The sequence below is a fragment of the Lampris incognitus genome, chromosome 20, assembly GCF_029633865.1.
Source record: "Lampris incognitus isolate fLamInc1 chromosome 20, fLamInc1.hap2, whole genome shotgun sequence".
Lineage (NCBI taxonomy): Eukaryota > Metazoa > Chordata > Actinopteri > Lampriformes > Lampridae > Lampris > Lampris incognitus.
Genome location: NC_079230.1, coordinates 15,050,796 through 15,160,224, shown reverse-complemented (window position 1 = coordinate 15,160,224; position 109,429 = coordinate 15,050,796). Strand labels below are relative to the sequence as shown.

Here is a 109,429-nt window from a genome sequence, read left to right as displayed (position 1 = left end):
CCCAGAGGTGGCAGCTGCCACCCTGTAGATCCGCCCCTGCCTATTGTTGAAGCGGATAATTATAGCTAGCGTTGCCCTTTTGTTTTTGCTGGGTAGAGTGTGACAAAGCCTTGATGCCCCTGCTGTTGACAGAAAAGCCCTTGCTATCCAGCAAACCAACAAGGATGTTCAAAGCGACTCCCTAGGCCTGGGAGACATCGGCCCCGCACCGGGCGGCGTCGCCCTCAGAGGCCGCCGCTGCGTAGGTCCGATTTAGGGTGGTGATCATCGGAACATTTATCCGGGAGTATTGTTCGAGGTCTCCAGAGATGTGATCTTTCTATCTTTTTGGTTCGTGGGTGACTGGACTCCGTTTATCAGCTCCAAGATAATATTGTAGCGAATTCAGGGGACAACGCAACCACAGGAACTGCCGCGGCCGGGAAGCGAACCCGTATCGCCCGCACCGCAGGAGACATCGCTGCCCGCTCGACTCAAGGGTCAGACCCGCCAGCCAGCGGCAAACGTGTCTACTTATCCATGCACGTTACACTTCTACTTATCCATGCACGTTACAATATTTTGTTGCGCGGCGACTGTTGCCATCTCGGTCGACAAGAAGTCGAGAGATTTCTTACTTTCCATTCGTTTGGGAAATTTACTCAGAAATAAACTCTTTTAAAGATTAATTTATCAGTGTCGCCGGAGCACACATTTTTGGGCAACCATATTGGCTTCGATTCCGGCTTGGAAAAAAATGTAAGGATCTGCTGCTGACGTGTTGGTGCCAGATACCGGAGGACACGTTCAGAGGTCTTGCGGAGCCCACGTTTCGAAGAGTTAGAGCTGTTTTGGTGGCACGAATGGGACCTACACAATATTAAGCTGTTTCTAATATTTTGGTTGACCCCCCCCCGTGACCTTCATGAACACGCTGATTGGCTGAACCAGAACGACCGTGCTGTCAATCATCAGTTGACTTTGGCGCGGAGAACCCGCCGGAACTAGTTTTCTCATTTGCTGCTTGACGTTTGACAAAGAGATGTTACAGCAGACTGAGGACAAATTCCGTAAGGTTTTTTTTGTGTGATACAAGAGTTAACGTTAACTTTTTAGCAATATAAGGATAGAGTTTAAGAATCGAGTTGTGTTGACTTCGAAGCAATAACCTTTAGTCAAATGACGGTCTCGCTGGAATGTTAGCTAATAATGTAGCACGAATTTGTGCAAAATCTCCGCCTACATTTTGCAAATTTCTCCAAGTGTATACTGTTGCTTACAAGGGCTCCTTTTTTGTTAATGTTTGAGTTCACGGTTAACGCTAAAAGCTGTCTTGCTTAATAACATGTTTCTACAGCCGGCGATGGGGAGCTAGGCGTTAGCCCGTTGACGTGTGACATCAGCAGGTATGAATCCGCGTGCCCTCGTGAGGCAGCGCTGCTCGCGCTGATGGAGAGGACGGGTTACAGCATGATCCAAGAGAACGGACAGAGGAAGTACGGTGGACCACCGCCAGGTGTGTGTGTGTGTGTGTGTGTGTGTGTGTGTGTGTGTGTGTGTGTTGTCCACCATGTTGGCAAAATCCTTGGCCTCTTAAGATCAATACACTCCAGCTGAAGCAGCTCCGTCTGGAGACCTCTGTCCCCAGATAACTCTGTGCTCAGACAAGCCAGTGATGTGCCGAGAACTCGTTATTTAACACAATAAACACATGCTTTTCATAACATCACACCAACATGGCGCACAGCCAAAGCGATGATCATATTCTTTGACACCACCACCAACATTCAAACTATGAAACCATGGCACAAAAAAAAAAAGAAATTGTGAGTAATGCTGTTAATAGGGCATACTATTTTGCTTGTGAATATTTATGATCTATTGGCATGCTGGTTAACGTTAGCTGTCATGCATTTTCAATAAGCTTGGCTAGCAACTAGCTATGCTAGTTAGCTAGCTATCGACGATAGCTAGAAAGTGTTGCTATGAGCGTTCTTCACCGATCTACCAGTCAACTCCCCCTCTTGAGGTAAGGTGTACACTATAAAAAGGAGTGTGATGCTTACATCCTCTGAGGGGTTATTAGATTGCTTGGATTGAGGTAGGTGATGTTAAACGTATTTTATATAAGGGTGTGTATTTTCTATAAAATGTAGATACTGAAGCGTTTGATTATTATAGCAAGTGTATTTTCTATAAAATGTAGATACTGAAGCTTTTGATTATTATAGCAATGTTATTAACTAGTAATATCAATGGATCATTAAGGAAATGATAGCTATTATACCCAAGTGTCTGGGGGGGCACTTTAAGTAACGTTATGGCAGCTGTCATAACTAACGTTGGTCATGACGTTATTGATAAGTTATCTGACTTATGAAAACTTCGTTTTGTGATCTTTTACAGATATATTAATCTATACATTTGATCTCAAATAGTGATGACAAATGTTCCACTATTAGCTAGGATAGTTTAAACTTCGATATGTATTGACAGTCAGACCTTAACATTACCTTATGACCTGCTGAATTTACCTCAGATCTACTACTAACGTTAACCGTTAGTGCTAGCTAGCGCTGCGATATTTTATTGCCTCTCGGGATGACTCGGTGTATGATGACCTGTTGCTAATCAGTTCAGTCTTAAATAACTAGAAATAGAAGAACTGAATAAAACACCTTACATGTATTTATTAAGTAATTAATACGTTTTCATAATAGAAGTCAAGTAACGGTATCAATAATGTTATGACGGCTAACTATGGCAGCTGTGATAAGGTGTTCCCAGACGAAGAGACGTGATACGTAGTTATTGCCATTGGGCTATATTTATAAAGTTATATCTATAATCAATGTGGTAAATATGTCCCCGAAGGCACTACAGATTACATATTGTAACTCCCGTTTTATTGCTCCAACGTTGACGCTATACATTAAATTCACGATATAAAAGTCCAGTATTCACTTGTGTGTGACAGTTTGCGATTGTAACCTCAGTTTCTGAGGTACTTCGTGACCTTGACAGGTGCTTATAGATTATCACTGTGGCAGGCTGTCGTGTCGTGACATGACGTCAACGCGAAGGACACCATCATATGCCAAGAGATCGTATATATTCACAAGCAAAATAGTATGCCCTATTAACAGCATTACTCACAATTTCGTTTTTTTGCCATGGTTTCATAGTTGAATTTGAATGTTGGTGGTGGTGTCAAAGAATATGATCATTGCTTCGGCTGTGCGCCATGTTTGTGTGATGTTTTGAAGCAGATGTTTATTGTGTTACATAGCAACGAGTTCTTGGCACATTATTGGCTTGTCTGAGTGCAGCACTGTCTGGGGACGGAGGTCTCTAGACGGAGCTGCTGCAACTGGAGGATTCTCTGTAAGATGGGCAGTATAAGCAGATTGGCCTCAGTTATGGGGAATAACACATTGAACTGTTAAGAATCTTGTCAAAAATGGTGGCCAGTATTATTGTCTTGTATCTTTGCACTTTGAAGGTTGAGGCAAATTTGTAATTTGTGATATTGGGCTATACAAATAAAATTAAAGTGACTTGACTTGACTGGATGCTGCCTGTTACAAACAGCCTAATTCTGTTCTGTTGAATTTGGCAGCTCTATCAGTTAATTTAGTGCACCTTGGCAATACATTATTTAGGGATATAATATAATCATTGATTTACTTGCTCGTATCTTTACAGCTGCTTCAGGACTTGGACTGAATATCCTCAAGCCATTTCCGTTAAACTCAAAATAACCACCACTCCCTATTTCTGGTATAATTGCCAGTTTATATTATTTTTTATTCTGACAGTTTATCAAGTCAAAGTCAATTTTATTTGTATTGCCCACTATTACAAATTTGCCTTAGTGGGCTTTACAGCAACACAGCATCCTCCCCTTAGACCCATGCATCGGATAAGGAACAACTCCCTTTAAAAAAAAAAAACCTTTAACAGGGAGAAAAAAATAGGAAGAAACCTTAGGGAGAGCAATAGAGAAGAGAGCTCTCTCCCAAAACGGACAACGTGCAATGGATATTGTGTTTACACAATTTACAGGATACATCATTGAAGTAGGATAACAGAATTATAATGGAATTATAAAGTATATGAAGAATATCATGAGGAGGATGCCAAGCAGTGTCCAGATGCCACCAGAACAGCCAAGGACCCAAGCCACGTGACCAGCATCACCATGTTAAAAAAAAGAATTAGTCGTACATCTTGGTGAGAGGATATAACCTTAAAACAGGATAACAAAGTATATGGATTTGTAAGATTTATAAAAAGTAAATGTGATGGGGGTGGGGGAGGTGGCACGGTGGCGCAGTGGTTAGCGCGATCGCCTCACAGCAAGAGGGTCCTGGGTTCGAGCCCTGGGGTAGTCCAACCTTGGGGGTTGTCCCAGGTCGTTCTGTGTGGAGTTTGCATGTTTTCCCTGTGTCTGTGTGGGTTTCCTCCGAGTGCTCCGGTTTCCTCCCACAGTCCAAAGACATGTAGGTCAGGTGAATCCACAGGTCTCCTCCTATACATGTGGAGTCACTAGCTGCTTCTTTTCACCTGACAATGAGGAGTTTCGCCAGAGGGATGTGGCGTGTGGGAGGATCACGCTATTCCCCCCAGTTCCCCCTCCGCCCTGAACAGGTGCCCCGACTGACCAGAGGAGGTGCCAGTGTAACCAGCTGCACTGGTTTTATTGGAGGAAAAATAAAGATCCTGGACTTTCAAATCGGTATTTGAGTAATTGAATTTTTAAAAATTTTTTTTATTGCTGATCATTGAACGTGTTGTGGGTTAGTCATTGATTTTGATCCTTTTTTATGTGTGTTTTATGCCTCGAAAGGTTATGTAAAAGGAAAACTTGCCCGAAAACGTTTTGGTGGTGTAATACATGTACTCATAATTGCATTTTCAGCCAAGCTGAATGGTATGAAGTCACAGTGGGGTCAAGTCACATTTGAGGAAATATTGATTGAAATGACAAATTTCCTATTTCCATGAGATTCCAGCAATGACTTCACTCAGCGAAAAGATAGCCCCCTATACTAAATTCAGCTCTTTCACAAAAATCTGTCATAACAGTTGGCAGAAAATCTTTGTCACTGACATTTGCACTGTGTGATTGATCATTCGTACAAAGAAACTGTTTGACAAGCACAACTTTTATACAGTCCTACGTGTGAAGATTCATACTAGCCTAAAGGCCAATTTTCAAAACAATACAGAAGTTTTTCCACCTTTTATCAATTCGATAATGCTTAATACAGAACGCATTCATAAAAAAAATGATTGTCTCAGGTGTACAGTGTAGATAGAGTAGTGAAGTGTCTTGTCCCTGACTGGTCACTTTTAGTTTTATTCTTGATGACCACAGCACAAATGTATAGCCGTACAGTAAGTATAGATTCAAAAATCTGATCCAAAAGACACAAATTAAGGAAAAAAATTGGACTATAATAGACAGAAAAACTTTCAGGAGCTACAGTATTAGCCTTGAATGAGATGGGGCAGAAGGTTGGTTTAGTGCGGGGTGGGCAATCTTATCCAGAAAGGGCCAGTGTGGGTGAAGGTTTTTGTTCCAACCAAGCAATTACACACCTGATCCTAATAATCAACCAGTAGAGTCTTTGCTGAGGAACTTGATTAGGAGACACAAGGGTGTAATTGCTTGGTTGGGGAAAAAAAAAACCTTCACCCACACTGGCCATTTCTGGATAAGATTGCCCACCCCTGGTTCAATGGTTATCAAAACTGTCTGGCCGGCCTGGGTTTAATCCACAGACCACAGGAGCAACACCGCATCGGCCTCATAGCATCCCTGCCAGGGGCAGTCCCAATGAAGAACTCTGTCCAAGGGTACAATGGCCATAACCAGAATTAGCCAGCCAGTCCTGAGATCTGAACTGGTGACCCTCCAGTTACCAGCTCATCTGTCTTGGTGCAGGGGCACTGGCTGCCAACCATTTTACAGCTTAGGCCCTCAGGTAACTACAAGTGATTGATTTTAACTTCTACTGACTGAGCTGTCTTTGTCCAGGCTGGGTGGGAAAGCCTCCTCCAAAGGGATGTGAAGTGTTTGTGGGTAAGATTCCCAGAGACATGTATGAAGATGCACTGGTGCCCCTGTTTGAAAGGGCCGGCACAATCTACGAGTTCAGACTGATGATGGAATTCAGTGGAGAGAACAGAGGCTATGCTTTCGTCATGTACACCACCAGGTTAGAGACTGTGGATATGTGTTGTGTTTGAATGGATGGTGTGTGTGTGTGTGTGTGTGTGTGTGTGTGTGTGTGTGTGTGTGTGTGTGTGTGTGTGTGTGTGTGTGTGTGTGTGTGTGTGTGTGTGTGTGTGTGTGTGTGTGTGTGTGTGTGTGTGTGTGTGTGTGTGTGTGTGTGTGTGTGTGTGAGCATTCTCAGATTCCAGAGAGTGTCTGTCACTGGCTGTTCTTTTTTCTGTCTGTTTTTGGGAGAGAGGATCATGTGAGTGTTTAAGACCTCACCCACACATGGCATTAACATGTGATCTTTATCTAGATGTCTTATTGGAAACATGCATAAGGTATAAATGCAATCATTGTAAAATGAATATGATCTGGCTTGCCAGGTCACCCCTAGAGGTAACCTGGATATCATTTTGATCGAATCTCTCCCAGAATCAGCTAGTTTTAAATGCAGTTACACAGTTTGCTGGTAAAAGTGAGAATTTACTGCCCAGGGAGTAATAAACATCATCACATCACCACAACCAATAGTCAGGCATATTGTGGCTTGTTCCAATGTTATCTACTCAGACTCACCAAGTTTGCCAAAAAACCACCCACCGATCACTACTCCTCTCCCTCATCCACAATCATTGACTTACTGTAAAATGTGCTACAACTACAAGCATGACTGCAAAACAACTTAGACACATTGCAGCGAAGAATGAATGTAAATATCAGGTGTAGATGCTAAGTACAGGAATTGGTAGAGACCTCTCAATACGATATATCTATTAAGTTGCAGATAGGATATATATTGTGATTCTTAAATATTTACAATTCTGTAATATTGCGATTTGATATTACAATTTTTTTGTGCTTTCTGGTTAATTTTTTAATCTACTACTACATTAACATATTAACAAAGCCTGAGGAAACAGATCATGCACTCTTCAGCTTTGAGAATCCACAGCTGTCAGCTCCTCGTCCCCTTTTCTACCCAATTACATTAATAATGGGGGATTCTATAATTAGGAACATCCATTTCTCTAACGCAGCTACACACTGTTTCCCTGGAACCACGGTCCCTGTCATCCTGGCTAAGCTCCCGGGTCTGCTTAGCTCGCTACCATTCTCTACCAACCGAGTCATGGTGCATGTGGGGATAGACGATGCAGTTTGTCAGCAGTCTGAACTAACTAAAAAGGATTTTAACAATCTTTTTAACTTCTTCTGGAAAATCTGTTTTTATTTCTGGTGCTATTCCCACGGCGGCCCATGGAGTAGCGCGCTTGAGCGGAATCCTCAGTCTCTACACTTGGCTCCAGTCCGCCTGCAGAGCTCATAATTTGGGCTTTATTGACAATTTTGATTTGTTTTGGGAACACTTGCTTTTTTAAAAGACAGTATCTACTGAGGGTGGTGGGGGGGGAATCGATTTTTAGATGCATCGAGATGCAGAAAACTAAATCAAATTTAAAGCTCAATTCTTGACTGGGCTATACATTCTTTACGGCTACCACTGAACCAACTGGATGGTGAAACGTAACAGACGTAAAACATTTGCGCCGTGTTTACATTCTAAGCTAGGCTACTTCTTCAGTTTCAGTGAGGCTGGGTAGATTGCTGTTCTTGATTGCCAGTCTAACACCATGCTAATGTTGTCTGCCAGGGGGATAGTCTGTCTCTCCAGAAAAAGGTGTACCCTCCTCATTCCTCTTTCAGGGAGCCTTCACCCAGGAGCCTGGTTTCACTGCGAGCAGCGATGTCCAACATTGTAGCATCATAGTTCCTCAGCAATCAGCGCGGTCTGTTATCATCATGATCAAGGAGAATACTAACATTCCATGTTGCCTATTAGAATGGGATCATTTGTTTTTACTGCAGGATGGAATTCCTGGTAGGTGTGGTAACCTACCCAGAAAGTTGGTTGAGTGGACAGTTTTTAGGCCACCTTTTCTAGGACCCTCCCCAATTGGGGTGAGCAGTGTGGTCCCTAAATGGGGCTGCTCAGTCACATGGGGGTCGGCCGAAAGCATCTGCCACTCAATCCCAGCTGCTAGCGACCATATACCCCATGCCGCTGATGTGCAGGAATCTGACTAGCAGCTCCCAGGCCATTTTACCCTACTCCTGTCACCAGACACCCCAGCACCACCAGACTTCAACCGGATATAAGGCCAGATATTGTACACCATGGTCAGAGGTGGACACCTATGCAAGGAGGCTTTTGGAGTGCCACAGGAGGTGCACAGTCCTCAGTAGCACTGTCTTTGCCGTGACAGATTGGTCCTGGTGGCAAGGGCTTATACCCAGGACGACCAGTCACCCATCATGACTGCAGGAGGCTGCCGGAAACTCCAGACTATCAAAGAACCGCCTGATGTGCGCTGCCAAACACGTTTGCTTTTCTCTCAGGGTGTGCTCCCTTAGCTTTTGTCTCAGTAGACTTCACAAGGCAGCGGAGCAGTGGTTAGCCTCTTGGGACCACTGCAGTGCCAAGATCCCCTGCCAAGTTAGCCTGAGGCCGCGAGGTGCCCAGTTACCGTGTGTGGCCACGAGGAGGCCTTGGTGAAGGAGAGGCTATGTACTGGTTGGGAAGGCTTACGCACTGGGCTGCTTCCTTGTTCATCACAAGGGCTAGGCAGCAAGCTGTAAGCAAGAGGTTAGAAAAGCAGACAGGAAGCAAGCATGCACTTTCCCTATTGCACTGTAGGCATCACATCACCCTGTGCAAAATGCACACACACCTTTTACATACACATACATGCACACACTCACACAAATAAACACATGTTGCCTGCAAAACTTCATCTTCTGACAGCAAGAACCATCAGGTTGTTGAATGACAGTCTCTTTCTGTATCTCTGTCTTTCTCTGGCACACCTCTTTGCGGACTCCTCTCCAGAGAAGCAGCCCAAAGAGCTATCCAGCTGTTTGATAATCATGAAGTCCGCCCGGGTAAGGTAATTGGAGTATGTGTGAGTTTGGACAACTGTCGCCTCTTCATTGGCTCCATTCCAAAGGACAAGTCGAAAGAGGAGATAATGGAAGAAATGAGCATGGTATTTTCCACTGACACACACACACACTCATGCATATGACACATAAAACACAAATAAGATGTGTACTGTGAAGAAGGTACACACATACACAGAGGAATCAGACACCTGTCGGGATGGTAAACTTGGACAGATATACACACTCAAACATGCACACATGCTAACAAACGGCACACACACGTACTCAAGAACAAGAAGGATATCATAGAGGAGATAAAGAAGTAACACAGACACACATAAATAGAGTGTGTGTGTGTGCGCGCACGTGTCTTTGGGAGGGTGTTTGGTCTCTTTGTGAGCATTTCTCTCTGTGTGTGTGTACGTGTACATACCAGGTGACGGATGGAGTTGTTGATGTGATCTTCTACTCCAGTGCCACAGACAAGAGTCGCAATAGAGGCTTTGCCTTTGTAGAGTACGAATCTCACAAAGCTGCAGCCATGGCCCGCAGGAAACTCATCCCTGGTAGGCCCATTTTCGGTCTAGCTGTATCTGTCTGTTTGTCGGTCTCATTTTCAATTCAGTCTTGCTGTTGGTCTCTTTGTCTTTTGAGTCTTTTCCTTTGCTTTCATATTGTTTCATTCTGCACTTTCTTCAGTCTTTCCAATTGTCTTTGATTTTCTGTTCGAATTTATTTTTTACAAGTATCTCCCCGTTTGTCTGGTCTGAGTGTTTTCCGTCTTTCCTTTCTCTCCGACTCTCAATAGCGTTTTCTGTCTCGACTATCCCATCTGTTTTCTCATCTGATGGTTGTCTCATGTTTTTTGTCCTCGTCTCCATTTCTCTCTCAGCCTCTTTATCATTTGATTGTTATTATCCCACTTCATTCCCTCACTCATAAACTCAGGTGCTAGTGTGAAGAGTGTAAATACACTACAGTATATGAACCACAGAATGGGTTGGTTCATTTGGGCTGCGTAGTAGATCCAGGCAGTTCTCATTGCTGTCCAGTAGAGGGAGATGTAACATAACGTATGAATTTGGGAACATGCCAAATTAAGGAAATCCAATCCATGCCTTTTAACTAAAGTTATCAAAACATGACACTGAAAGTGAGATAGGAAACTTACTTTAATTCTTTTTCCTAACAAATCTGACATTTAAAACCGAGTAGGATCCTCCTGATGACCTGCTGTCAAAGTAGATGGACCTACCAGCTACAGATAATTTAGCAGGTTTTGCCAGGTTGGTAGTTGTAATCTCCCACCATTACTCTCTTGACTAGTTCATGTCTTGTCTGTGTCTGTCTACTAGGAACTTTTCAGTTGTGGGGGCAGACCATCCAGGTAGATTGGGCAGAGCCTGAGAGAGATGTGGATGACGATACAATGCAACATGTCAGCGTTGTCTATGTGAGTTTTTTTGTTCATTTGTGTCAATAAGTTAACAATGGTCTGTGTCATGTGTTTATGCATTTCTGTGAAGTTTTACATGTATAAATTCACATTATCTTGTTGCTTTTGCATATGTGTAAAAGTATATATTTTGTCAGAAAGAAACAAATGGGACATAAAATTACCTCTTGCATACACAACTGAAAACTGCTCGCATATTACATCGAGAATAGGAACTCTCACAGTCCTGTAATACTCACATATACTCTTGGAATTTTTTTCACATATATAACACCTGTCACATACACTACTGAAATACTCTCACATATACTGCTCAAAATAAAACCTGTCACATACACCTCTGAAATCCCCTCACATACTCAACTTAAAAATCTCTCACAATTACCACTGAAAATCTACCACTCACACACTCCTGAAATGTTTATTATTTGGATTTTTTTCCCCCTTTTTTTCTGGTCAATTGCCCCACTCTTCCGAGCCGTGCCGGTTGCTGCTCCACTCCCTCTGCCAATCTGGGGGAGGGTTGCAGACTACCGCATGCCTCCTCCGATGCATGTGGCCAGACGCTTCTTTTCTACTGTTACCCTGAAGGGGTTTACTTGGTCTGCAACAATATTTAGGTAGGTGGTCGTGTCAAAGTATCATCCACATGAATGCCAGGACCCAAGGTTTCCCAGCAGAACATTGCCCAGAGCATCACACTGCCTGCGCCAGCTTGCCTTCTCCCCATATTGCATCCTGGTGCCATCTCTTCCCCAGGCAAACAATGCACACACACCCCGGCGTCCACATGATGTAAAAGAAAACGTGATTCATCACACCAGGCCACCTTTCTCCATTGCTCCATGGTCCAGTTTTGATTCAAACGTGCCCATTGTAGGTGTTTTCGGCAGTGGACAGGGGTCATCATAGGCACTCTGACCGGTCTACGGCTACGCAGCCCCATACACAGCAAGCTGCGATGCATTGTGTGTTCTAACACCTGGCTATCATAGCCAGTATTAACTTTTTCAGCAATTTGAGCTACAGTAGTTCTTCTGTGGGATCGGACCAGACAGGCTAGCCTTCACTCCCCATAGGTGTCAGTGAGCCTTGGACAACCATGACCCTGTTGTCGGTTCACCATTTGTTCTTTCTTGGACCACTTTTGGTAGGTACTGACCACTGCGTACCTGGAACACCCCACAAGACCTGCTGTTTTGGAGATGCTCTGACCCAGTTGTCTAGCCATCACAATTTGGCCTTTGTCAAAGTCACTCAGATCCTTATGCTTGCCCATTTTTCCTGCTTCGAACACACCAGCTTCAAGAACTGACTGTTCACTTGCTGGCTAATATAACACGTCTCTTGACAGGTGCCATTGTAATGAGATAATGTTATTCACTTCCCTGTCAGTGGTTTTAAGGTTTTGGCTGATTGGTGTATGTAAGCTATTTACGAAAGAGCAGCACTATTATGGACATAGGGTCACCCATAATAAACCTTATTCTATAAGAGAGCATATGTCGATTTTTAATGTATTAGATATTTATTATTAGCGATCTACTATATGCCTATATCATTGCTGTCTTTGAAATAAACAGCAGAAAGAGCTAGTTGCTATGTATTCCCTGAAATATAACCTTTAATTTATGGGAATAACCTGAATCAACCTGAGAGGTTTTCAGGAGTGTGTGTGTGAGGTTTTGATTTTCAGTAGTATTTGTGAGAGGTAAGTTTGATTTATGTCCCATACAGCTGCTCATTAACTGTAGAGTGGATATAAAAAGTCTACAAACCCCTGTTAAAATGGCAGGTTATTTTGATGAAGAAAAAAAAATACACACACACACATATGCTCCTGATGATTGCTTATGGCATGAAACAGGCTTGTACTGTCTCATAAGGAATTTACTTGACTCGTTGGATTATGTTGCACACTTTCCCTACCATTGAGTGTTTCGACAGCTGATGATTGCTTATAGATGGATAGACTATTTTATTAGCAACACGCCCAAGGCCGGTGGAATTTGTTTTTGGTACACTTTATACTCTGCAGCACAATAAATATATGGACAACAACAGACACTCCACATGTTATCACGAACAATACAGTTGCACAATAACAGAAATAAACATATCAGGCATAACAGGTGAATGGTGGTATTTATGCCAATGGTGTGAGGAGGGGACTATAGGGAGGAATTCAGAGTCCTTCTAGCTAGGGGAAAAAAATTTGGCGAAGCGTTTAGTCTTAGTTGACAGTGACCTGTAGCGCCTCCCTGAGGGAAGGAGCTGGAGGAAGTGATGAGCAGGATGTGAGGGGTCGGAGATCTTTGCTCGCTTTACAGTCCGGTTAGTATGTAGATATTCAACTGAGGGGAGTGGCTTGCCTATGATTTTGGATGCCTTGTTGACAATCCGCTGCAGTTTTTCTTCCGTGTTTGACGGTCTGTGCCGCTGTACCATACTGTAATAGAAGATGTTATGATGGACTCGATAATGGCTGAGTAAAACAGAACGAGCAGTTGTTTGATCTTGTATTTTTTAAGCTGCCTAAGAAAGTAAAGTCGTTGTTGAGCTATTGCAATGATGTGTTCAGTATTAATTTTCCATTTCAGGTTATTGCTGATGTATGTTCCAAGGAATTTAAAAGAGTCGGTGGTGGCGATGGGGTCTCCATTAATTTGTATGGGTGTTTTAGGATTCGGCTTGCGTCAGTAATGAGTTTTGGGGTTTTGGCTGTATTAAGCAGAAGATTGTTGTTTGTGCGCCAAATGACAGCTTGGTCTACTTCAGTGCGGTACTGGGTTTCATCATTGTTGGAGATGAAGCCTACAATGGTTGTGTCGTCTGCATATTTGATTATTTTCACAGAGCTATCCATGGATGTGACGTGGGTGGTGTAAAGTGAGAAGAGCCAGGGGGAGAGAACACAGCCCTGAGGAGCAGCTGTACTGAGGTTAAGAGGGTGTGAGGTTAGGTTATTAACCTTCACCTTCTATGGCCTGTTCCACAGGAAGCTCCAAATTCAGTGACATATGGCTGGGTCAATGTTCATATCCAAGAGTATGGTAAAGAGTTTGAGTGGGTTGAAGGCGGAACTAAAGTCTGTGAACAGGATGCATGCGTAGGTGTTTGGTGATTCCAGGTGTTGCAGGGCGTGGTGCAGGACTATGCTAACTGCATCCTCAATAGACCGGTTGGCTTGATAGGCAAATTGATATGGGTCCATCATTGGGGAGATGCAAGATTTCAAGTGTGACAAAATGATGTGCTCAAATGCTTTCATGGCCACAGATGTTAGGGGAACTGGTCTGAAGTCATTGAGGCAGGTGATCTTTGAGGTCTTTGGCACAGGAATGATGGTAGAGAGTTTGAAGCACTGTGGGGACTGTGCATTGACTTAGCGAGGTGTTAAATATGGTGGAAAATATTGAGGCCAATTGTGCTGCACAGTGGCTCAACAAAGCAGGACTGATGCTGTCTGGCCGTGCTGCTTTCCTAATGTTGCTCTCACCTCATTCTCCTGGATGCAGAAGGATAGCATTGGAGTAGGAGTAGGAGGGGATGGCTGGTGGAATAGGTTTTTCAAACCTTGCATAAAACTTATTTAATTTATCTGGGAGGTTATGGTCATTATCTAGAGGGGAGCTGGGGCGTTTTTTTTGTAATCTGTCATTTCCTTTAGTTTTTTCCATATTGTTCTGTAGTTATTGGAAGAAAATTGTTGTTCAAGTTTTGTTGCATAGCTGGACTTTGCTTTTCTTATGGCAGCATGCAACTTATACTTGGCTGCGCTGTACTGATCCCTGTTTCCGTTTTTGTATGCCCAGTTCTTTTCTTTATGTAGGAGATGTAATTCTCTGGAGAACCAGGGTTTTTTATTGCCGTAAAATGTCACGGTTTTGGTAGGGATGCACATTTCCTTGCAGAACTTGATATTTGAGGTCACTGTGTCAGTGAGTCACAAACTGCACTAAATATATTCCAATTAGTGCATTCAAAACACCCTCGAAGCATTTCAATGGCATCCAGTGACCAGGACCTGACAGATTTGGATGTTTTCTTGATGGATTTAAGCTTTTGTTTGTATTTTGGGATGAGGAGTAACACAGTGTGGTCCGACTTCCCCAGTGGAGCCCTCGGGAATGTACGGTAAGCATTTGAAATTGAGACGTAGCAGTGATCCAATGTTTTGTTTTCTCTGCTATGGCAAGTGACTTGTTGCTCATAGTTGGGTAGTTCGAGGGAAAGATTCGTATGGTTGAAATCACCTAACACGATGACAGACGTGTCAGGGTTGGCGTTTTCAACATGGGAAATGTGTTGCGAGAGTTCGCTAATGGCTGTGTTAGCATTAGCTTGTGGTGGAATGTAAATACCAGCTAATGCAATTGAAGCGAATTCTCTGGGAAGATATGGTCTGCATTTCAAACTGATGAATTTAATATAAGAGCAGTAGCAACGAAGGATTGTTGTGTTGTTACACCAGCGCTGATTGACCATGAGACAAATGCTTCCGCCTTTTGACTTGTGAGATAGTTTGACTGACCTGTCGGTTCTGAAGATAGTGAAGCCAGGGGGGATCACCGATTGATCGAGCCATGTCTCTGTCAAGCAGAAGGCTGAGCAGTCTGTCGGTTTGTGTTAATGAAAGTTCATCCATTTTATTTTTGAGGGATCGCACGTTGGATAGGATCAGTGTCGGTAGTGGGGGCCATCTCCTGAACCTGGAGAGCACCCCTGTTCTCTGTCTTCCTGCACTAGGTGTATTTCCCGAGGGTGGTGATCCAGTGTTGTTTACAACCAGTATGTCCTCTGGAATGTTGGCAGATAGTCCCAAATTGCCAAATGTAGTCCTCCTGATGTACAGGAGGACTACAGTTGTATTTCCATAGACATGATGCTTTTCTGACATAAAACAGACAAAAGTCAAGACACAGCAGCAGAGCAGGAACCGGGGCAAGCCTCGCGGCGGCATGTACTGTCGCAAAGAATTTACTTGACTCACTGGATTATACACACACATGCGTATAAATAAAACCCTGTATTATTTTGCTCCTTATTTGTTGAGCACTTTCCCTACCTCGGAGTGTTTCTTTTAACAAAGCTATATATATATATGTGTGTGTGTCTCCACAGGATGTTGGAATGAAACCTTCGATGTAGAAAAAAGCTCAACAATTCAGGAGCGAAGATATATTTTTTATAGCGTCCTTATTTATATAAATAAGGACACTTACTGTAACCATATAGGCAGCTGATGAGTACATTGAGCACGAAACAAGCCTGTTCTGCCATTTAACAACTTTGAGCTATTAAAAAATGTATATCTATCTATATATACACACACACGCCTACAGGAGCTTTTATGACATCCCATTCTAAATCCATAGGCAGCTATAACAGCTTCCACTCTTCTGGTAAGGCTTTTTGCAAGATTTTGGAGTGTGTCTGTGGGAAATGTTTGCCCATTGATCCAGAAGAGCATTTGTGAGATAAGGCACTGATGTTGGATAAAAAGACCTGGCTCGCGATCTCCGTTCTAGTTCATCCCAAAGGTGTTTGATGGGGTTGAGGTCAAGGCTCTGTGCAGGCCAGTCAAGTTCTTCCACACCAAACTCACCCAACCATGTCTTAATGGACCTTGCTTTGTGCACTGGGGCAGTTATGCTGGAACAGAAAAGGGCCCTCCCCAAACTGTTCCCACAAAGTTGGAAGCATAGAATTGTCCAAAATGTCTTGGTCTGCTGAAGCATTAAGGTTTCCCTTCATTGGAACTAAGGGGCCCAACCCCTGAAAAACAACCCCATACCATTATGCCTCTGCCACCAAACTTAACAGTTGGCACAATTCAGTCAGGCAGGTAACGTTCTCCTGCCATCTGCCAAACCCAGACTCGTCCATCAGACTGACAGACAGAGAAGTGCGATTCATCGCTCCACAGAACACGTTTCCACTGCTCTAGAGTCCAGTGGCAGCGTGCTTTACACCACTCCATCCGACGCTTGGTGATCTAAGGCTTGCATGTAGCTGCTCGGCCATGGAAACTCATTCCATGAAGCTCCTGGCGCACAGTTTTTGTGCTGATGTTAATGCCAGAGGAAGTTGGGAACTCTGCTGTTATTGAGTCAACAGAGCATTGGCGACTTTTACGCACTATGTGCCTCAGCACTCGTTGACCCTGCTGTGTGACTTTACGTGGCCTGCCACTTCGTGGCTGAGTTGCTGTTGTTCCTACAGTTGATCGTGGAATATCTAGCAGGGAAGAAATTTCACGAACTGACTTATTGCAAAGGTGGCATCCTACGACAGTGCCATGCTTGAATTCACTGAGCTCCTCAGAACGACCCATTCTTTCACAAATGTTTGTAAATGCAGACTGCATGATTTTATACACCTGGGTAATGGGTCAGAATGAAACGCTTGAATTCAATGATTAAGAGGAGTGTCCCAATATCTTTGTACAAAAAAAAAAATATATTCCGCTCATTTGTTGAGCACTTTTATCTACACCATTGATGATTTCCGGGAAAAAACGCTAGCTATATAGTGTGTATATATATACACACACACCAAGGGCGGCACGGTGGTGCAGTGGTAAGCGCAGTTGCCACACAGCAAGAAGATCCTGGGTTCGAGCCCTGGGGTAGTCCAACCTTGGGGGTCGTTTTCTGTGTGGAGTTTGCATGTTGTCTGCGTGGGTTTTCTCCGGGGGCTCCGGTTTCCTCCCACAGTCCAAAGACATGTAGGTCAGGTGAATCAGCCATTCTAAATTGTCTCTAGGTATGAATGTGTGTGTGGGCCCTGTGATGGCCTGGCGGCCTGGCATGGGTGTCTACCCGCCTACTGCCCAATGACTGCTGGAATAGGCTGCAGCATCCCCACGACCCTGAGAGCAGGATAAGCGGATGGATATACCAAGATCAATCATGTCAGAACAAATTCCATTTTTTTTTAAATTGCAACCTAAGAATAAAGCAAAACACAATCAGAAACAATTTAGACTTCAATATTAGTTTGACACATCTGTGTCAAACTAATATTTATGTTTTGTATTTAAATGGATATGAGGAAGCTCACAGCATACTAAAAATTCTTCACAACCCAAACTGTCCAAATCTCTACAAAAGAACCTTTAGACATCAACATGACTGCTCTGATCTTCTAGTCTTTGTTATATATTATAACCAAAGGTCGGATTGGTTGATATTTCAAAAGGCTATTCCTTTCAGAGGAACCAGCTAAAACATTAAAAAGGGTTGTAGAAATCAAAGGCAGAGAGCGATATAATTAGCAGGTAGGACAAATAAAGCGGCACGTATTACACAAGGGGACGAGTGAAGGTCAAGGCTTCTGCTCTGAAAGACTTGGATGCGTCCATATTTAATCTGTGTGTGTGCGCGAATGAGAGATATTTGCTCATATTTGAGGGTGTGTCGAGTAGGGTTGGGCATCGAGAACTGGTTCCAAAACTCCGATTCCAAAGGAATCGTTATGAAATTCACATTTTGATTCTGCCTATCGGTTCCTAAATACATTTCTCACGCTAAAGTTAGTTTCAGTTTCCGTGGTGGCATGCAGCTTCTGTAGTTTCCGCCTCCGCAAGTCAAATGTGCGCAATGATGGACTTTAAAGCAAGTGACGGTCGAAAGTATGGCTTAATTTTGCCTTGAAAAAGAACGGTTGGCACAGTGCAACGCCTGTGGCAAAATTATTTCGTGCAAGGGAGGATGCACAACAAATGTGGCCAAACACCCTCGCCTACACGGTATACAAATTAACCAGTGTACCATGTTTGACACGTTGCTCCATCTCCTGAGTCGGTCGGTCTCTTCAGCCAACCCTGAGCAAACGGCAAGCAGCGCCTCGTCGCAACTGGGTACGTGAAAATTAATAACGTTTGTCTTATTCACAACAGCGAGACAGCAAACAACTTATACATGAGTGAATTGCTATAAACTGTATGCAAATACTGAAATGTTTTTTTTCGTTGGTGAACGCTCGCGTATACAGCCTGAGAAGACAGGTATGCTCATTTTTCTAAACGAGCTGTTTCTAATTTAAGGAGTTTAATAACTGGTAGTCCGGACTAGGTTGTGACAGTGTCTTTATTTCTTCATCTTCATGTATGAAGACAGTTGTTGTGAATCAGACATTCACATGAATTATCTGGTCTTAAAACAGAATGGCTTGTATGAAGTTTTTTTTTTAAAATAAAATGTTCTTCTGTGAAATAAGCATGTGACCTGTTTTGATCCCGCCTCTCAAAGAACCGGAATTGAAAAGCAGAATCGGAATTGTTAAAATTGAAACGATGCCCAACCCTAGTGTAAAGTGTGTATCTACGTTTGTGTCTGTGTACAGAGGAGCCTCTTTGCCTGCAGTATTCCAAAATTCACTAGATAATTGTTTTCTCATTCAGTGTTTTTTTTTTTACTAGAGCAGAACCTCCAAAATGTTGTGTGTCCCCTGCCAAAGTAATTTGTTGATTAGCAGATGTAAGCTGTCATAGCCAACATTTTGCAAGCACAAGCCAAATTTTCAGCATTTGGCAAATTTCCACCTCATTCACAAGTGTCACAAAACTTGTGTTTGTGTGTGATCAAGAGTGGGGATCACGTGGCGTGACCATGTTCCTCATGCTGAGAGTCTTGCCTGGACAAACTGCAACGGCATAGAAGCCACGGTCACTGAACACCAACTGTGCTGGCTTGAGCATGTCATCAGAATGCCTGCCACGTCAAGTACTGTATGGACAGCTTCATCTGGGCGGCCGGTCCGCAGGCGGTCAGAAGAAGCGACACAAAAACCAGCTAAAAACATCGCTGAAGAAGTGTTGTATTGACTCTGAGACTGGAGCAAGCTGCCATCAAGGGTTCCAACTGGCGGGAGAGCTGCCACAGAGGTATAGAACAGCTGGAAATGGAGAGGAATGTGAAAAAAACAACAGAAAAGACTATGGAGACATACAACCATGCCTGCCCCCACTAACTATGACTTCATATGCCCAACATGCAATAAAACTTGTGGATCCAGAATTGGACTCTACAGTCATCAAAGAACACACCGTTAATGAGGAGGGATGTCATCATCAGACTCAATGGACTACCAGTAAGCAAGCAACCAAGATCAAGAGTAACACTAGTATCGCTCCTAAACATTTGTTTACTCCCTCTCTCTTTCTTCCTCCCTTTTTCTGTCTTTCCAGGTACGTAACCTGATGCTGGACACCAGTGAGGAGACCCTTTATCGGGAGTTCTCCCACTTCAAGCCAGGTGCAGTGGAGCGTTTGAAGAAGCTGACTGACTACGCCTTCGTCCATTATCGCTGCCGCGAGGATGCCCTCACAGCCCTGAGCCTCATGAATGGCGCCCTGATCGACGGGGTCCCTGTGGAGGTCATGTTGGCCAAGCCAGTGGGTAGCAAAGAACGAGGTGCTCAAGGGAGGAGCTATAGGAACAGGGCATACAAAGGGAACAATGTAGGAGGATGCGTACGGACAGAGGGCAGGGGAGCAGGAATGAAGGGGGGCACACCGCCACGGCCCTTTTCTCTGCCACTGCTCCAAGGGAACCCCTTCGACCCTAGAGCAAGAGGAGGTGAGGAAGAGATGCATTTGTTCCTGTGTGTAGAAGTGTGTATTTCAATTTTTTATTTTGCACATTTGTGAGGCATTTAGACTCCAAGGTGGCCTCATGGTTGGAGAGACCCCCCCTTAAAATGAATGGTCACAAGTTTAATACTTACAACAGGCAAGTGTTGACACAAGTTTGCCTATTGTAAACTGTTCCACTAGAACGACCAAGACGGTCATTATGACCGTTTTGGATTTTCAACGTTTAATAACCTTGTGGGGGAAAAAAAAACAGACCTGCTGCTCTCTGAATTCTCCTAAAATGGCATATATATGCATTAAAATGAGTTTTAGATCATTTGCACAAAAAAAAGTTACGATAAGATCTATCTAAAACGACCACTCGTAATGTGCACGTCATGTCTCTATGACTTGTTTTGGTCACATCATTTCCTTTGTGAAGTTCATTGCTCTGTCTTAGAGAAAAAAATAGCATTCTCCAGTGCAGAGAAATAGTCTAAACTTGATTTTGATTATTGCCAACATGTCTGGTTACAGATGCACCATGACTACCACTGAGGCGTTGGACAGTGGCCATTTAAAATAGTATTAAAAATTGTTAAAATGTTAATTTTGGTGTCAGTTTGTCAACAGACATACTAACATATGTAATGCATGAATATATTCATATCTCAAATTGGGTATTTATCTTGACAGACTATAGAGTTTAAAAACCGTGGTGGTCAAAATGACCACCCAGTCATTCAAGTAATTTTTAAGTTCAAGTTTTATAGGCCTTGCTGGTCCAATGTCCAGAAATAATTTATTTTATCGGACACATTCAGAAACAGTTTGTTACAAATGCAAATATAACTGCCTACACTTAGTTTGAAGAAATAATGACAAAAACCTCAAATCGGTTTATCTATTTAATGAACAATACATATTAAACAAACTAGCAAAACACTCAGCCCAGGCTATGTATGATACGGTTAGCAGACTTTTTTATTATGGCAAACTCCTCTGCTGCCCACTTAAAATCAAAGGTGTCTAGAGTGTCTTTGCAGCTTGCAGTGTGTATAAGCTGCGTCACTCTCTCCTGGTCCAGCCGATTCCGTTGTCGAAATCAGGAGCCCTTACTGCTTTCAGTAAATCATTAATTCCTCTGAAATGGTGACCTGGAATGTCATTTTTGGCCATGTGAAACACAACTTTTAATTGTGAATGCAGCTTCTTTCTGGTCTGTTCATGGGCGCCGTCGATATGACTTTTTATAGCCGTCTGTTGTTGTGTTGCGTTGACTGTGAATATATGATCTTGGCACTGGCTGTGCTCGGTGAGGGCTGATGCCCTCATGTTGGTTGACCCTTTCGTAAATCAATTTCTCCTCCCTGAGCTAACACAAAGGCACCAAAACAGTTTGTCTACCCCATCCAGTTTCACATTTCTGCCACTTGGGTCTGAAGTGGGTTCTTGCCTTCTTTGGTGCTGGACCCTCGGTTTCTGAGATTTCTGGTATGTCCTCATCAGGCACAGACAGAGGGGTATCAGTAGACTTAGTGCAACCACTGGACTTGCTTCTGTCTTTGAGGAAAAATTGGCTTATGTTCGATTGTTTTGCCATAGCTAACTGCTTGCTAATTCTACTGTAAGTCAGTGATATTCCCGTGATTCATCAGGAAGCAAATGGTTCACAGTCTTGGACTTGAAGTGGTTATTATCAGAGTCCGATGAGTGAGGCTGATAAGGAGAAAACTCCATTCATTTGTCCTTTAGGCTTTTACCAATTTGAACGGATGCCTCAGGGTATTTGTGGTGCACCCAACACGTTTCAGAGATATGAACTTCCTGGAAGTACTAGTGTACTTGGACGACGTGATTTGTTTTTGGAAGGGCTCTAGAAGAACATGAGGAGCACCTTTTGAAGGTCTCAAAAATATCTTTAGATAAGAGGGACAACCTGACAAATAGCTCGCACCACAGGGGCTGGAATTTCTTGCCACTCATCATCCGAGAAACGACTGGCATGAGGGTGTCTACACAATGCAAACTGAAGTTGTAGGTGGACAATGCTGAGCCAACGGTGACCAATGGTATGCAGTTTTGCTGACTTGTTAGAGGTTAGAGGATTATTGTCAGTTCTAACCTCCAAAGTGACTCCATAATAGTCGATCGACAGTCACGCTTATGAGCTGGATCATTTCTCTCTGAAGGAGAAAGACTGCGACTGAAAAAAACAACAGAACACCACCTAAACCATCCGGCAACTCAGGAAAGGGAAGCAGGACTTAACTCAGGCTGTGTTCAGCCGGGGAGCGGGCTGTTGACCCAGATAGGATGTTGTCGAGCAGTGGAAAGACACTTTGAGGAGCTGCTGAACCTGGCTAACACACCCTCAGTGGAGGCGATAGAGTCTAGAGATCTCTGAGGTAGTTGGCAAGGTTCCGGGTGTGGATGAGATTCGCCCTGAGATGCTAAAGGCTGTGGACATTGTTGGGCTGTCACCCCTCTTCAGTGCTGCATGGAGGTCAGGGACAGTACCTGTGGCATGGCGGTTCCCATATTTAAAAAAGGGGACCGAAGGGTGTGCTCCAATTATCGGCGCATCACATTGCTCAGCCTCCCCTGGGAAAGTCTACTCTAGAGTACTGGAAAGGAGGCTCTGACCGATTGTCGAATCTCGGATCCAGGAGGAACAATCTGGATTCCGTCCTGGCCTTGGAACAACGGACCAACTCTTTACCCTTGCGGAAGTGCTGAGTGGGGCATGGGAGTTTGACCAGCCAGTCTACATGTGTTTTGTGGACTTGGAGGAGGCTTGCAACCATGTACCCCGGGGCACTCTGTGGGGGGTTCTGCGGGAGTATGGGGTACCGGGGCAGTTGCTACAAGCCATCCGGTCCTTACATAACCAAAGTGAGAGCTGTGTCCGAAATCTCGGCACAAAGTCAAACATTTTTGGTGGGTGTCGCACTCTGCCAAGGTTGTCCCTTGTCTCCAATTCTGTTTGTGATATTCATGGACAGGATCTCAAGGCGCAGCCAAAGTGAGGAGTGTGTCCATTTTGGGAACCTCAAAATTGAATCTCTGCTCTTTGCAGATGATGTTGTTCTGTTGGCTTCATCAGAACGCGACCTCCAGTGCACATTGGGGCGGTTTGCAGCTGAGTGTGAAATGGCCAGGATGAGAGTCAGCACCTCCAAGTCTGAGACCATGGTTCTCAACCGGAAAATGGTGGCTTGCTCCTTCTGGGTTGGGGATGAGTTGTTGCCTCAAGTGAAGGAGTTTAAGTATCTTGGGGTCTTGTTCATGAGTGAGGGTTGGATGGAGCGGGAGATTGACATGCAGATTGGTGCAGAATCAGTAGTAATGCGGACGTTGCATTGGACCATTGTGATGAAGAGAGAGCTGAGCCAGAGGGCAAAGCTCTCAATTTATCAGTCAATCTTTGTTCCAACCGTCATCTATGGTCATGAGCTTTGGTTAGTGACCGAAACGGTAAGATCGCAGATACAAGCGGCTGAAATGATTTTCCTCCGTCGGGTGTCTGGGCTCAGCCTCCTCGGCTGATAAGGTGAGGAGCTTGGCGTAGACCCACTGCTCCTTCGCATCGAAAGAAGCCAGTTGAGGTGGTTCGGGCATCTGATTAGGATGCCTCCTGGGCGCCTTCCTTTGAAGGTTTACCAGGCATGGCAAACTGGGGGGAGACCCAAAACTCATTTGAGGTACTATATGTCCAAGCTGGCCTGGGAACACCTTGGGATCCCCCAGGAGGAGCTGGAGGGCGTTGCTGGGGAGAGGGACGTCTGGAGTGCCCTACTTGGCTTGCTGCCACCGTGACCCGACCTGGGAGAATGAATGAATGAAACATATAAATCCTCTTGATTCCCCCTTTAAAGACTTAATAGTCTCAATACAAATAGCTATAGCACTTAATAGGGTATCAAAATATATAAAATGTATAAAATTATGTTGTCAAGTAATGTAGCTTTAACCTTACTTGCATGCATACACCAACATTCTTCAAACATAAATAAACCTATAATATAAATAAAGTAGTTTTTCTCTCTACTCCTCCCCCCTTTTGTCAACCCTGTGAAAACTAAAAATTCTGAGGAACATTAGGTAGGAGATAAAAAAATAACAATGCATCAGTGCCACATGCATAAATGTAATAAACATTGGTTAAGATGATAAAAGATAAACACGATCAGAGATAGGGGCAAAAACCTAGATTTTAACATTACAGTTTTGTAGTTTTCCCAGACTAGGAAAGAATTCCCTTATGGCCCTCTTCCATACCAACCATTCCATTTAGAGCGACCGCTTTACAAGCCTGTGACCGGGCACGCGTTAATTTGATACCAGTCTGTTTCATCAAGTCAATACAAATCATAAAATGAGGTATAATAAGATTGATGTATAAACAATCACAGTAGCGTAACATGCTTAAATATAAAGTCCCTTCAGTCAATGACAAGAGAACAGCCGGAACCCCAAAGCACCACAACCCCAGCAGAACACCAAGCCCATTGGGGGGAGCCACTAGCCCACAGAGCAACAGCTCTGTTAGCCCCTAAGAAGCGCAAACGAGGCCCACACCCCACCGCCAACCCCCAGGCGCAGGCACAAGGCACACCCTCATGTGTGGAACCCAAGTTGCAGATGGCAAGCACAGACCACTGGTCTGGAGCTGTGACCACCCACTCAGTGGACAGGCAGTGGGGGGCCCTCATGTCCATCTATGCCCGATGTAGGGATGAGGCCTACATCTCAATCTTGTGTCTCATCCCCTGCTCCCGGGGGTATGGACAGGGCCCCGCCAGTGCCCACGGACAGCCAGACATGCGGTTCCCTTACTGGCACCCATCACAGAAAATCCACTCAGCAGGAGCAAGTCTGACAGTCTCTCCCCTGCTCCGTGGCCCACACTGACTATGTCCAGCCACTGCCGAGGGGCCCAAAAAATCATCTGGCAGCACTCACAGCAGCGCTGTCAGTACGCAGTAGGCAGGACACCACCCAGCATTGAGGACAGAGCAATCCACCTGGCTACGGGGCCGTCCCACCCATCTCGGTAGTCCTAGTGCTCGTGTCTTCTATGGACTTAAAATGGCAGGGTGTCGAATATGAGTCATCCAGGCTCATCAGACCCAGTTATTGAGTGGATTGATGGGTAAAAATGGGCTATTCTATCCATCGAAAATAAATCCATAAAAATGTGCAAAAAGTGAAGGTCTGAATACACTTGTATGTAGTGTCAATGAAGCACCAACATTTCTGTCGGCGTGTTGTACAAGCAGATAGATATATCAGGTGTATCAACCCTAACATACATGTCTTTGATACTCATTTGTGCCTCAGTTTTTGTATGGACTGGTTACTTTCTCGAGGCATTGCAATGTGTATTCCTTTGTGTGTGTGTGTGTTTACCTGTCTAGTTAATGTACCCTTTGTAACTGTGTTACTATCTAATCAGCTCTGAGAAATTAACAAGACACTCAAGTTTGTTCTTTAGCTCAGGCTTTCATTCAGTTACTTGCAGTCATCTAGAACTGATCCTGTGTCTCATTCAAGCAGACACAGAACAGGACACATGGCTGTTGGTGAACAAGCTGGCCAACACAGCAAAGGATCGTACATGAGGTCTTTTGGTCACATTCTGGTCTCTCTAAACATGACTTCATCTTGTAGCCCCTTAAAATCACAAGACCCTGGCATCAGCCATTACTGCCAAGGAATCCCAGAGCAATTCACTCAATCCCCCATTACTGTGGCAGATTTGCTTAATGGACGGAAGTACACCGTAGATATGTTCTGGACAGCTCCCAGTGGGCAACAGTGTTATTTTGTGAACCTCTCCCTCCCCAAGGCCCTTATTGTGGAAAATGAGTATATGTTCTAAAACTATCTGGATTAGCTGTTCAGGCCAGTGGAGACCTGGATCTGGCAATGTGTGGTTTTTATCTCCGTTTCATAAGTAAGCTGCCAAAGAACAGAAGCATTTGAAAATGTCCAACATGTATCAAATCCCTCAACCTCCCTTACATTATAGTTTCAGCAAGAAGATGGCTAAACAAACAAATAATGCTTCTAAGCTGTCTCTTTAGTCAGAAATCTCTCCCAACTGCTTGTTGAAATTTTATCAAAAAAAGGATTTTGTATGTTTGTGTCTCTGTGTGTGTGTTTGGACCGGCATACCCTCCAGGAGCCACAGACCCAGGGAGATGTGCAGTTCCCTTAAACTCTGGTACTCCCCTCACTCCAACCAGCCTCCGCGCCGTGAAGCCTGGCCAGCTCTCCACTGCCGTCAGCTTGCTGGAGTCATACTGTGACCGATGCACCTGGTCACCGCCTGAGTACTACCTCTTCTCCACTCTCGGTCAAGACGGCAAACTGCTGCTCATATACAAGGTTCATAAACGTCTTTATACATGCTTAATAATCCAGGTAAGAAAATCAAAGAGAGTTGAATCGGTTCATCTGGATACGTTTATTGACAGGTAGTTTCATCACTCATCTAAGTGACCTCGTCAGTCTAAACTGACAGCGGGTATCCCCACCCTTATAAACAATACATGACCAAAGCCAATGATCAGTTTAATATGCAAATATAGGCGTGACCATTAACTAGAGTTTCAATGGCCATGTGTACTAGTCACAGGATTTTGGAATGTTTGCATTCACAGCATTGTAAGATGGTGAGAGATGTACCCCCCCCGGTTCAGGGATGGTTGTTCCCTCTTCACATAGATGGCCTCTTTAACTCCTTATCAAGGATGCACACATCCTCATCCTTGAAAGAGTGGCCACTGGCCTGTAGGTGGGTGTAGACTGCTGAATCCTGGCCTGACGCATTGGCTCTCCTGTGTTGTGCCATTCTCTCAGCGTCTGTTTAGTTTCCCCGATGTACAAGTCACGGCAATCATGCTGGCACTTCAGAGCATACACGATATTGCTCCGTTTGTGCTGGGGGACGTGATCCCTGGGGTTTGAAAGCAACTGAGACAGTGTTTGGAAAATACACGTCTCAACTTTTCTGACAATCCTGCCACATCCGGAATCACCACTGGCTTACGCTTGGGCAGCTGTTGTCCTTCAATTGGCTGGTGCACTGTTTGGGCGTCCTCCTGGCTTTGATAAACACCCAGTTAGGGTAACCACACTTAACCAGGGCATGTTTAATATGGGATTTCGCCACCCCTCCCCGGCCGCTGTCAGTTGGGATATTGTCAGCTCGATGGTACAACGTCCTGATGACTCCTAGTTTGTGCTTCAGTGGATGATGAGAGTCAAACTTTAAGTACTGACCAGTATGTCTTCGTTTACTGTAAACATCAACAATCAAATGGCCATTTCACCATCTAAGAAGGCTAACGTCTTTTTTTACATTCTTTCTGGTGAACTTGATGAGGCTGTCCACAGAGTTCATGTGGTCGGTGAAATGTGGTACACCCTGAGATTTAATTTTAACTCAGGTGTCATCCACAAATCTGAACCAATGGCTAGGTGATGTCCCTGGATAGCACATCGGAGCCCTCTTTTCCATTTCCTCCATATACAAGTTGGCCACTACTGTATGTGAAGTACGTGGACTAAAGACAGTTTCAGGAGCAGACACACTTGGTCAGTGTTAAGGGTGGGGTCATTTTGTAATTTAATACAGACTACTTCCACTGCTTCATCAACAGGAACGCATGTGAAGCTAGACTTAACATCACAAGAGACCAATGTTTAATCCTTCTCCATAATGATGTCTCACCTTATCCACAAAATCCATAGTGTTCTGAATGTGATGTTCATTACTGCCTACCAATGGGTTAAGAATAGATGCAAGAAAATTAGGGATGTTATAGGTCACTGAGTTAATCATACAAACAATAGGCTATAGGGGCACATCCTTGTTTATGCATCTTAGGTAAACCATACAGACTAGGTATAGCTTCCCCTGGGTATTAACTGGTACAAAATTCTGTCAATAGTATTGTCCTAACAGCTTCAGACAATACATCACCTTTTTCTTGTAACACTGCCTGGATCTTGTTTCAGGGGCTCATAAGTATTTATGTCGCTAAGTTACGTCATAACTTTCTCATGATAGTCTGTCTGGCCTAATACAACAGTGCACCTGTCTTTTTTCTGCTGGAAGTACTCAGAGTCGTGAGAGCATTCCTCTCATCTCTACTTAATGTTGGACGGCAAATATGAATTTGCAGTTCTTGTCATCCATGTTCCTAAGCCATTCTAATACTTGGTCTGTGTTTTCCCATTGGTTTACGGGGACTTTATTCAAGATTTGATCATGTTTTTGATAATTTTTTTACTTAACTTTCCGGTTTGGTGGGGTTGATCAGTCTACATGTTGGCTTGTTTAACAAGTTCGGTTTGTGGTCCTTCAGGGAGAGGAAGGCTTGGTTCCGGGCAGTGACATCAATGCAGTTGTCTAATTTTAGGTCTGAGGCAAGTTTTTTGTCTTTCGTCAGTACCTCTCTTTCAGCGATCTCTGCGGCCCTCTTGTATCATTTTCTAGGGGGTTGCTGTATTGCTCGGGTTTTAATTTAGAAAAGTTAGTGGTTTTGTCGGCTGCAATGAGGAGCATATCATCTTCTTTTATCTTTTTTTAATCATTGTGCAATTTCTTCCTCATTGCAGCAGACAAAACCACTAACTAATATAAATTAAAACCCGAGCAATACCCCATTGGACAACGTGCATGACAAAGCAGTAGATGGTATGTCCTTCCTCGAGTGGTTTTATTTAAAGCTGATGATTGCTTATGACATGAAACAGGCTTGTACTGTCTCAGAGAATTTACTTAACTGGATTATTTTGCTCCTTATTTGTTGAGCGCTATCCCTACTGTTGAGTGTTTCTTTTAACAAAGTTATGTGTGTGTGCGCGCGCTTGTTTTTATGTCTGTTTCTAGGTTGTGATCCCAGCTATTCATAGCAGCTACATGCCAAACAGCCTGTGTACTCTTCTGGAAGATGCAAAAGAACTAGCTGCACAGTACACACTCTGGAGCCTGGGTACTGTCCAACTCACATGACACACATACACAGATGTAGTATCACATTCACACAATTGTACAGGCCCATCTACTAGAGCTAAATAGATATATAAAGAGACAGATACAGTCACACAAAATGTCTGTGGCAAGAGTAAAGTAGCAGTTTGTATTTCGGATAGATGAAACATCCTACCCTAGGTTCAGACTCATACACATACATACAGGGCAGCAAACATTTGAGCGGCACATACTCTATTGATCCACACTGCTTTGAGATATAGTATGAGCCATCTACATACATGGTAAACTGCTTAGCTTTTGGGCAAAATGGAAAGTAATCCATTGGTGTAAGCATCATATCGGGAAAAGTCATTGAAAAGGATGTTGGATTACCACCAGCCGAGCTGTTTTGTCTGCTTTAGATGCTTTAGCAGGTAACCAACTGTGTACTTTTCTAAACTCAAAAGCAATGAGGAAGATGGTGCTTACATTCTTATCTGCCAGCAGCGATTTATATTTATCTTCTTGTGCAAAGTCGCAAGCTTTTTTTAAACTGAACAGTATGAATCCGAATCAGTAAACACCAGAGGAATAAACTGGCTTAAAGTGTACTAAATTAAATTTATAATCTCTTTCACCTAATTTTCGTTGCTGTTACTATGGTAAAAAAAACAAAAACGATAATTCAGCTCACAATTCATGAGCCATTTTTCTGAAACGGTTTGCGTTATAAAAAAATGGTATTTGTCTTGTGAAAAAATCTCAAGCTTTGAATTGGAACGGACATTTGATGTCAGCAATTCCACATATGTGAATCTCACCAAGCGGTGCGTTTAAAGTGGCAGTCTTGAAGAGTTACACCTAAATGACTGTCTGTTGAGATTCCATCTTTCACTGAAGGAGTAAATCAAATGATGATTCACCTTATCGGCCAATAATGATAGCCTTGGTGTTTGCAGCCCACCAAAAATACAAAGTGAGCTGTCTTTGACAACATTCACAGAAAATAATACCAAACTGCACAAAGGTAGCAGTGTACTTTATCTGTCAGCAGTGATTTGTTCACCAGAGAGGATAGATGGGAATTTCTCCCTCATGGACCAACCAGAGAAGAGCTCTGCTTGGTCCAACAAAAATAGTTTATTAACATGAGATAGAAATTAGCATTTAATGCATTTCCTGGAAGTCGTATGGGAGTATAAGCCGCACTCACAAAAACAAAAGATGACCCTAAATGGACTAGATCTGTATGGAACGGCCTCAGACAGATCACCAACTACAAACTGAAAGCCCCCCATTCCACAAATGACTTGCATCTAGCCAACGATCTGAATGAGTTTTATTGCTGATTTGAAAGACAATGGGACAGTCCTAACACTATCCCCCAGCTCCTCCTACCCTGCCTCAGCAGGGGGCCGGGCCACTCCACAACTGCCCACCTTAGAGACCCATTCCTCCCCTACCACTAGGATGACAGTCTCTCCATCCTGGAGAGGGACGTTAGCAGGCTCGTCTAACCCTTTCCCCACCTAGCTAATAAGCTTCGAAGATAATACAAAATATTATCCTTGTTGTGTCAGTACCATGCTCTACCATTTGAGCTTCAGAGGATCACAAGCCAAAGATTACACTGGACAACAAAGTTTTGGGTGTATTTTATTTATTTTGGGCTGCTGATCATGAAGATCACCTTAAAATGTTTCTATCACATACCGTTTTGTATATTTTAAGTCTACTAGTATGTTGCCCACAAAGCAAGCTGTTTTGGTCAGTCTAAGCATGCCTGGGCATGCACTCAGTGTAGGTGCTATGCAAATGTTGTCTTAGCCAGGTTAGATGCTGGCAGACAGGCTATAAAAGCTGCTCACATTTACAGATGCTGTTTGGATGGATGTTGATGCACATGTTCTTCAGGCAATAGCATAGTGAGTATACTTAACAATAGGATTTATTGTCTTCAGGAAGATTTAATACAGCAGAAATGTCTCATCAATGTTGTTACATCTGTGGTGAGTATACGCTTAAGGCTCAAAGACACACCATGACTGCACTTATTAAGATAGCCTATGAGCTCTACTTCAAATGTAAAATTGGTGCCCAAGAGAAACCCTGGGCTCTTCACATTTGTTGTGCGACATGTACAGTCAACCTGAGAGCTTGGCTCAGAGGTACTCAGAAGTCAATGCCATTTGCAGTCCCAATGATATGGCAAGAACAGAAAGACAATGTGACGAACTGTTACTTCTGTCTGACCAGCTTCTCTACTAAAAATAAATCTATTGAATACCCCAATCTGCCTTCAGCCATGAGACCAGCACCACATGATGACAGTTTGCCAGTACCAAAGCCACCAGACATGGAGCCTAGATGAGGATGCCACAACGCATGAACCAGATGTGGAACCCTTTATGCCCGATTATCCTCATAACAGCCAGAATTAAATGACCTGTTCAGAGATGTAGATTTGTCAACAGCTAAAGCAGAACTACTTGGTTCAAGATTGCACGGATGGTACAAAAATATCCATCTTTCAGAACTGTCAAGAACATTTGACAAACTTCTTTATAGAGGTTGACAACCTCTGTTTCTACACTGATATTGATGGCTTTGGGTTGTCTGCATGACCCACAACAATGGCGTCTTTTTATAGATTTGTTAAAGTTAAGCCTGAAAGCTGTCCTGTTACACAATGGCAGTATCCACCCTTCAGTACACATGAAAGAAACCTACAATGACATGGAACATCTGTGGTGATCTAAAAGTATTGGCACTGCTACTAGGAATGCAGCTCAGATATACAAAGTACTGTTATTTCCTTTGTGAATGGGATAGCTGTGCTAAAGAGTCACATTACATTAAAAAGAACTGGCTGCTCCGTAAGCATTTTGTTCTAGGGCAGAAAAGTGTGGCGCATAAACCCAACAAAGATATGTCTGCCTCCTCTTCATATAAAACTCGGATTGATGAAAAGTTTTGTGAAAGCAGTGAACAAAGAAGGTGATGGATTTCGTTATTTGAGACAGATGTTTCCAAGATTAAGGAGGCATTTTTGTTGATCCACATATCAAACAGGTCATCAATGACGGAGTAAGAAGATCTGCTTTGGGCCACAGAAAATAGCAAGGAAGGCATTTAAGGATGTTGAGAATTTTCTTGGCAACTACAGCGCACCAAACTACATTGAGCTGCTTGAGAACATGCTGAAAGCATGCAAAACCGTGAAGTGCAACATTCATTCATCATCAGCTGCTTCTATGGGGTTGGGGTCATGGTGGCAGCAAGCTAAGTAGGGCACTCCAGACATTCCTCCTGGGGGATCCCAAGGCTAGATTGGACATGGTCCCTCCAGCGAGTTCTGGGTCTACCCCGGGGTCTCCTCCCAGTTGGCTGTGCCTGTTAAACCTCCAAAAGAAGGTGCCCAGGGGGCATCCTAATCAGCTGTAAACAACCCCAGTGCATGCTGGAGGTTGCGTTCTGATGAAGCCAACAAAACCACATCTGCGAAGAGCCGAGGTGCAATTTTGAGGTTCCCAAAACAGACACACTGCTCACCTTGGCTGCGCCTTGAGATCCTGTCCATGAATATCACAAACTGAATCGGAGATGAGGGACAACCTTGGCGGAGTATGAGACCCACCGAAAACGTGTTTGACTTTGTGCCGAGAATGTGAACACAGCTATCACTTTGGTTATACAAGGACCGGATGGCTTGTAGCAACTGCCCGGTACCCCATACTCCCGCAGTACCTCCCATAGAGTGTCCCGGGGTACACGGTCGTAAGCCTTCTCCAAGTCCACAAAACACATGTAGACTGGTTGGTCAAATGCCCATCCCCCCCTCCGCGCTTCCGCAAGGGTAAAGAGTTGGTCCATTGTTCCACGGCCAGGACAGAATCCGCATTGTTCCTCCTGGATCCGAGGTTCAACAATTGGTTGGAGCCTCCTTTCCAGCACCCTAGAGTAGACTTTACCAGGAGGCTGAGCAATGTGATCCCCTGATAATTGGAGCACACCCTTCGGTCTGCCACTCCTGATACTGTCCCCGACCTCCACGTGACACTGAAGAGGCGTGTCAGCCAAGACAGGCCGACAATGTCCAGAGCCTTCAGCATCTCAGGGTGAATCTCATCCACACCTGGCCCCTTGCCACTGAGGAGCTTTTTAATTACCTCCGAGACCTCTGCCAGGGATATGGATTGGGCATCACCTGAGTCTTCAGACTCTCCCAACTCCACTGAGGACATGTTAGCCGGGTTCAGGAGCTCCAAGTGTTCTTTCTACCACTCAACAACATCTCCAGTCTGGGTCAACAGTTTCCCTCCCTAGTTGAACACAGCCGGAAAGCCCTGCTTCCCCTTCCTGAGTCGCCAAATGGTTTGCCAGAACTTCCTTGAGGCCAACCCAAAGTCGTTCTCCATAGCCTCACCGAACTCCTCCCACATCCGAGCTTTTGCTTCCCCAACCGCCAAAGCGGCAGCCCTTCTGCCTCAGGAGACCCCTGGGCCAACCAAGTCCAAAAGGCCTCCTTCTTCAGCCTGACGGCTTCCCTCACCACCGGTGTCCACTAGGGCTAGGAATCGAAACTCAGTTCCAAATTAGAACTGAATAAAAACACCGGGTACCAGGTACCCATTTAAAAAAAGTTGAATTTTGTTTCTGCTTATTGGTTCCTAAAAGAGATAAATCTTTATTATTGCAAACAACGGCTACATATGTCTGCAAGGACCTGGCGGCTTTTTTTTATACATCTGCCAGGACCTGTCTACCTTACGCATCAACGCAAACCACACCTGTCTATCCGTGTCCATTTGTTTTTATATAAGCTAGCGGTTAGCATGTTTGACTATCATCACAGCAGCAGTTTGAAAGATGGACCATGGTGAACAGTCCAAAGTGTGGCTGTACTTTGCCAAAGAAAGCGACAAGGCTAAGTGCAGTAAATGTATGAAGTTTATTAGCTGCAAGCCAGGTTGCACCTCAAATCTGACCACACTTAAGGCAGCACGGCATCGATTTGAAAGAATGTACAGTGTTTGACGCCCTGCAGTCTCCAACTGTGAATGTGTCAGACTTGGACAGCGCCAGCACCTCCAGTAGAGCCAGGGAAGACAGCAGGCCACAAGACACCGTTCTCTTTGGCAATAAAAGGAAGTATGACAAAAGAGAAAACTGAGGAGTGCCACCGAGTGGTGACAGCTTTTGTGATGAAAGGGCTACACCTGTTCTCAGTTGTTGAATCCCCTCCATTTAGTTCGGAAAGGTTTAAAAAAAATTCTGGTAGGTTACTTGTGCAGTAACAATTACTGACATGTTGAATTTTTATTTGCAGGGAGATGACCAGGGCCCTAAATTCAAAATACACTCCTCCCTCCAGATATAGTTTGAGCAATCAACTGATTCCTGCATGGTACAATGTGGAAAAGCGTAACATTTTAAATATCTGAGCTTAGTGATGTTAGCAAATTTGCCTTAACCAGCGACAGCTGGACAAGCATTTCCCAAGATAATTATCTTAGTGACAACACACTATTTCACTGAGGGAAAGATGAGACAAAAAGTACTCAAAACAAAGGCAGTCTATACATCACAAACCGGACCAGTGGTGGCTGAAGAAATTAGTGACATCTTGCAAGAATTTGGCATATTGGCTGTCACTGTTGTGGCAATAAAAAGGCTACAATTCATAAAACTAGGCTGTTTTGCCCACACACTAAATCCATCCATCCAGCCATTATCCAAACCGCTTATCCTGCTCTCAGGTTCGCGGGAATATACTGGAGCCTATCCCAGCAGTCATTGGGCGGCAGCTGGGGAGACACCCTGGACAGGCCACCAGGTGTCCACTCTCTCACGTCAGTGGCAAAATTGACTGCCAAGATCAGGGATAGTGTCATCTGGATGACGCGGATATCCATGGCAAAGCCTGTGCTCCTGGAGAAGCAACAAGTCCTAAGTAAGCATCCCTCAGTTCACTTCATTTGACTTTTTTACAGGACAGTTCATTTAAACTGAGCTATTATGTACATTTTACAGGAAAAAATACAGTTAACATAATATGCATCTCATGTCTTACATAACTACATCAAATAAAAACTGGATCTCATATTACTTACCTTTGTCTGTCACAAAGCACCAACATTTAAATACACAGACACAGAGTAGGACAATAACTGTTAAAAAATGTAATCTAATTTCCTATGCCTCATCAATTTCAAGTCCATGTGTGATTTCTTTGTTTCATAGATCTGCCTCAACACTCCATATTCCTGGATGTTCAAACTCATTGGAATTCCCTCTACATGATGCTGGAATGATTCCTTGAGCAGTATCCTGCAATCCAAGCAGCCAGCTTAGACCAGCGTCTGAGAAAGCCCATGGAGAGGAACCGACTTGCTTAACTCACGAATGAAGATTTCCGAAAGGTAGAGGAGTTCTTCCAGCTGATGAGTCTTATTCACATCCACACTCTGTTTCCTCTGAAAAGAGCCCCCACATGCAGCCAGGTCCTTCCAATTCTTCAGAAGCTGGAGAAGCACTTCACTGTGGAAGAGAAAGACACAGTGTTTGTGTCCAGCTTGAAGCAGGCCGTCTGGCAAAACCTCTCCAAACGGTACCAGGGTGATGACATCAGACACTTCCTTGAAGAGGCCACTGCACTAGACCCACGTTTCAAGCAAAAAGTGGAGGACAGCACTGTCTGGGACCGGGTCAAGGAAAAGTTGAGGACAGGAAAGCTGACTGAGTCCGAGCAGCCAACAGAGCATGCCCATGGAGAAGACAACAAAGAGAAATTGAAGCGAGTGAGGAAGAGGAGGAGCAGCCACCTCCCTGCAAGCGGGCTATAATGTCTCCACTGGAGGAGCTTTTTGCTGCTGAAGACGACCGGAAGAGGAAAATATCAAACAGCACCACGTCCATCCAGCACCAGACTGACCGAGAGCTGCAGATTTACCAAGAGATGCCACCAACAGTGACATCTGATCACCCTGCTGCCTGGTGGTGGAACAACAGAACCACATACCCTTTGCTATCAGAAGTGGCATTTGTGCATGCAGGCCTCCTCAACCCCAAGTGAGGGTTTTCTCCACTGCTGGAGACACTATTTGTCCAGAAAGATCCCGCATACTACCTGAAAAGACTGATATGCTGATCTTTCTGAAGAAAAACTTCAGTTATTTGTTGCATAGTCATACATGCATACAAGCAACAAGAAGCTCAAAGCGTTATTATCCACAAATGGTTCAACAATTACTGCTTTCCACTGTGTTGTCAGGTGGAATATATGAGCGATTAGAGCATTTTCCACTACTAATTATCTACAAATTTGACTGTTGTTTGGACACCAGTATTTTCCTTGGATGAGGTGTTTATATGTATTTACATGGTTAAATGTTCAGCTAATGCTTAAAAAAATAAAGATATTTTTGTTATCTAAACATTTGACCTCTTTTTTGTTTTTACCATATTGAAAGCGAAACGAGAAATCAATAAAATTCAAACGATACCCAACCCTAGTGTCCACCAGCAGGTTGTCACCTCGACAGGCACCGATGACCACAGCTCCTGCCCGCCGCATCTGCAATAGAGGCTTTGGACATGGCCCACTCAGACTCCATGTCCCCAGCCTTCCTCGGAATACATGGGAACTTCATCCGGAGGTGGGAGTTGAAGACCTCATGGACAGGGGTCTCCGCCAGACTTTCCCGCAACATGTCATTGAAAATTCATTTTCTGCATTCACACTTGGACTTCTTTCCTGCTGATCTTGGTGCAGTCCGTGGCGAATATGATGAAAGGTTTCACCAGGACATTGTGACCATGGAAAAGAGGTATCGGGGCAACTGGAATCCATCAATGCTGGCCGCTGACACGAGAGGCAAAAGATTTTAAGCTCAGTTGAACTAACACAATATATCAGTATCATTATGTGATTAAACAAGTTAAATTCAATGTTTTTCCAAATTCCTACATGATACAGCAAATCTGAAATTATTTTTGTGTTCAGCTTGACGTCTATTTTTTGTTATCAGGAAGCAAAATGTTTAAACGAAATTGTTGTCCAGAGAAACAATTATTTCTCTGATTGTCTTCCCCTATCCCACTCTGTCCTCCTATCTCTCTCTCCCTCAAACCTCTTTGTTCTCTGTCATCCTCTGTTCTGTCCTCCAGATGCTACTCTCCTCAGTAGAGGTATCGGTGGCTCTTCCAGTTGCCTGGCTGCTGCTGGCCCTGGTCCGACCTACACCAGTAGAAAGCTTCCTCCCTACCCCCTCCCCACCTACATTCCCCCCAATCAACTTTTTGCTGATGGTAAGACACATGCATCACACACTGTAGCCCCCAAGGGACCCAAGAAAAAGCTGTTTCTCACACCCACAGGAAACCATTCTGCACCTTATCAACTTTAACTCTAAAATAATAAACTGACTAGGGCCTCACAATTAATTGCCAAACAATGAGTCACAATATTGCCTTAAGCCATTTTTTACAACTGAGGAAACAATGTGAAAGAGAGGAAAGTTGTTTCAAGGTAATGTGCAGAGTCCATGGCCAGCAAATGAAGCTGCAGTTTAAAGAATATTATATTGAAACTGGGCAAAGCCAACTTATCTAATTTTTCAGTGTTGGGGGGAAAAAAAGAACACCTCAAAAGGCTGTTAAGGATCTACAGTTGATGTATGTGAAATAACCTGGCACAAGTTTAAGTTAGCATGTGCAGGTAAATCAGTCAGGCAAAGGCTCACATAGATGCTGTTAAATGACCACCAGACAAGTGCCATCTACTCTACAAGCCACTCATCATTTGGAGGTCTTAACACTGTGGGAAAACATTGCTAACAAAATAGTAAAAATGGCTTGTACATTCTAGGATGTTCCAGCCAATCTAGGAAGAGTAAAGTGAGACCCATTATTTTACACTTTGTATGATTTAAGTATTAGCTAAATATCGCTTAAATTGAAACAATTAAAAAATGTTATTGGGAAAACATACACGCATTCAAAAGAAGTTTCAAAACGTTTGATACCAGCTGACTCCAAAATGCTATTCTCAGTAGTGCCACTAATTACGAAACAAACGTCTTATGATATCCCTTGTTACTTTGAGTGTCATGGTTTTTCACATGTAAGGATATGATATTTTGTTATAGGGAGTCCTATCTGATTTGAGAGGAAGGAGTGGGAGCTACAGGTACAGCTGAAAAGATGTGGAAAGAGGAGGGGGGCAAGATGACTGGCTATTTTGATCGGCGAACTTTTTTCATCAGTGCATTTTGAGAATTGATACGATAGACTTGAGTTTCTTTCAAAACACCATTGTGCTCTTCAAGGTGGTCCAGAGCATGCGAGGAGAGCTAGACAGATCTCATAGTTTAATTCTGCCCCTAGTCCTCCAATTCTCAAATACCAGCTTTATCTCAGAGAAAACAGGGAATGTTGGGAAAAATGGAGAGAGAAAAAAAAATGAGAATATTTTATTTGTGATCAGTGCCCGGCCTTCTTTCTCTAGCCTCGATAACAAAGAACACTTTCATCTCCAACAAGAAAATGGCAGGGTGAGCGAGGCCATGGAAATTTAATATTGTTTAGATTCTCTTACGAGAGATGCTTTATATCTCAGGGCGAATCTAGCAGATAGAGAAAGAGGGGGTGGGAGTCATTACTCTTTTTTTTTTTCCTCCCAAATGTTGAACGTCAACATAGTTAACTGGTACTTCTCTTCCGTCTTTGAGGTTTTGTGCCGTTCTCGAGCTGGGTGGGGAATTACTGCCCGTTGCCAAGATATAGCAGCACATACAAATATAAAGGGCCACATATTACCTGAAAATTTACCTGAGGCCACCAGCATATTTCAGCGTAGTATTTCTGACCCACTGGCCTCTGACATGTAGGCCTTTCATACAGCTATAATTCAGATGTGCTGAAGTTGCAAATTTGGCGTCTCCTATCCTGCTAGTTGGTTACCTAAATGTATTTGATGCTGGCCACTTGTAGATGTTAGGTTTAACTCCAGCTCCATTATAGAATAGATTTTTTTATTTCGTAAAGCAACGCGTTTACTGGTTCATTTTATTTGTGTTCAGTTTAAAAACTTTAATCATTTGCCTAGTTTTTAATGATAACTGTTAGTGTTCCACTAGCTTAGTCATTTAGGGATGGAAAAAAATATGGTTAAATATTTCCAGTTCTTTGTTCTGAATTGGCCTTTGTTTTCCCGTTTGTGTTAATCAAATAAAGCTCTATAGATACTGGAAGCAGAGAAAGTTTGACAACTGTGGAGTCAGTACCGAGGAACAGAGCGAGCTTATGGATTGCAATTTTTCCCCTCCCTTCAGTTGTGTTGTTTAATTGGATGGCACTGTTACCGTCTGTTTGGAAGACACGTTAGAAAAAAAAAAAGGCAAGTGCAAAGGCTGGACTCAGCTAATTTTACAAGTCATTTAATGTTTGTATGGTAGCTTTACTTACTCCAGCCTTTATTTTTATGTTACCAAAAACTTTAAAGTTCTTGCGAGTGGTGTAATTCATCATCTACAAGCCAAAATGAAGATGCACACAACGGTTTTGCCTGTTTCTAATTCACAGAAAATCCTACTATTGCTATCCACCACTGAGAATGTATTCCATCTCTTCAGTACAATCCAATCTGATTCTTCTGAGGCAATTTGAAAACAAAATGAATTATTTTCTGTCATATAATTGAAATTGGACTTTTAAGCAGCATAGAAAATTAGAAACTGTTGGAAAAAATTACATGTTAATCAAAGAAACTGACACTTAGGGAAACTGTTTAATTTGAATACTAGATAGAAATACATAGCCAAAATGATCCATGTAATTACAGTTTGTTTCCTTCGCTACATAATGACCACCTTGAAGCGCAGAGTGGATTAAAACTAAAAGTATTAATTGTACTGTATTAAGAAACATCTATTGAAAAACAGAAAATAACTACCAACCATTTGTAATGAATCGGGTCATATTTTTAAACTGACTGTAAGGGGATGTTAATGGTTAGAAAAGGAATTCCCTTCTAAATTTACCGAGAAAAAAAGTAATTGTAAACTGAACAAAGAAATGGAGAATTATGTACTGTGGTCCATGATTCAAATTAAGATAAAAAAAATTCAATCCATTTGAGGCTTCCAATAGCTTTTTTTTTTTTACGGGTCTCAAGTTACAGTATCATTTTTTTGAAAATGTAGGAAATGCCACTTAATATTGGGCTGTGTTTTGTTGGTGACCACAGTTAAAAATGCCATTTATAGTTTTTTTGTTTCCATTTTGAATGTATTCATTGCCGGTGTTGGTGGTATAACCGTTTCTGTGATAAACCTCACAGAATTGCCTTGTTCACTTGTAACACTTTAGATTTATTCTCTAATAAATTTACGTTCAACAAAATGTATTTTTCTGTGTGTTTACAAGAGTTTGTGTGCGCAGCACAGCCACACGTGGCTTGACGAACTAATGTGGCAGTGAGCGTTTTGTCTTGAAATAGCATCACAGTTGGGGTATTAGAAAAGCTAGTTAGCAGTCTTACTGAAAGCATTTGTGTATAATACATGCATGTGGGCTCCCGTATTTGACAACACTAATCTCCCCTCCCTCAGAGAGCACAAGTTCCTGAATCCATGTGAGCAAAGGAATATGATGCACACACAGAGTTGAGGGTACTTTTGAAATCACTCTCAAAACCCACAACATTGAATTATAAGAAGCCATCCACATGCTGTCATCGCATACATCAGCTCAATCTATAGTTGCATTTTCTAATCTTTAAACAGGCTTCAGTATAATCCAACATCTGATCTAGTATTTGTTTAAAAAAAATATGGAAGGATTACGTTAGTGATCACTTCTCTCTCCTCCTTTGTCCTCTTCCCTGTACACCATCCCTCCTCTATTGCTTTCTCCTCACAATTGCTGTATGCATACACTAAACCTCTGGCAGGCGCAGACTCAAGTATATGCCACTATTCCAGTTATCCCTCCTCTCTCCCGTCTGGTTCAAGTATCCACAGCAAGTCTGTGAATGTTCTCATTCATCCAGGTCATGGTTATCCAAAGGAGTTGAATCAAGTGCAACTGGACTTGGTATATATCCGTGAAGACGTTTCGCCTCTCATCCAAGAGACTTACTCAGTTCGTGCCTTTCTGACTAGACCAAGCTAGTCCGACTGGCTGGTGATGAGACTCAGCATTTATCCTCTAGGAGTCGTTGTCAGAGCTATAGATGTCCATGGCTCTTTGTGTTCCGATGTTTACCAACGCCCGTCGCTAACAGAGCCATAGATATGAGTGGCTCTTTTGTGTACCGATGTTTGGCCGCACCCGTCGTTATCGGAGCTATTGATTTGCAGCGACGGTCGTTCGGGGGTGTTAGTTTCGACTTCATTATTCAATGGTCATGAGAGTTGTTGGAGCCGTTAGTGACCGACTGTTGTTCTTGGAGGCTAGGCTTCTTAAGTCTCCTGGGTAGAGATGAAAGGACGGCATTGTAAGTGGGAGATAGGTGGTGTCGCAGACCTCCTCCTCCTCTGTTGAGGGATGGTTTTTCCAGTTTCGCATAGATGGCTTCCTTCACCCCTCTATCTTCTCTGTCCAAAATGTGTACGTTGCTGTCCTCGAAGGAGTGTGTCTTCTCGTTTAGGTGTAGATGTCCTGAGGAGTTGGGCCATCGTTTGTGTAGTGGTTGTTTGGTTTCTCCCATGTATAGGTCAGTGCAATCCTCATTGCATAGTACAGCATACACCCGATTGCTTTTCCGGGGTGTGTGGTACACGGTCTTTGGGATGAACCAGTCTTTGTCGGAGTGTGTTGCTGGGTTTGAAGTATACCGGGATGCGGTGTTTGTTGAAAATTCTCCCGAGTTTCTTGGAGACCCCAGAAACATACGGGATGACTGTGCTGTTCCTTTTCTCCTCGTCGCTCACCTGGTTGGTCTTTTTGGAACGTGTTGCACTTTTCACAAAGGTCCAACTGGGGTAGCCGCAGGTTTTTAAAGCTCCCCTCAGGGGTTTGTGTTCTTCCCGTTGGGCACATTGTCAGCTCTGTGTTGCAAAGTTCTGATGACACCCAGTTTGTGTTCCAGCGGGTGGTGTGAGTCGAAAAGTAGATATTGGTCTGTGTGTGTAAGTTTCTTGTAAACCCCAATGTGGACGTCACAGTCCAAGGAGGGCAAACTGTACATGACGAACAAGGTGATGGATGCTATGATATACAAACCTGGCACGAAATACTAGGTCACTGTAACTATGAGGATGTGTCAAAGTTGGAAAATGTAGTAAGTCTAAACTAAACTGAAGTGTGCACACAAGGGAAATTTGCTCAGTAGAAACAGAGAACCAAAAGCCAGGGCAAAAGCAGCACTTGATTTAGTTCACTCTGACTTTAGCCACCCCATAGAGCAAGAGGCAAAAGATGGGTTCAGATATACTCAGGAGTAGTCTGTGTATTTCCTGAAAACAAAGTTATATTGCCAAAGCTACTGAAAAGGTCAGATAATGGCACAGGGTTCACAGGGCTTTGTCTTTACTTAGTAAGAATGCCATAAGACATGAGACTTAAGCACCTTACTCACCCCATCAAAATGGGACTGCTGAGAGGAATTGGAGAACACTGTTTGAAATGGCAAGGTGCATGTTAATCGAGAGCAACTTACCTAAGAAGTTGTGCAATAGGTGTGTGAAACAGACTCCATACTACATGCTGACAGGGAAAAAGCCTGATGTGTCAAAGATGAGAGTATTTGGATCAGTGTGCCATGCATACAAGACAAGAAAAAGTTAGATTCACGGTGTGAAAAGGGGATTTTTGTAGGATATAAGAGTAGCCCATCAGACACTGGGAAGGTCCTAAAACACAGGCACATCCAGAAATGATTGATGATGATTTTCATGGGAAGGAATATGTATCCCCCATGCCAGAGGCCAAGATGGCTGACCAGGGTCCATAAGAGAGCCAGGAGCCTAAAATTGAAAATCTAGAGAGTAATGAGGCACATTACCCCAAAAGAGACAGGAAAACTCCTTAGTACTTGGAAGACTATGAATGTGAAGTTGAGTGTAACGACCAGTTATTAACCAATACTGACTACTGCTACAAAGAAGCCATGAGCTCAACAAAGTCAGAAATGGGGGCTAGTGCTATAAAGGAGGAAATGGATTCTCCTACAGAAAATGATACTACCACACTGCCAGAAGGTAAAAAAGCAGTGGGGGGGGGGGCGTTGGGTTTATGCAATCAAAGACAATGCAGACAGCTCTGAAACCTACAAGGCCAAAAAAGTGTAAAGTAACCCACTGTCTGTAGCTCCCAGACATAGTGTTGTGACTGATAATACAGAAATTACGATGCCTGTGAAGCACTTCATATCCCTATTGTGATCTGTACATTGCTGGTGTATATCATAGTTTCGGCCTAATTATTACTAAATTAATTTGATGCAAATTATTCCAATAATAAAATGAGTGACTGGTGTTTAAAACCTAAAAGAATCTTTATAGGACTATATAGTATCAAGAATCTCACCATTTCCTGCTTTTTACCCAATTGTTACAATATATGCAAATAAGGAAAGGTGGCATGATTGCATTATGGTAAAAGGTGGATTTTAGGACCTCACAAACGTGGATTTAAAGTCTTACATCACCTTTATAAGTTAACTAGAAGCTTAAGTATAGCCATTTCCAGTTTTGGAGATTAATATGCGCATATGCTAAACAGTAACTTTTACAGCGGGGTAACCGGCAGAAATGGATTCAGCACTAAAAAATCATATAGAAACAACACAAAGTGCCTACCATGTTGTTTTCTAAGGGGCTTTTTCAATTTTGGGTCCTAAGTAGTACAATATAGAGCAAGTGGTACAATGTTGGCTAAACCAAGGTTATGTGTCTGTGCGCTTATGCTGATGTCACAACTAGAAGGCGCTGTTGTGTTGACCTGTGGTCTATAAAACAGCATGCGCAAAATAAACCATCGCGGTTAGCGAATTTACGAATCCTACTATGGCCGAGTTCTGAAGTGTCCAGTTGAGTTGCATGCAACCCAGCCAATCACAGACAGAGTAGGGCGGGTCTTGGCGTGGCCATAGAAGGATTCGCCCCCCCCGGGCAGTGCAGAAACATTCACAGACACGTTGTCGGCCAGTCAGCAGGGTAGTATTGGTCGCTGGGGATCGTCGTCGCCAATTCGTGGCATTGTAGAAGATTTCAATAGCGACGGCAGGTAATGTTAAGAAAAGGTTTACTGAGATCGATAAGCATTCAACATCACACGCGTATTGCGCACATTCTCTTCTCACTGCGTTAACGTAGAACACACGTTCATTATCCAGCAGTGCCCCCTAGCGGCGTTATAAAATAAACCATTACAGGACACAACACCACAACAAAGTGGAATGGAAATAAAAAGTGCAGTTGTGGGATGTTATTTTATTTCTTTAAGAGCACTTCAAATTTTGCATGACAATGTAATTTGGTAGAATAATGGAAAATAACGACACAGATGTGAAATACGTCATAATAATTGACGGCTCAGTAAAATGAGGCCGAGTGAGCAAGGATGTCTTTTTTTTTTTATGCCTGTTGCTTCGATCCCCGCCCCCCCCCTCGTGTTTCGGTACGGGTTTATGTAATTTGTCGAATAAAAACAAAAATTGTATTATCGCTTTACTCAAAAAACTTATTCCAAATTGACAATATTTAACACAAATAACAGACCTAAATATATGCCATACAACATGTACAAATATGCTTCCCCCAATTGTACCGAGCCAACTACTCCACTCTTCCGACCTGCTCCACCCCCTCTGCCGATCCGGGGAGGGCTGCGGACTACCACGTCTCCTCAGATACATGTGGAGTCGCCAGTCGCTTCTTTTCACCTGACAGGAAGGAGTTTTGCCACGGGGACATAGCGCGTGGGAGGATCACGCTATTCCCCCTGAACAGGTGCCCCGACCGACCACAGGAGGCGCTAATGCAGCGACCAGGACACATCCGGCTTCCCACCCGCAGATACGATCAATTGCGTCTGTAGGGACACGTGACCAAGCCGGAGGTAATACGGATGCTTGCTTTTTTTTGTTTTTACATTGCTTGAATGGACCTTAGCTGTTAAATAAAAAAAAAAACATCTCTTAGATGCCAACATTTCCTCTGTGAAACAGTGTGTCGTGAGTATTATGCAACAGCGCCCTCCTCAGGTGAGTGTTCTGTTTCACTAACCCAATGTAAGTGAACTTGACATAGTACGTTACACGTTGTTGATTGGACAGTTATGGTTTATGACGCGTTTTAATGGCCAGCCTGCTTCACCTAGTCTTTCCTCGACCTGAAAATGATTGACACCCGTCTAACCAATCAGAGAACACCAGTTCAGCCATTCTACAGTCTTCATCATAGCTTTTGGTATTGAAGCGTGATGAAAGATTAGTAATCACTTATTTATCTTAGGTTAAAGTAGTTTTTGGTGGTTCTTGTAACTAGCTAAGCTAGTCAGAACAACTAACGTTAGCCTACAGTACAGGGCTTCTACATGACGTCAAGGTCAAAAATGCAAATATAAAGATCTGAACAGATTATTATATTACTATATAGCTCCTGTCCCATCTTACACAATTTTTGCAAAGAAGAATTGTAATGGGTGCAAACATCGTGGACCGGATCCTGCGGGAATCTTTTCACGCTTTCTCCTATGAGGAAAAACTAGGAGACATATGGGAGACCAAAGCCTCCCATCAAGCTGGTGCAAAGTGGGCTTGATAAGTCGGAGTGGCTAACGAGGAGTGTGCCAACAAACCGCTTGTATTGCTGGCCTTGGGTGATGTTTAAGTGTGCTGCTGCAAGAGATGGGTGTCCTTCAAAGTCTGCAAGAGATGGATTTGAGGATCTACGAAATTTTGACAGATCTGTTAAGCTTCATGAAAAATCAAAGGAGCACGTCAGTGAAGCCGTGCAATCAAGTCTGATACTCTGATTGATGAAGGCAAGCGTCTCCAGTTGGCAAAGCATAAGGACACGGTCCGGAAAACCCATGACATTCTGAAAAGGTTGATCGATTCTGTGTCATTACAGAGTCGCCAGGAGCAGGCATTTAGGGGGCATGATGAGAGTGGAAAATCCGATAATAAAGGAAACTACAGAGATGGCAGAAGTGTTTTCCCGTTATGATGATGTGCTGGCTGCTCATTTGAAATCAGTGACAGATGTTTAAAAAATATGATGGGGGGAGAGGGGGGTTGAATGGGTGGTTGCTTCACCAAAAACTTTGGTCAGCAGCTGCCACTGACATACTCTCACTCTCTCTCTACAGCAACAAGGCGAATATCGGCCAATACCGATGTACAGCCGATAAATCGGTGCATCCCTAAGAAATGTTTCAGCTTCTTTCACTGACAAGTGCTGAACAGTGTACGGATGTGTGTGCGTGCGTCGATCTTTGTGCATACATGTCTCTTCGTGTCTGTATGCGCATTAAAGGCATGACTTTTTTCCTATATTATCAGCTCAATTGGCCTACCCATGGAGAGCAGTGTTTGTGTCGTCTGTGTGCGTCTGTCTTTCCTGAATTACATAGCTTCCGCGTCATCAAAATCCTTCGGATAATGTCTAAAAGGAGTTGGGTTTAATTTCTCCATGTCCCCTAAGAAATGGAGGCGTTTTTAGAGGTGTAATGCAAGAACCAAATGGAATATGTGGCGCTTTTTTTTGCGCCGTTTTCTGCACTTGGTTGATTACAATCTGTGAAATGAACCTTTTCACTCAGATATACAACAGCCATTTAGTCTTATATATTTTATAATGGCCTCATAATGTGTAAAACCAGATATTACTTCAGTATTTGTGAAAATTGAGCGCGACAGCACAATAGTCCTGAAGTTTACATCATTTCTCTTATCAAACTCCAAGTGAAATTGAAATGTGCCTATGGCAATTATTCTGTCTGTATCTTTGGGATGATGGCTCTGTTACCGCTTGATGGTGTGGAGGGCTTGACTAATCCTCCATGCCTTGCCACTTAATCCAGAAGCCTTGTTTCGCATCTGATTTCAATTATGTGGCAAAGTATAAATGGTGGCTTTTTGCCAAAAACATAGTAAGCGGGTTCAGTATCATCCCTAATGTCATCAAGTATAGCAAAAATTCTTTGATTTGGCAACCTCTACCTGCAAATGAGTTCAGTCTCAGTTAAATCAAAATATTCTCTGTGAAATACCTGCTCACAAGCACGCCTGGCAGAACGATGCCTTCGTCTGACTACAATCACTGCAAAGTCTGGGCGTCAGTTGCCACCAACTCTCTGAAGACACATAATTTTCACTCTAAATGCATGTGGCTATTAGCGCTGGTGTGTGTGAATTTGACTTTTATTGCAGTGAGGCTCATTTGCATAGAAAGGGGTCAATTTTGTGCCAGATTTATATGTTACCTAATGTAAATACTTGCAAATAGCACCGGAGCGCAGAGATGCAATTTAGTTGGCAGCGCAGTTAGGAGTCCATTTCATCCTTTGTGGGTGCTTTGAGAATTATACGGTTTCTTTTTGTCTTATTTGTGCAGGTTTGCAATCCTTTTGTGAATCAGCCAGCAAGTGTTTTGTCAGAGTGGTTATTTGGGGTGCTTTAACTGTGCGCGCTCCCTCATGCCTCTCAGCGCTCAGCCAACCAATTGTGTAACTTCAGTAATGTTGTCGGGTCGGGGCCCAATCATGCCAAACATGATCACTAAGTCAGTCAGTCACGTTCACATTTGTAGGACTGGCCCACCGGCCGGTCCAGCCAAAAACTGAAGTGAACACACGTTAATATTAAAATAATAGTGTGTTACTAAGTTTACATGCGCTACCATCCCGGGACTATCGGCTAATTTCCAAGTGGAACTACATTGCTCATAATAAGCACGGGGGGAAATCAAAGACAAGTCCAACGCTGTATCAGCACAAGTCCTCCGGGGACCTCCGAGTGCTTTCATGATGTTTGTTCCATCTGCAACCAACAGGCAGCGGGCACCGTCTCCACTGCTAAAATCCGTCTTTGGCAACTGAGAGAAGCGAGTGCTGAGAGCACAGACAAATGGCAAGGCATCTGGGGACACGCCTGACGGTTAAGTGAACTTGCAACTTTGTGTTTGTCAGCAGCAAAAATAAATAAATAAAAAGACAAGCATCACACCAAGTGATTATCAACAAGGGAACACACAGTGGGGGGTTTAAGAGAGAATATAGAGCAAAGATGGAGAAAATAGAATAGGCAACTATATTATATCTATAGGGGCGCCCGGGTAGCGTGACGGTCTAGTCCATTGCCTACCAACACGGGGATCCTGGTTCGAATCCCCGTGTTGCCTCCGGCTTGGTGAGGGGTGTCTGCAGACACAATTGGCCGTATCTGCGGGTGGGGAGCCAGATGCAGGCAAGTATCCTGGTCGCTGCACTAGCCCCTCCTCTGGTCGGTCAGGGTGCCCGTTCATGGGGGGGGGACAGCATGATCCTCCCACACGCTATATCCCCCTGCCGAAACTCCTCACTGTCAGGTGAAAAGAAGTGGCTGGCGACTCCACATGTACCAGAGGAGGCATGTGGTAGTCTGCAGCCCTCCTCAGATCGGCAGAGGGGGTGGAGCAGCGACCGGGAAGGCTTGGAGGAGTGGGGTAATTGGCCCGATACAAAAACAAAACAAATATATACTGACGTTTTGAAGCACAACAAGAGAAAAATGACTGATACAAAGCGCGGGATGAGATTTTGGGAAATATCTGCTCTGTCGGTGCCGACGGTTTGAATTATGTAGCGTGTCAAACCGTCCAGTCTGTGTTAGATGTAATGCTGCTGCCATAGCAATGCATTCACTTCCCGCCCATTGGTAATTAAACTGCCTTTGTTTGCCCAATTAGACAGGTGAGCAAACAGTGCTCCTCCTACCCCCAGCTGCTCCTCTCCCCTTCACCTCCCTCCCTTTCGCTCGGCTTTTTGTGCTGTTGGCAGGCTTGGCGTACAACGCGGGGAACTTGCATGCCAGTATGTCCCTAGACTGAGTTAATCTGCAAGTGGAGTTCAGATTCTCCACCTGCAAAGGCAAGCTTTGTTAATGATCAAGAACCGCTTACAATCTGTGGGATGACAAGAGCCCAGGTTTTTTGTAATACATTTATGGCTGCCACAGGTCCTCCTCTTCCGCATGTTTGATCAGCTAAACAGCCAGTCAGCATGGCTTCCCCAAGAGAGGGACAATCGCGACAAGGGGAACAATGATGCTTAGGAATGAAAATGACAACATGCATCCGATAAGAGACAACACGTGTTCGACAACACAGTTAAATCGATCTCATCAATATCAGTTTAGGACAAAAGTTATAGCAATAAAAGAGAAGGCAAGATCGACCAAGACACCACTGGGTCCGCTCACCCAGCGGTCACACGGGCTGGGGGGGGGGGATCACCATCCACACCCAAAATGAAGGGGTTAGGCCCACCACACCGCCGCCGGGTAGGCACCCAATCCAGCTGCACCATACTGATCGTTGGTTTCGGTCGTTATGCCACTGTATTGATTATAAGGGTGGGGATAGCTGCAGTCAGTTTGGACTGAAGAGGTCACTTAGATGAGTGATGAAACGTATGTCAATAAACGTACCCCGATGAACTGATCCAACCATCTTCGATGGATAACAGACTATACTACTACCTCCCCTGTTGGAGAGGAGAGAGTATGACGTATGTGAACTCAGTGACTGCTCTGTCACACTTTTACATCATCACATTCTTCAGTAGCGATGAAGATGGTGTGTGTGTGTGTGTGTTTTTTATTTATTTCTTTTTATTCCAAGAGCAGCGGCTCCAACCCTCGAGGATTTCAAACGCCACTATTATGAATTTTCTATTTTGCCTGCTACTCCCATCATGGCGTCAGGTAGGCTCTTAGACCTGACTCAACACGAGAATGTAATTAAGTACTTGTCAAAAATTTAAAAGGGGTAGGAAAAACAATTTCAAACGCGACATGTGAAACGAACAACTCCCTGCTCAACCACCTCAGATGGAGCAGAGCCCCCTTTTCCTCGGAAATAACCAAAACTCCCGTTTTCTCTATTCACTTAATGAGACCGAAATTAATATAAATTTGAAGACAAAATTATTTGATTCATTTGTAGTTTTCATCTATCCTCTGCTTTGACAAAGTAGATACAGCGATTGTATAGGTTGATGAAACTAGAGCCGACATTGAGCCGTACGCTTCAGCAAGAGCTGTTGGCATTTGTGACGTGTGTCCATGCTGTTGTGGTGAAAAAACATATTTGTTGAGAATTTTCTTCCAACACTGGTTTTTGGAAGACTGCCATTCTGGTGAATAATACGTGTGCTATGTGAAGAGAGAGCTCTTTGTGTGTGTGTGTGTGTGTGTTTTGCGGGGTTTTTCTTTTCTTTTTTACCCTCCAGCAGTAACAAAAAAACCACTGACAGTTCAGAAATCAAAATAAAATCACAATTAAGCCGAAAAAAATTAGCATTTCTTCTATTTTTTAGGCTTTTTATGCATGTTTTGTATCCAAAGGGAATAACAGTTTACAGATCAGTGCTTCCTTACTGCTGGTTTCCTATCGGAGTTATGTGAACTGAGGTCTCTCTCTTTTATTTTTCATGTCACCCAGGATAAGAGTGCCGGCGAATGCTGGAATTATACATGTCAACTGACTCGAGGGTCATTATTTTGGAATCTCGTCTTCAAGTAGCAGAAAACTTCCACAGTGTTGTGCATGACTGCACCCTATTGGCGTTACAGATGTTTAGAAAGGAAAAGCAGCACCATAAGCACTGCAGTAAAACAAGCTGGCCCGGATGTGAAGAAAGCCTGTTATGTAACATGGCATGTTACAGGCTTTGATCTCTGTCAAGAGGAATAGAGCCACCTTTTTCCACTTATGTAATAATAATGGTTACATTTATTAAGCAATTAATCTAGACACCCAAAGCGCTTCACAGTGAAGGGGGGCAACTCACCTCAACCACCACCAATGTGTAGCACCCGCCTGGGTGATGCACGGCAGCCATTTTGTGCCAGAACGCTCACCACACATCAGCTTAAAGGTGGAAAGAGAGGAATCACTGAGCAGATTACATGGGGGGGATGATTAGGTGGCTAGATGGGGAGAGCCAGGTTGCAAATTTTGCCAGAACACCGGGGAACCCCTTACTCTTTGCAATAAGTGCCATGGGATCTTTAACGACCACAGTGAGTCAGGATCTCAGTTTAACATCTCATCTGAAGGACAGCATCTCCTCACAGTGTCCCCGTCACTGCACTTGGGCCCTGGCATTTGATATTTGTTGTTTTTATTAGGACCACAGGGAAGATGCCTGTTGTGGAATACCTATGCGTGAATGAGAGGGAGGACAGCAGAATGGTGAGGATGCAAGGAGAGCTGATGAAGTCGTATGAGTTTAAATACTTGGGGTCAACTGTTCAAAATAATGGATAGTGCAGAAGAGAGGTGAAGAAGAGAGTGCAGGCAGGGTGGAGTGGGTGGAGAAGAGTTTCAGGAGTGATTTGCGACAGAAGGGTACCAGCAAGAGTTAAAGGGAAGGTTTACGACTACCACCGCCCACCCCTGCCCACACTTCACCAAAATATGCGGCTCCAGGATCGGCCTCTTCGCCCACCTGAAGACCCACAAGGACCAAGAAGGAGGACAGTCATACTCGACCCCGAGTGATGGCCGATGAATGATGGTGGTGTGTGTGTGTGTGAGCCCTGTGTGATGGCCTGGCAGCCTATCCAGGGCATCTCCCCGCCTGCAACCTAATGACTGCTGGGATAGGCTCCAGCATCCCTGCGACCCTGAGAGCAGGATAAGCGGTTTGGATAATGGATGGTTTGGACATGTGTGGAAGAGAGATGCTGGGTATATTGGGAAAAGGATGCTGAATATGGAGCTGCCAGGGAAGAGGAAAAGAGGAAGGCCAAAGAGGAGGTTTATGGATGTGGTGAGAGAGGACATGCAGGTGGCTGGTGTGACAGAGGAAGATGCGGAGGACAGGAAGAGATGGAAACAGATGATCCGCTGTGGCAACCCGGAATGGGAGCAGCTGAAAGTAGTAGTAAATTAGGACCAGGAGAAGACTGCCCCCTATAGGCCCACCAACACCACTTCCAGCAGCAACTCCGTTTTCCCGGGAGGTCTCCAATCCAAGTACTAGCCAAGCCCACAAATGCTTAGCTTCTGTTATTCAGCAGAACCAAGGTATGGCTGCAAGCATGTAAAGGTGTGTGTGTGTATCTATCTATCTATATATATCTCAGAGGAAAACCCTTAGGGACATCTAGGATTTCAGAGAAGGCCCAACATATCAGCATTTACATGCTATATTTAAAATCTTTCATTTAATAATAGTTCTCTCTTCCAATTCTAATTTTAGCCCTAGTTTCGATCAAATTTGCTTCAGTAATGAAAGGGTTACTGTCCTGAAACCATGAAAATCCAGTTATCCAATCAGATTTTGTTGTCTCTTGGCAGAAAAAGGGTTCGCTGGCTGGCTCTCTCACTGGTTAAGACTACTAGAAGTCCTGTGCTTGTGTGTTTATTTAGAAAGTGACAGGTGAATCAGCCAATCATATTTTGCTGTTGTAGTGGGTGGGACAAAAAAATATGACCCTAGGACTTCTAGAAGTCCAGACCCAGATGCGGGCTCACTCATATAAAAGATTGATGTGCGGTTGCTGAGGAGTCATTACATGTTATTGACCGACTCTTTCGCATTGTCGATCCAAATCTACTGGTTCACTTAAACCAAATCAAACCACACCACTAATGTTAGTCTGTGTATCAGACGAGTGCGACGAAGTTTACGAAGCATGGCTACAGGAGGGGACGAGAGCGACATTGTAGGTAGCTTGTTAGCGTCTCCCTTCTCAAGACGTGCTTTCGGGGAAAAGCAACAAGTGATTGGAAATGGAAGGCCAACTCCTGCTCTTGTCTCGCCTATGGAGAGAGACAAAGGCTATTTGATATCCAATGGATTTGATTTTGGTGGCTCTTGAGGCACTGAGTGACTGGCGGTGTGTGTGTTGGCGCTGTTCACATATTAAAAAATACCCCCAAAATTTGGCTGATTACAATACCATTGCGCCGTTGAAGGCCCACTGCCAGACCCCACAGTTTGCTGCTATGTGTTTGTGTTTATTCGTTTGTGAGTGTACCTATAATTTGAACCTGCCTGTGTGCATGCATGTGTTGTATGGCTACATAGGTGTTTCTATATGTACACGTCTGTGTGTGTGTGTGGTGTGTGCGCATGCATCATATGCATGGGTTGTGTGTTCCTGTTTGCCTGTGCATGCACATAAAATAAACAAAAGCATAAATTAAAATAACAGCTAGCTAAAATGAGTTGCAGCAAGCATAGTTCTCTTTATGCCACTCAGGTTTTTCGTGGGAGGCAACATGCTGCTCACTGCTTTCAGATTAAGCTTCGACATTTCTCAGGAAGAAAGTGAGAAATACAGGAAGAGAGCAAGGGCGAGTCCCTCTGGATTGATTTAATTATTGCTTGTTCAACGGTTTCAAAATTTAAAAACGTAATTGAGAGAGACAGCTGGCAGAAGAATAGAGCAGAAAGAGAACAGGAAGAGAGGGATAAAATGAAGGAGTATTACAGTAACTATGAAGGAACTGGAGAAGTTCACTCAGATGAAATACTATGAGGCATTCTGGGAGTAAAAACTAAAGAAGGGGGTTTACTGTTATAGCAGCCAGATTTGTGCCATCACATCATCACTTGATATACCATAGGGCATTTTACCAGTAGCTGTTAAAGAATCGATGAGAAATGGGATTTAGATAAGCTGGTTGATACAACAGGTAAACAATTGTGTTCAGTATGACAATGGATTGTGTTATATACATTGTGTTGTCCCTTATGTTGTCACATTTGGATTTGGTCGTTTATATACACCGATCAACCAACACATTAAAACCACTGAGACGTGAAGTGAATAGCATTGATTATCTCGTTATATCCCATAGAAGAGCAACTGTAGCTGAAATTGCTGACAAAGTTAATGCTGGCTATGACTGACGGGTGTCAGAACACACAGTGCATCATAGTTTGTTGCGTATGGTGCTGCATAGCTGCAGACCACTCAGAGCGCCCATGATGACCCCTGTCCACTGCTGAAAGCTCCTACAGTGGGCACGTGAGCATCAGAACTGGACCATGGAGCAATGGAAGAAGGTGGTCTGATGAATGTTTACTAACCGGATGCCCCCCTGTACACCCCATTTTGTAGAATTGCATTGTCCTTATACGTACTCTTGTCTTCATTGCTCAACAAAGCATAGTAAAACATGAACAATGGATCCCACATGTGCAATGTGTCCAGACTGACATCCAAAACTGAGAGCCACCAGTGCGGGCTATAGCACTCAGACACGGCCAATTGTGTCTGTAGGGACGCCCGACCAAGCCGGAGGTAACACGGGATTTGAACCGGCGATCCCCGTGTTGATAGGCAGTGGAATAGCCTGCTATGCTACCCAGACGCCCTCTGGGCAATGATTTGCTGGGAAACCTTGGGTCCTGGCATTCATGTGAATGTCCATTTGACACGTACCACCTACCTAAACTTTGTTGCAGACCAAATAGCCCCCTTCATGGCAGTGGTATTCTCTGATGGCAGTAGCCTCTTTCAGCAGGATAATGCAACCTACCAGACTGCAAAAAATGTTCAGGAACAGTTTCAGGAACATGACAGAGTTCAAGGTGTTGCCTTCGGCCTCTGAATTCCCCAGAGCTCAATCTGATCCAGCATCTTTGGGGTGTGCTGGAAAAACAAGTCCAATCTATGGAGGCCCCACTTCACAACTTATGAGACTTAAAGAATCTGCTGAGAACATCTTGGTGCCAGATACCAGAGGATACCTTCAGAGGTCTTGTTGAGTCCATGCCTCAACAGGTCAGAGCTGTTGTCATGGCACAAGGAAGACCTACACAATATTAGGCAGGTGGTTTTTATGTTTTGGCTGATTGGTTTATGGCAACTTGACTTTGGCAGTGTGCGCTGTCGCATTCATGCCAGTGAAGCATCTTTTAACTGAGATGAACAAAACTGAATTGAAAATGAAAGAATGATTGCTAGCGCTCGGTGTGGATTGCCAGCTCCACTGCTCAGAGTAAAGTGGCTGAGCTAAACAAGAGAGCGAGCGACTCAAGAGAGGGATGAAGCAGATGGTGAGAACTAAGAAGGGAGATTGGAGAGAAAAAGTGAAGGGGAGGGAACAAATCATAAACTGGGATAATGGCTGCTTGCTGTGCTCGCCTGAGTCAAAAATTGGCAGGGTGAGTGAGGAGACAATGAGAGAGGAGAGGGAAGGATGGAAAGATGGAAGAGTTAGAGAAGAGACTTTAAAAAAATAGGATGATAGTTGCATACTCAAACCCTCAGAGTTCCAGAAAAAAAGAGGAAGATGAATAAGTGAAAGTAAGGAGAGAGAATCCAAGAACTGTAAACTAGGGCAGCCTGATATTGATTGACACACTGCCTGCAAGTTATTGTGTTGTGTACCTGCAGCTACTTGGCTTCAGATCTCTGGTGTGTGTTCTGTTGTCACTGCTTGTCTCATACTTGCATTGCTAATCAGCAATCTCCTAGAGTTCTTCTTTTGACTGTTCCTATTAGGGATCGCCACAGCGGATCATCTGTTTCCATCTCTTCCTGTCCTCTGCATCTTCCTCTGTCATGCCAACTACCTGCATGTCCTCCCTCACTACATCCATAAACCTCCTCTTTGGCCTTTCTCCTTTCCCCTTCCCTGGCAGCTCCATATTCAACATCCTTCTCACAATATACCCAAGATCTCTACACCGCACATGTCAAAACCATCTCAGCCTCACCTCTCTTGCTTTGTCTCCAAACCGTCCAACCTGAGCTGTCCCTTCAATATACTCATTCCTAATCCTGTCCATCTTTGTCACTCCCAATGACACAACAAAAGCCCAATCATCCTTTGTGACAAACTGAGACCTGGGAATAACCAGCAGGGCTCCATCAGTGGATCTTAATGGTCGAGAGGGCGTATACCAAGTCAACAAATCCAAAATGTATGTAGAAGCAAGACTGTTTAAGGCCTTAAAAGGTGAGCAATAACATTTTAAAATAATTTCCAAATATAACGGAGCCCGTGTAGGGAGGCAAGCACAGGAGTGATATGGTAATGCCTCTTTGTCCCAGTAATGAGCCAAGCAGCAGCGTTTTGTACAGACTGCGGACAGAAGAGGGAGCCCTTGCTGATAAATGAGTCAAGTGTGTTGCAATAGTCAAACTGAGAATACATAAAGCAAGTAAAACTTTTTGCAGATTGGCAATTGATAAAAAAAATGACCTGGGGAAAGTATGATTGAACAACATGTTTGATTTGATTATCTAAACCGAGGTTGGCATCGAATACTTCCCCAACATTAGTACCAAAAGGGCAGATGGAATTTGAGGGACTGGACAATGATCTCTGAGTTATCAATTCAAAACTTTATTGCAGATTCAGGGTCCATACCTACTTTCTATTGTTATCAGTCAATTAAATGGCCGTTATCAGTTGTCATCAGACCATAAATATGAGATAGTGTGGGCCCACTCTACCTCCTCATTGGCTCAGTAGGCCGCTATCATCGATTCATTCGTTTGATCACGGCACGTCTCATGTCTGCATCCACATCACATGACTGTTTCTTTGGAGCAAAAAACAACTAACGTTAAATGGCTGACATATCGTTAGGGTTAGTTGTTAATTATCATAATAATCAACAACATAAACATATACATTCACTCAACAAAGATTATGAAAATAAAATGCACATTTCTCAAGCACTCACATTCAAGAGGCCAAAATTGTTTGGTGTCAAAGCAGAGTTAAAAGAATTGGCAATACAGCAAATAGGATGTAAATTGCAGATTTCTTTTAAAAAAAATGTTTGAAGAAAGAAAGCCACTTTGTCATTGTACAGGTTACAACGAAAGTTCCCTGCATTTAACCCATCCTATTGAATATGAGTTGTGGGCCTTCGTGGTGCAGCTCCAGTTCTTTCCTTTGCCTTGGTCAGGGACACAGACAAGAGTTTTAACTCTAACATGCATGTCTTTGATGATGGAAGGAAACCCACGCAGACATGGGGAGAACATGCAAACACCACACAGAAAGAACCTAGGACGGCCTGGGATTCGAACTCAGGACCTACTTGCTGTGAGGCAACAGTGCTAACCACTGGGCCACCATGCCGCCCAATATTTGCCCCAAATATTAGGTTGCTATTGTTACTATCATTATATATGTCATGTGGACAATTGGCCCTGTGCCTGATAATTGTCTGTAAGGGGAAAACTCCCAGTGAGAGGGATAATGATAGATGAGGCCTGTGGGGGGGAGCTAGCGGGGGAAATAGTATGGTGGGGTACTACCATAGGCAGAAATGGATGTTCCGGGAAGGGAGTGGTGGATGTAAATAGTCAGGCACCTGGAGATGACTGTATGGCGTGCTGCAAGTTGGCCACTAGCATTCGGCTACCCTGTCTGTTGGGGTGGACTCTGTCAGTCCTGAAGAGGGAGAAACGATCCCAAACCAGATTAAAATTGTCAATAAAACCAATATTGTGAGCTCAGCAGGCAGACTGGAGCCAGGTATGGAGGTTGAGGATTCTGCTGAAACGCCCTGCTCCACAGACCAGTGTGGGAGTAGGACTCAAGATAGAAACACACTTTGCACAAATACCTAATAAATAAATAAAAAGGTCATTAAAGTCCTTTTTGGTCAGTTCAGACTGCTGACGAGCTGCATCGTTTGTCCCCACATGAACGATCACTTGATGGGTGGAGGACAGGATTGAGCACTGCAGCCCTAAGAGGAGCTTATCCAGGATATCAGGGACCATGGCGCCAGAGAAACAGTGTGTGGCTGTGTTGAAGAAACGGATGTTCCTGATTATGGAATCCTCAACTATTACTGTGTTTGGAGAGAAAAAGGGATGAGGAGATATGGGCTGTGGGTTCTCATGGCAGGAGAGTGCACGATCCACACTGTGTTGAAATTGCTAACTGGCGATGGGGTGTCTGAGCAGGCGTGTTGTGGTGAGGCAGCGACATCAGCTCTGAGAATGGATTTCCCTGCTGGCTTGGGGCAAGGAGGACTTCCAGAGTGTCTGGGTCACAGCCTCTTTCAGGATCTTATGACGGGAAGAGAACGTCATTACCTGGGATGAGGGCTGTTGTTTTGGCTTTACAGTGGGGTGGCGAGCGACCTCAACACTGCTAGCCACTAGTGGTGACAAAGCTGCAGTGTCGGCAGGCACCATTTTCGTAGAGGGGTCTAGATCGGGATGAGTCGGAAACCGCAAGAATATCAGCTGGGTGAACAGGAGTGTCATCAGACAGGGTTACTTAGCAGTTGGAAAGGCTTAAGCGAGGGGACGAGGCAACCCCGTCTAAGTCTCTCTTGCAACCGTGGACCACCACTTCAGCCCAACATGACTGTTGGTTAGGTATCAAGCAGGAGGAAAGCCGTGGAAAAGTGGAAGGGTCCCACAGAATTGTGTCCTGAATGGTTGCACTGAGACAGGCTGCCGAGAAGCCCGTGAAGCTGGTCAAAAGGGGTCTTTTATGCAGTTCATCAGAAAGCCATCGAACATCCTCTTTAAGGTCAGCGATCTTTCTGTTTGCTTTCTTGAATAGCACAGTCCTCAAAGGGCAAAGTTGGCATAATCGTTGTGGTTAGCTTAGCCACCAGGCTAAAAACAAGCCTAGCCAAGAAGGAATCACGAACAATATATTTGTCAGTTCATCTTATGTACTATATACATAAAAGAAAGGAAATTCCGTTTCCCCAGCCCACAGCAGTGCAACGCAAAGACAAAAGCACATGTTCAAAAACAACACCACCAAAAACATACAAAAAGAGAAGACGCAACCCCCCCCCCCAAAAAAAAACCCCCACTAACAGCCGACAACACAGTCCACCCAGTGCAACACAGTCCAAAAACTCCACCGTCCAGAGAACAAACACAGCTAGGATGACTGTCGGAACTGCCAGTCTGCATGGGCTTGCAGTTAGCCTAGCTTGCCCCGCCTGCGCGTCCTGTCAGACCTCCCTCAGTGTTTCCCCCCCAGGCGCAGCTCCAGCTAGGGCCGTGGTCCTTGGGCCAATCGGATGCAGCAGACCAAGCTCCCTCAGCCGATCCAACGCCAGCTCTCCTGGCCAAGCGAAATCGACGATCAAAATAAAACATTTACACGATGACAAACTTAAAACGCAGATGTAGATGTGGACAAAGACACTGCATAATCGGTACTGGGTGAGGCCACTGCAAACGCGTGTCAGCGCCGCCATCTTCCCACACACACTGCAAGTAACCAGATCAGTAAGGAAATTGTAATCAATAGGAAACAAGCAGGGATGTCTTGCAAAACCAAAGGAGCTTAAATAAAACGGTAATCGACTAGTAAAACCGTTAAGCTTAATTCAGCTCAATAGCTTCAAGCGTTAAAAAACTGTGAAGCGGCTAACGATGCTAAATATAAGCCATTAGCTCTGTTAGCTGACAGTTGAGCCCACACGGTTCTCACCACATACAGCTCCAGCACTACAGAATCAGAGGCTTCAGTAAGATCAAGTCAGGGCAGGAGTGTGATGTCTTGAGTTGATGCAGCTGGAGGACAGTAGGGGGAGCTAAACGACAATATAGGATGTAAGTGACTAAGAGGGGAGAAGGAGTGTGACGTGGGTTGTTCAAGTAGAGAGGCGTATGCTAACAGACGCGTGTCTTCGAGTGGTCCCTTAGCAACACAACAAGGAGTCAATCGAATCAAATCCATAAATATAAGCAAACCATAAAATCAACTAAAATAGTCCAACGGTCCCAAGGAGCTGCCAAAAGTTTTTAAAAGTTAGAAGCAAGCAGAGCAATAAACAAACTAACAAATGAACAAACCGTCAGCTGGGAACTGGAACTTTATGTTAACAGTCTCTCACCACTGCACTGTCCTAATCTTGTGGCTCTTCTGCCAAACCAGGAAAAAAAAACATGTTCCACGGCCGCCTGTTGCTTTTGCTTGTGTTGACCTTGAATACAGCCGTCGTCCTTGCTGAGTGTATCCTATTCACACTTGAACAGCCAAGGCAGTCATTTTGACGGTTTTGGATTTTCAAAGTTTAATCACTGTGGGGGGAAAAAAAGATAGACCTTCTGCTTCCTGAATGCTCTTAAAACTGCATATATTTGCATTAACATGAGTTTTACATCATTCAATTATTCATTATCCAAACAGCTTATCCTGCTCTCAGGGCAGCAGGGATGCTGGAGCTTATCCTCGTAGTCATGGGCGGCAGCCAGGGAGACACTCTGGACAGGCCGCCAGACCATCACAGCCCCCCCCCCCACCACACACACACACACCTAGGGACAATTTAGTATGGCCGATTCACCTGACCTGCATGTCTTTGGACTGTGGGAGGAAACCGGAGCACTCCGGGTGCTCCGGTTTCAACAAGTATTTCACAAAACATTTTACATTTCAACAAACATTTTAGTTTTTCGTTCGCACATTTGTTCAAATAGGCCATTGTTTTTTGTTATTTTGCCTATGTATTTTTTGTATCTTGCTGTCTTTGTTTTCTGTACAACTATTGCATGTTTTTAATGTAATTAGTCAACCTGTTTGTATTCCATATTTCAATTCATAAAAAAATAGTGAGTTACTGTATTTTTTTATTTGCCTCAGTTCATTATTTTATTTGATGTACCATTGCACATTCTGCAGTATCTACTATGGTAATGGTATATATACAGACCTCCCATTATTGCACAGATACCCGTCTATTTTGACAGTCTGTTCTCTCGGTCCACCCCCTCTGCTGCTCCTCCTTCGGTGTTTGTCCATGAACATCACTGCCAGCCGTTTCCAGCTTCCGCCTTCGTGAGAGGCGGCCTCGCGAGATCAACAACTTTTATTTTCTTACCATCTCTTCTCTATATTGTGCCCTAACCTTTTCATTTTGTTCTAATTTAGCCATTTTCTGTGCTTAGTTCACTTATTGCTAGATTCTCTAGTTTTCCTTCTTCAGAGCCGGCCCAAGGCATAAGCGAACTAAGCGGTTGCCAAACACGACACGTTGATAAATATATATATTTTTGTGTGTGCGATATATCATATCAGTAGTAATCACCAAAAGTTAAATATTTTGATATGTTGTTAGCAGACTGACAAATTAAGGTTTCTGGTTTAATCATTTCCGCTGCTTATGTCAGAGCTGGGGTCAGGTTCATGCGCAAAATAATTTATTTCTTTGTTACTCTTCTGCACAGTTCAAAAGCAATTAAAATAGTTAACTTGTTAAGGAAATGCATTGTCTGCTGGTTTATTTTAAGACTTTCCAGCACAGTAGTAAGTCATGACAATGGTACGGCAACGATCAAGCATTGTCGGTGGTGGGAGCTGGGTTTAGCATGGGGGAGGGGGCAAATCAAATTCTGCTTAGGGCCCCATAAAGCCTTGAGCCGGCTGTCTTTCTTATACGATTGTTGTATTTAGTAGGCAGCGTCTCGTTCCTAGTTTGTTATTGGACTGTGATGTTCTGTTCTCAGGTCTGCCACATGCTAGTACTAAAAGTCTTCAGATGGTTCAGAATGCTGCAGCTAGAATCCTAACTAAAACTAGGAAATTTGACCATATTACACCAATTCTTGCCTCCCTTTATCAGCTTCCTATCCATGTTAGATCAGAATACAAGGTCTTTCTGCTGACTTATAAAATCCTAAATGGGCTTGCCCCATCTTACCCGTCTGATCTCCTTAAACCGTACACTCCATCTCGAGCTCTTCGCTCTCAAAATACAGGGCTCCTGTGTGTACCCACAGTTAAAAAGAAGTCAGCTGGTGGCAGCAGGGCCTTTTCCTATCGGGCTCCGTCCTAGTGGAATAACCTGCCTGCTGCCGTCAGACAATCAGAGTCTGTTGAGTCCTTTAAATCCAAACTTAAAACTCATCTTTTTGCCTTAGCTTACAATTACTTGTCTTTGAGTGCTTCACGACCTGTACTGCATGGCGGGTCAGTTTTCTGTCTCAGTGAATTTACCAACCACTGTTCTACTGATGAGGTTATAGAGTATAGATTATGACTAATGACTACTGCAAACTGTTCTCTTCGCTCGTCTTTTCTCTCTTTGAATGATGTCTTCTTTCTCTTTTTCTGTATTGAATCGTGTCATGTGAGTCTCCCTTGTGTGCACGTGCAGTCGATTCTCCTCCCAGGTCTCCGTGGTGATGGTCGCCACCTGGGCGCTGCTTGGCATTCCCCTCATCACATCTTTTTATATATCTTATAAATCCATATAATTTTTTTTTTTTTTTTTTACATGGTGATGGTGGTCGCGTGGCTCGGGTCCTGGGCAGTTCCGGTGGCATCTGGACACTGTTTGGCATCCTGTGCATCATATTCTTCATACAATTTATAAGTCCATTATAATTCTGTTTATCCTCTTTCAATGTTGTATTGTGTAAACACAACATCCATTGCACGTTGTCCGTCTTGGGAGAGAGACCCCTCCTCTGTTGCTCTCCCTGAGGTTTCTTCCCGTTTTTTCCTCCCTGTTAAAGGTTTTTTAGGGAGTTGTTTCTTATCCAATGAGAGGTTCTAAAGCAGGGGTCGGGAACCTTTTTGACTGGGAGAGCCATAAAAGCCAAATATTTCTAAATATATTTCATTGAGAGCCATATAGTATTTTTAACGTATAATAAATTAAATATGTCTTACTTTTAATGCGACTTCTGGTGCTGCATGGTTTTGCTGATGGCCTTGTAGTCTGGTTCATACGTGGTGAGGTTGAGCTTCATGCAGGCGTTGAGGCTTCCATCAGTTAAACGTGAGCGTAGGTTGGTCTTAATGTTCCTCATATGCGAGAAAGACTGTTCACATGCATATGTAGAGCCAAACATGGTCAATACGGCAATACTCACACGCTGCATTGTGTGGTATGTCACAGGAAGCTCGTTCCAAGTTTTAAGAATCAGCTGGTCTTCAGGTTGAAGATTTTTAATTTCTGTCCACTTGTGTTCCCTCGCCAGCTCTGCTCGCTGTCGCGCAAGACTTTCCAACTCTCCATTAAGTGACTTGAACTTACTCATCCACATGTCTGATGCCTTCAGGTCAGCAACTTCCAGCTCAAAGTCTCCGATAGAGACCCCGGGGATGCATGTCAGGTCGATTTTGTCCACTGCACACTCATGTGGATGAGTGATGAACTTGAAAAGACCAGTGCGCGCACGAAATTCTCCAAAACGTGCTTTGAATGACTGCAGGAGATTGAACGTAAAGCCAGCTAGCTGCTGGAGATCCAGATGTTGAGTGGAGTCACTTGCTAAGCATGCATCTCTAAATTGTTGCAGTCTTTCAAAGTGCAGAAGACGACCTGTTTCAATGTCCCTGAGAAAGACTTCCAGCTTGCTTTCAAATGCAAACACTGCTTGTTGAAGGGATGAGATTGTATTTCCAATACCTTGCATTTTCACATTGAGCTGGTTCAGATGGCCAGTTATGTCCACGAGATAGTGAAACTGCAGGAGCCAGTCAGTGTTGTCTAGCTCAGGATGCTTGACGCCTTTCATTTCAAGAAAAGTCCGGATTTCACTCAGGCAAGCTGCAAAACGGCTGAGCACCTTCCCCCTTGACAACCAACGCACGTTGCTGTGTAAAAGCAGACCGGGATAATGATTCCCAACTTCTTCTAACAGAGCTTTAAACTGGCGATCATTTAAAGCTCGGGCAACAATAAAGTTGACCACTCGAATGACCAGAGACATCACCTCGCCAAGCTCCTGGCCACACGTCTGAGCGCAAAGCGCCTCCTGGTGCAGGATGCAATGAAAACTTAGGATGGCTCTCTTTTCATGTTCACGGAGAAGCGCTACAAATCCTTTGTTCTTCCCCAACATACAGGGTGCACCATCAGTACAGACAGAAATAAGTTTATCCATCGGTAGTTTTTTTTTCTTTAGCAAACTTCATGAAAGACATGAATAAATCCTCTCCTCTTGTTGTCCCTTTCATTGGCAAAACAGCCAAGCTTTCCTCACGCAGTGTGTCACCTGCAGCATACCTGGCAATGATACTGCACTGAGATAGATGGCTAACGTCTGTTGACTCATCTAACGCGAGAGAAAAGTATGTCCCGGCGTTTATGTCCTTAATTTGTGTTTCCTCGACTTGATTTGCCATCATGATGCTACGATCGTGCACAGTTCTTGCTGACAGGGGCATGTCTTTTATTCGTTTGATTATCTTGTCTTTATTTGGGAAGTCATCAAACAGTTCATTGGCCACATCAAGCATGAATGTTTTGGCATACTCGCCATCTGTGAATGACTTTCCATTCCTTACTATTGCCAAAGCCCCCGCAAAGCTAGCGGAATTCCCGTCACCTTGCTTGGTCCACACACGTAGTTGCTGCTGACTCGTCTGCACTCTCCGCTGTAGCTCCTCGCGTGCCCTTTTCCTGCTGTCCCCCGCTGGAGATTTCCATGCAAATGAAGCATGGTGCGTATCGAAGTGCCGCTTTATATTTGACCGTTTCATCGATGCAATTTTATCATTGCATATTAGACATACCGCAGACCCTGCTCTCTCCACAAATGCAAATTCCTCTGTCCACGCAGCCTGGAATGCACGGTAATCATCGTCTTTTTTTCTTTTCGCCATCTTTTCCGTTACAAGGGTTGAAGCGGATTAACTAGTTGGCTATCTGATAAAATTGATTTCTTCACCTTTACAATGACCCGGACATGCTCGCGAGCCATTGGTTCCCGACCCGACCCACGGGTGACCCGTGAAATTTATCTTCAAAACTAATTTCTGTTTACTTTAAAATGACACAGTATTATTAAGAAATATCATAAGTATTTTAAAATCAGTTCCAAACTGATTTTTTTGAAAAAAAAATAATTTTCAACTCAAAATTGTCTGGGAGCCATATGCCGTCACCGGAAGAGCCATATATGGCTCGCGAGCCATAGGTTCCCGACCGCTGTTCTAAAGGCAGGATGTTGTGTTGCTGTAAAGCCCCTTGAGGCAAATTTGTAATTTGTGATATTGGGCTATACAAATAAAATTGACTTGACTATATGGTATGTATCATCGTATAAAGACAGTACTATGGTACTTGTACCACAGTACACACAATATGGCTTACTATAGTATATAGTCCTGTCAAAAATACCATGGTGGTCTGGCGGCCTGTCCAGGGTGTCTCCCCGCCTGCCGCCCAATGACTGCTGGGATAGGCTCCAGCATCCCCGCGACCCTGAGAGCAGGATAAGTGGTTAAGATAATGGATGGAAGGATGTACTATTGTAATTGTACTAGGGTACCATTATGGTACAATTACTATGGTATGCAAACTCCACACAGAGGACGACCTCCAAGGTTAGACTACCTCAGGACCTTCTTGCTGTGAGGCGACTGCGCCAACCACTGCGCCCCTGTGCTGCCAAGAGTTTTAGATCAATTGGACATAAAAGGTAAGAGCTACCTAAAACGACAACGAGCGGTCAAAATGACGGCACATAATTTTTGCATGATCGTGGGCGTCGTGTCACTATTTATGACGTGCGTTGGTCGCATCATTTCCTTCGCGAAGTCAATGCTCCGTCCTAGAAACACACGCTCTTATGACTGACACCGGATCTATCTCCATGTACACCACAACACCCATAATAACGCCTGTCATGACTGTACGTCACAAGTTTCTTCTCCCTATGATGTCCTTCTCATTGCGCCCTCATACACTGGGAAAAAAAAATTGTTGGATTTACATAATTTTTTGTATGTACATCAGTTGCACATATTAAAGTTATGTTTTCTAAAAATAATTTATGCTCAATATACTATATACCAGTTTAGCAGTTTTCTCGGGAGGTCTCCTATTCAAGTACTAGCCAAGTCCAAACCTGCTTAGCTTCGGTGATTTGGCAGAGCCAGGGTACATGTTGGTGCGGCTACCGGCAAAGCAAAAGCTTATAAACACTGCTCACATTTACAGATGCTGCTTGGACGCATGTTGACGCACATCTTCTTCAGGCAATAGCATAATGAGCAGTAACCACCGATATCTTCACAATATACCACTGCAGAAGCTTTCACCGTCCGAAGGGGAGGGTTCCCCAAACTCCTTCATTCGTCCCTAACATGACTGAAACTTTTAGATTTTACATCCATCAAAATTTTCTTTAAAAATTCTACACAACTGAAATATGATCAGAGAAGTAGCATAAATGGATCACGTCATTTTTACGAAATGCATTTTTTTTGTAAATTGTACAACCCCACCGCTCCCCTTTTTTCAGTGTACTGCATACTGCCCCAGCAATGAGGGGCTCCTGTATAAGTGATTGCTTATATTCCTGCAAAACGTACATCAAATCTTCCTCCGTCACCGAACTGTCTGTAAATGAAGCTGACATCAGGGAGATAAACATGGTGCTGGCAATGCCCTCCCTCTCTCAGCTCCCTCCTGTCACCTTCTGCATGGAGGAGTTGGCCTGATTGAGATTCCTGTATGTCCTCCCCTTAGATAACGCTTTGACCATCCATCCTGAAACGAGATGTATTATTTGCGTCATGCATGTATGAAAACAGAGTACTAAACCAAGCATGAATTACTGGCTCTCCTGACATATTGCTAGCTTCCAGATTGAAGTTGCTTGTTCCAACCAGAGAAAAATTGGCTTGAATTTATTTTATTTTTTTTATGCTGCTGATCCTTCAAATCCTAGTATTTCATCCCTTTCCTCCAGCGGGCTGAATACTGCTCAAGCCTGACCTGCTCGCCTTTTCTCAAAAGAATTATCATGGTATCTTCTCCCCTTATGTTATTTTCTTCACCAATGTCCATCCTTTTTTTTTTTTTGCACCTTTTTCCTCTCCCCAACTGTATCCGGCCAATTACCCCGCACTTCCGAGCCGTCCCGATCGCTGCTCCTGCTGATCCAGGGAGGTCCCTACAGACACAATTGGCTGTGTCAGCCGGTGGAAAGCCGGATGGAGGGTGTGTCCTGGTCGCTGCACTAGCGCCTCCTCTAGTCGGTCGGGCGCCTGTTCGGAGCGGGAGGAGGTAGCGTGATCCTCCCACGTGCTACGTCCCCCCTGGCGAAACTCCTCACTGTCAGGGAAAAGACACGGCTAGCGACTACACATGTATCAGAGGAGGCATGTGGTAGTCTGCAGCCCTCCCCGGATCGGCAGAGGGGGTGGAGCAGCAACCAGGACAGCTCGGAAGAGTGGGGTAATTGGCCGGGTACAATTGGGGAGAAGCCCCCCCCCCCCAAAAAAAGGCACTCTTGGACCAAAGCTAAAACAGGCAACAAGCCATCTCAGAACACTGTTCTATAATAATACTGATCATCTGTCCAACAGAAGCATCGCCACATAGCATTTATTTATTCATTTATTTTCGCCTACTGGAGTCGTTTCCAAACTTGTGTTTGTTGCTGCACCAGTGTTCGTCCTACCTGGTCAAAACATTTTCAACAGTGGTATACAGAGACTGGAAAGTGTCTCCAATCATGGTACAGACACCTGTTAACATCATGTAACCCGACTCTATTGTCCAGATAGATAGAATAAATATTAAGGGGCAAAAGTCGTGGATTACAGCTTTAAGACTCGACGTAGGCATTATCCCTGCAACACTAACCAGTGAATTTAAAGTTGACACTTGATTAAACTCCTCATTCTGCAACATAGACAAAGAAACTCTGGTCCACCTATTCTTTCGGTGCCCAGAGGCTTTTCACTTTTGCAAAGACGTCTCTACTTCGTGTATGCAGGACGATAGAAGCCAAGGATTTGAGGGTCCTGCTTCTGAACTGCAACACAGGTACATTTCCCCCTCAGTGATGCCATCAAAGTTTTATGCCTTCTTGTTAAAGTCCGTCTTCATAAATCATGATCGCTGGCTCCACACTGCGCTTTAGATGATCAAGATTATCACGAATCGATTATTTTCTGTAGACCTCGATACTCTTCTCTTCATTGGGGTACGGCGTGTAGGAGGCAACTACACTGAATTGGTTAGTAATTGGATGTGATCTGTGAAGTGTTTTTCCCTTCATTTCTATTTTTTACTTTCTGCTTTGAAACGTTGACGTTTTTTGGCTGAGAACTCCTTTTTTTTTTTAAGTCAGATTTCAAGCCTGGCAGCTGTGACGCCTCCCTCTGCAGTGTATATACTTCATTTCATTTGATGTTTCTTGTTTTTATGTTTAAAAATATCCTGCCAATACTAATATTCCCGGTACGTGTGCACTTTAATGTCTAAACGTGAAGTTGCATAAATATACTTGGGTGTGAAAACCTCTACACGAACACCATGTCTTTGCATGGCAAAACTCTGGCTCCTCCTCCTCCCCTTGTGCATGTGTGTGTGTGCATGTGTATATGTGTGCGTCTCTACGTTTTAGCTCTCCCTCTCACTGCAGACTGGGGTTGTAAACGAATCAGGCTGACAGACAGTAGATCCACTGCCTCGTCAGGAAGGGTGTGGGTGTTACAAATCTAAATGATGTGGTGCCTGCACACGGATGTGTCTGCCTGCCTGCCCGTCTGTCCGACAATGTCCGACTCTTGTCTGTCCAGTAAGGTTTATGTGTCAATCTTTCTGTCCAGCCATCTGTCTGTCCATCTTATATACTTGTATGCCTGCCAGTCTGCCCAGTTTATTTCTGTCAGTCAAATCTGTCCTTCCTGTCTGTCTGTTCAGCCATCCATTCAAATCTGTCTCCCATCCTGTCTGTCTGGCCCACCAATACCATTGTCTGCCCTTTTTTTTTTTTTTTTGGCCTGTCTCTCAGTTTCAGCAACCAGACACTGATAACAGTATATAGAGACTCACTTGCGCGTTAGAATGACGCTCAATAATTTAAAGGGAATTCTTTCCACGATTACAGACCCGTTGTAATCTTCTCCCACTTTCCTGTCAGAGACGGTCCAAACAGCCGGCCCTGCTCACCTTTGATAGACAGGTGGACAGCACAAGGGACACAGCTTTGGTTGTCAATCAGGCTAAACATATATAGACACAAAATCTCAAGACACACACACACAATCTCATCTGTGCGCCTGCACACACGCTTCCACGTGCACTCCTCTGTTCAGTGCGCGCACACACACACACACACACACACACACAGTGTGCAGCAGGGCGTTCAAATCAGTCTCATAAAACCACTCATAAATTTATTGGCCATTCATTTTGGGCCTTTGATATTCTATAATTAAACTACTAAAATTGACGGAATAATCAAACCAGGCTCATCATCTCATGAATCAGTCCATAAAATTATTAGAGAAGACGACCACTTCGCATATCTATTTCACGCGACAGGTGCGTAGGAGAGGGTGAAGTGAATCAAAGGTTGCAAACAAATGCCTAATGAAGGTCTAGCACCCAAACGTAGCAAACAGTATAGCTGCAAGTAAGAGTGTGCGGGAGTTTGGCTGCAACTTTTCATAAAATCATTAACCATCAGTTTCGGTGTTCATAAGTTATAACTGAACCCGTCAAGTTGATGGAATAATCCATGTTGCACCAACTGGGAGTGCTTCACTTGGCAGAGGACGGCTCCGGTGAGCACCGTCAAAAACAGGCAGGACGACGACTTCGATGAAAACAATTAGAACAATCAATTAAAAAAAAATCCACTAATCATCAGTTACAATCAATAATTGGGCAGCAAAGTGATGATCAAGGGACAAAAGGTGATATGAGGTGGCAAGGCTGTGCAAATAGTGTGCGCGCTGAAAGGAGGAGCGCATGTGGGAGCAAATGTGTGTTCATGTGCGCGCACGCACTGAAAGGAGGAGCGCATGTGGGAGTGTGTGTGTGTTCATGTGCGCGCACTGGCAGGAGGAGGAGTGCACGTGGACGCGTATGTGTATGTGTAAGTGTGTGCGCGCGCACGGGTGCTACCGCACACTGATGAGAGGAGCTGTGTGTGTGTGTGTGTGTGTGTGTGTGTGTGTGTGTGTCGAAAGGAGGTGGTGTTTTTGAGAGAAAGGGTGTGTGCGGCCGCGCAGGCAAGATGACGCACAGCAACAGGAGTGTGATAAGGTTAAGACAAAGAAGGGTTAGAAAGAGAGAGAGACAAAGAGAAGGGTTAGAGAGAGAGAGAGAGAGCGGGAGCAGTGCATGAGCAATCCACCTGAAATAATTTTGCGAACAGAAATGAAGTAGAAACCCAAGAAAATTAAAGCAGATGGCGGGTCTAACAAACTGTGGATCACTGCGCAACTGAATAGCGAATGAATTCAAACAATGGTATTTTCTCAAGGAACAAGGGGAGATCCAAAACTAAAAATCGTCCTAGGTAACACTTCCTGCATCTGGATCACAGTATGTATGTGGATCACGGATGATTTCAACAGTTTTCTCACGTGAGATAATCAGACTAACTGCCATTACACCACTGCCAGCCTTACTTGAGCTCGACCTTCCGCGGCGATCAGAGTTCTTGTCCAGCGAAAAGTGCAGGTTCGAGAACAGTTTCTTTTCCTGGTTTTCCGGCATTGAAACGCTGCTCCACGGGAAAACGGCCTCTTCATTCCCAGTTTATCAGATGAGAGAGCTTTGATGCGCCGTCGGTCGTTGTACGATCTCAGAGGAGTTTTAAGTTGCAATTGTGTTGACATTAAGGAAATGATAAGGGATCCGGTCACCTTCTCCTCCTGTGAAAACTGCGTGGTTTGCAGGAGAAGTTCACCAGTCATCACAGCCGGATGGTGCGTGAACAAGACTAGGTTATCTTCCAGTAAAACCAGGGCCAGCGGTAGTGTGAAAACACAGTCTAGTGATGTGCGAGCAGGTTCGGGTAATCTGACTAGAAAATATCACGGGTTCGGGGAGGCGGGTCAAAAAGCGACAAAGCAGTGTTTCGAGTAAGTTATAAATAACTTACAGAAACCAATGTTTACAAGCCTAAGCTGTGCATCACTTGTCTACTTTCTCTCCCCTTCGCTCCATCTCTTGGCCACAACTGCACTTCGAAGAGCAAAAAATGGATATGAGAAAATGGCTACACAGTGCTGCTTCTTCAAGGCCTCCTCCAGCTCCACCAACAGAGGAGGGAGCAAATGCGCCCAGCTGCTCTGAAGAACAAGTGCCGCCTTCTGTGAGCAGCCATGATGCACCTGCTAGCATAACTGCTAGCTGCGGAACTGCCACATGTTATGGACCTGTCAAGACCGCCTGTAATCCAGACAGAGTGTGAAGTTGCTAAACCGTTTTTCAGCTTGCAAAAACAATCACAGTCCATCGAGGGGGATTGGAATATAGAGCACATACATCTGATCGCAATGCTTTCAAACATGCCTCAACTTTGTGCTAGACGTCAGTCTCCACCCTGAGAAACGTCTTGTAGCGAATTCGGGGGGCAACAGCAGGAACCGCCGCAGCCGGGACGCGAACCCACATCTCCCGCACCACGGGAGACATTGCTAATCGCTCGACTAAAGGGTCCGACCCATTAGCCAAGGGCTAACGTGTCTACTTATCCATGCACATTACTGTATTTTTGGACCACAAACGCACAATGCCCCACAAAAGAAAGAACCAGTTGGTTCAGCTAGCGTTTGTGAGACTTAACCCGAAAATGCACAACTGAGGAGTGGGGGGACATCATTCTAGCAGGTTCAGCACCAACACTCACCCTCTGCAACACTTCTAATGGTAAGCCATTTGTTAATTAACTTTGATGCCAGCCTTGGCTTTCATTATTATTATGCCAAGTGTTGAATGGTTTTTGGGTCTGACTGAATTTATTCGGTTACAGTGGATTATGTAGTCTATTTCTTCTTCTTTTTTTTTTTTAAATGATGCACTCAGTGTGTGCGTAAGAGACTTTGCAGCTTTGAAACTGGAACCCGTTTGCTGTGTTGGTTGTTGACAAAAACTTGCATTATCAAGCATTTACATCATAGACTGAGCTCTCGAACGGTAGTTTGTGCCCCCCCCCCGCAGTTCACCCCTAATGCCGCCCGATAAGATTTGCCAAGACCCAGTAGCCAAGACCCAGAGACTATTAGGCTAGGATTAGGATAGCGACGCCTTGAAATCAGTGCATCATGCTGGACCAACAGCCCAAAAATGAAATAGTGCAGCACTGCTCACTTTGTTGTAGCCTCGGCTAAATTTGGAGGTTTGCGGGTTGGGTCAGGTTAGGTTTGGGTGGTTAATTAATGCATATTTTAGTGGGTGGGGCGGTGCAGTTTGGCTCTCATAACGGTTCGGGTGGGTGCGGGTATTAAAAAATCCTGACCCGCGCATCACTAACGGGATCTTTTGTTCCTTGTTCTGCAGGAAAAGGTATCTCTAAAATTTAGATACCTTTTCACAAACATTTAGAGTCTATATGTTTGTGGTGTGCATGTCCCACAGCGAGGGAGGGATTTGCAATTCCACCGCCGTTTTAAGGGCAAAATTGTGTCACCAGACACACTGTTGCTGAGCACAGTAAAGGTGAGAAGATGGGTGGAGGTTACCTGTGAGGTTGAGTGGGGAGTTATGGGTATTGTAGGCTACGGGCAGACATTCCCCTTTTGGCCTCAGGGCTGGGATTCTTCCATAGTCCATGAGAGCAACAGAAGGCTGCACGGTCCGTGCACGGTCCTTCAGTCCTCTACATTCATATAGGCTTCGGCATCTGGGCAAACAGAAAAGGCTGTCAGCATTTGTGCAGATGGGATTCCTACCACTTGTGTAAACTGAGCCATGACCAAAACAATATTCAACACTTCAAGATTAATACACGTTTCGTACTTGTGAGCTCAGCTACAAAAAAGTAATAATAATAATTCAACATTTTAAAAATTAAACACACTTCAACTGGGCGTCTGCATAGCGTTCTATTCCGTTGCCTACCAACACGGGGATCGCCGGTTCGAATTCTCATGTAACCTCAGGCTTGGTCGGGCATACCTACAGACACAATTAGCCGTGTCTGCGGGTTGGAAGCCGATTGTGGTTATGCGTCCTGGTCGCTCGGACCGCCTGTTCAGGGGGGAGGGGGAACTCTGGGGGGGGGGGGGTGGCGTGATCCTCCCATGCGCTACTTCCCGCTGGTGAAACTCCTCATTGTCAGGTAAAAAGAAGCGGCTGGCGACTCCACGTGTATGGGAGGGAGGAGGCATGTGGTAGTCTGCAGCCTTCCCTGGATCGGCAGAGGGGGTGGAGCGCGACCTGGAAGGCTCGGAGGAGTGGGGTAATTGGCTGGATACAATTGGGGGAAAAAAAACACTTCAACTATGTTGAGATTCCATCCATCCATTATCTGAACCGCTTATCCTGCTCTCAGGGTCGTGGGGATGCTGGAGCCTATCCCAGCAGTCGTTGGGCGGCAGGCAGGGAGACACCCTGGACAGGCCGCCAGGCCATCACAGGGCCCTGTCTTTTCACCTAAATAAATGTCTATTAAACTCCATAGAAAAGGACCAAGTCGCCCACTTCAACATTTGTAGTCTGAAAAATAAAATTGTATTACTTGTGTGAACTAAGCTACGCCTAAAAAAAGAGGAAAGGAAATATAAATACACCTCAAGTATGAGGAAAGGGAACAATAGGATGTTAGTTGCAGGGTTAGTGAGCCCACTCCTTGGGAAAGTTAATGGCAGTCTGTGGTACAAGGCAGGGGCGGGCACCTCAGCACCTAAAATTGTCAAGAGACATGGATTAAGGAATTAAGTTTCATGTTTAGTGTTTGTATACAGTTTGTATAGCGTGTATGCAATGACTGTCGTGGTGACCCAGGGGCGTCGACTCTCAGGCCACACAGGCAATCAGCTGCATCCCTAACGACTGGATCGCTTGGGCAGACCCCGTGGATATCCTTGGTGCATGTGCACATGTTCAAGTTAGGGAGAAGGTAGAAAGAGGGGCTGTGATCATGGTATGCTAACGTGGGCAGTGTTTTGATATGCATGTGAATGTCATCGTCTCAGAAACCTACTATATTCAGACAGATTTCAATCTGTAGATGTCTCAGTAATAAGCAAATTCACTATGAAGCCTATTTCCAGGTTTTGCAGATTTACAAATGTGGGAATAGCACTGCCAAGTCTATATGCAAGATGTACTTGTGAGATTTATACATTATTAGTGGTGGTAGATTTCAATATACTCTCAACCATGCTAGGAGGGACTAGGTAAGGTGGGATTTTCCGCCACTCAAGGTGTTGACTGAGCTACTCAGCAGGTCTTGCATCGGATCTCGAACTACACTGGCAGCTGTACCAACATGTACTCCGTCTCTGCCGATTGACGGAAGCTAAGCAGGTATGGGCTTTGGTTGGTACTTGGATGGGAGACCCTCCTGGGAAAACCGAGTTGCTGCTGGAAGTGGTGTTGGTAGGCCAATAGGGGGCAGTCTTCCCCTTCGTCCTAATAAACAAAGCTCAATGCCCCAGTGCAATGAAGGGGACACTGTGCTGCAGGAGAAGTCCTTTGGATGAGACGTTAAGTCAAGATCCCGTGGCACTCATCACAAAGAGTAGGGGGTCCCCGGTATCCTGGTAAAGTTCCCAAACTGGCGCTCTCCATCTGGTCACCTAATCACCCCCCCCCACACACACACACATGTAATTGGCTCTATGACTCCTCCCTCGCCACCTCCAGCTGATGTGGGGTTAGCGTTCCGGTACAAAATAGCTGCCGTACATCACCCGGGTGGGCGCTACACATCAATGACTGCTAGACACACACACACACACACACACACACACGCACGCACGCACGCACGCACGCACGCACGCACGCACGCACGCACGCACACCAATTTGATCCAATAACAGTAAGGCTCTGATTTCACAAAGTGTGGCAGCCACACGCCTTGGCGTTACGTTTGATCCCAGCCTTTTCTTTGATAAGCACATTAAAGAAATCACCAAGACTGCTCTCCCCCCCCCCCCCCACTTCCGTAACATAGCTGAGATTCCATATTTCCGGTCCATGGCTGACGCAGAGACTCCAATACATGCAGGTTTCATCCAGACGTGACCACTGTAATGTTGTTTTCAGGTCCGCCTCATGCTAGTACTAAAAGTCTTCAGACACCTCCAAATGCTGCGGCTAGAATCCCAACTAGAACATTTGACCAAATTACACAAATTCTCGCTTCCCTTCATTGGCTTCCTATGCACGCTAGAGCAGACTGCAAGGTGCTTCGGCTAACTAATGAGATCCTGGCACGCCGGGAGCAGGAACCGAGGACCGAAACGCAGACCGCAGAGACTGGCTGGCATACAATAACGATTTAACGATTGAACTGAAGGAATCGAACTTACAACAAATGGAGAGGCAGGCGGGGGGGGGGTCCAAAACCCCCAAAACAACAGGCAAGGTACAAACAGCACGGAAGGCTCGAGGACAAGGCATGAAGGACCCGGCTAACAAATAACAATCCACCCAAGAGACCAGGGGTGATATAACTGCTCAGGAGCCAATCAGGGAATGGGGAACAGGTGCTCAGGGCAGGGGCAGGAACAGAAACGGCAAGACCGGCGAGCCTTCAAAATAAAACAGGAAGCAGAACGTCACTATGACAAACCCTAAATGGGCTTGCCCCATCATACATGTCTGATCCCCTTAAACCGTATATTCCAGGGGTGGCTAACCACGCGCCACGGAGAGCCATGCGTATGCAGGTTTTCATTCCAGCCGGACTCCACACCAGGCGGTTTCCCTGATTAGAAACCCTTCAACCGAAGAGGAAGAACGTATCAGTGAAATCAGCTGGCGTGGAGTCCGGCTGGAATGAGAACCCGTATACACATGGCTCCCCACGGCACGTGGTTAGCCACCCCTGGTACACTCCATCTCGAGCTCTTCGCTCTCAAAACACAGGGCTCGTGTGTGTACCCAACGTATACAGGAGGTCAGGTGGTGGCAGGGCCCTTCCCTATCGGGAATAGCCTGCCTGCTGCCGTCAGACAACCAGAGTCTGTCGAGTCCTTTAAATCCAAACATAAACTCATCTTTTTAGTTGCCTTTATGTTGGGTGCTTCACGACCTGTCCTGCATGGCGGGTCGGTTTCTGTCTCGGTGAATTTACAAACCACCGTTCTGCCGACGAGACTATAGCGTACAGCTTACTGACTACTGCAAACTGTCCCCACATGTCTTTTGTCTCAGCATGACGTCTTCTCCTGTGTGTGTGAATGGTGTGACGCGAGGCTCCCCTGTATACACGTCTAGTCTGTACGCCTGCCAGGTTTCCATGGTGACGGTGGTCGCCACCCGGACACTGCTTGGCATCCCCCTCATCACATCCTTTAATTATCTTGTAAATCCATGTAATTTGTTATCCTGTTTCAACGTTGTATCCTTCTCTCTCCGATGTGTGACTTGTGTCTGTTCTGGTCTCTTCTCTCGTGTGTGTGAATGGTGTAATGTGAGTCTCCCCTGTGTGCACGTGTAGTCCGTCCTCCTGTCGGGTCTACATGGGGATGGTAGTCACGTGGCTCAGGTCCTGGGCTGTTCTGGACACTGCTTGTCGTCCTCATCCCCATTATAGTTCTGTTATCCTCTGTCAACGTTGTATTCTGTAAATTGTGTTATTCTGCACACTACCCACAGCACATCTGTCCATCTTGGGAGCGAGATCCCTCTGCTGCTCTCACCGAGGTTTCTCCCTGTTATTTATTTATTTATTTATTTGGGGGGGGGTAGTTGTTCCTTATTCAGCGCGAGGGTCTAAGGACAGGATGTTGTATTGCCGTTAAGCCCCTTAGGCAAATTTGCCATTTGTGATACTGGGCTATACAAATAAAACTGACTTGCAAGTTTCTTTTTAATATATCGAAGCATGCGAAGCTGCCGGCACAGACGGGCACAGACGGTATCCCGTCTCGTGTCCTTAAGACTTTCTCTAGTCATCTATTGAATGTTTGCAGAGCTTTGTAACCTGTCATTGCCACTGTGTGGTTGCTACATGCATTCAAAACAAAAAACAAACTTATTGTGCCTGTACCCCAAAAACCCCCTGCATCCCGTCTTAATGACTACAGACCTGTTGTTCTGACCTCAGTAATCCTTGTCGTGCCGGGAGCAGGAGCAGGACCCAGATGCAGACAGCGGAGACTGGCTGGGCTAGAGCCATGCTCTAATAAAGCAAACCAACTCACAAAAACAGGAGCGGAGACACAGGCAGCAAGGAAGGCTGGAGACAAGGCCTGAAGCACCCCGCTACCAAAAGTTAACACACAGTAACATTTATAATGAGCCAGGGCAACCAGGGGGCATATATAACTGCTGGGGAGCCAGTCAGGGAAATGGGGAACATGTGAGCAAAGCAGGGGCAGGAACAGAAATGGCAAAACCGGTGAGCCTTTCAAAATAAAACAGGAAACAAAACACAACCATGACAGCCCCCCCCCCACCCACCCACCCCCAAGGGACGGATTCCAGACGTCCCAAAAGAACGGACCAGGAGCACCAAGCAGGGTGGGCGGATGGGGGTCTGGGGGAGGGAGTCAGGACCAAGTGAGCTGGGAGCGGAAGAATGGGGCCAGGGATCTCAGGTGGGTGGCCAGAGGGCAGGACTGGTGGATGCAACCGATCTGGAAGGCAACCAGGATGCAGAACTGAAGGGCAGGCGGATGGATGACCTGGAGGCCGGCGATGTGGACGGGACAGCCACTCGGGAGAGGATAGCCGCTCGGAAGGACGGCGACATGGACAGGGCGGAGGCGGAGCCAATCGGTGTGCTGGCGTTGGAGACGCCATTTGAATCATTTAATACCACCTAAACTGGCGTTACCATCTCAACTGGTGTTCAAGCTTATGGACCTTGGTCTTTGTAATTCCATCTGCAAGTGGTTATATGACTTTCTAACGGGCAGACCTCAGTGAGAGCTGGTACCAACTACTCACGATCATGACATTTTAGTTGACGATTAATTGTCATACAAATAATCGCGATTAATGATTTAATTGTCTTTTTCTGATAATTTCATGTTTGTTCCTTGTTCTTCTGCTGGAAAGGTGTCTCTAAATGCTCGTGGTGTGCACGTTCCACAGTGAGAGAGAGCGATTAGTGATTCCGCCGCAGTCTTGAGGAGGGGAAAAATGCATCACCGTACTGCTGTAACCAACACTGAGCACAGTTCAGGTGAGATGGATGGAGATTACCTGTGAGGTTGAGCAGGGAGTTATGGGTATTGTAGAGGGTAAGAGCAGAGCAGCCCCTACAACACACACACACACACACACACACTAAATACAAATATTGCCACATGATGTGGGCACAAATGTACAGGCAAACCCACAAGCTTGCAAGGACAAATCAAACACACACCCACTCACACAAATGCCTAAAATGATCTAATTGCCAAAGAATTTAACAGTTACAGATGCATGAACTGTGTGAAACCTTTTCTCCTTGGTAGTGGACATACACACCATTCAAAACAACGGGGGGGGGGGGGTAGTAGATCCACAGCAACTAACAATACCAAGCTAGTTATGATCCCCTCTCTGTCTCGGTAGTGGTATACATATTAAAGAACTGACATTCAGCAGGGTTGTAGAAACAGAAAAAGACATTTACTGAGAAAACAAAGCACCATATTGGCTCTGCGGTGTGCGCAGGCTTGCTGGTCAAATTCTTTGCACCCTGGCCCATAATATTCAAATTTCTACAATGGTGTACTATTTGTTCAATCTCCATTTTCTTTTCCATTTTAAACATAGCCCGGAACTGTCTCACCCTGTAATGTCTACCGTAACCACTGCTCCATGCAATACATGTAAATGTCTCCACAAAGTGGATATAGGAATATTCATAGTTTTGACAGTCTATTCTGTTCTTTTGTTAGCTTTCCTTGTGTCGGTTTCCAGAGTTCCTGAATGATTTATGTGTTCCCGGAGCCATTTCCATTGTGTTTTGATTTCCTTAACTGTTTAGAGTGTGTAATATACACAAGAGCCCCCACCTGCAAGGATGGAGGCAAATATTTGTGCACTTTTCACCATTGACACAACGCGTACACCTGAAAAATTTATTGAGCATACATGTTGAGCGTACCTCTGGTTTGCCTGCCTCCTTTCTCTCCCTCTGCCTTTGTCTTCCACCTCTCCTGCTCTCTGTAGCCCTTTAAGGCCCCCTCAACCCCTTACTCTACGAAACTACCCAGTCAGCTCTCCAAGCTGAACTTTTCATTTGACAATAAGCACTGACAAACGGGATTAAATCCTCAGTGGACGGGCTTGCCTCGAGCTGTACACGTGGAGGGACCATGTGAGAGAAATCTCTTAATAAATCTAAAATACGCCACCCCTGCCCGACAATCAGCCAACAGACTGAAGTCACCTTCTAATTGGTTTTCCACGTTCTCAGTAGAATCGCTGATCAAAATCGACTGCAAGAATGTACTATCAATAAAGCCATGTTTATTAATGTCGGCATAATAATTTCTAGATGCCCTTTAAGTATTTATCACCAAGTAGTATTACCTTATAAAAGCACTTGTGATTTGCTTCAAGGACATCTATAAAGGCTTTGTAAATGCCTCATGGGGTGAAGTTATAATAAAAGGTGTTAGCTGACGCCAAGCCACATGATGCAGCAATGCCAACCCTTTAAGGCACGTGATGGTCTGTCATTTTGAAGGTCAGCCGCAATCCCCTATACATGCTCTCAATGCTTTATCTCAGCAGAGACGCAAAGGGATAAAGGATGACCCCTTTTCTTCAGAGATGTGCTTTTTCTGGATTAATCCAGAATTCTGGATTTTCCGACCTGAAAATGTGACCCTCGTGAATCAAGCACATCCATAAAGAATATTGCTGTCAAGCCACATAATGATTTGGCAAAATTTTACGTCGGATGCTCTTCCTGACACAACCACTAACCCTATGGACATATGGTATTTAATAAATTCTGTTTTTTAGGCACTCGTTCTTGGATTTGTTGTCAAGAATTAGCTTCCTTTGTCAATCACATTATGGATTACTGAATTGGCACAAGAGCTGGCTACAGATCCGAAAGCCCTTCTTGAACTCTCAATGGACAGTACATCTGCTTCATACAAGCTCACAATGGTGTGAAGAAGACTATCCAAGACAAAGTACTAGAGGAAATAAGAAGTGTCCCCTTCTCGCTCAACATTGATGAGGTCACAAGCAAGACAAACAAACGAGTATTAGATATGCTCTGAGAAACATGAGGATGGTTGTACAACATCTTGCAGCTCTGGAGCTCATATCTGTAACAGCAGAATCTCTCTTCAATGCACTGGATGGGCCTAAGGATGACTCTCCCATGGCTTAATCTGGTGTCCAATGTCATGGACACATGCGCTGTGGTGAGGGGCTCAAAAATGGCCTGGAGAAGAAGATGAGAGACCGTCATGCCCCTCAACTCCTCAACATTGATTGTGACTCATGTCATCACTTTCATAATGCAAGCAAGAGATTCTGTTGTCCTTTTGAGCGTTTGGTTGAGGCTTTGCTGTTAGACCTGCACACAGACCACAAATGGTCAGCTGACAAGAAACACAGCCTCAGAGAAATTTGCAGCATATTTGGAATCCATTTCTCATGGCCAGAGTGCTATATCCCACACCGGGGGCGCTCAGTTTTGGAAGTCAGTCTGGACACATTGCATGTGTAGGATCCATTGGTCATGTCTTACTATGCCTCCCTGAGCAATGAAGATGAGTATATACAAGGACAATGATAATGCCATTCTACAAAATGGGGTATACAGGGGGGTGTCCAGGTAGCGTAGTGGTCTATTCAATTGCCTACAAACACGGGTATCGCCGGTTTGAATCCCTGTGTTACCTCTGGCTTGGTCGGACTCAATTGACCTTGCCTGCGGGTAGGAGTCTGGATGTGTGTATGTGTCCTGGTCGCTGCACAAACGCCTCATGTGGTCGGTCGGGGCACCTGTTTAGAGGAGGAGGGAGGAGGGGGGAGGGGGGACTGGGGGAAATAGCATGATCCTCCCATGCGTTACGTTCCTCTGGTGAAACTCCTCACTGTCAGGTGAAAAGAAGCGGCTGGCGACTCCACATGTATCGGAGGAAGCATGTGGTAGTCTGCAGCGCTCCCTGGATTGGCAGAGGTGGTGGAGCAATGACCTTGACGGCTTGGAAGAGTGGGGTAATTGGTCGGATACAATTGGGGAGAAAAGGGGAAACCCCCCCCCCCAAAAAGGGGGTGTACAGGGAGCAGGCAGGACCCAGATCAAGGAGTTGGGGAACTTCACAAAGGTGGGAGGGGAAGATGAGAAAGGTCAAGATTTGCAGGAAGGTGATATAAACGCCCTAAACATCAACTGTAGCTGTGTGGGTGGATGGAGCGGGCAAAGTTGTAAAATGCAAACAGTACATGTACTTATTGATTATTATTATGATTTTTCCCCATTTTATTTATTTATTTTATCAAGACGCTTGTTAAATGTACATTGCTGTGATTGCTGCAGAGAGAAAATATTTTTCTATGTTTTGGCAGGTGCTATAAACCGTCCTTGAGCTCCATTTCGTTTCAGCAGTCCTTCCCATGCTGAAAGCATTACGTCCTGCTTTTTAAATCCAAGGACCAAAAGTTTCATAAACTGCACGATGAGCAGGAGAGACTCGTCAGGGAGTTTATGTCCTGCTTCATCGAGCTAGAAGACCTGGTTAACAGCAAGGAAAGGAATCTGTCTCAACTGAAGATGAAGTTGCTCAACCTGAAATCGACAGAGGCCATCTTGCAGCACCTTTTGTGGGCTCTGAGGCCTCATGCATCCTGGACCAACTGGGGAGGGAACACCCTGTGGTGAAGGCTTTCAAAACTATGGTATGGTAGGGCTCCATCAGACCTCTGGAGCTTGTTCAGAAAGCTGCAGCTCGTCTGGTGTTCAACCGCCCTAAGTTCTCCCACACAACTCCCCTTCTCATGCCCCTACACTGGCTCCCAGTAGCTGCTCGCATCCAGTTTAAGACTCCGGTGCTAGCCTACAGGGCAGTGAAAGGAACAACTCCTTCCTATCTCCAGGCCATGGTCAAGCCCTACACCCCCACCTGACCACTTCGCTCTGCTGCCTCGGGACACCTGGTTGCCCCGTCTCTCAGAGGCCCCTGCTGCCGATCGACCCGGTCACGGCTCTTTTCTGTCCTGGCCCCACAGTGGTGGAAGGAACTCCCCACTGATGTCAGGACAGCGGAGTCGCTGCCCATCTTTCGGTGCTGGTTGAAAACTCACCTTTTTAAGAGCTACTACTCCGCTACTTGTTCTTAACACTTACTGTATTCACTCGTTTAAAAAAAAATCTCGTTCTTGCACTTTTACTTTAGCTCTGGTTTTGCTCTTAGATGCTTGTTTAGATGCACTTATGGCCTGTGATGACTAGTAGTTCTCCTGATTTCCTATGTTAAATGCACTTATTGTAAGTTGCTTTGGATAAAAGCGTCGGCTAAATGACTGTAATGTAATGTAATGTAATGTAATGTCCCGCAAGCCAAAGCTGGCAACCTAAGTTTGGAGACACAGGAGTCCTATCAAGTGGTCAAATACAACCTGAAGGACATGCAGGTGTTAGCCATTCAGTAGTATCAGTACTACGCCCAGAAGAAAAAGGAGAGTCCCGTTAATTTACGGCTGTATACGAATGTCAAACTATTGAGCCAAAGATACAGAGCTCTGCTCAGGGAAAAAGAAGAACTGAACAAGTGGTTACCACTCTGCGAATCCAACGGCCAGCGAGAAAATGGCCAAAGATGCCATTGTGGAAGCAGCTGTGAGTGCCAGATGCAAGTTCCAGAGGAGGCGTGTGCAGGCTCTAATGAAGCTTCCTGCAAAGGCTAAACAGGCATAAAACAAATCAAAGCCTTCTTTTGACTTATAAAAAGTTGCATGTTGCACATTTAAACCTTGAAGTTGGGCTTTAAAAATCGTAAAAAGAGATAATGATCATTCTAAGTCAGGGGTGCCCAACTCCAGGCCTCGAGGGCCGCAGTGTCTGCTGGTATTTGTTCCAACCATGCACTACACCACCTGATTTAACTAATTCTTTTCCCTCCTTGGTCCAAGAGGTGAGCTAATTAGCTAACTCAGGTGGTGTAGTGCATGGTTGGAACAAATACCCGCAGACACTGCGGCCCTAAAGGCCTGGAGTTGGGCACCCCCTGTTCTAAGTTGTTTCTGCTGAGTAAATATAAAACTTAATTTTGTTTTACAAATAAATTCTTGTCATGGGTCATACTTTGAGCCTACCTGCTTTTAAGGACAGATTCTGGATCATCACGATGGAGCAAACTTGTGGCCCTAGTAGATTTCTGAAAAAGGTATGAAATGTCACTGTTATGTGTATGACGGGGTCGGGGGGGGGGCTGTCACGTCATGCTGTGCTCTGTGCCCTGTATATTTCCTTTCCTGCTTTATTGTTCTTTGCCAATCACATGCCTGATTTCTTTGTACCATGAACACCTGCCCACAAGTAGCTTGTGCAGTGTTGACTCCAACACACATCTGTCCACAAGCACATAGTATAGACTCCATGTATAGACTCCATCACAGAAACACGCTCGCACAGACAAGGACGAGAAAACAGAAGGTTGTTGTGATGGCTGTCATGACAAAAAGACCCCTTCTCAAAGCATTCTCAAAGAGATGGTGGAAGAGTAAGCAGCCGAGATATGTGCCGTTTGTCTCCCGTCATCACTGCTCTGAGCTCAGAGGACGGTTATCAACTAACTACGAGGGCATGATATTGGGCAACGATACAGGACACAGGCGAGCCGAGCTGGGCGAGCTGAATAGGGCTACTCGGAGCTCACATCGCTTCCCTCCACCAGCGTTCAGCGAGGCTAACATTTTAAAGCTTAATCTGATCATCTCTTAACAACACCCAGTCTCTCTCGACTCTTCATCATCACTGAAGAAGACACGCCACCGAACTAAGCTTTACAAGCATGTTGGAAAGCCTTTCTGTCTCCCCTAATTGAAGAGGCAGTCAAGTGAACTGACCCATCATCCCCCCTCACTCTCTCTCTCTCTCTCTTGTCTCAGTCTAATAATTTGCATGTTCTTTTCCGCTGTTATGGGACCATTGTCATTAGCATCAATGTAATGACTGGACTTGGATTGGCATGAGAGTGAATCATTTGAGAGAGGCCATTTTGATGAGTGCAGCTTAACATGAGACAGCTCATGCATGCACAAACACATACACAAAGACAGACACACACACTATGTGATGATATCATGCACGTCTCCAAGCCTGCATGCAAAGGCACACACGAACATAGATACAGATACACAAGTGCATGCAGCGATGCATATGTTCACTATTGCATGCACACACGCACGCGCACACACATACACACACACAAACGCACAACCCCAGACTATTTTTACTGCCAGTAAGGATGAGCATATTAAAGTATTTAATCAGGATCCACACAGTCTCTTCATTTCTGGACCTCCCGGATCAAAGCTGTCAGGCTACCTCATGTATGAAAAGCAAAACGCAATGTCACATAAGGAGTCTGCATGTGTGTGTGTGTGTGTGTGTGTGTGTGTGTGTGTGTGTGTGTATACAGACTGTCTCTCTGCTGTGTGCATCTCTGTGTGTCTGTGTTTGCCTGTATGTGTGTTTCCTATTTTGCAATTTTGTTTTTTGCCAGTGTGTTCGTGCATGTTTCAGAGAGAGAGCAGAGGCAGGCCAGGAGCACAGATGGAGGTGTGAGGTCAATGTTCCCTTTCTGTCTGATCATCATCTTGGTCAAGACAAAGGCGGATGGCTGGAGGGATGGATAAATGGAAAGGACAGAGAGACAGTGGTGTGATTGAAGGACATCCCCTGGAAGGATAGGGAGAAGGAGAATATTGTCAAAATAAGGACAGATGATGTAGACAATTTTCATTCCATTTCCTGAATTTATTTGGAGAAAAAAATGTCCCTAATTTAAATTCTTTCCCTAATTTAAATTCTTCAGTCGGTATTTACAAAGCATTTAAACAAAGGACGAGGACACAATGTCATATAAAACCGCGTTTCCATCCAAGTGTTTTAATCAATTATTTTTTTTGGTTTCAAATAACAAAAACTTGTCGGAAAAAGCAAATATCAAATTAAATATCAAAATAAACATATCATGGTGTTCGGTTAGCATGGCAGTCTATTCCGTTGCCTACCAACACGAGGATCGTTGGTTCGAATCCCCGTGTTACCTCCAGCTTGGTCGGGCATCCCTACAGACACAATTGGTCCTGTCTGCGGGTGGGAAGCCGGATGTGGGTATGTGTCCTGGTCGCTGCACTAGTGCCTCCTCTGGTCGGTCAGGGTGGCTGTTCGGGGGAACTGGGGGGGGGAAGAGCATGATCCTCCCACGCGCTACGTCCCCCTGGCGAAACTCCTCACTGCCAGGTGAAAAGAATTCCACATGTATCGGAGGAGGCATGTGGTAGTCTGCAGCTCTCCCTGGATCGGCAGAGGGGGTGGAACAGTGACCGGGACAGCTGGAAGAGTGGGGTAATTGGCCAAGTACAATTGTGGAGGAAAAAAGGGAGAGGAAAAAAATTCTCAGAATTTGTACACAAGTCTTTATGTGGTGCAATGTGGATAATCTTTTGATAAGAAATACACTAAATTGCATCACAATTGAACCACTTTTGCCGCACAGAAAATTAAATGTTAACAGAATTTGCACACAATGTGATGTTTGTTTAGCGCAGACAATGACAGATGGTAATAGATACAGGTGGATGAAGGAAAATATAAAACCCCCATTTTGTTTTGATACATGAAAAAAACCCAGTGATATTAGACACAAGACAACATTGTAATGCAGCTATTTACTGAGAGTTGATAAAGGATATGTTGACCAAATGTGTTGAAAAGCCTTGAAGTATGTGTGGACTAAGCCTTGGACTGATGTCGCCATCAGCTGAACCAAAAGAGCAAGAAAAACTTGTCTAATAAGAATCAGTTCTTGATAGACTTTATCCATCTCTCTCATGAGTGAGGAAGTATCGACATATATATGTATGACACAAGACACTCATTAGATTCTTTTCTTTTTCTCTTTGGCTAAAACAGATTGGATGGAAACACCTTAATTCGTATTGTGATATTTAATTATTTGCTTGAAATTTCTTCAAAAGTTAGATAGAAACATAACTATTGGTGTGAAGAATTCAGTAGACTTAGACATTTACAAAGGCCTTCCTGTTTTTCTGTATTGATTTTTATGGATAGGTTGCAGTTTGATGGCTCTTGGCCTAAAGCAGAGGACTTTAACTCATTTTTGAGCCTATAGCACCATGAGCGTTCCTGTTTTCAAAGCAGAGAGGAGTAACAAAAGGACATGAATCAATGTATAATATTGATAACAGAGCCCTCATTTGTTTGACATCTTACGCGTTTATTATCACAAAATGAAAAAGTAGGAGGATTTCCTTTGTCTTGAACTCATCTCATTTTGTAGCAGCAAATACAGAGTATCTGCTCCCTTCCCTTAGCACCTGTTTTTCCCACAGTGCTATCCAAGCACTTACATCCAGTGTAAGTGATATTTCCTGGAAAAATTCTCTGTTGGACTCACAATCTTATTTTATAGCCTATATGTTCAGTCTCTACGTCTCTGGGTCTTGGACTTCTTACTGGGCAGAACACAGGTTGTCAAATTCAACAATAGATTTTTAAACTCACTGACCATTAGCACAGGTGCTCCTCAGGGGTGTGCCCTCACCTCTGCTCTACTCATTATACACCAATGACTGTCTTTCCCCACCCTGATAATGTAAAAACGTCAAAGTTTGCTGATGACACAACACTGGTGGGACTGATTTCCTGTAATGATGAGACAGCTTATAGAAAAGAGGTCTCTCTCTTGTTGACTGGTATAGCAATAACAATCTGGAACTGAACATCAACAAAACTAAAGAACTTGTGGTTGACTTCCATGAAAATCAGGGAGAACTATTACCGCTGGCCATTAACAACCAGGTGGTAGAGCATGTGGGCCATTTCAAATTCCTTGGGACTACAATCTCATCCTCCCTGAAATGGGAAGACAACTTCACCACCATCCAGTAGAAAGCTCACAAAAGACTATTGTTTCTAAGGCAGCCTGGGAAATTTGGAGTGTCAAGGATTGCAATGTTACTGTTAGGCGAGTTCGTACTGTTAAGGTTTGTAGAACGAACCCAATAGCGACAACACAAGACAAAGTAAAGCACCAACCTGGCAGGACTCGTAGAGGAGAGCCGGCCGGGCCTGGACAGAAGGGGGAGGCGCTTCAGGCGGAACTTGAGAATAGCTTCTTAAAAAAGGAAAAAACGTAAACTGCTCCTTTAAAGTCCGAAAGGGAAAAACGTAAACTGCTCCTTTAAAGTCCGAAAGGGAAAAAACGTAAACTGCTCCTTTAAAGTCCGAAAGGGAAAAAAAACACAAACTGCTCCTTTAAAGTCCGAAAAGGAAAAAAAACACAAACTGCTCCTTTAAGGTAGAAGTCCAACCGAGTAATAAGATCCACAGTGAGAGAGGAGAAATTAGAATATCAAAAACTTGATCTCAACTAGAAAATCACGATGGGAAAATCCAATGGGGAAAACACAAAGAGAGTTCTTCTCCGAACAAGCTCTCAAGGAGAACTGACACAAGGGAATAATCAAACAAGCAAAAACACGGAGAATACTACAATCTGTACTCCACCGGGAGACACAGAAATGTCACAAAACTCGAGACGAAGAATTTACTCACGGGACTGTTCAGGACGAACTCGCGACGAGTTCTGGAAAGCAAACAAACTTATACTAGAGTGGTTAACGAGTAGGTAGGCTGCAGGTGTTTCAGACGCGCCCTTCCCCCGCTCTCATTGCTGGTTGCCAGGTTGGTCAACAGACCGAGCCCTAACAGTACCCCCCCCTCTACGGGAGCCACCAGGCGACCTGCCAGGCTTGTCAGGGTGACGGCGATAGAACTCAGCGAGCAGACCAGGGTCCATGATGAGCTGGCGGGATACCCAGCTTCGTTCCTCCACCCCATAGCCCTCCCAGTCAACCAAATACTGGAACCCCCGTCCCCTGCGTCGGACGTCCATCAGCCGACGGACCTTCCACTGTGGATGCCCATCCACAATCTCAGGGGGAGGCGGAGCTGGGGCCGGAGGCATAAGGGGGCTCTCGGAGACAGGCTTTACTCGGGACACATGAAAAACCGGATGGATCTTCATGGAGGCCGGGAGCTTAAGACGCACAACTGCAGGACTGGGTACTTCCTGGATCTCGAAGGGTCCAACGAACTGGGGATTCAGCTTCTTGGGCAGAGGACTGAAGGGGGAGATCCTTGGTGGACAGCCAGACTCTCTGTCCGGGTTGGTAAGCTGGTGCTGTGGATCGGCGACGGTTAGCTCCTCGTCTGGCACGTTCCGTAGCACGGAGCAGCGCAGCCCTGGTGATCTCCCAGACACGACGACAGCGGTCCAGATGAGTCTGCACGGAGGGAACCTCCACTTCGGACTCCTGTGCAGAGAAGACGGGCGGCTGGTAACCCAGGGATGCCTCAAAGGGCGAGAGGCCGGTGGCGGAGCTGACCAGGGAGTTGACCGCATACTCGACCCAGGGGAGAAACTGACTCCAGGAGGTTGGCTTCTTGGCAGCGACGCAACGGAGAGCAGATTCCACACTCTGGTTCATCCTCTCAGTCTGTCCGTTAGTCTGCGGATGATATCCCGACGAAAGGCTGACCGAGGCGCCCAACCCCTTGCAGAAAGCACGCCACACACGGGAAACAAACTGGGGCCCTCTGTCTGACACAATGTCCTTGGGAAGTCCATGCAAACGGAAGACGTGGCTCATCAGGAGGTCAGCGGTTTCTGAAGCAGAAGGAAGCTTAGGCAAAGCCACCAGGTGAACACCCTTGCTGAAGCGATCCACCACCGTCAGGATCACTGTGTTGCCCTGAGACGGAGGAAGTCCAGAGACAAAATCCAACGCCACATGGGACCAGGGCCGACTGGGAATAGGAAGGGGCTGCAGCAGACCAGCCGGTGCCTGGTGAGAGGCCTTGCTGCGGGCACAGATGGTGCAGGCCATGACGAACTCCTTGACGTCCCTCCTCATAGTGGGCCACCAGAACCGTCGAGCTATGAAAGTGAAAGTGCGGTGGACTCCAGGGTGGCAAGCGAGCTGACTGGTGTGGCCCCATTTGAGGACCCGAGACCTCACTGAGTCCGGAACAAACAGTCGGCGAGGCGGCACGTTGCTCGGGGCTGGACTGGAGCGCAAGGCGCGCTTGACCACCGTTTCAAGGCCCCAGGTCACCACGCCAACGACCTTGGTCTCAGGGAGGACGGGACTTGGCTCCACCGTTACAGGTTCCTTAAGGTGTTGACGAGACAGAGCATCTGCCTTGGTGTTGCGGGAGCCAGGACGATAAGTCAGTGTGAAGTCGAACCGACTGAGGAAACTGGCCCACCGTGCCTGCCGACCATTGAGACGTTTGGTTGCCCGGATGAACGTCAGGTTCTTATGATCAGTCCAGATGGTAAATGGATGCTCTGCCCCCTCCAGCCAATGGCGCCATTCCTCAAGTGCAGCCACTACAGCGAGAAGCTCCCGATTACCAACATCGTAGTTCTCCTCGGCGGGAAGGAACCGGCGGGAGAAGAACGCGCAAGGATGAACCTTCTGGTCGGTCTCTGATCGTTGGGAGAGCACAGCCCCCAATCCGGTGTCCGAAGCGTCCACCTCAACTATGAACTGCCTCTTGGGATCGGGATGGAGTAGGACGGGGGCACTGGTGAACCTCTCCTTGAGCGACAGAAATGCAGAGCGAGCAGCTGGGGACCAGACGAACGGCTGAGAGGGGGAGGTTAGACGGGTGAGGGGTTCTGCTACAGAGCTGTAGTTTCGGACGAACCTCCTGTAAAAGTTCGCGAACCCGAGGAAGCTCTGCAGTTCCTTACGTGACTTAGGATCCGGCCATTCCACCACCGCTTTGATCTTGCGAGGATCAGCTCGAGTCTTGCCTCCCTCCACGATAAAACCTAAGTAGTCCACTGACTCAGAATGGAACAGGCATTTCTCAGCCTTGACGAACAGCCGGTTACGAAGGAGGCGTTCGAGAACCTGCTGCACGTGCTGGACATGCTCCTCGAGGGACCTGGAGAAGATGAGGATGTCATCAAGGTAGACGACAACGAATTGGTCGAGCATGTCGCGAAGGATGTCATTCATGAGTGCCTGGAACACCGCCGGGGCGTTGGTGAGGCCGAACGGCATTACCAGGTACTCGTAATGACCACGGGGAGTCTTAAAGGCTGTCTTCCACTCGTCCCCTTTCCGGATCCGAACGAGATGGTAGGCGTTCCGGAGATCCAGCTTAGTGAAGACAGTCGCCCAAGCTGCATAGGTTCCTCCTCTGTCACTGTCTGGGAGGAGGAGAGGCTTGCCACAGGGGAAGTGGAGTGCGACGAAGAAGAGCCCCCTTCGGAAGCTCTGGATGGCTGAGAGGTAGAAACGGTTCCCCGTAGACCTCGCTCGCGCCTTCTCTCGCGGAGACGTCCATCGATGCGGATGGCAAGGCTGATAAGGTCGTCGAGAGAGGTAGGATCCTCCCGGGTGGCTAGCTGATCCTTGACGGCATCGCTGAGGCCCCTACGGAAGGTTACCCGAAGTGACTGGTCGTTCCAGCCACTCTCAGCCGCAGCCAGCCTGAACTCGACTGAGTAGTCAGTGACACTGCCACTGCCCTGCTGGATCCTGCTCAATCGGACACCCGGATCCTGACCGTACACTGGATGATGGAATACCTTCCGAAGCTCAGCCACAAAGTCATCGTAGGAAGAGCAGAAACTGGCCCCCATGGACCAGGAAGCAGTGGCCCACTGAGCAGCGCGGCCAGTCAGCAGGTTAGTCACGTAAGCAACTCTTGCAGCATCTGTGGTGAACCCCCTGGAATGGTGGGCGAAGACAAGCTCACACTGCATGATGACGTGGCACAGGTCTCAAAGTTGCCATCAAAAGGCTTGGGATTGGAGATACTGGGCTCCCGGAAATCCGAAACATAAACGGTAGGATTGTCTAAGGCAACGGCTGCGGGCACTGCTGGAGGAGGGGCGGCCGGAACTGGTGGGACAGCTGGCTGGATGGTGATAGCCGCTGTGAGAGTTTGCAACTGCTTAAGAACCTCCTCTTGTTGGCTCGCGAGCGCCGCTTGCTGGGCCGAAAGAGAATCCACCGAAGCCTGGAGGGGTTGCACCTGAGCCCGGAGGCCCTGCATGGCAACAGCGGCCTCTTGTAGTTGCTGGCCGTGGGAGGCTGTAAGCTGAATCTGCTTATAGAGAGCAGCCTGGACAGGATTGGCGTCTGGGTTGTCTGGGTTCATAGCGTGGCGAGTTCGTACTGTTAGGCGAGTTCGTACTGTTAAGGTTTGTCGAACGAACCCAATAGCGACAACACAAGACAAAGTAAAGCACCAACCTGGCAGGACTCGTAGAGGAGAGCCGGCCGGGCCTGGACAGAAGGGGGAGGCGCTTCAGGCGGAACTTGAGAATAGCTTCTTAAAAAAGGAAAAAACGTAAACTGCTCCTTTAAAGTCCGAAAGGGAAAAACGTAAACTGCTCCTTTAAAGTCCGAAAGGGAAAAAACGTAAACTGCTCCTTTAAAGTCCGAAAGGGAAAAAAAAACACAAACTGCTCCTTTAAAGTCCGAAAAGGAAAAAAAACACAAACTGCTCCTTTAAGGTAGAAGTCCAACCGAGTAATAAGATCCACAGTGAGAGAGGAGAAATTAGAATATCAAAAACTTGATCTCAACTAGAAAATCACGATGGGAAAATCCAATGGGGAAAACACAAAGAGAGTTCTTCTCCGAACAAGCTCTCAAGGAGAACTGACACAAGGGAATAGTCAAACAAGCAAAAACACGGAGAATACTACAATCTGTACTCCACCGGGAGACACAGAAATGTCACAAAACTCGAGACGAAGAATTTACTCACGGGACTGTTCAGGACGAACTCGCGACGAGTTCTGGAAAGCAAACAAACTTATACTAGAGTGGTTAACGAGTAGGTAGGCTGCAGGTGTTTCAGACGCGCCCTTCCCCCGCTCTCATTGCTGGTTGCCAGGTTGGTCAACAGACCGAGCCCTAACAGTTACAGTTCTGCAGAGCTGCAATAGAAAGTATGCTCACTTTCTCAATAACTATGGTATGGCAATTCTACAGCCCACGAGGAAAAATAAAACTGTTGGACAGAGTCATGCGCACAGCTTCAAAGATAATTGGCTGTGAACTTTCCACCATTTCTGAACTATACCATATCTGCATTAGACCATATCTGTATTCAGCAGAAAGGCTTTAAATTTTTAAGTAATTCCTCACACCTGGCCAGCCTCCTATTCAATTATCTCCCTTTGAGTAAAAGACTCCACAGTATTAAAACCAGAACATCTCATTTCCACAATTGCACTTACCCTGCAGCAGTCCACATCCTAAATGCTTCACTGATTGGTCATGGAGAGACTCCTTAAGCACGTGCACTTTAATTTGTCAATTTAAGGGCATGGGACATATGCATTAACTGCATTGCACCAACTTAACTATAATTGCAACAGTACATTTTTGTGGACACTCCTTGTATATATTGAGTGGTTATATGTTTACTGCTGTTATCTTTGAGCATACCAAAACAAATTCCAAATAAACTGTAAAGTTCATATGGCAATAAATTATTGACTCTTAAATCTTGAATGAGGCATATTTCACATTAGAGCTACAAGCAGCTCGTAGTAAGGAGGAAAAATGGTGTGATCCAGCTGAGGGAGACTCACACAGGGCTGAACAATGAGCTGTTAATTTTTACATTATACTTTTAAAAATACAGTCCACTGATTTTACTAAAGATAGACAAGTTTCATTGTTTCACATCAAGTTTCACACCTGCCACCTGCATGTCTTCCATGGAGCTGCCAGGGAAGAGGAAAAGAGGAAGGCCAAAGAGGAGGTTTATGGATGTTGTGACGGAAGACATGCAGGTGGCTGTTGTGACAGAGGAAGATGGAGAAGACAGGAAGAAATGGAAACGGATGATCCACTGTGGCAACCCCTAACTGGAGCAGCCAAAAGTAGTAGGAGTAGAGAAGTTTCATTGTATAATATCAATGTTGGCAGTGTAATTTGTTCTGCCTCAGATGTATCATTTGATTGGTTATAACTGTTTTGGCAGACAATCTGAGCACAATCAATTCTCAGGAGGCTGAGGGGATGAGGCCCTGAGGTCACATGACTCTTTATTGATAGCTAGCTAGCTAGCTAGCTAGCTAGCTCACCAACTTGCATGGCGAGCTTGTTGCAAAGCAACTATTCAAAAACACACACACTGACAGACTGACTAGTGATGAGAATACATTGCATGTCCAATCAAATCAGGGTATACGATTGTGTAATTTATTAGCAAAGCCAGATTGGTTTTGTGAAACGATTTAATTATGTTACCAATTGAGAGGAGAGTTTCTCATGGGGCTTCAGTCATTTTCACAGCAACAGTTGTTACATCTTGGGTAATTTTACATTAATTAACATCTCATTTACATTAACATTACAGTAATTTAAATTCTGTCAAAATGTGTTTGGAAAACGTGATTTTTAATGCACTTAATCTTTACCTTTTTCCTCCATCTCAATGTCTTCCTTTGCTTTTCTTTTAAAACTAATATATTTCACTACTGCAGCATCTTCATTACTGCAAAATAAATTTCTCATGCCTATGTGTCACGCTATGCTACAGTCATCAGACCAGACTTCAGACAGAGTCCTGAGTCATTGAAGGCACTTATGTGGATGGCAAACCAGGACCGGTATAATGGAAGAGGCCCAGTTGGAAAATTTTCTTTTCAATAGGACCTTATAAAGTGTGGTATCCTAGACCTTCGATATGCCCTCTGTTCACTGTGTGGTCCACAGAATATGTTGAGTTATTGTTCTTATCATGGCCCTCTTCTCCATTTAGCTAAAAAATGGAAAATCTGCCAGTGAAAGAAATGTTGGGTTTGCACTCCATCCACCATTTACAAAGGCTGTTGGGGCTGCCATATACGAATCACGCCACTAGCTGTCCCTGATGGTCACTGCTACAGATATAGGAAACTGTTCCCATTCATCATTTTGCAGGCAATGTTTGACCATAAAGACCATTTCATTAACTTATTCGTTGGCTGGCCAGTTTGTGCACACAACTCTAGCAGGCTCGGGAACAACCCCTGTTCAAGAAGGAGGTTCCACCGGGACAAGGTTTTCATAATTTTTTTTCTTTTCATTACACATTTTGAATATGATTTCCAACTCTAATATTTATTTTGGAAACCTGCCTTTTTTTTAAGTTTGAACATTATGTTGGTCTAGAGTTGATGTCAAGGTGAGAATAGAGGCCAATATTTAAAAAGTTCTGTAATAATTATTTACCTCTACTTTCCATAGAATGAAAGGATGTAACAAAAGCAAACTGACCCTAATAACCAATATGTATTCTACCTACTGGGTGGCAGTCAATAAATACCACTGCCTGCTAAGGCCAGTAGCTACCATTATCTCACTGAAGAGGCAGGTGAGGGGCAATGAAGTGCACAGAAGTCCTCTCTCACATTAACTTTGCTGTTGTCCAGTAAGCAGCAAAAACACAGAAAACTGAGGTTAAGTTTCTCGCTCAAAGGTAACTTGACACTACTTGTTGAGGTTACTCACATCCTTATCATTTACATAACATTTACAGTTTATCATTTGCAGACCAGTGGCGGTTGGTGCTAAAACTTTTTTTGGGGGGGTGCAATTTACCTTGGTGCAGCACACCTGACAGCTGCTTTAATATCCACACAGTCACAGAGTTATTGAGAAGGACAATAGATTTTATCAGGGTTTGTAGAGAGTGGATGATTGACAGTCGAGATGAGTCGTGGTGGTGGGTGTGAACATGACTGACAGCCACGAGAATTGTCCAATCACATTAGAAAAAAACAACAACATTAAAACAATACTAATTCGCTGCCAATAAAAGTGGGAGTGCCTGGGGCGCACAGAACTGTGCCCCATGGAAAATCTGAAGAAACCAATTAGACAGCAGCCTCAGGTCACCTGCTCGCCAAAAGTTTGAGGGGGTTACATAAGGTATCGTTTGGCTGGTGCTTCTCCGCCAGGAAGTATATGTATTCAGACAGAAATCAACCAAATACCATTTGGAAACAACATTTAATGGTTTCTGACATGCGCTCACAGACTGAAAAAACACTTATTTCATAATTATTTGCATTATACAACTAAATTATATTTAATATGTTTACGTAGATTTTCATCTCTTGATATTTGAAGGGGGCGGCACCCTAGCACCCTGTACTTGCCAGCCACCATTGTTGCAGATCTTTTTAACCAGAATGTCAAGGGAGTCAGCATATTAGCAGTTATAGTCATGCATCTTAATTATCAGTGTCAGTCATGCTTAAGGTCATCTATGGATTCAGGTAGACTTGGGAAATAATTAAGTCCCTTCTTACAAGAAACGAGCGAGTCTGTAATGGAAGACAGGAGTTCATTTCAACATTTTAGGGCTATGTGAGAGAAACGTCTGGACCTAGAGCCTGGTCCTTTTAAAGTGGGCATTGACATAAGGCTTCCAGAGGTACCAAACCAAGTGCACAGTGTTATTATGGATTATTTGCAGTGATGGGATTGCACGGGCTTGGAGACCATCATGAACTACATTGCAATCTAATTGCGGTCTATCTGAGAGATGGCTATGTCCTGAACCAGGAGCTTTGCAGCATGCTTCGATAAATACAGTCAGATCTTTTGGATGTTGTATGGAGCAAAGTGACGGAAACGGGAAACAGTAGGTCAGAAAATGAGAGCCGGCTATCAATCATCATTCAAGGGTTTGAAAGCCGGTAACCAGGATTGTCAATACATTGATATGTCCATGGGTATAGAGGACTTGTAAGAAATGGCCACTTTTGGACAATTTGAGCTGGAGGTGTAATTTCCTCATCCAAGCAGATATGTCACAAAGACAAACAACAACCGGCTCAAATGCCTCACAGTCTTCTGGTAGAGAAGAAAGGTAGCGTTGGGTGTTGTCAGCTTAACAATGGTAGAAGACAACTTGTGCCGTGATGGCTTAATGAAGCGAGGTAGTAGAGAGTGTAAAAATACGGTGGCCGACAAGGGCCAAACGCACTGCAACGGCCTAATGCGTCTCAGTTAAGGAAAACAGCTTCAAGTACAGAAACGATTCAAATTCACAAACTCAAAGAAGTCTAAACCAGGTACAAAAAGAGGAACGTGGTGCAAATGAAAAAACGTGCTGCAAAAAACAAAGACAAATGCAGCAGCATCAAACGCGCTGCAAATAGAGAAACGATGCAAAGCACAAAACGATACAAACCAAGAAACGATCTTCAAAAGAAAAACGCTTCATAACGCCCCAAACCTGCAGGGGGCGCTCTCAGCGTAACAGCTCAATGGAAAGACACACGGGATGGGGAGAGACAGAACAGCCGTCTCTGGAACAGCTGACTGTTTCAACATTCAGCGGGAACGGTGATGTGACTTTTATTTGATTATATTTATATACTATGTTTATATCACTGTACAACGCTGCACATTACGTGACGTTTTTTTTATTGTATTTTACACCAGACGATACAAGGCTGCATATTTGCACGTTGATTAGCCTGCTTAATAAGATAAGATGATGATTAGAGATTGATATAAAGCACCAGTTATAACAGTACATTAAAAAGCCCTCTTATCACAGTCTTCCATACCTAAACCCTGTCCTTTTTTTCCTTTTACAGATGTACTGTCCATTCTGTGGATCTGCACTTACAGCTTTCCCTGCCTTTTGCTGTGCATGTGGCAAAAACATAACTTTTTTAAAGCATGTCAATGAGGAGACACCTGCCACTCGTGCACAAGTTGATGTTGCACAACCTAGCACCAGTGCAGGTAAACAGTAAAAAAACGTCACGTAATGTGCAGCGTTGTACAGTGATATAAACATAGTATATAAATATAATCAAATAAAAGTCACATCACCGTTCCCGCTGAATGTTGAAACAGTCAGCTGTTCCAGAGACGGCTGTTCTGTCTCTCTCCATCCCGTGTGTCTTTCCATTGAGCTGTTACGATGAGAGCGCCCCCTGCAGGTTTGGAGCGTTATGAAGCGTTTTTCTTTTGAAGATCGTTTCTTGATTTGTATCGTTTCTTGGTTTGTGTCGTTTTGTGCTTTGCATCGTTTCTCTATTTGCAGCGCGTTTGATGCTGCTGCATTTGTCTTTGTTTTTTGCAGCACATTTTTTCATTTGCACCACGTTCCTCTTTTTGTACCTCGTTTTGACTTGTGTTTGAATTTGTGAATTTGAATCGTTTCTGTACTTGAAGCTGTTTTCCTTAACTGAGACGCATTATGCCGTTGCAGTGCGTTTGGCCCTTGTCGGCCACCGTATAAAAAGGACTGAGCCGGACTTCCGGTATGGCGACAGGCTGGAGCAGACGTGTGGAGAGAGGCTCCGAGCACGATTTCATGTACTCCCGACATAAAACGCTACGAGTAACAAAATGTTGACCCCGTTCAGCTGCGGTGAGTTATTTTGAGATAAGAAGTCAATTCACTAATGTCGGGCAAGCAAAAAGCGACGTCAAAAGTGATAACCGTCCCCGAGTCTACCAAGCTAACGAAGCTAGCTAAAGTCGAAACAAGCAGCGGTCGGGGACTCAGAAGAGGTCATGGCGCTTTCTACCTCCGTGCTGAAATCTGAACCGGGCGGTTATCATGTCTGAGATTCAAGCCTCCCTCTCACCCATTAACGTGTCACTGGATGCTGTATGTAAGAAGCTTGAAGCCTATGAACCTCGCATCAATGAAATGGAAGTCTGCCTCTCGGATCACAGCAACAGGCTGGACCGCCTCGAAAAACAGGTGGACAAGCTACAGCGCGACAACAAGGAGCTATTGGAGAAAACGGAGGACCTTGAAAACAGGTCTCGCCGTAACAATTTGCGCATCATTGGCCTGCCGGAGGGACGTGAGGGGCGAGCAGCGACCACTTTCATGCCGCAGTTCTTTGTCCACCTGCTTCAGGATGGCTCGTTTACCAACCCGCCCGAGCTGGACAGGGCACACAGGACTTTGAGGGCTTAAGCCTGCGGAAGGGGAGAGACCCAGACCCATTATCGTGCGCTTTCTGCGCTTCCAACAGAAAGAGCAAGCCCTCGCAATTGCACGGAAAAAAGGGCTGCTTATGCACCAGGGACAGAGGATTTTCATCTTTCCAGACCTGAGCAACGCACTTGCCAAAAAGCGGGCCACATTCAACCCTGTCAAGGCAAAACTACACCAAAAGGCTGTCAAGTTCACCCTCCGGTACCCCACTGTGCTCTGTGTCACCCATGAGGAAGCGGAATACAAGTTCAACAACGCGGAGGATGCAGAGCGCTTTGTCAGTGAACACTTAACCGGCTGAGGAGAGGCAAAGGCACCGCTAAGGACACGGTATTAGGACACGCAATTTTTTTTGGAACTGACTGTAAGGTGCTATGAAAACATTCCCATGGTCTCATGTGAGTACAAATTTGGGGTGAAATGATTTTATTTTCTTCCGTTATTATTATTTTATGTTTACTATTTTTCTCTATACCATACACCTATGTTGTCGGGTTGGAGATTGGTCTTTAAAAAAAAACAAAACAGAATTACACACTTTTAAAGTCAAGTCAGGTGTAGGGGCTTGTATAGTTTTGATTTTTGGTGTATTATATAACTATACCAGCCCAATTTCCAACAGTTGGTTCATATAATTGTAGCGCTAATTTTGTTCATTTGAATGCTCTTAGTTTCTCTCCACCAGTAGGAGAGTAGAGTGCCTAGGTATGTTCTTCCGGATTTCAAGAAGCGTTATGTTCCTGCTGCTCACTTCGTTTGGGGGAGTGGGCATAGGGGGGAGGGGTGGGAGGTTAGGGAAAGGGGATATGGGATCCATCCACCATGTATTTATTTTTTTTTCTTGGTTTTTCTCTCTTTTTTGGGGGGGGTCCATTGCATATGCCACAATCACTCTCAGGTAAACAATTATTATGGCTAACAGTGGTGTACATATGGGTGGGGGATGTGGGGTTCGAATGATCTCCTGGAATGTGGGGGGTGTTAATAGGCCTGTAAAAAGAGCAAGGATATTCTCACACTTAAAAGATCTTAAAGCAGATATTATGTTCCTTCAAGAGACTCATCTACGCTCTATTGATCATCAACGATTAAGTCGACCCTGGCTAAGTTTGATCTTTCACTCTAAGTCTAATATTAGAACAAGAGGTGCTGCAATATTGATTAGGAAAAATATTCCCTTTACTCCTTCTGAAACTATTTGTGATAATAATGGGCGATATATAATAGTGGTTGGCACCTTGTGTCAACACCCAGTGGTGTTAGTGAAAGTGTATGCCCCAAATTATGATGACAAGGATTTCATGAAGAAGCTTCTTTCTACAATACCCCAATTACATTCTCATTATTTGATACTTGGTGGTGATATGAACACTGTAATGAACCCACTATTGGATACGTCAAACCCTAAAAACAAAACCCCTTCTAAAATGGCACAGACTTTATCACAATTCATAAACCAATATGGCTGTGTCGACCCCCGGTGAGCTCTACACCCAACAGACGAGCAGTTCTCCTTTTTTTCCACACGTTCATAAGTCTCACTCTCCCATAGACTATTTTGTCATAGATAAAACGCTTCATCCCCTAGTAGTTTCTGCTGAATACTTGGCAAGGGTAAACTCAGACCACTCTCCTCTAGCTCTAGACTTGAACTTTAAGTCCCAACCCAAAGAATTCCGTCCCTGGAAATTTGACCCCACACTTCTCTCAGACTCTAACTTTTGTACCTCTATTTCACAGACAATAATTTTGTTTCTAGAAACCAACCAAACCGATGATGTTAGCCCCAGTTTACTTTGGGAGACTCTGAAAGCAGTCCTTAGAGGCAAAACAATTTCATATTCTACACACATAAACAGGACAATAAAGAAACAAAAGGAAGAACTACTAAAATCGGTAGCTGATCTAGATCGACGTTATGCATTGGCTTCAACAGCAGAACTGTATAAAGAAAAAGTGGAAAAGCAGACAGAATTCAATCTTCTATCAACAAAGGAGACAGAGAGACTTTTGTTCAAAACACGGGGCACCTTATATGAGCACGAGGGAAAAGCAGGGCGTCTTCTTGCACAGCAGTTAAGGGGTAGGTTAGCCTCGCAATCGATTACTCAAATAGAAAACATTTCAGGTCAGATAATAACTGACCTGAAAGTGTCATTGATCCTGGGATCAATGACACTTTCAGGTCTTTCTACTCCCAACTCTATGAATCAGAGTCACCAAGAGACAATTCTGAAATATTGATTTTTTTTTTCAAAACATAGCATGCCAAACCTATCAACAGAATATAAAGACATCCTAGAAACCCCCATAAGTGTAGCTGAGATAACCAAAGCCATTGCACTGATGCATAGTGGGAAATCTCCAGGGCCTAATGGCTTCTGTGTAGAATTTTTTAAAACGTTTTCTAAACAGCTTGCCTGCCTCTTGTTGGAGATGTTTAATGACTCTCTGCAGCAAGGCACATTACCAACCACTCTTAGACAAGCTACCATATCTCTGATACATAAAAAAGGAAAGGATCCAGATAAGTGTTCATCATACCGCCCTGTCTCACTCCTCAATGTGGATGTTAAAATATTGGCAAAAGTTTTGGCACGCAGACTAGAAACTGTTCTACTCACTGTCATATCAGAAGACCGAACCGGGTTTATCAAGAACCGTCACTCATTCACAAATGTGCGACGTCTCCTGGATATAATTTTCTCTCCATCCCCTACACCTGTTCCAGAGGGGGTCATCTCTCTGGACGCCGAAAAGGCCTTCGACCGGGTGGAATGGAACGATTTATTTTTTTCCCTCCGCCAGTTCGGTTTTGGAGAGCGCTTTATAGCTTGGGTGCGTTTGCTGCATGTGTCCCCCAAGCATGTGTATGTAAAAATAATATCAGGTCCACATTTTTCCCTTTAATGCGGGGGACACCCAAAGGCTGTCCGTTGTCCCCCCTCCTCTTTGCTGTAGCTATTGAGCCTTTGTCTATTGCGCTTAAAACCATCTGACTCATTCCAGGTGTTATGAGAGCGGGGGTGGAGCATAAAGTGTCACTGTATGCAGATGACCTGCTAATTTATGTGTTTGACCCCAAAACAGCCATTCCTCACATTGTAAGGACACTCTGCACCTTTGGCATGTTCTTTGGATATAAGCTCAACATAGGAAAGAGTGACTTTTTTCCTATTAATTATATGGCAGGAGATATTACACAGTCTGATGTGCCATTCAATCTATCCCCAACAACATTTAGATATTGAGGTATCAACGTTTCTTGAAAAATATCACTACTATTTGACGATAATTTTGCTGCACTCAACTCAAAAGTTAGGGAAGATCTTCAAAAGTGGAACAGCCTGCAGATCACATTGGCAGGGAGAATACGAAGTATTAAAATGAATATTGTCCCACGGTATCTGTACCTTGTTCAATGTTTACCTCTCTTCCTACCCAGGTCCTTCTTTCACAACATTGACAGTGTATTCTCCTCCTTTATATGGAGCAATAAATCTCCAAGGCTTCAAAAATCCCTACTACAGAGGAGTAGATCGGTGGGAGGCTTGGGGCTCCCAAATTTACAGTGCTACTATTGGGCAGCCAATCTGCAGAAAATTGTGTACTGGCCTTTTTGTCCCAAAACTCAATGGTGCCAACTGGAATCATACTCATGTCACTCCTCTTCCTTAAAAGCCTTGGCATGCCATGTCAACAGACTGAAACCCAAACAATACACAGATAATCCGATAGTCATATTCACATTGAAAATCTGGCAGCAAATAAAGGAAAACTCTGGCTGGGACACACTTCCCCTCAACACCCCAATATGTAATAATGAACTTTTCAAACCTGCAAATCTTGACGCCAGATTCTCTGTTGGGAAAAACAAGGTCTTAGCACAATGGGGGATCTATACAGTGGGGGTACATTTTCCAGCTTTGCTCATTTGTGTAGCTCCTTTAATCTACAGCAAGCTGATCCCTTCAGGTATTTCCAAATTCGGCATTTTCTAAAATCAAATACACCTTCTTTTCCAGATGTTCCACCGCCCTCTGGGATTGATAACCTCTTGCCGGCAACAAAAATGACGAGGGGGCATATTTCATTTTATATGACCTCCTAGCCCTAGATGCACCTCCGGCTTTACAGAGGATTAAGAAAGAGTGGGAGGCAGAACTTGGCGTTACAATACAGGATGATTGGTGGAATGAGGCGCTGAAGGACATAAAATCCTGTTCAACTTGTGCGCGATTTCAATTGATTCAATTCAAAATAGTTCATAGGGCACATTATAGTAAATCTAAACTTTCTATAATATATCAAAATGTGACTGACACCTGTGACAGATGTTTCCAGCATCCCTGCAATCTCACTCATATGTTCTTGTCATGCCTGAGACTTAAGGAGTACTGGAAGTCTTACTTTACAGTCATCTCGGTGATATTAGGACAAGTGATAGAACCATCCCCCAGATTTCTATATTTGGTGTACCTGAGGCAGGCAAGACTGTGTCAGCAAAGCGGGCAAATGTGATCTCGTTCACTTCTCTACTAGCCCGCTGTACAATACTTTTAATGTGGAAGAAATCATTGTCTCCTTCACCCACTTCATGGTTGTCTGATACAATGTCATTTTTAGAGTTGGAAAAGATCAAATTCTCCTTACGGGGCTCAACAAACAAATTTTACAGTTATTGGCAGCCCTTGATTGCTTATGTTAAGAGCCTGACCTCCCTTTCCCCAGAATGACTGCTTCTACAAGCAGTTGAAAATAGTATAGCAGCTGAAGTATTGGCAATACATTGAAAATTTTGAAATAGATAGATATGCCATGCAAGGACCCATACACATATGCAATTTTTTTTCTTTTCTCTATTTTTACTTTTTTCATTTTCTTTGCTTACTTTTTTTTGTCAATATAATTATTTTCATTTATTTATTTATTCATCTTTAATACTCTTTTCTAAAATCTACTATTCACTATTTTCTGTATTTGTTTGTTGTTATCTAGGATATGTTTGAGTATCACTGTTATTATTGTAAACATGACTAGGAGCTGGGTGTGGGGGGCTGGGGTTGTTCGGGTGGGTGGGAGGGTGTGGGGGGTATTGGGGTTCATTATTGGAGAAATCTCTGTCATTGTGTCATTGTAATGCTCTGTAATGACTCCTTAAAAAAATAGAAAAGCCAATAAAATGTGTCTATAAAAAAAAAAGAAAAAAAAGAATAAAGGACTGAGCCTTGAGGCATTGTCTGTTGTAACCTGTCATGGGGCAGACACCTAACCCCTCCATGATATGAAGTACGTCCTCCATGTCAGGTTTGATTGGATCCACTCGACTGTTGTGCTGACAATGCCCAGGTTCATCAGTGTCGACAGCAAAGTCTGGTGATTCACAGGTCAAGGAGGGTGACATCTGACAACTTGGAGGCAGCTTGAGTTTAGTGCTTCAATAACTGCAAGAAGAGCAGTTTCTCTGGGGTGAGCACTCTTTAAATTGGATTGATTTGGATTGAGTAGATAATTATGGGAGAGAAATGAGAATAGCTGAGGGTATGTTGCTCATGCAAGGTTTTTGGTTTGATCACCCTGCCGGGTTTGGATTCAAACAAACACCCTTGGCATAACATGCAAGCTTCTTTAACTTTAACACAGAAGAGTTTTCCAAAAATCTTGAGAAAGTTAGTATTTTTTTGTTATTGTTTCATTTTATGCATAGTATGCCTAATATTTTAGTGTTTTTCCCTATCTTATTATGATTCATATCTTATTATCATGGCATTATTGCAATCCTTAGTATACCATGTTATGTCTGCAGTATTTCACTTTCTAACCCCATTTTATGTTTATTTATTTATTTATATTGTAGCTTAGTTTTTCAAATTACAAATTGTTATACAAATAGCTAATGATAATATAATAATAGTAATAATAATATTAATAATTGTAATAATAATTTGAACTTTGAGTGAAGAATGGTTAAATTAAATTAAAATAGAAAGAAAGGTTAAATGGTAACATTTTTGAATAGCTAATGTTGAGTCGCTAATGTTACATGTTATTTTATCAAATATCACGTTGAATGCTTAACACAGACATTGTAAAACAGCTGCTATTGCAGCAATTCAACGGAGCTAAACTTAGCTTGTGTGAATCACATTTTTAGCTTACCAGTCAGTAAACTTAAAAACATTTACCAAAAGATCGATTTGTTTAAACATGTTAAAGGGACAGATCACCCCATAATAATAAAAAAAAAACCCATATTTTTCCTCTTACCTGTTGTGCTATCTAGATCGCTTTGGTGTGAATTGCTGAGTTTTGGAGATATCAGCCGTAGAGATGTCTGCCTTCTCTCCAATACAATGAAAGTGGATGACATTCAGCTTGTGTTGCTCAAAGCGCCAAAGGAATTTGTTTTTTTTAAACTCAATAGTTTTTCAAACGTTGAGTCTCAAGACACACTATGTATATAGTGTGCCTTGAGACACACCTGTATATAGTGTGTCTCAAGACACACTATATACAGGACATCTGGATGAATGTGATGATACAAAAGAGTCAAAAATTAATCCTACTGTTTGTGGTGGGCTATTTGCTACTGACTTAATGCACTCAACTCCAACTTCCAACCTCTGAGAAGCAGCCAGCCTATCCAGGGAAACGTCCCTCTCTCCTCCTGCTTTAAGTTTGTGCCTGAGCTACCAGATCCCGTGCAAAAACAGAACTGTGAACCACAGAGCACACCAGTTTTGAACACTTCCTTCAATGGGTCAACATGGTATCATGCCGAAGCATGTAATACACCCGCCGGTCCAGCGTGTCAGTGTCAAGGTTTGCCTCCGCTCAGGCGTGAAAAGTACATGCGTGTAAAGAAGTGCAGTGCCAGCAGGGGGCGATGATTAAGAGGTGAAGGCAGGTTAGGGTTAGGGTTGGGTTAGGGTTAGGGGAGGGATTTTGGAAAATGCTGTATGCTTCTTTTCCTCCGTGGGGAGTTGCTGGCATTGAGTTAATCATCGTCCCCTGGTGGCACTGCACCTTCATACACGCATGTACTTTTCATGCCTGAACAGAGGCAAACTGTGACATTGACACGTTGGACCAGCGGGTGTATTCCACGCTTTGGCGTGATACTGGGCTGAATGGGTACACCCCAGCCAGGAAATAGGAATTGTGGTGTTACGTCATATTAACATGACTACAATAAAGCAGTCATGCGTTGTACATACACTGCGGTCTGCGTTGTGATTATTTACACAAACATGTCAGAAGTGGAAGAAATCCCAATGTAAATACGTGCAAAGTTGACGTGTTCCACAGCGGCATCAGTGACGTCGCCAGTGAGAAGGGCAAAAGGAAAATAATAGGAAAGGAAATACCACACTTGCAGCGGGCTAACTAGGCTAAAAACAATAGCATCATCATGGCGTCAAGCATCCCGCCACCTGAGGAGATGAAAATGACTGGAACAAGTAACTGGGATAATTTTAGAGCGGAGTTTGAAGACTATACATTGGCATCGGGACTGAAGGACAAACCAGCTGAGGCACAGGCAGCAACCTTGCGGAAAGTGATGGGCAGGAATTGCCGTGATATATACAGACACAACTTGGACATTACAGCGGAGCAGGAGAACGACACAGAAGCGATTTTCATGCATTGGAGAGATATTTCAAGCCAGCGAGGAATGTCATATTTGAGCGATACATCTTTGGAAACTGCAAGCAAGATTGGAGGTGAGCCTATTGATGCATTCATAACAAGACTAAGTGAAAAGGCTGCTTCCTGTGAGTATTGAGAGCTAAAAGAGGAACTGATAAGAGACAGAGTGGTGCTTGGTGATAGTGATGAGAGTGTGCGGAGTCGTCTGCTTTGAGAGAAGGACCTCACACTGACAACAGCCATAGAAATATGCCGGGCTGCAGAGATGACAGCGATAAGGATAAAAGCAATGACACAGGACAGGTCACTGGAGAGTTTGCATGAAACAGACGGATGTCGGCAGCGAGTTGCATCCAGGCATGAACGCCTAGACAAGCATCAGAGTCAGATGCAGGGTCCAAGTGATAGCAATAGGTGCAAATGTTGTGGCAATATGCACAGGCGCAGACGTGACTTTTGCCCAGTGTATGGCAAAAATTTCCGCCATTGTGGAACAGCAAACCATTTTGCTAAAGTGTGCATGAAGAAGAGCCAATCCAAGCGACAACTGAATAAAGCAGACACAGTGGCCCATGAGGACGTGAACGGGACCAAAACAGAGGCCCACATCTACTCAGCTGAGAGTATAGGAGCAGTTCAAAGACAGGGGGAAAAAATGGTTTGCCAACATAAAAATCAATAATGGGTCTCAGAGATGTCAGATTCAGGGGCAACCTGTAATGTGATGAGTCTAAAGATAAGAGGAGACTGGCACCTGAAGTGAAGCTATTACCGAGCCAAACCAGGTTGGTACTGTACTCAGGCGAAACAATGTGCTCTTTTGGGATAATCGGCACAAAGTGTGTTGTGAGTGGCAAAACACACAAACTTGACTTTGAGATAGTGAGATGCAATCAGAGACCCCTGTTGTCAGGCTCAACCTGCGAACACCACTGTTGACAGTGCATGTCAGAGCAGAAACCAAGCCATGAAGTCAAAGGAATTGTCTGTGGACCTCTGAGACAGGATTGTATCGAGGCACAGATCTGGGGAAGGGTACAAAAAATTTTCTACGGCTTTGAAGGTCCCAAAGAGCACAGTGGTCTCCATCATTCATAAATGGAAGAAGTTTGGATCCACCAGGACTCTTCCTAGAGCTGGCCGCCCAGCCAAACTGAGCAATTGGGGGAGAAGGGCCTTGATCAGGGAGGTGACCAAGAACCTGATGTCACTCTGACAGAGCTCCAGCGTTCCTCTGTGGAGATGGGAGAACCTTCCAGAAGGACAACCATCTCTGCAGCACTCCATCAATCAGGCCTTTATGGAAGAGTGGCCAGACGGAAGCCTCTGCTCAGTAAAAGACACATGACAGCCTGCTTGGAGTTTGCCAGAAAGCACCTAAAGGACTCTCAGACCATGAGAAACAAGATTCTCTGGTCTGATGAAACCAAGATTGAACTATTTGGCCTGAATGCCAAACGTCACGTCTTGAGGAAACCAGGCACCTCTCATCACCTTGCTAATACCATCCCTACAGTGAAGTATGGTGGTGGCAGCATCATGCTATGGGGATGTTTTTCAGCGGCAGGAACTGGGGAACTAGTCAGGATCGAGGGAAAGATGAATGGAGTAAAGTACAGAGGTCCTTGATGAAAACCTGCTCCAGAGCCCTCAGGACCTCAGACTGGGGCGAAGGTTTACCTTTCAACACGACAACGACCCTAAGCACACAGCCAAGACAACGAAGGAGTGGCTTCAGGACAAGTCTGTGAATGTCCTTGAGTGGCCCAGCCAGAGCCCAGACTTGAACATCTCTGGAAAGACCTGAAAATAGCTGTGCAGCGACGCTCCCCATCTAACCTTACAGAGCTTGAGAGGATCTGCAGAGAAGAATGGGAGAAATACCCCAAATATAGGTGTGCCAAGCTTGTAGCTTCATACCCAAGACGACTTGAGGCTGTAATCGCTGCCAAGGGTGCCTCAACCAAGTACTGAGTAAAGGGTGTGAATACTTATGTACATGCAATATTTCTGTTTTTTATTTTTAATAAATTTGCAAAAATTTCTACAAAACCATTTTCACTTTGTCATTATGGGGTATTGTATGTAGATTCATGCTAAAAAAAAGGGAATTTAATCCATTTTGGAATAAGGCTGTAACAACAAAATGTGGGGAAAGTGAAGGGGTGTGAATACTTTCCGAATGCACTGTAAAGTCAATACAACTCCGTCTATACCTGCGTGCATGACTCTAAGAGTTTAAAAGAGTAATGTTACCCTTTTGCCTGACAAATGTCTTTTTTAATCAAATGTATGCAGTCCGACTCCAAAGAGTAAAGGTACCATGGATGGGTTTCTGCAAAAGAAGCAGATGTGAACATCGCAGCAAGCGACTGCCCTCACCAAATCATTACTAAACATGATGATAGTCAATGACATGAGGCCACTCTCCATGGTTGATGGTGAAGGGTTCAACAAACTATTCACCAGTTCAACCCCGAATACACCCTGCCATCCAGAACCCATTTCACCCACTTGATGGCGAAGAAATATGAGACAACTTTTCTGAAGGTAAGTAAACGTTTAATAAACACACACACGCAAACACACACATGCACGCACGCACACACACACACACACACACACACAATAGCAATTATATATTTGATATGAGCAAATATGTTTAATATAACGACAACATTAATGAAGAAATAATGTTAAGATCGCTGATCAATAATTTTTATTTATCTTTTGTGTCAGTAGTAGCCTAATGAGCAGCAAAGTTTAATAAAAGATGTATTTTTGAATGACGTATTCATCTTTATTGTCTTTGTTAGTTAGCACATGCCTAAAAAAACTTAAGCGGAATTTAAAAGCTGATAGTGAAATAAGAGCTATTGTTTTGTGCGATTCATTATCTGACTAGTCGATTAATCGTTTCAATAATGACTAGTCGACTATCAAAATAGTCATTAGTTGCAGGCACTAAAACTCAACGGCAATGTCTCTTTTCAGAAATTATGACCCGGTTACTCAAGATAATCAACACACCTTGTGAGCAGCTTAAATAAAACTTCGGTCTAAGTAAATAGCTCACACGGACCTAAATCGCCTTCAAAAAGTATCAGTGTTTGAGTATTTTGTGGAGAACAACGTGTGGAACAATCCGGTCGTAGACGTCGTCTCTCAACTTCAACTCCATTCTCGGGTCTCAAATTGCTAATCCGACTGTAAATCATGACGGGCGCACGGAAGAGGAAGTCTTCATAGGAAACGGAGGCGAGCAGCCAGCAGCTAGACCGGAAGCCCCGAAATATTGGCCGTTGGGTTTCCGTGATGGAGAAGCAGAGACAAACAAGAAAAGAGAGAGAGAGAGATAGAGACAAGTGAATGGATGGATGGAT

General features: G+C 44.5%; 1 protein-coding gene across 1 annotated transcript; it reads left to right on the top strand.

Annotated features, from left to right (window-relative positions):
* Positions 1-1,386: 1,386 nt before the first annotated feature.
* rbm46 (RNA binding motif protein 46) lies at positions 1,387-77,342 on the top strand. Its single transcript, XM_056300153.1, has 11 exons — positions 1,387-1,495; positions 6,023-6,203; positions 9,093-9,249; positions 9,582-9,711; positions 10,501-10,598; positions 19,795-20,185; positions 26,378-26,574; positions 29,087-29,189; positions 35,657-35,970; positions 37,340-37,480; positions 77,301-77,342. The coding sequence occupies exons 1-11, from the start codon at positions 1,429-1,431 to the stop codon at positions 77,340-77,342; spliced, it is 1,821 nt and encodes a 606-aa protein (XP_056156128.1). The 5' UTR covers positions 1,387-1,428.
* Positions 77,343-109,429: the final 32,087 nt, after the last annotated feature.

Excerpts from the sequence above, each read along its gene's own strand:
- rbm46 (XM_056300153.1), top strand. The coding sequence starts at position 1,429 with ATGGAGAGGACGGGTTACAGCATGATCCAAGAGAACGGACAGAGGAAG. Across the intron at positions 9,250-9,581 it reads TAATGGAAGAAATGAGCATG|GTGACGGATGGAGTTGTTGA; the intron begins GTATTTTCCACT and ends TGTACATACCAG. Across the intron at positions 10,599-19,794 it reads AACATGTCAGCGTTGTCTAT|GTACGTAACCTGATGCTGGA; the intron begins GTGAGTTTTTTT and ends CTGTCTTTCCAG.